The 144,179-nt window shown below is 46.2% G+C and overlaps 2 protein-coding genes and 1 long non-coding RNA gene across 3 annotated transcripts in view; 2 read left to right on the top strand and 1 right to left on the bottom strand.

The window, feature by feature from the left end:
• Positions 1-9,304, top strand: part of MARK1 (microtubule affinity regulating kinase 1) — a 192,986-nt gene extending 183,682 nt beyond the window's left edge. Inside the window, exon 18 of the mRNA XM_083175129.1 lies at positions 2,393-9,304. Within this exon, the coding sequence (XP_083031255.1) occupies positions 2,393-2,747 (355 nt within the window). The 3' untranslated portion in view covers positions 2,748-9,304. The remainder of the gene's footprint in view (positions 1-2,392) is intronic.
• Positions 9,305-29,365: 20,061 nt separating this feature from the next.
• On the top strand, positions 29,366-99,004 carry C3H1orf115 (chromosome 3 C1orf115 homolog). The gene is made up of 2 exons (XM_083175128.1): positions 29,366-30,074; positions 96,219-99,004. The coding sequence occupies exons 1-2, from the start codon at positions 29,829-29,831 to the stop codon at positions 96,339-96,341; spliced, it is 369 nt and encodes a 122-aa protein (XP_083031254.1). The 5' UTR covers positions 29,366-29,828; the 3' UTR covers positions 96,342-99,004.
• LOC146063113 (uncharacterized) lies at positions 38,441-45,270 on the bottom strand. Its single transcript, XR_014471547.1, has 2 exons — positions 44,793-45,270; positions 38,441-41,107 (listed from the first exon to the last, which is right to left on the bottom strand). It is a non-coding gene; the product is annotated as an uncharacterized LOC146063113 (long non-coding RNA).
• Positions 99,005-144,179: the final 45,175 nt, after the last annotated feature.

Raw genomic sequence — 144,179 nt, 5'->3', positions numbered from 1 at the left:
GTGCAGAGCATTGCGCTGTTGGGCAGGGAGGAAGGTGTGCAGAGCATTGCGCTGTTGGGCAGGGAGGAAGGTATTAGGTGGCTATTGGATGGGCAGTGGCAAATGCAGGATGGGATATATATATATCAAACACATGCACTGTGCCCCAATACACACTGTGACCTTATACACACACACACTGTATACACACATTATGCCCCCACATACACACACACACACACTGTGCCCCAATACACACACACACACACACTATGATCCAATACACACACACACACTGTAACCCTATATACACACACACACTATGATCCAATACACACACACACACACACACATTGCCCCAATACACACACACACACACACTTTGATCCAATACACACAGTTCATAAGCTGGACTCCCCCTCAGCGTCGGTCAGTAGACGGCCTGGCACCTTCCCACCGCTGCTCTGCCTTTGACTCCTCTTCCTCCTGCTGCTGAATAACCCATAACCCTGGAGTCTAAACTCCCCTGCGGCTGCTGTCCGGTGGCAGAGCAGGTCCTGTCCTTGGCTACGGCGGCAGCGGGTCTTGTCCTCTGCTCCAGGCAGACACCACACCAGAGGGATCTGTCCAATCTCCGCCTCTGGTAAGAGCGAGTGGCCAGGGAGCTGTCACAGTGCACCGGGACCATGGGTGCGACCCCCCTCCCTGCAGACCTCCTGCCGACATTCAGCGGCTGCTGCTTCTATGTGCCCGCAGCTGATCATTGCCTGTTGTTCCCCTTCAGCGCTGAGGAGCCGCTGGGCACATGAAAGCTGCAGCGACTGAACGTTGGCTGCACAATCAAAAAAATAACTTGGCCTGTCAGGGGGTTTCTGGGCAACCAGAACCCCCCCCCCCCCACACACACACACACACACACACACACGTACACGTGCTCCACTGATGGGGATTGCACGATTGCTGTTGGCTGCAGAATACACAGATCCTATAATCCGTTCCAGTGTATTATATTAGTTTGATTAAAAATGCAAATTCCTCGTTATGGAGAATAATTCTGCTGCATATACACAGTAGGTTCTCCAGGGGTCAATGGTCACTTACTGCCCTGAACCTCTGTCTAAGGCAGGGGTGTCCAAACTTTTTGTGACGAGGGCCAGATTTGGTGAAGTGAAAATGTGGGGGGCCGACCATTCAGCCTGACATTCTTAAAATCATTAATCACATCAGAATGGTCCCCCACTCTGCTCCCATTCACTGTATGTCCCCCAGCCTGCCCCATTCACTTTATGTCCCCCAGCCTGCCCCTCCTTCACTGTATGTCCCCCATTCACTGTACGTTCCCCACTCTGCACCCATTCACTCTGTCCCACAGCCTGCCCCCCTTCTCTTAATGTCCATCAGTGCCTCCATTCATTGTATGTCCCCAAGCCTGACCCTCCTTCACTGTATGGCTCCCATTCACTGTAGAACCGCCATTCACTATGTACCCCACTCTGCCCCCATTTACTGTATGTCCCCCAGCCTGCCCCTCCTTCACTGTATGTCCCCCATTCACTGTACGTTCCCCACTCTGCACCCATTCACTCTATCCCATAGCCTGCCCCCCTTCTCTTAATGTCCATCAGTGCCTCCATTCACTGTATGACCCCCATTCACTATGTACCCCACTCTACCTCCATTCACTGTATATCCCCAAGCCTGCCCCTGCTCCCCCTTCTCTGAATGGCCATCACTGCCTCCATTCACTCTGTCCCCCACTCTGCCCCCATTCACTGTATGTCCCCCACTCTGCCCCCTCCCTTCTCTGTATGTTTCCCAGCCCCTTGTGTGAGTCAGAGGAAGGAGAGGCAAAGCAGGCACTGCAAGGACAGGAGATGCTTGGGCTCCCGCTGCTGCCCTCCTCCACTCTGCATGTTACAGGTACAAGCTTCCCCCGTGCTGCACCCCCTCCCCAAACACTGCTGTCACTGTGATTGTGGAGTAGGGTGATATACGATTGCAGCAGCAGGGGTAGGGTGCCAAACACATCTGACTGTGGCGGCCGGCACCTCCTCACTGCAGCAGACAGCAAGGTAAAGGCGCGCTCGCCAGGGCCCCACCTTTAGTGTCCTGTGCTGTGCTTCCCACATCTGGTGCTCTGCCTGCTTCCAGCTGGAGGCTGCGGCCCACTTGAAATGACAGCACTGGCCGCATCTGGCCCCCGGGCCTGACTTTGGGCATGCCTGGTCTAAGGAAACTGCATTCTCCTGAATATTGCTTCAAACAAGAGCTGCTCCCCCTACTGGCTGTACATGAAAGAATCACATTTCAAAAAGCAGAGCGTCAAAACTTGTTTTAATGCAAAGTAATGAATCAATGCAACTTATTGAAGATTCTTTATACAGGGAGTAATGGTTCTTTTCTCTTTTCTCAGGAGCACATCTGGGGAACCAAAAGAGAGGGAAAGAGAAGACACAAAAGATTCAAAGCCCCGTTCACTTCGCTTTACGTGGAGCATGAAGACCACTAGCTCTATGGACCCCAACGACATGATGAAGGAGATCCGTAAAGTCCTGGACACCAATAACTGCGATTATGAGCAGAAAGAGAGGTTCCTGCTCTTCTGCGTACACGGGGACGCTCGGCAAGACAGTCTTGTACAGTGGGAAATGGAAGTGTGCAAACTTCCTCGTCTGTCCCTTAATGGGGTACGCTTCAAGAGAATATCTGGGACCTCCATCGCCTTCAAAAACATTGCGTCCAAGATTGCGAATGAACTCAAACTGTGAACACAACAATGCGGAGAATGTTTAACATGGCATCCAGTGTCTGAATGTACTGCTCGAGCCCTGCTGCCAGGATGCAGAAATGGGCATTATTCCCCTTGGCACGCACGTTGTAATGCCCTCCCTACATAACCATTGTACCGTGGCTTGTACAGAGAATCCTTCTCAGTCTATGTGGATAGAATTGTACAATAGAGAAGCAGATCTTGTATAGCTGAGTGTAGGTTACTGTACAGAGGTTTATGTTCAGTGTTTTCTGCAATTTGTCCTCACGGCTTCATTTCTTCTGCAGAACACATCAAACCCTGTAGATGCGGATTATTAATCATGGATCCCTGGCTGCACCAGTGACGTTTCTATTGGCAACGCAGACTGTGCAATATAGAGCAGAAGGGCAGTAGTTGACACCCCAGTTATCCCCTTTGGTCTTGCAGTTTTAGTTATTCCGGACAACGGTTAGGGCGAGACCGTTTTGAAATGTAAAAAATAAAATAATATAAGTATCTTTAATTCACAGAACATGAATATCATTGGTGGCAGCTGGGCCTTGGCACTGTGAGTTGTGCCCAGGATTGGTGATAGTGCCGCTGTGGTTCTGTTTTTCTTATGGCAACTTCACATACTGTACATGAGCTGGTCTTTGGGATATTGCAGTTAGTATGGTGGGGCTTCCCATAGACCTGCTCAGGGAATGTAGCCCACCCTAATAGGCGGATATGTTTCTGGATAATTCCTGCTCCTTCCCCCCCAGTGATGGAGATTAGCAATGTGGGAGTAATGCAGTAGCTGCGTCACCTCTATTCCCCCAATATTTACTAACCAGCTAGCACAATGGGGAGGGCAGGACGGAGCCAAACACTTATGTATGGGCCCGTTGCCCTTACCGGAATGCAGACACCGCTTACCGTTTGTAGTGGTGATGTACGAGCAGGAGAATATATGAATCACTGCTGCGGGTGTAGTTAGTTCATGTGCCTGTAAGATCATGTTGGACTTGAGCCTCGTGTTATAGATCAGACTCACCAAAGCCGATCACCCGCCTCCCTGGCAATTCTGGGTCAGGTTACTCATTGATTACAGGGTACAGTAAAAAGGTCCCTAATTTTTCAGGTTGGTGTTTCCTAAGCACCAACCTACATGTTACAGGGTGTGTTCGGCCTCAGAGACAGAGTAATCCGGGTTTATTGTATGAGCCAGCCCTTATGTACAGTATTGTGAAGATTGGTTGCCGCTACTGTATGTCGGGGATCTGGAGCCCAATACCTTTATTGTTGGCTTTCGGTGGCCACCATTCACCATGCATGAAAGGCTTCCAAGTCCTGGCCCAGACACACAAGAGGCAGGAATGGTGGTGTTTCCCATAGCAACCTGTCAGATTCGGTTACCCTCCTAGTATAGTTTACAAAAGGAAAGTTCTTACAGATTAAAGTGTCATGTTCTGAGTAGTGGGGCTCATGTAGAAGTTGACGCACATGAGCTCTGAAAGACAGACGCACACGCATACATAGCGTTAGACGCATCATAAACAGTAACATGTATACTGACACCCAGCGTTATAGTGTAGGGTAGGAATTATTAGTGAGAGGCTACTGCGACATTCAGGAGACTCACAGGGGAAACGCAGCGAGAGAGAGAGTGGATATAAATGATCATATATCACATATAATAATACATTCATCACATGGATACAATCATGTCCGGAACATTAGCAGCTCTAATATCATGTCTGATCCCAATTGTCCTCACATACCGTATATACTGGAGTATAAGCCTATATTTCAGAACAGTTATTATGCTGACAAAGCCCCCCTCGGCTTATACTCGAGTGAGGGTCCCACTTGACTCAATGAGTTTTCCCAGTTTTTTGTTGTAAAATTAGGTGGCTCGGCTTATATTCGGGTCGACTTATACTCAAGTATATACGGTATATGATTATCAAGAAGACACTAAAATGTAATAATTACAGGTTGAAATTTGATGGATGTCTTTCTTCACCTGGCATTTCATCAGCACATTGGGAATCACAGCACATTACATTAGACCATTTGGCATCACAGCACATTACATCAGCACATTGGTCATTACATCATACTCTGCATCACAGCACATTACATCAGCACATTGGGCATTACAGTATACTTGGCATCACAGCATATTTCATCAGCACATTGGGCATCACAGCACATTACATTAGACCATTTGGCATCACAGCGCATGACATCAGCACATTGGGCATTACATCATACTCTGCATCACAGCACATTACATCAGCACATTGGGCATTACAGTATACTTGGCATCACAGCACATTTCATCAGCACATTGGGCATCACAGCACATTTCATCAGCACATTTGGCATCACAGCGCATTACATCATCACATTGGGTATCACAGCACATTTCATCAGCACATTTGGCATCACCGCACATTACATCAGCACATTGGGTATCACAGCACATTACATCATACTCGGCATCACAGCGCATTACATCAGCACATTGGGCATTACAGTATACTTGGCATCACAGCACATTACTACAGCGCATTACATCAGCACATTGGGCATCACAGCGCATTACATCAGCACATTACATCAGCACATTTGGCATCACAGCACATTACATCAGCACATTGGGTATCACAGCACATTACATCATACTCGGCGTCACAGCGCATTACATCAGCACATTGGGCATTACAGTATACTTGGCATCACAGCACATTACTACAGCGCATTACATCAGCACATTGGGCATCACAGCGCATTACATCAGCACATTGGGCATCACAGCGTATTACATCAGCACATTGGGCATCACAGCGCATTACATCAGCACATTACATCAGCACATTGGGCATCACAGCGCATTACATCATCACATTGGGTATCACAGCACATTTCATCAGCACATTTGGCATCACAGCGCATTACATCAGCACATTACATCAGCACATTGGGCATCACAGCACATTACATCAGCACATTGGGCATCACAGCACATTACATCAGCACATTGGGCATCACAGCGCATTACATCAGCACATTGGGCATCACAGCACATTACATCAGCACATTTGTCATCACAGCACATTACCTCAGCACATTGGGTATCACAGCACATTACATCATACTCGGCGTCACAGCGCATTACATCAGCACATTGGGCATTACAGTATACTTGGCATCACAGCGCATTACATCAGCACATTGGGCATCACAGCACATTACATCAGTACATTGGGCATCACAGCACGTTATATCAGGACATTGTGCTATTCTTCACAGCAGACATTTGGGGCTGCGTAGAGATGGTTGTCTTCATGGCCGAGGGGTAAATATCTTGCTTCAGTGTCTTGTATACGAGGTTATATATATAAATATATATATGATTTGAATCCATTAAGGGCCATTTAGGAATAGTCATGCCTGTTAATTAAAATATTTTATCCATGTGATATCTTTTACAAATGATTGATTACATTTTATATATGAAAAGACAATTTAATCGTATATGATCATTTGTATCCATTCTCTCAGCGCTGCATGCACCTCAGCTGGAAGAGGGGAGGAATTAGTCCTGGCCCCTCCCCCTAATCCCATCATGTCACACCTAGGGGGCAGGTTGATCATTGTCCGGGCGGAGGTAACAGCGAGTATACTGTAGCACTAATGGCAGAATGCTCAGTGAGGGCGACACTGTGGACTCTGATCCCGGGATAAGAATGTCTCTGTGATCTCCAACCAATTTCTTCACCAGATAGAAGAATGATAATATAATCTCTGAACCATCATATGTACATAGCATAACAAATGACATCACGGTGCGTCTGCCGTGACCAGCATCGCGTCTACCATGCAAGAAAACGTGGTAATGTGTTTATTTTCTGGCTAATTTATTTTCTGGAGACCATTATACATATTTTATTAGCTAATTGTAAGCTATTGTGTTGAATATGATTTTGATTCATTTGTGGGTTCAGAGATTCTGATTCTTATACCAGGATCCGCGGTCATTAGTATTATACCCGCTATCTGCAATGTCTGTGCTGGGTGCGCGTTAGGCTGGTGCCTCACATTGGGATGTAGCAGAACCAGATCCCGTGTGTCCGGCCAGTGCCACAGTGATTAAGGGGGTGGTTCTGATTTCATCTCACGGGGGAGCCATGTTTATGTGCAGACGCTTGGTGCGAGCGAGCACGGCAAACCTAGCAGTGCGGGCAGCGGGGGTGCGCTCACAGCGAGGGGTCGTGCCCATGGGAATGCCAAGCATTTCATGAGCGTTCCCATGAAACACTGGGCATCCCCATAAAAACCGCTGGGTGTTCCCATGCGTGCGGGGATATTCAACGTGCGAGGGTGAGCGGCAGCTAGTGCGGGTGGCGAGCGGCGTTTAATCCACACGCAAAGCTGCGAAATTTACAGCTTTGCGTGTGGACCAGAATAATGTCCCTAGGCTTTGCGGCACAGTGTTCTAGATGTCATCGTGCTGACCCGCAGCATTCCTCCGGTGGGGGTATAGTATTTGCGAATGGATTTCCCATCCTGGTAAATGTGTGGCCCAAGCCTTAGCCAATGTGTACCCAGCACAATATCAGGAGTGACGCGACCCGGCAAGCAGGGGCCATGGTGCATTCGGGGCCAGGCTCCAGCTAGTGATATCCTGTCCTCCTGCGTGTACCAACAATGGAGAACATTGCCAATAACCTGCAGCAGTACGCGCAGAATAGACAATGTCATTATCTTTCATATTGCGTAAAGCATTGTCTTGTGTGTACGACGCTTAGCGTGAGATGTACTAAGCCATGAAATGTGACAGGTAGGAGCTGATTGGCTGGTGGTTCCTTTAGTCCCTAGATTTCAGTGCTGGGGTGACCAGAGAGATGTCCCCTTGTTAGAACGTGACTGCGCCATGATGAGCTTGGCAGGAGGCTGTGTCAGGTTGTCCAGCATCACTTGTTAGATTCGTGCAGTCTCTCCAGGCCTCTTGTACAGAGGAAGTTTGGGGCGCCACTAAAATGGTTTCCACTGAGGTTTCCAGGCTAATCTCTGCATATTAATGATTATTTGGATGCCCCACTTTATAGGAAGTAGTGGATAACACAGGGACGTCTAATATCAGTGCACTCATTGACATATAAGGTAGCACCCCAAGAGCTTACAGTCTATACAGATCACAGTTGTAGGTAAGTCATGTGCAGGTGAATAAATCCGAGTAAATCCATTTCTTTTGAGCTAAGCAATTATCCCCCTTAGGCGGATGTCTGCCATGTGCAGACATTGGAGGCAGACATGTTGTGAAATCTAGGCTGCATGTATGTAACCCACAAAATGGCCTCTTCCACTTATATTGAGCAATATGTACACATGGCCTATTGGGTGTAGGTGGGAACAGATGTGTAAGACTGTTCTAGAGGACTTTATAGTACAGGTGATATTCACCCTGTTATGGCGCCTTCTGGGGTATTCTGTAAGTGATTAACATGGTGACCCTCCAGATTTCTGCTGCCTACAGACCTGCGGTTATAGCAGCTACGTCTGCCGGTGGTAATGCCGTTTTTGGGGTTTGTTTCATATTTAGCGCTTTAAATAAACCTCTTTTTATCCAATGTGTAGTTTATGAATAAATTATAGTATTTAACGTTTGTCTTAACAGAAGCCATTTTATTGGCTGAACCAATGGTGAACTAATAAGTTCATTATCAATCGCATGAGACACAAAGGTAACACAAGGGACCACTGAAGGCGTGCTGAGCTTCAGACACAATCTGTATATCTGCCATTTACAAAGGGATCGTGTGGTCACAGCTGTAGTCCCTCAGCATTCAGTGGCAGGCAAAGGGTTAATTTATTACCTCTAGGCAGGGCCTAGGAAATTCCCAAATCAATGAGCTGATAGATTCCTTCAGTCGGTCATACCTGGTCATAGAATATTGTGCTGATCACTGCATTAGTAACTTACCCCCCACCTGCATATTTATTCCCACGCCTCATGCTTGTAATGTGCTGCTTTATAAGAAAGGCTATTACCTGGAATATAAATATATATAAATATATACACTAATTTTATTTTTACTTTTTTTTTTTTTTGACTTTTAAAAAAACAAACAAAAAAAAAAACACTAGTGCTGGTACATTTTACTACATGTGATTTTGTACTGAACTGACCTGTTAGAGGTTGATTGTGCAATGTTATTTAATGTTGTATTGATTGTAACAAATGTTTTGGGCCAGGCCCCATCAGCACACACCCCCGGAGAACGCTCGCTCAGAAAGCTGTTGAATTATATTTTATTTTAGATATTTTTTGTTATAACACAACAGAAGCTGTGAGCAAAATTCTTGTGTTTTTTTTTCTTGTTTTTTTTTTTGTTTTTTTAGGTGTTAGTTGCCATTAATTTCGGCAATGGCTTCCTGATGGACACAAGTACTGTACTGTGTGATGTAGCTCTATTTTATTTTGTAATGTTTCCAACTAAAATTAACTTGTATTGTTGCCTTAGACTCTAAAAAAGAAAAAAAAGAAAGAATTTAAAAGAAAAAATAAATCCAGTTCTGGCACTTTTCTCTCGTGACATTAATGCAAGAAACCCCCATCCTGGTGCACTCTATTAAAGAAAGAAACTCTACTTGATATGTTCTCGTAATACGTGTGATGTCATTTCCTGTTCTTGGATGAAAGTTTGGAAGGAGAAAGAGTTGATTATTGCTATAGAGATCACTTATTACTATGTATAAAACATTTACTGTGGTATCATTGGGAACCTCATGTGTTAATGCATTACCCAGTTATTCCTAGGACGAAGAGAAAAGGGCTGTTTGGTGGGGAACGCACTAATAATCAAAGATACTAAAATATAACTTTTATTAGTTTTATCATTAATATTCCCAGTATTTACTATGTGGGAATCAGTTACAGTGAAAAATAGAGGTAAAAACACAAACATACAAACATATACACTTAGTGTGCTCGAAAGAAAAGAAATTTGTGTGTTAAAATTACACGAAAATCCAGCTGAAAAAATGCTTGTTAGATTATGGCCAGTGATGCTATGATCTGGTGAGACAATCCCCTCATAAATAAGATATGTATCTATAATAGATTATCGAATTATCTCTTCGTCCTAGAATTATTGTACACTTGACTGTGAGGAACAGCACCCCCACCATCGATCCATGTAAATTGGGGTTTCCTAAACTATTGAACAAAACATTACGTGTGCAGATATGCAACAGTGCCCCTAGCGGAGCAAAGCGGTATTACCCAAATATTGTCATTCGTTAAGGAATATGAAGGTCTATTTACTAAGCCTTGGACACAGATAAATACCAGCCTATTGGCACTTAGATGCCATATTACAGGCATGTTGAAAAATGACCATTAAGAGCTGGTTGGTTGCTACTTTTTCTTCTACGGCAGACGTCAGGGGCCACAGGGATAACAGTGAGTGGGTCACAAACCAATTCCAGCACCAGAAAGGTTAAACTTCTGGCTGCTCACAGTCAGCCCCGGCTCCTCCCCTCTACCCCGACTCCTAGGCCAGGCTCCTCCCCTTCTCTACCCCGCCTCCTAGGCTAGCTACTCCGTTTTAGTTGTGCTGGCAGGAGCAAACACGCACTATGGAGAGGGGCTGCCTTACTTTTCATTTTTAAACTTTATTTTTTTTCTGATTTTTACACTGACTTGGTGTCAGTGACAGGGCAGCAGCGCTGGGGGTCTGTCAGACCCCTGCGCTGCTGCCCCATCACCCGCACGCCACCCAAGTTGGCTGACCACAGATGGAGGTGTATCCGGCTGGCCCCGGGCACTGGGAGAACGCAGATGCGACCGGGCACCAGGACACCATGGAAGCAGGTAACGAGCTCCCATAAACGAATGGCGGCTGAACAGCCCAGTGAGGGGGATTGCCGGACTGCACTAGTAGGGTAGACAGGTCCGCCTTCTGTCCTGCCCGACCATATGGGACATTTTGAGTGTGGGCAGCGGCGCTGCATGAGTCATATCCCGGGCGGTCATTTGCTAGGGGGAGGAAGGATCTTCTCCCACAGCCCGTCCACCAGAGACAGGAGCTAGGATATACCCATGTGAGTTTCCTGCCATGGTCTTCCTGCCTGCCTGCTGCACGTGCAAGAGGGACACAGAGAGCTCTCTGCCATTCCAGGGTTCCATCTCTTCACTACCGGGCCATTTGGGCAATTCCCCCCAGTAGCTCTCTTTCAAGGATAACAGGTTACAGTAATTTATGCTCCTGCCAGCCATAGTGCTTTGCGGAACCCAGTGCCAGGTTTTTATTTGCATTGTATGCTTTTGTATGTGTGCAGTGTCTCTCCTACTGTTTCAACACTATCACTGCCTGCCTGTATATTGTGCTAATTGTTACAGCTAGCTGCCTCAATGTACAATGTTCGAGGACAGTGGTCATGACACATGGGCGTATATTGGTGTCCTGCACATGTTGCAAGGCTGACATCCCCCAGCTTGTGGAGGGGTTATGCCGACAATTTTTTAAGGTGCATACGAGGCCCCCTATGGCCCAGCTTACCCAGGTGATGTTGCAGTTGATAGACAAGCTCTCATCTACACCGCCCCTGCAGCTGTGACCATCAGCTTATCAGGCGTGTGTCCCCCGCCCCCCCCCAAGAAGAGCCTGCCGGGGTGCGTGCATTGGCAGTCTCGGTTCAGGGCATCCAAACCTCTTTATAGTGTAAAGGCCGTAAGGCCTGGGTCAGGGGGGCACCCCTCCATCTGGACACTGATACAGATGACACTGATGAGGAGGAGGGACAACTGGTTGATGTCAGGAATGATGACTATGCTGACAATGATGAAGCCCCAAAGGGCGACACGGCAGCACGCAACGATGTGAGGGCACTTGTAACGGCTGTCAGAGACTTCTTAAATTTACCTCTGAACCCCCTCAGTCCTCGGGCCCATACTCCAAGCATCCCAAACGGACTGACGGTTTTCCCTAACTCTACTGACCTGGAGGATGTCCTCAGTGAGTCCTGAAAATTACCAAACAGCCTCCCTTAAGGATCCCGCTGACCGAAAGTTGGAGAACTTTCTTAAGCTCATCTTGACTACCTCCAGGTCGGTGGTGGGGCCATCTGCATGGGGGGCTTAGGCCATGGTGGAATGGACTTCCGCCCTCGCCAATATCATTGCAGAGGGAGGTAGCGCAGATGACAGGTTGCCTATTATTGACACCATGCATCAAGCTGCACTCTATTTGGGGGAGGCTGCATTTGATGCAGCTACCCTTAACTCCCGAGCATCTGTCTCGGCTGTGGCGGCACAGCGCTCCTTGTGGCTAAGCTTTTGGAAAACGGATTCAGTTTCCAAGCAAACACTTGAGGCTCTCCCCTTTACGCGTTCCCTCTTGTTTGGATCGGAATTAGATAAAATCATTCCAAGGCAGTTTTTCTGCCAGCCACTCCTACTCCACATCTCCGGCCTGCGGAGTCCTTTTGTTTTCCGGGCAGGGTTTGGGCCATTCGTTCACAAGAGCTCAGCTCCAGCCTGTAAAGCCCTCTAAAGTCAAGGGAAAATGTCCCTGGGCCACCAGATGCCCTGACTCCAAACCCATGGATAAGCCCGAGGCATGACTGGGCAGCACTCCACCTGGGGGATCCCAGGGTGGGGGGGTCGCCTGCTACGGTTTTCAGGCGTTTGGCTTGAATCCACAACAGACTTATGGGTTCGGGATGTGGTCTCACAAGGGTACTCCATAACCTTTCGCCATCGTCCACCAAGCTTGTTCTTTTCCACAAGTTCTCCCAGGGACTTGAAAAAGCGCAGAGCTCTGGAGCAAGCCATCCGGAAGCTACTGCTGGCAGGGGTCATAGCTCCCATTCCGGTGTCTCTGCCTTTTCTTGGTTCGGAAGCCCAGTGGGTCTTTCCGTCCCATTCTAAATCTAAAGCGGCTCAACAAATTTGGGTTAGGGTTCAAAAGTTCAGGATGGAAACCTTGCGGTCCTTTGTTCTGGCATTACAACCGGGGGACTACATGGCATCCTTAGACCAGGATGCATATCTGCATAACCCCTTCAAACAGTAACGCCTGTGGTTTCTGCGGTTTGCACTGCAGGACCGTCATTTCCAGTTTCAGGCTCTGCCTTTTCGTGGCACCCAGGGTGTTTATGAAGGTCATGGCGATAATGGGCAGTATACTTCGCAACCAGAGTATCCGGATTCTTCAGTATCAGGATGACCTATTGATCCTGGCACAGTCGCCCAAGGTTCTCCAGGCACACTTGGCCAAGGTGGTGGAGGTCCTGGAATGCCACGGCTGGGTTATCAATTGGCCCAAGTCTTCCATACTTCCCACCCACTCCATGGTTCATCTGGGGGCCCTGTTGGACACAGTCCAACAGTGGATCTACTTGCCAGAGGTAAGCCGCAGGGCTCTGCAGTCCCGTGTTCGGCATCTCCTCTCCCTCAGGTCTGTCTCAATTCATGCCTGCATGAGGGTCCTAGGCTCCATGGTGTCGGATTTCGACGACATGGCGGATTATGCGCAGTTCCACTCTCGCCCCTTACAATGGGAAATCCTCAAGAAATGGTCGGGTTCGTACTCCAATCGACGATAACACCAGATTGTCTTGTCACTGGCAGTATGGATCTCCCTGTCCTGGTGGCTTCTAGATCAGAACCTCATGGAGGGGAGGCCGTTTTGGATCCAAAGGTGGACTCTCCTCACCACAGATGCCAGTCTCCGTGGTTGGGGAGTGGTTACATGTCAGAAATCCTTTCAGGGGCTGTGGACTTCACAGGATTCCCTGCCATACATCAATGTCGTCGAAACTGAGGGCAGTCTTGCTGGCTCTTTGCCAGGTGGAGCTTTGGCTTCGGGGTTGCCCAGTGCAGGTCCAGTGGGGCAATGCGACGACATGGCTTATATCAACCAGCAGGGTGGCACTGAGCCGTATGCCCATGGCAGAGACCTCCTGCATCTTCCAATGGGTGGAAGGCAAGATCCCCGCCTTGTCAGTAATCTTTATTTCGGGGGTCCTCAATTGGGAAGCAGACATTCTGAGCCGCCAGACTCTGGAGGCCGACAAATGGACCCTCCATCAGGAGGTGTTCCAGATGTTGATTTTATAGCTTCACGCCACAATCACCTGGTCACCCTGTACAAGTCCAGGTCTCTACACCCAGGAGCTTGCATGGTAGATGCTCTGTCGGTCCTGTGGTCGTTCGCTCTCATGTATGCCTTTCCCCCCTTCTCGGTCCTCCTCAGAGTACTTTTCAAGTTGAAGGCGGAGGGGGGCACGTTGATCCTGGTGGCCCCACATTGGCCCAGGAGGATCTGGTTCTTGGATCTGCAGGCCATGTTAGTGGCCCCGCCGATCCGTCTGCCTCTGTGGCCAGACCTGCTCACACAAGGTCCATGCCTCCATCTTAAGCTGCAAAGGCTGTCTTTGATGGGGTTGCTGTTGAGACCTCCTTCTTAAGAGCCAAGGGCTTTAATTCAAGGGTCATTTCAGCTATTCTCAGGGCTCATAGGCCTTCTTCGGCTGGTGCTTATCGCATCTGGCGGGCTCACTTTTTCTGGTGATTCTATCCTGCAGAAGGGTTTGGAGGCTGGCCTCCGACTGTCTGCCTTGAAGGTGCAAGTCTCGGCCTTATCTACTCTCTTCCGCAGGTGGTTGCAGGATATCCACACTTTCTTGCAGGGGGTCTTGCGCATCTAACCTCTGTTTGTTCCACTGGTTGCTCTGTGGGATCTATATCAGGTTCTCAAGGCCCTTCAGGGTCCCCCTTTTGAACCCTTGCGGTCGGTGGATCTTTGCGGGCTTACATGGAAAATGGTTTTTCTGTTGGCCATTGCTTCGGCCAGGAGGGTGTCTGATTTGTCGACTGTATCCTTTTAGTCTCCTCTCCTGGTTTATCCTGATAGGGCGGTTCTTTGAACCGTTCCTTCACACCTCCCCAAGGTGGTGTCCAAGTTTCATGTGAATCAGGAGATAGTGGTCTCGGCCTTTCATAGGCCGGATGCCTCTCCTGAGCAGCATTCCCTGGATGTGGTCCGTGCTTTGCGCATCTATGTGCGTCGCACTAAAACCCTTAGGAAGTCTGATTCTCTTTGTTCTCTATGAACTTTAAAAGAGAGGTTGGCCTGCTACCACGCAGACTATTGCCCGCTGGCTGAGGTCTGTCATCTAGCAGGCTTACTTGGGCGCCTCCCTCCCGGTTCCAGTGGGGGTCCGGGCTCATTCCACGAGGTCTGTGGGTGCGTCTTGGGCTGTTAGGGGCAGTGTAACAGCAGAGCAACTTTGCAAGTCGGCGACTTGGTTGTCCACTAATACTTTCTTACGCTTCTATGCGTTCGTCACTTTTGCCTCACAGGACTTAGCATTTGGCCAGAGTGTACTGGCTGCGGCACAGGCATGTCCCCACCCTTAGGTAGCTGCTATAGGACTTCCCACTGTTATCCCTGTGGCCCCTGACGTCTGCCGCAGAAGAAAATGAGATTTGTGTCTTACCTGTTAAATCTCTTTCTTTGAAGATGTCAGGGGCCACAGGGATCTTTCCTTGCTGTGCCAGCTTCATTTGTATTGAAGTTCAGAGTTCTTCTGTCGAGGGTAATTATACATGTTACAGTTAAGGTTTCTCTGCTGAGGAACTATACACACACACACACACACACACACACACACACATTTGTTGGATGTGTTACTGTATGGGTTTCTCTTCCTTATATCTTGTCACCTGCCTGGCTTGGGAAAAACTGAGTAGCTAGCCTAGGAGACTGGGTAGATGAGTGGAGGAGCCGGGGCTGTCTGTGAGCAGCCAAAAGTTTAACCTTTCTGTTGCTGAAATTGGTTTGTGACCCACTCTCTACCCACTGTGGCCTTCAAGGCAATCAGGGGCCACAATCTACCCCTGTGACCCCTGATGTCCGTGAAGAAAGATAGAGGGTATTTTCTAGCCCTAGGGCAAAAAAAGAACTGGCGCCTGAATGGGGTGTTGAGTCAAGCAGCTCCCACTAGGGGGTGTCTAGTCCCCAAAATAGTACAAAAAAGAAAAGGAATGGCGGAGCACTCAATATGGATCAATTAAGTATTACAATAATTGATGATATTTATACTTTTTCACAATGTTAAAATAGTATTTTTCTAGCAGCAAGTGTATTCAACAATAAAAAATAAAATTATTAATATACATAATATACATTGCTATAAAGGACAGGAGAGGTTGTATATTTATTGGGATTTGTAGGTTCTCTGCTGTGGATCTGCACTGGATAGTGTATCACTAAAGGGAGTCCATATTCCTTGCAGGATTAGTGGTAACGCCGGACGGTTTTTGCAGTCCTCGATCACAGAAGCACCCTCACAATAGTGCGATTGTGCAGGTGGTGGTGTCCCAATGTGCGATTGTGCAGGTGGTGGTGTCCCAATGTGCGATTGTGCAGGTGGTGGTGTCCCAATGTGCGATTGTGCAGGTGGTGGTGTCCCAATGTGCGATTGTGCAGGTGGTGGTGTCCCAATGTGCGATTGTAAAATCAGTTTCTCCAAACCAGTTACCAGGAACCAGGGAAATTGCTGGGTCTTGAATCTCTAAAAAGCCTCAAACCAAGTCCAATCATTTCAGAAAGAACAGGTGCCAGATAGCAACTTTATAACGCAAGCCACCATTCCTATTCTGTCCTCGAAGAAAGAGATAAATCTCATTATCTCTGGGTCCGATCCAGACCTGTACAAAGGGCTGGCAATTATCGGAAGACAGCACATGCATGCGCAAGCACTTTGTGTGACCATAGCCAGAGATGGCTCAGTGAAAGGTGCACAGCGTGTGTTGGCGGCACCCTGACGGTTTTTTGGGCGTGCCATAGAAAAACTAAGGCAGCATCCAACTGTTGGGAGGGACGCTGATGTCAGCAGTGCCACTGATCTCCCTAGGTAATGGCCGCACCACGCGGTCACTGCACATGGGGGGAGGTTGGGGTGTAAATCCATACGATGGATTCTCCCTGTTCACACGGCTGCGATGCCATTCACAGCCTGCAAAGAGTAGCAGCCCAGAGATCAGTATGAATCGGGCCCTCAGTCCAAGGCTTAACCTGTTCTGTTAGGCTCCACCCAACTACTGTAATAAAACCTGGTGACACCTGGACGGTTTCAGCAATGCAATCTCCAGTCAGTTCTGCCACACATAGGAGAGGACAATTACTAGGGGTGGTTGCATGGACTGGTTGGCCACATCACCTACCAGGACTGCATATGCCAAGAGTGGAAATCTTCCTGACACATTAACAAACCGATCTGATCATTTTCCGAATGGATTTCGCCGGGTAAGGGAGGGAGGGGGGTGCTGCCGGGTCCCGATGGGACCCGCTGTCTCTCACCGCAAAGGACAGCTCTTAATGCAAGAGCTGTCCTTTGCCATAATTATCGCATACGTTAGAGCATATACGATAATTATGTAGGCGATGTGCGGCGGTAAGGGGGCACAGAATTTTTTTTATAAGACGCCACAAGTGTTTCGCAGCGCCGTACAAAGGAACAGTACAGGGCGACAAAGCTTGGCATAACATTGAATAAATAACAAAAAGGAGAAACGACAGTCGTCAGCCGACCGTAGAGGGCGGGAGGATGTATGAATCAAGATGAGGTTAGAGATATATGGTGCAATGGAATTAGAGATGGCCCTGTATGTGAGTGTGAGGTGTTTGAAGAGGATTCTGTAGGGGAATGGGAGCCAGTGCAGATTTTGTTGAAGGGGAGTGGCAGAATTAGAGCAGCGGGAGAGGAAGATAAGCCTGGCTGCAGCATTGAGGACAGATTGGAGAGGAGCCAGTTGGGATCGAGCGAGGCCGGTGAGGAGGACATTGCAGTAGTGGAGCCGTGAGATGACCAATGAGTGGATGATCAGCTTAGTTGCACTCTGTGAGAGAAAGGGCCTGATGCGAGCAATGTTGCGTAACTGGAACCGGCAAGAATGGGCCAGGGCTTGGATGTGGGGTGCAAAGGAGAGGGAGGAGTCAAGAGTGACACATAGGCAGCGGAGTTGGGGAACGGGGGAGATGATGGTGTTGTTAACAGTGATAGAGATATTAGTAGGGGGCATAGCTCTGGGTGGGGGAAAGATAATAAGTTCGTTTTTGTCCATATTCAGCTTCAGAAATCACTCAGACATCCAGGAGGAGACGGCAGAGAGGCCGTTGGAAACCTGAGAGAAAACAGTGGGGGACAGATCAGGAGAGGAGAGGTAGATTTGGGTGTCATCAGCATAGAGGTGATATTGGAAGCCAAAGGAGTTAATGAGTGCTCCCCATAAGATGGTTTCTTTCAATTAAAAATGTTTTAATATAAACAAAGTTCTTATTACCAGGTAGCCGTGATAGTCCCAAATGTGGGAGGATGTTTCCACAAGTTTTTTTAGAAGAATAGGATGTTCGGTAAATCTGGGGGTTTTAGATGAAAAGCAGCTGTCAAACAGGTCCTCTGTATATATTGATGCTGGAATAGGACCATATGAGAAATGGCTTGTCTCCTATGGTTCCATTCCAGCATTAACCCCTTCCCGACAATTGACGTACATTTACGTCATGGTCGGGAAGTACTTCCCGACACATGGCGTAAATGTACGTCATGGCATTTAACTGTCACCGCGTCTATAGACGCGGTGACAGTTTCAACATGTCTGCTGTCCCTGACAGCAGACATGTCCGTGCATGCCCAGGGGGGGCTGCGATGCCGCCCCCCCGTCGGCGATCGCTGTGATTGGCTGTTCAGTGTGAACAGCCAATTACAGCGTTTTCTGTGTCACCGGCGAATAACGTTCGCCGGTGACACGCGATCGGAGGTGATTGGTGCTGTAAAGTACAGCACCAATCACCGCGGGGTGTAAGGGTGACACTGGTGTCACCCCACCTCACCCCGCCCGCCCCCAAAGGCCGTGATTGGTCCGTCGGACCGACGGACCAATCACAGCCATGGAGGGGGGTTTAAACTAACGGTGACTGCACTGCAGACGCCATTCCGGTCTGGAATTGCGTGCAGTGCGGTCACCGTGCCAATCTGCCGCGATATACTGACCAGAACCTTGCAAAATACTTACCTGATCCTTGCAAATATCTTGGCTGCTTCATCTGTGCTTGTAGTGTGCTGGATGCTTCCTGGATCCTGTTACTTGTGACTTCCTGTGAACTTGTGCTGCTGCAGTGTAATAGCGTTAGTTAGATAGAGAGAGATAGAGAGAGATAGTGCTGTATTTTGTGCTGCTGCAGTGTGATATAGTTATAGAGAGAGAGATAGAGATAGAGAGAGATAGAGAGAGATAGAGAGAGAGAGATAGAGAGGCCTAGTGACAGAGAGTGCTATATTTTGTGCTGCTGCAGTGTGATAGTTATATATAGAGAGATAGAGATAGAGATAGTGACAGATTGTGCTATATATTTTTTATATAACTGACTGCTGCCCCCCCTTTTGTGCTGATCAGTATAAATTAACTGATCAGCAACTTTTTGGGGGCGCAGGGTATTTTTTATATATATATACCTGTCACTGCTGCTGCTGCAGTGTCATAGAGTGTTAGATAGTGAGAGATAGAGAGAGATAGCGACAGAGAGTGATAGCGAGTGCTAAATTTTGTGTCTGCTGCCCCCGCCTTTTGTGCTGATCACTATATCTGAGGTGATCAGCAACATTTTAGGGGTGCAGAGGTTTTTTTTTTTTTTATATATATACCTGCCAGTTGCACTGTCAGTTGCACCTGCTGCCCCTCACTGGTAATCAGTGTCGCATCACTGATCACCTTTTTTTTTTTTGTGTGTGCTGTGGGGTCTTTTTTTAATTTTTTTTTTTACACACACTGTGATTTTGTGGGTGTCCTGTGGCCGCTGTGCGCGGATCAGTGACGTACATCACTGATCATCTTTTTCGGCACAGGGTTGATCTATTTTTTTTTTTTTTTGATCAAATTCCTGTTGCCTTTCAGCGCTGTTCAGTGACGGACGTTACTGACCACATCTGTGCTCAATTTTTGGCGCAGGACCTTTTTTTTTTTTTTTTTAACCCCTTCAATTTTTTTTTTTTTTTAACCCCTCCATTTTTTTTTTTTGTATAAAGTATTTTTTTTTTTTCTGCACACTACATACACACTACACACTACATACCCCCCGGGTTGAAATAAAGTTTGTACCCCCCCCTACACTATACACGTGTTGAAACATTTCACTACCAGTAACACAAAAATAAAAATGGCATCCCAAATGTCATCCCAAATGTCATCCCAGTCATCCAGAAGAATGTATTCAGCGGAGGAGGCATATGCCCTGCTTGCTTCTGACTCTGACACAGCCAGTGATGCAAGCGGGGAATTTGAAGGATTCGCCTTAAGCTCCTCTTCCTCCTCTGGTGATGAGGGACCCCCTCAAAGACGCCCCCGTAGAGCAGCTGAGACCCCCCCCCCCCCCCCAATAATTGATCTCGTATGGACCCCACCACCAGACAATTTTGAGCCCCAGGTTCCTGAGTTTTTGGCCATGCCAGGAATCCAATTTGATTCCACAGGTCTCAGAGAAATTGACTTTTTCAAATTATTTTTCTCTGATGATTTTATAAATTTAATGGTGGACCAAACTAATTTATATGCCCAGCAGTTTATTGCTCAAAACCCCACGTCATCATTTGCTAGGTGGACCCCTGTAGATGCAGTAGAGATGATGACGTTTTGGGGTCTGGTGTTTCATATGGGCATAGTAAAAAAGCCAGAAATTAGGCAATATTGGAGTACAGATGTTCTGTACAGCACCCCATTTTACCGTATGGCCATGCCCCGGGCTCGATTTGAGACGATCCTTAAATTTTTGCATTACAACGATAATGCACAGTGCCCACCCAGAGATGATCCCACCTTTGACCGGCTATTCAAAGTCAGGCCGGTCATTGATCATTTCAGTGCCAAATTTGAAGACATGTACATCCCAGATAAATTCATTTGCATAGACGAGTCCCTTATACATTTTAAAGGAAGGGTTAAATTCTGCCAGTACCTTCCCAGTAAGAGGGAAAGGTATGGCATAAAAATGTATAAGCTGTGTGAAAGCACCTCAGGGTACACCCACAGGTTTAGGGTATATGAAGGGAAGGACTCAAGAATTGAACCGCCAGAATACCCCCCCTCCCTCGTAGGTGTTAGTGGAAAAATTGTCTGGGATTTAGTGCACCCCTTCCTGGATAAAGGTTATCACCTCTATGTGGATAACTTTTACACCAGCATCCCCCTGTTTAAGGCCCTTGGTTCAAGAGGTACAGCAGCTTGCGGTACTGTGCGCAAGAACCAAAGAGGCCTCCCAAAAACGCACATTGCCCAAGTAATGAGAAGGGGTGAAAGCAGGGGAATATGCACCGAAAATATGTTGTTGGTCAAATATAAGGACAAGAGGGATGTCCTTATACTGACAACAATTCACGGAGACAGTACCACCTCCGTCCCTGTACGAGGTACCAGTACCCACACCTCAAAACCTAATTGTATCCTGGATTACAATAGGTACATGGGCGGAGTGGATCTTTCAGATCAGGTACTGAAGCCGTACAGTGCCCTGTGGAAAACAAAAATCTGGTACAAGAAGCTGGCCGTGTATATCATCCAGATGGCACTGTATAACGCTTACGTGCTATTCCGTTCTACCGGCCAGAGGGGGACATTTATGCACTTTCAAGAGGAAGTCATAAAGGGCCTAATATTTGGGAACCAGCAGGCAGAGGGCCCCAGTACTTCTAGTACTGGCCCCCGTATTGTACCAGGGCAGCATTTTCCTGATGAAATCCCCTCCACTGGAAAAAAGGGCAGGACACAAAAAAGGTGCAAAGTTTGCTATAAAAAGGGAATAAGAAAGCAAACTATTTTCCAGTGTGACACTTGCCCCGACAAACCCGGCCTATGTATAAAGGAGTGTTTTAAAATATAACACACATCTATGGATTATTAGGTTCATAATTTCACCGTGCTTCGGGGGTCTTGCTAATGCCACATAGCACCCACCATTCATTCCACCAGAATCTGAGCCGCAAAATCCAAAAATCACTCCTTCCCTTCTGAGTCCTGCCATGCACCCAACTGGTATTTTTTGGTCACATGTGAGGCATTGCCGTACTCGGGAGAAATTGGGGCACAGATTTTGGGGTGCTTTTTCTCCTTCATACCTTCTGAAAATGAAAAATTTTGAGCCAGAACTGCATTTTTGTGTAAAAAAATGTAATTTTTCATTTTCACTGCCCACTTGTATCAAAATTGGTGAAACCCCTGGGGGTTTGAAATGTACACTATACCCCTAGATGAATTCCCTGAGGGGTGTAGTTTGCAAAATGGGGTCACTAGTGGGGGGGTTCCACTGTATTGGTGCTTTGGGGGTCTTGCTAATGCGACATAGCACCCACCATCATTCCCCCAGAATTTGTGCTGCAAAATCCAAATATCACTCCTTCCCTTCTGAGTCCTGCCACTTTTTGGTCACACATGAGGCATTGCCGTACTCTGGAGAAATTGGGGCACAGATTTTGGGGTGCTTTTTCTCCTTCATACCTTCTGAAAATGAAAAATTTTGAGCCAGAACTGCATTTTTGTGTAAAAAAATGTAATTTTTCATTTTCACTGCCCACTTGTATCAAAATTGGTGAAACCCCTGGGGGTTTGAAATGTACACTATACCCCTAGATGAATTCCCTGAGGGGTGTAGTTTGCAAAATGGGGTCACTTGTGGGGGGGTTCCACTGTATTGGTGCTTTGGGGGTCTTGCTAATGCGACATAGCACCCACCATCATTCCACCAGAATTTGTGCTGCAAAATCCAAATATCACTCCTTCCCTTCTGAGTCCTGCCACTTTTTGGTCACACATGAGGCATTGCCGTACTCGGGAGAAATTGGGGCACAGATTTTGGGGTGCTTTTTCTCCTTCATACCTTCTGAAAATGAAAAATTTTGAGCCAGAACTGCATTTTTGTGTAAAAAAATGTAATTTTTCATTTTCACTGCCCACTTGTATCAAAATTGGTGAAACCCCTGGGGGTTTGAAATGTACACTATACCCCTAGATGAATTCCCTGAGGGGTGTACTTTGCAAAATGGGGTGACTTGTGGGGGGGTTCCACTGTATTGGTGCAACATAGCACCCACCATTCATTCCACCAAAATCTGTGCTGCAAAATCCAAAAATCACTCCTTCCCTTCTGAGTCCTGCCATGAACCCAACTGGTATTTTTTGGTCACATGTGAGGCATTGCCGTACTCGGGAGAAATTGGGGCACAGATTTTGGGGTGCTTTTTCTCCTTCATACCTTCTGAAAATGAAAAATTTTGAGCCAGAACTGCATTTTTGTGTAAAAAAATGTAATTTTTTATTTTCACTGCCCACTTGTATCAAAATTGGTGAAACCCCTGGGGGTTTGAAATGTACACTATACCCCTAGATGAATTCCCTGAGGGGTGTAGTTTGCAAAATGGGGTCACTTGTGGGGGGGTTCCACTGTATTGGTGCTTGGGGGGTCTTGCTAATGCGACATAGCACCCACCAAAATTCCACCAGAATCTGAGCTGCAAAATCCAAAAATCACTCCTTCCCTTCTGAGTCCTGCCATGCACCCAACTGGTATTTTTTGGTCACATGTGAGGCATTGCCGTACTCGGGAGAAATTGGGGCACATATTTTGGGGTGCTTTTTCTCCTTCATACCTTCTGAAAATGAAAAATTTTGAGCCAGAACTGCATTTTTGTGTAAAAAATGTAATTTTTCATTTTCACTGCCCACTTGTATCAAAATTGGTGAAACCCCTGGGGGTTTGAAATGTACACTATACCCCTAGATGAATTCCCTGAGGGGTGTAGTTTGCAAAATGGGGTCACTTGTGGGGGGGTTCCACTGTATTGGTGCTTGGGGGGTCTTGCTAATGCGACATAGCACCCACCAAAATTCCACCAGAATCTGAGCTGCAAAATCCAAAAATCACTCCTTCCCTTCTGAGTCCTGCCATGCACCCAACTGGTATTTTTTGGTCACATGTGAGGCATTGCCGTACTCGGGAGAAATTGGGGCACAGATTTTGGGGTGCTTTTTCTCCTTCATACCTTCTGAAAATGAAAAATTTTGAGCCAGAACTGCATTTTTGTGTAAAAAAATGTAATTTTTCATTTTCACTGCCCACTTGTATCAAAATTGGTGAAACCCCTGGGGGTTTGAAATGTACACTATACCCCTAGATGAATTCCCTGAGGGGTGTACTTTGCAAAATGGGGTGACTTGTGGGGGGGTTCCACTGTATTGGTGCAACATAGCACCCACCATTCATTCCACCAAAATCTGTGCTGCAAAATCCAAAAATCACTCCTTCCCTTCTGAGTCCTGCCATGCACCCAACTGGTATTTTTTGGTCACATGTGAGGCATTGCCGTACTCGGGAGAAATTGGGGCACAGATTTTGGGGTGCTTTTTCTCCTTCATACCTTTTGAAAATGAAAAATTTTGAGCCAGAACTGCATTTTTGTGTAAAAAAATGTAATTTTTCATTTTCACTGCCCACTTGTATCAAAATTGGTGAAACCCCTGGGGGTTTGAAATGTACACTATACCCCTAGATGAATTCCCTGAGGGGTGTAGTTTGCAAAATGGGGTCACTTGTGGGGGGGTTCCACTGTATTGGTGCTTGGGGGGTCTTGCTAATGCGACATAGCACCCACCAAAATTCCACCAGAATCTGAGCTGCAAAATCCAAAAATCACTCCTTCCCTTCTGAGTCCTGCCATGCACCCAACTGGTATTTTTTGGTCACATGTGAGGCATTGCCGTACTCGGGAGAAATTGGGGCACAGATTTTGGGGTGCTTTTTCTCCTTCATACCTTCTGAAAATGAAAAATTTTGAGCCAGAACTGCATTTTTGTGTAAACAAATGTAATTTTTCATTTTCACTGCCCATTTGTATCAAAATTGGTGAAACCCCTGGGGGTTTGAAATGTACACTATACCCCTAGATGAATTCCCTGAGGGGTGTACTTTGCAAAATGGGGTGACTTGTGGGGGGGTTCCACTGTATTGGTGCAACATAGCACCCACCATTCATTCCACCAAAATCTGTGCTGCAAAATCCAAAAATCACTCCTTCCCTTCTGAGTCCTGCCATGCACCCAACTGGTATTTTTTGGTCACATGTGAGGCATTGCCGTACTCGGGAGAAATTGGGGCACAGATTTTGGGGTGTTTTTTCTCCTTCATACCTTCTGAAAATGAAAAATTTTGAGCCAGAACTGCATTTTTGTGTAAAAAAATGTAATTTTTCATTTTCACTGCCCACTTGTATCAAAATTGGTGAAACCCCTGGGGGTTTGAAATGTACACTATACCCCTAGATGAATTCCCTGAGGGGTGTAGTTTGCAAAATGGGGTCACTTGTGGGGGGGTTCCACTGTATTGGTGCTTGGGGGGTCTTGCTAATGCGACATAGCACCCACCAAAATTCCACCAGAATCTGAGCTGCAAAATCCAAAAATCACTCCTTCCCTTCTGAGTCCTGCCATGCACCCAAATGGTATTTTTTGGTCACATGTGAGGCATTGCCGTACTCGGGAGAAATTGGGGCACAGATTTTGGGGTGCTTTTTCTCCTTCATACCTTCTGAAAATGAAAAATTTTGAGCCAGAACTGCATTTTTGTGTAAAAAATGTAATTTTTCATTTTCACTGCCCACTTGTATCAAAATTGGTGAAACCCCTGGGGGTTTGAAATGTACACTATACCCCTAGATGAATTCCCTGAGGGGTGTAGTTTGCAAAATGGGGTCACTTGTGGGGGGGGGTTCCTAACTTTTAGCATCTTATGGTGCCTAGAAACCTACATGGTGCCTAAAAAATAATCTCATAAAAAGGAGGCTCCAAAATCAAGTAGGTGCTCCTTCTATTATGAAGCCTGTGGTTTGGTCAACGTGCACACTAGGGCCACATATAGGATATTTATGAAAACAAAAGAATTGGGGGAATCAATTTTTAGTCACATTTCTCTAGTAAAATGTACTGTGTTCCTTAGAAAAATGTATTAAAATTGCAAATCTGCAAAAAAAATGAAATTTTTAAATTTCACCTACACTTTGTTTTAATTCCTGTGAAACACCTAAAGGGTTAACAAACTTCCAAAATGCTGTTTTGAATACTGTGAGGGGTGCAGTTTTTGAAATGGTATCATTTATGGGGGTGTCTCACATACAAGTCCCTCAAAGTCACATCAGAACTGAACTGGTCCCTAAAAAAATCAGTGTTTGAAATTTTCTTGAAAATTTGAGAATTTGCTATTCATATTGTAAGCCTCCTAGTGTCCAAAAAAATTAAAAGGAAGTTGAAATAATGATGGAAACATAAAGTAGACATATGGTCTATGTTAGTTATTAACTATTTTGAGTGGTATGATTATTTGTCTCACAAGCAGAAAATTTAACATTTTGCAAATTGCTAAATTTTCCATTTTTTCACGACATTTTGGTATTTTTCACAAAAAAACACAGACTGTATCGACCCAAATTTACCACTAATTTGAAGTACAATGTGTCACGAAAAAACAATCTCAAAATCACTGGGATAAGTAAAAGCAAAAAAAAGTTATCCCCACTTAAGTGAGACATGTCAGATTTGAAAAAAAGGGCTCTGTCAGGAACGCAAAAACTGGCTCTGTCAGGAAGGGGTTAATATAAACAGAGGACCTGTTTGACAGCAGTTTTTCATCTAAAACCTGGTAATTACAATTTTGCTGTCTTTTAAAATTGGAGATGTCCACTTTAGTATAATCTGTGTGTCCTTGATATAGGAGTATACCTGATGTCTAGATAACTTTTATATTAAAACATTTTTAATTGAAAGAAACTGTCTTATATATTTTAATTCAATTACAGCCCGCATTGGTTCACTATTGCTATTTTTTTCTGTATTAATGGGCCTTATTTTGGTTCATTCTTTCTGACAAAATCCTTCTTAGATGGACAAAACCATGTGCACTGCAGGGGGGGCAGATGTAACATGTGCAGAGATAATTAGATTTGGGTGAGTCATTTTGTTTCTGTGCAGGGAAAATACTGACTGCTTTATTTTTACACTGCAATATAGATCTCACTTTGAAGTAAAACCCCACCCAAATCTAATTCTCTCTGCACATGTTACATCTGCCCCACCTGCAGTGCACATGGTTTTGCCCATCTAAGAAGGATTTTGTCAGAAAGAATGAACCAAAATAAGGCCCAATGTGAGGACTGACAAACCTCAAACCAGCTGCAGTTAGCAGCACACCTTACTACCTACTTGAGCCTCAGTTACACACTATGCCAGGCTGAGCCCCCATTACACACGCCATGCAGAGTGTCAGTTACACATTACACCAGTCAGAGCCTCCTTATACATATTATGCCAGGCCATGCCCCCTTACACATATCACACCATGGAGATCCCTCATTACACATTATGCCAGACAGAGCCCCCTTATAAATGTTAGCCTATATATACACATTACACAAAGGAGAGAACACATTACACATTACGCCAGTCAGAGCCCCCATTACACATTGTGCCCAGCAGAGCCCCCATTATTCAATGCACCAGGCAGAGTCCCCAATACACAATATTCCAGGTAGAGAGTGAGGGGGTGAGGAGGAAGCATGTACTACCTGGCTCCAGGGCCGGCACTACCACTAGGCAGCTTTAGGCAGCTGCCTAAGGCGCAGGCCACTGAAGGGTGCCTGTTTTCAGCCCAACATTTAAATTAATTCTATTTCTTTGTGGCAGAAGGTCTCTTGAGCCGCCGTTACTTTCCCCTAGCATTGTTTTCCTTTTAAATAAAACATTGAAGTGGTTTCCAGGAGTGGGAAAAACGCCAGCACACACCCGTCCCTCACCAGCGATAGCGCTGCCCGTGCTATGGAGCCGCCAGCAGTAGCAACATCAGTGAGCAGCGCTTCCCCGCCATCAGTGGAGCAGGTGCTGGAGCAGGTGAGCAGCTGGTCACTTGCACCCCCACAGAACCCCCCCACCCCCATGGAGCAGGCGAGCGGCGCCCGCATCCAAACCCCCCTATCCCTCCAAGAGCTGCAGAGGACTCTGATAAGGGTGGACACTTGTTTTTCTACTATCTGAAATTCACCAGTAACTAAGAAGTATTTTTTGATTCATACGGGAAGTGCCAGGAAGTTAGTGTTACCACCTCATCCCTTTAATTCCGGACACATATTAATTACACAGGTTCTGTGGCAGTTTGAAACCAGGTGAAATAGAGTTCTAGTGTGGCAGTTTAAAACCAGGTGAAATGGAATATTGAAGTCAGCCAGCCACAGAACCTGTGTAATTAATAAGTGTCCGGAATTAAAGGGATGAGGTGGTAACACTAACTTGCTGGCACTTCCCGTATGAATCAAAAAATACTTCTTAGTTACTGGTGAATTTCAGATAGTAGAAAAACAAGCCTCTGCTGCATGTGCCTAATGAGAAATTCACCACTGCGGTACAAAGAAGCATCTGCAATGTACACTGGTGCATCAGAATCCAATAGATACATGATCATATCCAGTGGCGTAACTATTAAATCGGTGTCCCCATGCCCCCCCCCCCCCCCCCCCCCCTCTGTCCCTGTCCCCCCCATGCGGCCGTTACCTCCGAGTCCTGCCACCGGCGCTCCTGTCTGCGAGGGTCCCGGCTCTCTCGGCTACTGCTGCTATTGAGAAGTGACACTCGGAAAATGGCTGCCCCCATACAGCAGACCGTTTTTAAGGTTGCTAGAGGAGGTTGCTGTATGGGGGCAGCCATTTTCCGAGTGTCACTTCTCTTAAGCAGCAGTAGCCGGAGCTCTGGTGCTGTCTGTCTGTGTCTCTGGCAGTGCCGAATTTCCCATTAGGCACGTGCCTAGGGGCGGCACATGTTTGGGGGCGGCACTCGGATGCCTGTGATAGTACTGTCAGTCTGAAATGTACCAGTAACTGCAAAATATCCACTGTACTGTACCATATTCCATCTTGAATAGAGTGTAAATGAATAGGACATGTAGTTACTGCATGTCTGATATTAAATTGGCAATCATTAAATGAGGGCTTATAACTAATCAATAAAAATAATACAATTGGGCAGGGGGGGTGGCCATTAATGTGCCTACGGGCGCACTCACCCCTAAATTCGCCCCTGGTCTCTGGTGTTGTGATTTTAACTGGAGGGGCTGCAATCCTGCAACCCTATAGCAGGAGCCGCCACTGCAAGTAGGATAGAGAAAAAGCACCCTCCTCAAAGAGCGCCCCAGGCCCCAGCAAAAAAGAGAGCGCTTTTCCTCTATCCTACTACCACAAGTTTGTCTGGCACCAGCCTCATTATAACACTTTTATTGGGATATTTTGATAATCAGAATTGTGTACACATGAAGAATCCGCGGTTTTGGCGCAAACAATAATTTCGTAAGGAGGGGATATCCTGGAAAAGGTAAAGAAAATAAACCATGTCTAACAGAACAATGAGCTGGAGACCCCCCTCTGTGAGCTCCCCACCCAACCAGTCTGGAAGTGGAATCAGCCCAGTCACTGGAGAATAACAGGAGGAAATGCTGGAAGCTGCGCTTTTGTAGAGTGGCCACTAGAGGGCGCAGGTGAGAGTGGACAACATTCCGCTGCACTCTGCCCCGCAGTCACTGAGTAGCAAAGTCCGTGCACTTGTTTATGTCACATTTACCTGCACGACCCACGCAGGACAGGGGCAGAGAGACACACCGGACCCACGCAGGACAGGGGCAGAGAGACAGCCGAGCCACGCAGGACAGGGGCAGAGAGACCCCCGACCCACGCAGGACAGGGGCAGAGAGACCCCCGACCACGCAGGACAGGGCAGAGAGACCCCCGACCCACGCAGGACAGGGGCAGAGAGACCCCCGACCCACCAGTGCGGGCAGAGAGACCCCGACCCACGCAGGACAGGGCAGAGAGACCCCCGACCCACGCAGGACAGGGGCAGAGAGACCCACCCGACCCACCAGTGCGGGGGGAGAGCGGTACCTACCTGGCCTGCATTGGGGGCAGCTGGTCTGTGGGAGAGCGGTACCTACCTGGCCTGCATCGGTCGCAGGCAGCGAGCATGGGGCACAAGAGAAGCCGGGGCAGGAAGAAGTACAGCCAGCTGCAGCCCGACACGGAGCAGGAAGGGGGGACAGGGACCGTGGGCAGCAGCCAGCCGGAGCCCCACAGCTCGGCATCGGCAGGTAAGAAGAAGAGGAGCCGGAAGAAGGTGCACCTGTCCCCGCTGCCAGCCCGGTATGACCCCCTGGAAGAGGCGGAGGACAAGAAGTACAAGAGGAAGCAGAAAGCGAAGAAATACGCCAAGGTGAGACCCTCCTAGTAACAGGGAATCCTGGTACTTGTAGTACCACATGGATTATTCGCTAAATCTCAGCTAATCTTTGTTTAATATATTGATATGTGAAGGTTCAAATCCAACCGTCCGATGTAACCGAGAGACCCTAGGTCAGTGGTTCCCAACCCCGGTCCCCAAGTACCCCAACAGTGCATGTTTTCCAGGTCACCCGGCAGGTGCACTCATTACTCAGGCACGTTGGAAAAGATCACAGGTGGAGCTAATTATCTCACCTGTGATTCTGTGTGGAGACCTGCAAAACGTGCACTGTTGGGGTACGTGAGGACCGGGGTTGGGAACCACTGCCCTAGGGTGATAAACCATATTGTGCTGTAATCTGTAGGAATCTGCATTGAAACTTGAGCTCCATACACACTAAACAACCCACAGGTTCAGCTCATTAACAATGTCTTGGTAATAATATTGGCCAGATGCCTTTTCTGAGTGATATCTTTACATATCCTGTAGTGTGTGTCTAAAGGTGCCCATACACTAGTAAGATTCATCTTCTTCAGATCTGGCTGGTTGGAACAAAAACATGGTAATGGATGAGTGACCGTTTGGCAGTTTTCCAGCATTTCCAAGCAAATGGTCAACTGTCATTTGCTCTCATCCATAACCATGTTTTTGTTCCAACCAGCCAGCTCTGAAGATAAATCTGCGCGTGTATGGCCACCTTAAGTGGGGGTGCGGCATCTAGATATAGGGACCCCCAATACACAGAAGCCGTTGTCACGGCTTGGAGGCTTATTCATACATTTCCACATACAGACGAAATGTAAAGGTGACCCCGACCACACTGAGTGGGTCTGGGTACAGGTGCGCCTCGCTGGAGCTGTGTTTCCCTAGCTGCTGCTCTGTGACAGGATAGTTAGTCCTGTACTGGGTGAACAAGAAAAAAGATGGAGGGTGTTGAGCAGCGCTGGGTGGAAAAAATATATAGTAAAAAGGTCCTGTAAATTAAGGCGAAGTAAAAAATGAGGGATTGGTTGATCTATTACAAAAGGATTTATTTATCTAAAAAATGCATGTAGCCAAAATACAATTATATTATTCTAAAAAACGGTATGTAAAAATTCATATCTCACCAGACCAAACTGGGGGGTATATATGTCCCGGAGAGTCCTATATAGGGCTGGGATGTTAAATCGTCCTGTGTGGAACTGAAATGATGGACCCAATTGGGGCAGTAGGGAGGGAGGACCAGATGTATGGATGAGGAGCGGCTCAAGCTGACACGAATTGCCGACTCCCTCCGCTAGATGTACTGAAGCGGGATGTGGCCCTCGACCTCTACCTTACTGCAGGAATTTGTAATCCAAGTCGAGCCGATTAAAAGGAGATGTGCCGGACTGTGATCTGTAGATGGCCCGGAGGGACCCACGGGTCCTGATGGAACTTGGTTTGTGTCCCTGATGTGGCAGATGGTGGGGAGGACTTGATGGTGTTGGTCAGGAGCGGCCCAAGGTGGCACAAATAACCGACTCCCTCCGCTGGATGTGATAAAGCGGGATGCAGTCCTCGACCTCAACCTTGCTGCTGAGACTTGGTAGTCCAATTGGACAAAGGGTGGTAAGTGAGTGCACAGATCAGCACTTCCGGGTTCTTTGAGAATAACCAGTTTGGAATTCTGGATAGAGATGAAAAACCTGAGTCCTGACCGGTTTCGCTGCTCCAGGCAGCTTTGTCAGAGGGAGACATGGTCGTGTCTGCAATCCGTGTCAGCTTGAGCCGCTCCTTATCCATACATCTGGTCCTCCCTCCCTACTGCCCCTACTGCCCCAATTTTTACATACCGTTTTTTAGAATAATATAATTGTATTTTGGCTACATGCATTTTTTAGATAAATAAATCCTTTTGTAATAGATCAACCAATCCCTCATTTTTTACTTCGCCTTAATTTACAGGACCTTTTTACTATATATTTTTTCCACCCAGCGCTGCTCAACACCCTCCATCTTTTTTCTTGTTCACATACAGACGAAGCCTCTGTCATCCTTGGCCGGCGCCCGCCAGAACGTCCCCTCTGGTGAGCACCGGCGGACAGAGACTCCATTGAACTGGGACGCGCGTCCCAGTCTCTCGGCGGCTGGGCAGCAGCACTCTGCCCGCCTCCGCTTCAGGGAGACGGGCAGGGTTAGAGGGTGGTCGGGGCAGCGAGGGGGACCGTTGGCGGGGAGCTCCGTTGCCATGACCCCTGGCGGGAGCTGGCGGCTGGTGATAGTTTTGCCAGCCCCTGCCTGAATGAGACCGGCTACATCTGTATCTCCTAACACGACCCTCTCCAGAAGGGATACAATGCTCTGTTTCTGGACTTACCTCTTAGTGTATGATTGCCGTCGCCTGTTTTAAACAGGTTAATTGATAAGAAAGGTGTCACCACAGGTGCTGGCAATCATACATACAGGGCAGTATTCAATGTCAAAATTCGGCATGTGCAGCGAATTCGGTTTAGTCCTGTTCCGGAGGGCTGGAGCCTTCGCTGCCAGCCCTCACTGTCACATTATTCAATGCCGCAGGGAGCCGGGGGACGGCGGCAGGCAGGGAGATGGAAGTCTCCCTGCCTGCCCCAGGGGGGGGGGGGGGGGGGGTGGACTCCCCGGGACCCAGGCAGCACAAGCTGCCCCGGGGAGAGCTAGCAGGGGACCGGGTAGGAGCCGCTAGCACTGCTCCCGATCTTGCATATGTAATGATCGGGAGCAGTCAATATATAGGAATATGTAACGAGCAGCTCCCGGACCCCCTGCTGGCTGTTATGTGTAAAAAAAATAATAATAATAATTATATACCGGTGTGTGTGTGTGTGTGTGTGTGTGTGTGTGTGTGTGTGTGTATATATATATATATATATATAATATATATATATATATATATATATATATATATATATATATATATATATATAATGCTTGCAGAGAGAAACGCACACCACTCCTTAGATTATCGAGTGCCAGGTCAAAAAACAATAATATAGTCATATATCAAGGCACCCAGCAGAGTATCAATGATAGGACCGAAAAAAAAAGATCACAGGTTTATTTCATATGAAGCATGGGTAAAAGGCCATGTTACCTCTTCCACGGGCAGCACGCATACAGGCAGACTTTCAAATAGGCATAAATACCAAAAAATGCAGCTTGAAGTGACCGTGGGACTGATTCACCCTGACGGGCCGTTTCGGCGTGTGAACGCCTTTCTGCACCCTTTGAGAAAGGCGTTCACACGCCGAAACGGCCCGTCAGGGTGAATCAGTCCCACGGTCACTTCAAGCTGCATTTTTTGGTATTTATGCCTATTTGAAAGTCTGCCTGTATGCGTGCTGCCCGTGGAAGAGGTAACATGGCCTTTTACCCATGCTTCATATGAAATAAACCTGTGATCTTTTTTCATTCAATTGAGGTGCCGGTCCTATCATTGATACTCTGCTGGGTGCCTTGATATATGACTATATATATATATATATATATATATATATATAGTTGAATAGCCGGCACTCCTCTGCTTACAATGTGTGATGAGCGCCCGGTGCCTTCCCAAGCTCTAGCCCGGCAGGGTTGGCAAATATAAACTGGAAGACTGGCGGCACTCAGATGACTTGAAATAATAGGAGACCACACTGGTTCAAGATCTTTCGAGATTTAATCTCGTCATCCTGATATCACTTAGAAAGCAATTCGCCATCTGCTCATTGAATACACTCACGGAGAATTACATTGAAAATCCACAGCGAATTGCGGAGACTATCAGACGGCGAATTGTCCGTCATTCACTGTTCGCAGACGACGAAAATAGAACAAATTCGCTGTGAAACATGGCAAATTGGCCTCATTGAATACTGCCCTAAGAGGGAAGTCCAGGAATAGAGTATTCTGTCCCTCCTGGAATGGGTCATGTTGGGAGGTGTGCAAATATATGTAAGCAAAATCTCTATTCTATTTGGTTACTGATCCCATTCAGTGTGTTGGGGGAAACAGTGCGTTTTTCTTCTACTCAGTATTTCCCATACCTGTCATGTACCTGAGTAAGGGTGTGGTACGGGACTCCAACAGTCATTATCCCGACTGGCCGGAGTCAGACAGCATGGCGAGCGCCAAAAAGCCCCTTGCGGGCTCGTCACGCTGCGAGCCACCTATTTTATTCTCCCTCTATGGGGGTCGTGGACCCCCACGAGGGAAAATAGCGGGTGGCCGTCGGGCACCCGGCTGTCGGTGTGTTGACAGTCGGGATCCCGACTGTCGGAAACCCGTCCGGCACCCCCTGAGTAATATCACCAAACTATGTGGCAGCGGGAGACATGGACGTGTCTGTATGTATGTGGCAGCGGGAGACAAGGACGTGTCTGTATGTGGCAGCGGGAGACAAGGACATGTCTGTATGTGGCAGCGGGAGACATGGTCGTGTCTGTATGTGGCAGCGGGAGACATGGACGTGTCTGTATGTGGCAGCGGAAGACATGGACGTGTCTGTATGTGGCAGCGGGAGACAAGGACGTGTCTGTATGTGGCAGCGGGAGACATGGTCGTGTCTGTATGTGGCAGCGGGAGACAAGGACGTGTCTGTATGTGGCAGCGGGAGACATGGATTTGTCTGTATGTGGCAGCGGGAGACATGGACGTGTCTGTATGTGGCAGCGGGAGACATGGTCGTGTCTGTATGTGGCAGCGGGAGACATGGTCGTGTCTGTATGTGGCAGCGGGAGACATGGACGTGTCTGTATGTGGCAGCGGGAGACAAGGACGTGTCTGTATGTGGCAGCGGGAGACATGGTCGTGTCTGTATGTGGCAGCGGGAGACAAGGACGTGTCTGTATGTGGCAGCAGGAGACATGGATTTGTCTGTATGTGGCAGCGGGAGACATGGATGTGTCTGTATGTATGTGGCAGCGGGAGACAAGGACGTGTGTGTATTGTGGCAGCGGGAGACATGGTCGTGTCTGTATGTGGCAGCGGGAGACAAGGACGTGTCTGTATGTGGCAGCGGGAGACATGGTCGTGTCTGTATGTGGCAGCGGGAGACAAGGACGTGTCTGTATGTGGCAGCGGGAGACAAGGACATGTCTGTATGTGGCAGCGGGAGACATGGTCGTGTCTGTATGTGGCAGCGGGAGACATGGACGTGTTTGTATGTGGCAGCGGGAGACATGGACGTGTCTGTATGTGGCAGCGGGAGACAAGGACGTGTCTGTATGTGGCAGCGGGAGACATGGTCGTGTCTGTATGTGGCAGTGGGAGACAAGGACGTGTCTGTATGTGGCAGCGGGAGACATGGTCGTGTCTGTATGTGGCAGCGGGAGACATGGTCGTGTCTGTATGTGGCAGCGGGAGACATGGTCGTGTCTGTATGTGGCAGCGGGAGACATGGTCGTGTCTGTATGTGGCAGCGGGAGACATGGTCGTGTCTGTATGTGGCAGCGGGAGACATGGTCGTGTCTGTATGTGGCAGCGGGAGACATGGTCGTGTCTGTATGTGGCAGCGGGAGACAAGGACGTGTCTGTATGTGGCAGCGGGAGACATGGATTTGTCTGTATGTGGCAGCGGGAGACATGGACGTGTCTGTATGTGGCAGCGGGAGACATGGTCGTGTCTGTATGTGGCAACGGGAGACATGGTCGTGTCTGTATGTGGCAGCGGGAGACAAGGACGTGTCTGTATGTGGCAGCGGGAGACATGGATTTGTCTGTATGTGGCAGCGGGAGACGTGGACGTGTCTGTATGTGGCAGCGGGAGACATGGACGTGTCTGTATGTGGCAGCGGGAGACATGGACGTGTCTGTATGTGGCAGCGGGAGACATGGACGTGTCTGTATGTGGCAGCGGGAGACATGGTCGTGTCTGTATGTGGCAGCGGGAGACATGGTCGTGTCTGTATGTGGCAGCGGGAGACATGGACGTGTCTGTATGTGGCAGCGGGAGACATGGACGTGTCTGTATGTGGCAGCGGGAGACATGGTCGTGTCTGTATGTGGCAGCGGGAGACATGGATTTGTCTGTATGTAGCAGCGGGAGACATGGACGTGTCTGTATGTGGCAGCGGGAGACATGGTCGTGTCTGTATGTGGCAGCGGGAGACATGGACGTGTCTGTATGTGGCAGCGGGAGACATGGACGTGTCTGTATGTGGCAGCGGGAGACATGGTCGTGTCTGTATGTGGCAGCGGGAGACATGGTCGTGTCTGTATGTGGCAGCGGGAGACATGGTCGTGTCTGTATGTGGCAGCGGGAGACATGGACGTGTCTGTATGTGGCAGCGGGAGACATGGACGTGTCTGTATGTGGCAGCGGGAGACATGGTCGTGTCTGTATGTGGCAGCGGGAGACATGGTCGTGTCTGTATGTGTTTTTATTTGAGTAAATCAAGTCAGGGCTTGACAAATTTCTTAAACATCTGGCAGCCAGGATAAAAGTGTAGGAGCCAGACAATATAAAGATAGTGTGTGCCGAAGGCCTATTACACATGTACACACACCCATTACATATTATACTACACGCCATAATGCCCATTACACATTATGCCACACACCGTAATAGCTATTACATATTGGGGGTTATTCTGGTTGAGTCCACCAAACCCCGGCCGGCGAATGAACGCCTCCCCCCCCCCCCCCGCCTCCCCCTCGAAGTGCGGGTTTAACTGCTCAGGCTACGAATGGATGTTATGCATAAATCTCCATTCGTATGCCTTGGGTAACCGCCCACATCTTTCGATGGTCGGCGGCCATCGAAAGATGTGGTGCGTGCACGCATATAAAAGTGACTTTTAAGTCACTTACATATGTGTGCACGCTGGCATGGATATGGGCGGGCAGCTGACATCCGGAGATGTCAGCTGCCCGCCCCCGCACATGCGTCACCGCTTTATTACCATGAGAATGCCCATGGAACGCTGGGCATTCCCATATGGTAATGGTGCAGCTCGGCAACCCCGCCCTTCTCTGCCCCCCCCCCGCACGGCATAATGGGTGCACCCGAGGAACCGAAAGTTTGCCATGGGTGCACGCACTCTACATCTGCACATGCTCAGACGCGCAAAATCGGTCCTACAAGCGAATGCACGGAGGACCAAACAAATGTGAAGAACCCCTTTTCTCTTTCAATGGTCCTGGTGACACAGCTCAACACTGGGATGTAGGAGGGTCCGAAGGAGCCAGGCACCTATCCTAAAGCTTTTAGAGGGTAGGCTCCTCCCCTACTGCATCCTGGACTCTTCAGTTCGTGTTAGGTGCCCACTGGAGTGGGTGCTATTCTAAAGAGCTGCAGGAGCAGCTGAAGAATTAGAGTAGTTAGGGGATTTTTATTATTTTATTAATTATACTCTAGCTAGGTAGGCACAGTGTGAGGATTCTCATAGTGAATCCTCACACTGCTAGCGCAGCAGGAGCTGGCAGAAGCGCGTCCTGTCAGCTCACTGTGCACAAGGGAGACTCTGTCTGGCCTCCCTGTGCAGCGCTTACAGCTTCTTTTTTAGAAGCTGCCTGGGCTCCGGAGTGTCCAGAAACCGGCTTCACGTTTAGGTGAGGATCATGGGGGACAGGCGCTCCGTGATGGCGGCGGCCATTTTATGCGGAGCTTACACGCTGAGCTCCTATATGAGAGGACAGCAGCGTTGTTACAGGCATGTTCCAAGTGGTCCCCAGTCGAGGGGGAGATACTGGAACTAGGAAATCCTACCTAGGGAGCGGCTGACTGGAGGTGGTTGGCGCCAAAAGTCACGGACCCCGCAGCAGCAGGGACTTTGGTCTCTTCCCTCACTCTGTGTTTGGCGCCTTTCAGAACGCTTGCAGCGGAGCTGAGCTGGCTTACAGATCCTAGCAGAGTGTTTGGATTTCCTGGGCATCGTTTCCCCGCATCTGAAACCAACAGACAGCTAAGTGACTGAGTGCATTAAACCTGTATAATCGCTGGTACATTGTATGCACTGTATATATATATATATATATATATATATATATATATATATATATATATATATATATATATATATATATATATATATATATATATATATATATATATATATATATATATACAAACACAGGGGGCCCAGCACTCACTACAACAAACTAACTCACCTTAACATTCAAATAATCAATAAATAATGGGGTTTTAGTTCATGAATTGATCAATGCATTTAAGCTTGCAGCCCATCGCCAAGGGACCCTGTTAGGAGTGGTTACTTTAACCTACCTCCTGAGGTGGACTCTAACCTACCTCTGGATAGGGAGTTGGACTTTAACCAATCTTCCTTTATCCCTTCTTCCTCAATTTGGTGGCCCCCCTTAGAGCTCCGTGAGTGTTAACCCTGTATATGCTGATCAGAAAAGAAGACCATCATGTATGCAAGGTACAACACTGATTTATTGTTTACACATACAGCATATTTATACAGTATAGCATGCATGGGCTCGACAAGAGATGATTGGATGATACAGGGGTGTAGCAGGGAGGAGTTCCAGTTACTGTCTAGGGGATATATGTTATTATTATACAAGGACATGGGAGAACAGACAGTTTTTGTAGAAAACATGTGAAATACATCTTACAGGAAATAACCTTGAGCAACGCAGCCTTGAGCAGCAGCAGACTGTCACAAAGCAGAATAGAAACTTGTAATTTTCCACTCACTATAAGGCATTTGAGACAAGATGGAGAACAGCATACAAAATGGTGCATAAATCCTTTCAATCCCCTCTTAGAATCATAATTTATTTAAATTATTTGATTCTCACGTGTGCTTTTCCTTTTAATACGCTGTTCCCTCACATATGTAGCATAGTCATCGGGTGTAGGGGTTTCAGAGGAAAGATCAATATACATAATAGCTACAGGTGTTGTGGTACCTAGATATTTGGAAACTATTCTCCTGCCTAGTGGAAAAATACAGTAAGCAACGATTATGATGAACAGAAGTACAGTAAGTGTAATGATACCTAGTTGAGTTAAGGCATGTTTCCAGTTGCTCATCCAGCCGAACCAAGCAGCCCAGGGGTCAGTGACACCTGAGTTTTCCTTGAGCTCTCGGGATAAGTCTTCTAATTTTTTAATGGCTAGTGTGACTTTGCCATTGGGACCTGTATTGTCAGGAATGAAGGTGCAACATCCTGCAACTGTGTTTATGTATACACATGTACCACCTTTCTCGGCCAAGATCATATCCAGGGCCATGCGATTCTGGAATGTCATCTGTGATGTGGCCTCCAGTTGTTCTGCAATACCTTTCAAGGCATCCTTTGTATCATTAACAAATCTCTGTTGATTATAATACATATAGTTTATCCATGCAACATTCTTATTGATTGTAACCTGGGGCAGCAGAGATTCAAAGCCAGCAGCTACTTCATCTCGGGCCTTGAACTCGTCTGGGACACCCCGGGGTACACCAATAGTATCAATGTATACGTGTGGGTCAAAGCTTTCCAGTGGGGTACTTCTCTTTTGTCTAGGGTGTGGGTCAGGTAGGGGTGAAGGTGTTTCAATGGCTGTTGGCAAAATATGGATAGGCATAATGATTTTTGAGAGAGCACATTCGCCTCTCCATACACTGTCAAGCTTTGCTCTAATTTTCATGTCCCCACAAATGAAATAAATGTCACCAAGGGATTTCTTCATGATGGGTAAGGTTACATACCTGCGGATGGCACAGTAACCATCCGGGAATGTTTTCAGATCTACCCCCTTAGTGACATTAGAACAGTAACAAGTATAGTTGCCTGGATATATGGTGATTGTGTTACCTGGATTGGTGTTTTTTCCTAAGATGGGGTAGTTCTTCTTCCATAACTCACATTCATTATCTTTAGTTTTATTGCCAGTGTATAAGGTAAAAAAACATTCATCCTCTGATTCTGGTATGTTAAGGGGGACGGTACCAAGGTGGGGTCTGGACTTAGCACATACATAACAGTCAGTTCGGTTAGTCTGTCGTGCATTGTATTTCATCCATTCTAACCAAAAATTCACATCAGCTAAACCTGTCTCTATGGACATGGTGTCCTCATATGTGGGATTACTGATAGCAACCATATCTTTAAAGGTACTTATGTGTGGTTTGAATGGGGATAATGGCTGGGGCCTGGCGGGGGATGGTGGCTTACGGAGGGAAAGGTATTCCTGATTGTTAAACATATCTTTGAGATAGAATTGTTGTCTATCACTGGCATATCCACCTCCCCACCATACCCCTAGAACATACATTCCAGCATCACTGGGGCTGGGATTTTCAATATTTATAGTGCAATAATAGTCATATCTACCGTCATCCTTAGTGATAGTCATCCTAGAAAGTAATGGCTTACCATACTTGTCCTTTCGATCAATAGCCAAGGTGGGTTTGTATGCCCAGTCGATACCTGAATTCCACCCCACTGCTCCCCAATAATTGCAGTTATTTCCCCAATAATAATCATCTGTGACACAAATATATACATTTTTAGTCTGGCTGAGAGCTGATTTGGATGGCATGGACCACATGTTACTAGGTATGACCGTATCATAGTTTATTCGGTAAGTGGCCACGCGAGTGGTAGATGAATTGTACCAAAGGGTAAGCACATCATCCTGACTGGTAATATCCACTTCTGCGGTACAGAAATTATAAAGAACAAGAGCGAGTAAAGTCAGCAGAGCTAAGATAGGGGGAATCATTTCCTTCAAGGGTCCTCTCGGCCTCAGTAGGAATTCCGTTTTCCTCGATGTCTGGATCCCCTACCGGCAATTCTTCTCCTCGTAGGAGGTCAGAGTTATTAACTCCCGTTAGTACCTCACTGGTCCGGTCTGTGTCAATCTCAGGATCGGTGTCGACCTCTGTGTCGAAAGTAGTTGGAGTAGGGATTTTCTTCACTCTGGATGCGTGGATCCACGTTGGGTTGTCATCGGTGAGCACAGCAGTTCTTGTCACAGCGACCACCTCTGTCTCAGGACCGTAGGAGAAATCACCTGGATTCTTGTTGCGTGGAAGGACTTTAACCACAACTTTGTCTCCGACTTGGAATGGATGTGTAGGTTTCTGTGGATGACAAGGATTTTTAAGTACAACTTCATGTTCAATTTCGTCTAGTCTGTGTATTAAAGTCCTTACATATTCTTCTCTGATTACTTCTAAATCTCCTGCTTGTGTGACTAGTGGTTTCCTTGCCCAGGGGGTGGGGAAGGGGCGTATATGGTATATGGGTAAAATCAATGTGCAGGTGAGTAAACGGAGTGGTGGGGTATTCAAGATGTTGGTGTTTTGCTTTATTGGGATTGTTAGGGTTGTTTCTAAGACACACAATACATCTACTAACATATTGGGTGACAAGTTCTTTTGCATTTGTGATGTAAAAATCATTGGTGAGGAGCAGTGTTGTCGTGACTTTGCTGTGGTGACCTACTCCGTGATAGTGTGCTATGAACAGTGAGGCACTTGTTTGGGGGATACAGGGTTTCCCCTCTTTGCAGATTAATCCAGTCCGTGGATTCTTCTGCAGAATTGGGTATGTCCAATCTGATAAATCAGAGTTAGAGGCAGTTGCCTGTAATTCTGTAAGTAAGTATGTGTCTTCTAGTGACGGTGGTGACATTATGGTAAGTGTGAGGTTGTATGTGGATGTGGCAGCAGCTTGTTTTGCAGCAGTGTCAGCGAGGGCATTGCCCCGTGAGATATCATCTTTTCCACCAGTATGTGCTTTGCAATGGAGAATGGCAATGTGTGAGGGCAATGTGATTGCGTGCAATAAGTCAGCAATAAGTTGGGCATGTGAGATGCCTTTTCCATCAGCGCCTGTGAAACCTCGGCGCTGCCAAATCATGCCGTGGTCGTGAACAACGCCATAAGCAAATTTGGAGTCTGTGTAAATGTTGACAGGTTTTCCTGTGTACAAGTGACAAGCTCTGGTGAGAGCGATTAGCTCAGCAGCCTGTGCTGATTGCAGAGGAACTGCTTTTGCTTCAAGGACAGTTTGAGGAAGTTTTTAACTACTGCGTAGCCTGTCTGGTATGTTTTGTCATTTGGTCGACTGCAGGAGCCGTCGACAAAAATTATGTCGGCGTCGGGTATGGGTACAGCCGACATGTCACTTCTGGGTGAAGTTTCTGAGTCGATTGTCAGAGAACAGTCATGTGGGGGAGGTGCTTTGTCATCAGGTCCTTTTAAGCCTAAAAGGGCATTAAGTATGGGCGCGGGGCCTGAGGATGCGTTTGCATACTTAATGGTGAGTGAGGGGCTTCCTAGCAACAGGTCCTCATCTCCACTAAGACGCTGGGCTGACATGTTGTGTGTGTAGCCCTTTAAGTAATGCTACAACATTATGTGTGGTATGGAGAACAGTGGGTGAGCCTAGGGTGAGTGTGGTTGCCATCTCAGCTATCATTGCACAGGCCGCCAGTGCCTGAAGACAGGCAGGCATACCTTGGACCGACACCGGCATCACTTTGGAAAAGAATGCCACTGGGCGCAGCTTACCTCCATGTTCTTGTGTCAGCACACCCGCCATGGTTTTACATTTTGTCCCTTGCATATAAATGAAATGGTTGTACATAGTTTCGGAGGGTCAATGCCGGACTTTTCATTAACATACATTTTTAAGGCTTTCATATGCATTTAACATTTCTTGTGACCATTGTATCTGTTTAGGTTTGTCATTGAGTGTGGCTTGTCTCAAAATGTTATCATAGTAGGAACAGTCAGGAATCCACTGTCTGCAATAATAGTGTTTGGGCGGACCAGACCCAGTACAGACTGTATGCGTTGTGGGCTGACTTTCCTCTCTCCCTTTTTCAAGACAAAACCTAAATAATCAACATTCTTTTTGCACCATTGCATTTTTGCTTTTTGACACTTTGTGCCCACATTCACAGAGCCAGTTTAACAGTGATATACCATCCTCTCGGCATGCCTCCTTTGTTGAACTACAGATAAGCAGATCATCTGCATACTGTAGCAGGACTGAACCATAGGGGGGGTTGTGGCTTGGAGCACGATGCTGTACACAACAGGGGAGTCAATATACTCCTGTGGCAGTCTGCATCATGTTAAATGCTGGCCTCAAAAGAACAGTTGTGTCTGGGTGTCCACAGATATGCTAAAAAATAAATTTTTTCAAATCGGTTACTGAGAAGTAGGCGGCATCTACAGGGATGGCTGAGATGAGTGAGTTTATATCAGGTACAGTGGGTGCAATGGGAACAATTAATTGGTTTATTGCTCTGAGGTCCTGTTGACCATGTCTGAGGATTTACAGTGTCTAATTCTGTGTTTGGGTCAGAACTGTCAGTCATGAGCAAGTGGGGTGATGAAACATCGATTTCCTTTCCTATGTCATGGCCCTTTAAGGTCTGTCCCTGCCAGTCAATCTGAAATCTGGGGTTGTCTCTAGGTCTGGGTTGGCTGGGCTGCATATTCCTTACAAGTTTCATTGGGTAAGGGTGGTGGATAGGAAATTATTTTATTTTTACTAATTTTTGAACCCATGTTTAGTTTATGTCCTTTTATGTTTGTGTGAGAACTTTCTCCACCTTTTAATTTGTTCCTGATGTTCAGGGTTTTGACTAAAGTCAAGGAAATAGAGTAGTTGACTACCTTCAGGTAACTTGTGGATCTGGTCTAAAGTTTCAGGACAGATAATAGGATATGTGAAAAGGTTAATTGGTATATCTGTTAAGAAAAATGGGTATGTCTGATCAATGTATTTTTCAATAAGTCCTGTATCCAAATGACAACCCAATATAATAACGGATTCTAAAACGGTGCCATTAGATGATGTCTTTGTTGTGAGTTTAAATCTTGTGGGTTCTCTAATGACAGATGTCAATTTGGGCCAATAATCGTCTCTGTCGGGGTTATGGTACCAGAGGACGATACTACATTTACAATTTAAACAAGTACCTATGTATGGATGTCTGGGGTGTGACATAGACGTAGATGAAGTATGAGAATGGATGAAATATGAGAGCGTGAAAAATTCTTAGTATCCAGACCAGGGGCGCCGTTTCAGTAAGGCAGGAGTGTACCTACAGCAGCAGACTGAAAGGGTTGGTCTTTATCTGAATACTGTGTGAATTATGTATTCACTTTATACATCTCATAAAAATTAATGTTTATGATTGGTTAGTTATAACCACAGACTGTCTACGTGACAGTGGATAGAGTCAAGTGGTTTTATCCTGAAAACTGCATATGAAGCCTCACGTTGCGTTACCCCAAAGAGAGGGGAGCATATAGTCCGCAAGTCTATTGGCATACAGTAATCAATGAGACAAGAGAGAGAAAGAGTTAGTGTGCGTCAACTTACCAACCGCACAAGATGTACAAGTTAAATACATATATCGCATGTGTGTTCACTTACCAACCACACAAGGATATTACACGTAATACAACTTATACTGTAAAAAAGGGATAGTAAGAAATGGCCATATAGAAAAAAGGGCGATCAAATTGAGGTGACTAATGAGCGGACCCCTTAGGTCACTCTTTATATATTACCAGATCACTGATCTGCGTGTGCACACTATAACAACCAGCTGAAACTTTACTACTTTTGAAGTAAAGGTCTATACGGATTCAGGATTCGATATGTCCGTGATCCGAGAACAGGCAACAGACCACGTATGGGTGTCAACAGTTCAACGGGAACGAAGATCGAAATCCCGGGCCGGGCCCCCAGCTGTTAGGAGTGGTTACTTTAACCTACCTCCTGAGGTGGACTCTAACCTACCTCTGGATAGGGAGTTGGACTTTAACCAATCTTCCTTTATCCCTTCTTCCTCAATTTGGTGGCCCCCCTTAGAGCTCCGTGAGTGTTAACCCTGTATATGCTGATCAGAAAAGAAGACCATCATGTATGCAAGGTACAACACTGATTTATTGTTTACACATACAGCATATTTATACAGTATAGCATGCATGGGCTCGACAAGAGATGATTGGATGATACAGGGGTGTAGCAGGGAGGAGTTCCAGTTACTGTCTAGGGGATATATGTTATTATTATACAAGGACATGGGAGAACAGACAGTTTTTGTAGAAAACATGTGAAATACATCTTACAGGAAATAACCTTGAGCAACGCAGCCTTGAGCAGCAGCAGACTGTCACAAAGCAGAATAGAAACTTGTAATTTTCCACTCACTATAAGGCATTTGAGACAAGATGGAGAACAGCATACAAAATGGTGCATAAATCCTTTCAGACCCCATTTCACTGCAAGTCCTACACTAACTGGTTTTCTTGGGAACCTGGCACCTGCTTACACATCATAGCTAAAATGAACATGTGTTTTTTCTCTGGGTTAATGCTCAACTGCCAAGTAACATGGCTTTTATAAGGTGAGACAATCCCAAACACAACACCTGAATTAGTATTAAAGGGGCAGCTGTCACAGGTTTCAGGTAAATGAGCTTATCAAGGGTGCATGAGAAAGCTATGATCACAGTAACAGAGGTTAATTAAAAATCAACCCAAATATATAGATACAGAAGTACCAACACACTCGCCATTCCTAGGAATGGGGTGCAAACAGGGTTCCTAGGAATGGCGAGTGTGTTGGTACTTCTGTATCTATATATATATATATATATATATATATATATATATATATATATATATATATATATATATATATATATATATATATATATATATATATATATATATATATATATATATCACTTTTCATCATGTCTGAGCAACATGCTGTGGTTTTGGGGGAGGGAGCCCTTATTGCACTGAGCGCGTGTAATGTATGCACACAGAAATTTGTCCCTGAGCAGATGGCCAAGGGGGGCTTATGTAACACTTGCGCTGCTGTGAGACCCATGGGGAGTGAACCTCAGAGGGCAGAGCAGATTGAACCCACGTGGGCCATTGCCCTAGGCAGGTCAGTGAACGCTTTGGTGCAGCTACTGGACAGACAGAGTGATGGCTTGGTAGAATCCCAGAGACCTATGCCATCATCTCAGCAGTCCTCTGGCTCCTTGCCTCTTACCCAGGCAGACCCTGCCTTTATTCAGGTGATGCAGGATACTGCTAGGGGGATCAACAGGTTTAGTGAGATACTAGACAAGATTGATGTTGATGTTGCAGGGACACCTAAAAGGTCTTATGCTATGCCTATATTGGTAGATGAGGAGGAGGGAGCGTATACTGACATCCCCTGGGATCAGGGTGATGATTTTGAAGAGACCTCTTCTGCAGGAGTAGAGGATCTTATTGTAGCTGTGAAACAGGCTTTGAAACTGTCAGTGGAGGATAAGACTCCTGCTAAAGGTGTGTTTAAGCGACAGCGTAAGGAGGCTGTTACCTTTCCTTCGGATGAAGGTTTACAGGAATTGTTGAAAGGGGCTTGGAAAACCCCTGATAAGAGACTGCAAATGCCTAAGAGATTCCTTAGTCTGTACCCCATGCCGGAGTCTCATGCGGAGCTCTGGGAAAAGGTGCCAGTTGTGGATGCTTCAGTGGCACGTTTGTCCAAGGCTACTGTTTTACCAGTACAGGGCGGTGCAGCTTTTAAAGATCCTGTGGATAAAAAGCTGGAGGGTAACCTCAAGGCTATATTTGAAGGGGTGGGATTCACCCTATGTCCTCTTATTGCTTCAGCCTGGGTCTCTAAGGCCATGATTGAGTGGGCTGGTGAATTATGCACCATGCTGCAGGCTGACTCTGGTGTATTGCTGCTGGCGGAGAAGCTTAAGGCAGCTGCAGAGTATGTGGTAGAAGCAGAGGAGGAAGCACTTAAAATGGCAACCAGAGTGTCCACAGTGTCGATTAATGCCAGGAGAGTGCTCTGGCTTAAGGCCTGGGAAGCGGACAATGAGTCCAAAAAGGCCCTAGAAACCTTAGCTTTCAAAGGAAAGTTGTTATTTGGGTCAGAATTAGAGGAAATAATTAAGCAGGCCACGGGCGGCAAAAGTACATTTCTGCCGGCTCCCACGGCTAAGCAGGCATCCAGATTTTCTGCCTTTAGGCCGTCCTTTCGGCCCTCCCCTAGAGGTGGTGCGTCCTTTCGAGGACAGTCATTCAGGGGAAAGTTTCAGTCCTCTAGGGGCAAGACCCCGAAGTCCAAGTTTGGCTCCTTTCACAAGAAGCCTGCCACCAAAGGAGAGGACAAACCCTCCGCATGACTGTCAGGGGATTTGCCCGACAGTGATAAAGGTGGGGGGGCATCTCTCACACTTCAGGGACGCATGGGCTTCTCTAGACCAGGATGCCTGGGTGTTAGACATTATAGCCCAGGGCTACAAAATTCCTTTCAGAGGTCTGCCTCCGAAAAGGTTTATCCCCACATCCTTGCCAAAGGAAGCGCGGCTGCGTACAGCTCTTGTGAGAGCAGCTCACTCCCTATTAGAGAAAGGGGTGGTTACTCCGGTTCCCAGGGCAGAGTGGAAGAAAGGCTTTTACTCCACTCTGTTTCTGGTGCCCAAACCAGACGGGTCTTTCAGACCAATACTAAATTTGAAGTCTCTAAATGTCCATTTATGGGTAGACCATTTCAAAATGGAGTCTCTACGGTCAGTGCTCCTGAGCCTAGACCAGGGAGAATTTTTGGCGCCCATGGATGTCCAGGACGCATATCTGCATGTTCCTATACACCCAGAGCATCAGGCCTTGTTGAGGTTTGCAATAGGAGACCTGCATTTACAGTTCAAGGCGTTGCCCTTTGGTCTGGCCACCGCGCCAAGGGTATTCACAAAGATAATGGCAGTGATGGCGGCTGTGCTGAGGCTCAGGGGAATCACAGTGATACCTTATTTGGACGACCTGCTGTTCAAAGCAGAGTCAGCAGCCATGCTTCAGAATCATTTGGCAGAAGCCATCAGTTTTTTGCAGGCTCACGGCTGGATTTTAAACTTGCAAAAATCTCAGTTGGTACCATCACAGAGGCTCCAATTCTTGGGAGTTATTCTGGATACCCATCTTCATCGGGTATTTCTCCCGGAGGTAAAGGCCAGGGATCTGGTCGCCTTAGTCCAGGAGATTCTCAGCGCTCGGAGCATTTCTGTATGGAGGTGCCTCAAGCTGCTGGGGAAAATGGTGGCGTCATTCGAGACACTGCAATTTGCCAGGTTCCACTCTCGGGTGTTCCAATGGAACATTTTGACGGCTTGGTCAGGAAACACACAGACCATGAAGTCGGAGCTGATAGTGCTGTCTTCGGACACTCGAGACTCCTTGAAATGGTGGACAGAAGTGGACTCCCTTCAATGGGGTCGGTCATTGCAGGCCTGGAACTGGCTAGTGGTTACTACCGACGCCAGCCTCAGGGGCTGGGGGGCAGTAGTCTTGGACCTCAGGCTGCAGGGCTTGTGGACTGCAGAGGAGTCAGCTCTACCGATCAACATCTTGGAGCTGAGAGCTGTCTGGAAAGTGATTTTCTTGGCGGGAGACAGGTTACTGAACCTCCCTTTAAGGATTCAGACCGACAATGCCACAGCTGTGGCGTATCTGAATCACCAGGGAGGTACACGCAGCAAATTGGCCATGTGGGAGGTGTCCAGAATCTTCCTATGGGCGGAACAGAATGTTCCAGCTGTATCAGCTACATTCATACCAGGAGTGGAGAATATAGAAGCCGATTTCCTGAGCAGGGAGGAGCTCAAGGAAGGGGAATGGAGCTTACACCCGCAGGTGTTTCAGCAGATCACCTTGAAGTGGGGAACTCCGGATGTGGACCTGATGGCATCCAGGTTCAACCATCAAGTACCCAGGTTCTATGCCAGAACGAGGGATCCACTAGCGGAGGCAGTGGATGCCATGACTATCCCCTGGGAGGGGAATCTTCTTTATGCCTTTCCACCAGTACCAATGCTGGCGAGACTTTTAAAGAAAATACAAGGGCAGAAGGTTCCGGTGATCTTAGTGGCCCCAGATTGGCCAAGGAGGTCCTGGTATTCGAGGCTTCAGAGGTTGTCTGTGGACTCATGGCGTCTACCTCTGAGGCCAGACCTTCTAAGACAAGGTCCATTCAATCACCTGGATTCAGCTCGATTAATTTTGACGGCCTGGCTATTGAAACCGCCATTTTGAAAAGAAAAGGTTTTTCTGATGCAGTGGTGCATACTATGATTAAAGCCAGGAAATCTGTGTCCTCGGCAAATTATTACAGAGTATGGAAAACTTACATTAGATGGTGTGAGAGACGGAAGTCACACACATCTCATTTTAAATTATCAAAGATGATGGAATTTTTACAAGATGGTTTCTCATCGGGCCTAAGCCTTCAGTCATTGAAGGTGCAGATCTCGGCCTTGTCCATCTATTTCCAGAAGAGGATAGCCATTTTACCGGAAATCCAGACATTTTTACAGGGGGTATCTAGGTTGAAACCTCCATACAAGCAACCAGTAGCGCCTTGGGACTTGTCACTGGTTTTGGAATGCCTTCATAAGGCACCCTTTGAACCTTTGAGGTCGGCGGACCTTAAGTTTCTCACATGGAAACTGGTGTTCTTGTTGGCAGTGGCATCAGCTAAAAGGGTGTCAGAGTTAGGAGCTTTGTCATGCAGATCTCCTTTCTTAATTTTTCATGACGATAGGGCGGTCCTGAGGACAGTGCCTCAGTTTTTACCGAAGGTAGTCTCTGCCTTCCATTTAAATCAGGAGATAATTCTACCTGTGTTTCAATCCCCAGAGGGTTCTAAGAAAAGGGACAAGTTGAAGAGTTTGGATGTTGTGCGTGCTTTACGCATTTATGTGGACAGAGTAAAGAGTGTCAGAAAGACAGACACATTGTTGGTATTGTATGACATACAAAAAATTGGTTGGCCTGCATCTAAGCAGACTATTGCTAGGTGGTTGCGATCTGTGATAGCTTTTGCATACACCAAAGTGGGAAGGCCTGTACCGGCCAGAATAAATGCGCATACCACCAGGTCGGTTGCCACCTCTTGGGCGGTTCGACATGGGGCAACAGCTGAGCAGGTTTGCAGGGCTGCCACTTGGTCATCTGTTCATACATTTGCCAAATTCTATAGGTTCCATGAGTTCGCGTCGGAGGACGCATCATTCGGGTGTGCAGTGATGAGAGCTGCAGACCTGAGCGTACCCACCCAAAGGACCGGCTCTGGAATGTCCCAGTGTTGAGCTGTGTCACCAGGACCATTGAAAGAGAAAAAGGGATTTTTGTAAGAACTTACCGTTCGAATCCCTTTCTCTGATATGGTCCTGGTGACACAGCGATCCCTCCCTTACGCTCAGTAAGTATGCCAGAAGTTTCATGATGATTCATGTTAAAATGGTTAAAAGTTAACAGTTATTGTTATAAAATGTGCATATAATATGTGCAGGCGTTTGTACTGAGTTAATGTATTCCAGTGGCTTTGAAAGATTGAACTGAAGGGTCCAGGATGCAGTAGGGGAGGAGCCTACCCTCTAAAAGCTTTAGGATAGGTGCCTGGCTCCTTCGGACCCTCCTACATCCCAGTGTTGAGCTGTGTCACCAGGACCATATCAGAGAAAGGGATTCGAACGGTAAGTTCTTACAAAAATCCCTTTTTATACCACACGCTGTAATGCCCATTACACATTATGCCACACACTGTAATACCCATTACATATACCACACACCATTATGCCTATTACATATTATGCCACATAAGTTACGCTTACCTACATGCTCGTTGCTATGGGTTTCATGCTTGCTGCCAGGGGTTTCATGCTCTTTGCCAGGCGGTTAACATGGTCATTGCCAGGGCTAATGCTCATTGTCATGGGGTTAATCTGGTCTGCCAGGGGTTAATGCAAGGTTGCCTACCTGACCTTCTCCTTCAGGGAGAAAATTCTCTGTTCCTGGACTTCCCTGGAAATGTATGATTGCCAGCACCTGTGGGGAGATGGGTAACTGATAAGAAACGTGTCACCACAGGTGCTGGCAATCATACATTACCAGGGAAGCCCAGGAGCAGAGCATTGTGTCCTCCTGGAGAGAGGCATGCTGGGAGGTATGGATAATGTATGATTGCCAGCACCTGTGGGGAGATGGGTAACTGATAAGAAACGTGTCACCACAGGTGCTGGCAATCATACATTACCAGGGAAGCCCAGGAGCAGAGCATTGTGTCCTCCTGGAGAGGGGCATGCTGGGTGGTATGGATAATGTATGATTGCCAGCACCTGTGAGGAGCTAGGTAACTGATAATAAAGGTGTCACCACAGGTGCTGGTAATCCTACATTACCAGATAAGCCCAGGAACAGAGCATTGTGTCCTCCTGGAGAGGGGCATGCTGGGTGGTATGGATAATGTAGGATTGCCAGCACCTGTGAGGAGCTAGGTAACTGATAAGAACGGTGTCACCACAGGTGCTGGCAATCCTACATTACCAGGGAAGTCCAGTAACAGAGCATTGTGTCCTCCTGGAGAGGGGCATGCTGGGAGGTATGGATAATGTATGATTGCCAGCACCTGTGAGGAGCTAGGTAACTGATAAGAAAGGTGTCACCACAGGTGCTGGCAATCATACATTACCAGGGAAGCCCAGGAACAGAGCATTGTGTCCTCCTGGAGAGGGGTATGCTGGGAGGTATGGATAATGTAGGATTACCAGCACCTGTGGGGAGCTACAGTAGGTAACTGATAAGAAAGTTGTCACCACAGGTGCTGGCAATCCTACATTACCAGGGAAGCCCAGGAGCAGAGCATTGTGTCCTCCTGGAGAGGGGCATGCCGGGAGGTATGGATAATGTAGGATTGCCAGCACCTGTGGGGAGCTAGGTAACTGATAAGAAAGGTGTCACCACAGGTGCTGGTAATCATACATTACCAGGGAAGCCCAGGAGCAGAGCATTGTGTCCTCCTGGAGAGGGGCATGCCAGGAGGTATGGATAATGTAGGATTGCCAGCACCTGTGGGGAGCTAGGTAACTGATAAGAAAGGTGTCACCACAGGTGCTGGCAATCATACATTACCAGGGAAGCCCAGGAGCAGAGCATTGTGTCCTCCTGGAGAGGGGCATGCTGGGAGGTATGGATAATGTAGGATTGCCAGCACCTGTGAGGAGCTAGGTAACTGATAATAAAGGTGTCACCACAGGTGCTGGTAATCCTACATTACCAGATAAGCCCAGGAACAGAGCATTGTGTCCTCCTGGAGAGGGGCATGCTGGGTGGTATGGATAATGTAGGATTGCCAGCACCTGTGAGGAGCTAGGTAACTGATAAGAACGGTGTCACCACAGGTGCTGGCAATCCTACATTACCAGGGAAGTCCAGTAACAGAGCATTGTGTCCTCCTGGAGAGGGGCATGCTGGGAGGTATGGATAATGTATGATTGCCAGCACCTGTGAGGAGCTAGGTAACTGATAAGAAAGGTGTCACCACAGGTGCTGGCAATCATACATTACCAGGGAAGCCCAGGAACAGAGCATTGTGTCCTCCTGGAGAGGGGTATGCTGGGAGGTATGGATAATGTAGGATTACCAGCACCTGTGGGGAGCTACAGTAGGTAACTGATAAGAAAGTTGTCACCACAGGTGCTGGCAATCCTACATTACCAGGGAAGCCCAGGAGCAGAGCATTGTGTCCTCCTGGAGAGGGGCATGCCGGGAGGTATGGATAATGTAGGATTGCCAGCACCTGTGGGGAGCTAGGTAACTGATAAGAAAGGTGTCACCACAGGTGCTGGCAATCATACATTACCAGGGAAGCCCAGGAGCAGAGCATTGTGTCCTCCTGGAGAGGGGCATGCCAGGAGGTATGGATAATGTAGGATTGCCAGCACCTGTGGGGAGCTAGGTAACTGATAAGAAAGGTGTCACCACAGGTGCTGGCAATCATACATTACCAGGGAAGCCCAGGAGCAGAGCATTGTGTCCTCCTGGAGAGGGGCATGCTGGGAGGTATGGATAATGTAGGATTGCCAGCACCTGTGGGGAGCTAGGTAACTGATAAGAAAGGTGTCACCACAGGTGCTGGCAATCATACATCACCAGGGAAGCCCAGGAACAGAGCATTGTGTCCTCCTGGAGAGGGGCATGCTGGGAGGTATGGATAATGTAGGATTACCATCACCTGTGGGGAGCTAGGTAACTGATAAGAAAGGTGTCACCACAGGTGCTGGCAATCATACATTACCAGGGAAGCCCAGGAACAGAGCATTGTGTCTTCCTGGAGAGGGGCATGCTGGGAGGTATGGATAATGTAGGATTGCCAGCACCTGTGGGGAGCTAGGTAACTGATAAGAAAGGTGTCACCACAGGTGCTGGCAATCATACATTACCAGGGAAGCCCAGGAACAGAGCATTGTGTCCTCCTGGAGAGGGGCATGCTGGGAGGTATGGATAATGTATTAATGCCAGCACCTGTGGGGAGCTAGGTAACTGATAAGAAAGGTGTCACCACAGGTGCTGGCAATCCTACATTACCAGGGAAGCCCAGGAACAGAGCATTGTGTCCTCCTGGAGAGGGGCATGCTGGGAGGTATGGATAATGTATGATTGCCAGCACCTGTGGGGAGCTAGGTAACTGATAAGAAAGGTGTCACCACAGGTGCTGGCAATCATACATTACCAGGGAAGCCCAGGAACAGAGCATTGTGTCTTCCTGGAGAGGGGCATGCTGGGAGGTATGGATAATGTAGGATTGCCAGCACCTGTGGGGAGCTAGGTAACTGATAAGAAAGGTGTCACCACAGGTGCTGGCAATCATACATTACCAGGGAAGCCCAGGAACAGAGCATTGTGTCCTCCTGGAGAGGGGCATGCTGGGAGGTATGGATAATGTATTAATGCCAGCACCTGTGGGGAGCTAGGTAACTGATAAGAAAGGTGTCACCACAGGTGCTGGCAATCCTACATTACCAGGGAAGCCCAGGAACAGAGCATTGTGTCCTCCTGGAGAGGGGCATGCCGGGAGGTATGGATAATGTAGGATTGCCAGCACCTGTGGGGAGCTAGGTAACTGATAAGAAAGGTGTCACCACAGGTGCTGGCAATCATACATTACCAGGGAAGCCCAGGAACAGAGCATTGTGTCCTCCTGGAGAGGGGCATGCCGGGAGGTATGGATAATGTAGGATTGCCAGCACCTGTGGGGAGCTAGGTAACTGATAAGAAAGGTGTCACCACAGGTGCTGGCAATCATACATTACCAGGGAAGCCCAGGAGCAGAGCATTGTGTCCTCCTGGAGAGGGGCATGCTGGGAGGTATGGATAATGTAGGATTGCCAGCACCTGTGGGGAGCTAGGTAACTGATAAGAAAGGTGTCACCACAGGTGCTGGCAATCATACATCACCAGGGAAGCCCAGGAACAGAGCATTGTGTCCTCCTGGAGAGGGGCATGCTGGGAGGTATGGATAATGTAGGATTACCATCACCTGTGGGGAGCTAGGTAACTGATAAGAAAGGTGTCACCACAGGTGCTGGCAATCATACATTACCAGGGAAGCCCAGGAACAGAGCATTGTGTCTTCCTGGAGAGGGGCATGCTGGGAGGTATGGATAATGTAGGATTGCCAGCACCTGTGGGGAGCTAGGTAACTGATAAGAAAGGTGTCACCACAGGTGCTGGCAATCATACATTACCAGGGAAGCCCAGGAACAGAGCATTGTGTCCTCCTGGAGAGGGGCATGCTGGGAGGTATGGATAATGTATTAATGCCAGCACCTGTGGGGAGCTAGGTAACTGATAAGAAAGGTGTCACCACAGGTGCTGGCAATCCTACATTACCAGGGAAGCCCAGGAACAGAGCATTGTGTCCTCCTGGAGAGGGGCATGCTGGGAGGTATGGATAATGTATGATTGCCAGCACCTGTGGGGAGCTAGGTAACTGATAAGAAAGGTGTCACCACAGGTGCTGGCAATCATACATTACCAGGGAAGCCCAGGAACAGAGCATTGTGTCTTCCTGGAGAGGGGCATGCTGGGAGGTATGGATAATGTAGGATTGCCAGCACCTGTGGGGAGCTAGGTAACTGATAAGAAAGGTGTCACCACAGGTGCTGGCAATCATACATTACCAGGGAAGCCCAGGAACAGAGCATTGTGTCCTCCTGGAGAGGGGCATGCTGGGAGGTATGGATAATGTATTAATGCCAGCACCTGTGGGGAGCTAGGTAACTGATAAGAAAGGTGTCACCACAGGTGCTGGCAATCCTACATTACCAGGGAAGCCCAGGAACAGAGCATTGTGTCCTCCTGGAGAGGGGCATGCTGGGAGGTATGGATAATGTATGATTGCCAGCACCTGTGGGGAGCTAGGTAACTGATAAGAAAGGTGTCACCACAGGTGCTGGCAATCATACATTACCAGGGAAGCCCAGGAACAGAGCATTGTGTCCTCCTGGAGAGGGGCATGCTGGGAGGTATGGATAATGTATGATTGCCAGCACCTGTGGGGAGCTAGGTAACTGATAAGAAAGGTGTCACCACAGGTGCTGGCAATCATACATTACCAGGGAAGCCCAGGAACAGAGCATTGTGTCCTCCTGGAGAGGGTCAGGTAAGCAACCCTGATTTATTGCATGTTGCCATGGGGTTAAACTGGTTGGCCAGGGGTTAATGCACATTGCCACAGGGTTATCCTGATCTGCCAGGGGTAAATGCTCGTTGTCATGGGGTTAACGTGCTCTGACAGCTAAATCGCAGCCCCCCCTCCATTCTGCTATTACCATTTGCGGTAACAGTAGCAGCTGGGCAGACAGGGTGTCCACTACCCCCCAAGCCCCCGCCCCCCTGCACAAGAGCAACTCTGCTGGGATACGGTCATTAGGTCTACAACAACTAGGTCGACACAAGCATTAGGTCGACAGTCAAAAGGTCGACATGGGATTTTTCACTGTTTTTTGAGCTGACATGTGCCGACAGGTGGTATTTCATGCGCTACCATCCTCTAGGGCAGGAGTGGCCAACCGGTCAGAGGTAAAGAGCCGAAAAATTTCGGTAGTCAAGCTAAAGAGCCGACATCATGCGCGTGCCGAAGGTGCATGTGCCAAAAAAGGGGCGTAGTCTATTTTGACCCCTTGGGTGGGTTTGATACAAATATGCCTCCAATAGTGCAGTGCCATATATACATATGCCCCCCACACGGTGCCAGGTATGCCCCTACGGTGCCAGAAAGCTGGTATGCCCCCACAGTGCCAAAAAGCTGGTATGCCCCCACAGTGCCACAAACTGCTATGCCCCCACAGTGCCACAAACTGCTATGCCCCCACAGTGCAAATTTCCCAGCAGCAGCACTCACCGACAGTCTGGCGTCTCCCTGCAGTCCTGTGATGTCACCGAGGGGAGGAGAGCACAGCACACCGTGCGTCTCCTTCCCCCTCACTTCCCTGTGACTGGGCCATCCACCAATCAAAGCTCGCTGGCCGGCTCCTGATTGGCTGCTGGCCCGCAAGCTCTAATTGGCAGACGGCCCAGTAACAAGGATGCACAGTAAGGGGTAGGAGAGATGCACGATGCGCACTCTCCTCCCCTCAGAAGGAGAAGGGATTCAGGGAACCGGCAACAGGGGGGACTGGGACGGACAGTGGGCAGCGGGCAGCAGTGGGAGCAGGAGCCACACTTTACAAGGGGGAGAGCCGCATGAGGCTCAAGAGCCACGGGTTGGCCACCACTGCTCTAGGGCGTGGTGAGAGAATAAAATAGTGTGCCCGGAGCATAGTGAGCGAAACGAGAGGATGCGGTGCACTTCAAACTGTGTCCATGGCGACTGTGTCGACATTCTGGTATAAAAATAGTAAACAACCCCATGTTGACCTTTTGACTGTTGACCTAGCCCATGTCGACCTAATGCTTGTGTCGACCTTGACCCATGTTGACCTTGACCCGTGTCGACCCAATGCTTGTCGACCTTGTTGTAGTAGACCAAACGATTCACACATAAAGATAAAAAATACATAAATATCAATCATAAATAGCTCAATGCTGATACCCTATAGGTTAATAGTACCGGTTATTACAGGGTTATTGGCTCTTTGTACATATAGTTAGATCCGGATAGTCCGTACAATCACCAGTGGTGATGTTTTTAGATGTAAATAATAGATAGCACTGTTCCGATTTGGCATATTGGCTATTGGCGGCAAGCCATCAGGTTTGTTGCAGTGGTTGTCTGGCCAGACATAAAAAATAGGAAAAAATATATATGTACCTTGGAGACTTGTAGCCAATTACAGTCCCTAGTGCCTCCCAGTTGCTGGAACTGAATTTCCTTGATGAGTTTTACCACCAGTTGCTTGGAAGATGAAGGGCAGGTCTCCTCAGGAAGATGAAGGGCAGGTCTCCTCAGGAAGATGAAGGGCAGGTCTCCTCAGGAAGATGAAGGGCAGGTCTCCTCAGGAAGATGAAGGACAGGTCTCCTCAGGAAGATGAAGGGCAGGTCTCCTCAGGAAGATGAAGGGCAGGTCTCCTCAGGAAGATGAAGGGCAGGTCTCCTCAGGAAGATGAAGGGCAGGTCTCCTCAGGAAGATGAAGGACAGGTCTCCACAGGTGCAGAAGTCAGGATCTCAGTGCACCGTATGAGAATGGAAGGTTTTTAGTGAAGCCGAACGCGTTTCTCCACCTACTGTGAGCATCGGCGGCTTCCTCAGAGATAGAATATAAATTGTGCAACAAATAAATAAAACCAGTGAACAACCCCATGTCGACCTTTTGACTGTTGACCTTGCCCATGTTGACCTAATGCTTGTGTCGACCTTGACCCATGTCGACCTTTACCCATGTCGACCCAATGCTTGTCGACCTAGTTATAGTAGACCAAACGATCCACACCCGCTCCGCCGCAGCTCGGCTATTTCAAATCTCGCGCCAGATGACGAGCCCAGTCCGACAGCCAATCAGGGGTTGAGCTACCACTGCCACTCCTAAACAGCAAACTCTGTTGGCTCGCGATGCCGGCTTGAGTAGTTTTGAAATAGCCACGCTGCAGCGGACCTGCTCTAGTACTGCTGGGGGGGGGGGGGGAGCGTGTAGGGGGGTGGTGAACGCTCTTCCTGGCTCTCCCTACCAGCACACCTGGCCACGACCAGATTCTGCTTCTTCCCAAAAAATATCTGGTCGCCAGGAGGCAGAATCTGGTCGCCGTGGTGACCTGGCTCCCAGGGTGTATCGAGCCCTGTATTAAGTAATTACTGGAATTAGGGTAATGTGTGGCCTATTAGTGTATCAGGTGCCTCTCGCTGTCCAGGTAATCCTGAGAGAACACTCACTGAGTACCTGGGGTGAAATGTAATAGGATGAGAGATTCAGAAAGTGAGAGGGCTATTTCACACACTCGGCGAAACCCCGGCACACAGCAGTTTACAAAGGTAGGGATGGCTACAGCCTTCCAGTGGTGGGACCCGGCTGCAATCGGGTGGCCGGGCCGTGGCCGTCCCGGGTGAATGGACACAGTAGTGTCCATTAACAACTACTGTTTGCGGCACGGCTTTTGGCCGTGCTGGGTTTAGCCGTTCAGCAGGAGCCGGACGTGTGAAATAGCCCAGCGATTTGGTAAGAAATCCCCAGTTTTTTTAAAGCTGCAATCTTTTACACTGCCAAACCAGTGTGATTTTGCAGTGTAAATGATTGCCGCTTTAAACAGAACTGGAGATTTCTTACCAAATCTCTCACTTTCTGAATCTCTCATCCTGTTACATTTCCCCCTTGTGTCTATAACTCCCTGGAGGCACTAACCCTATGACTAGATGTGACTGAGCTCAGCTGACCCAGTTACAGTAATGTACTAAGACTATTTACTACTAATACAACACTGAAATGTGTCAGCTAGGAATTTTGTGAGGAAAGGGGGGGACTCAAAAGTCTTAATTATATATAGATGCGCAATTTTTGCCAGACAATAAGCTTTTTGCCATATGTTTTGCAGACTGTTGCAGGCTTTAGTATACGGATGATGGTGTCTATGTCTAAGTATTGGTTGTGACACATTTTGTTGAATCAGTGTTAGACTGGTTAGTCAGATGTTACAATGGTACTGAAATAATATTAGAGCATCTCAAGTGTCAGAGGCTTAACATTAAGTTTACGCACAGAGTTAATATTTGCAGTGCTGACCCTTAACAACCTACAATTCATCCTGGCAACTTCTGGGCCACCTACTGACTGGTGGCTGCCCATTCTAGTCTAGTCCATGCTTGGAGCTTGTCAGAATTTATGGGTTGTTCTCTTCAGGATTGACCAAAAGTTCTCAATGGTATTCGGGTCAGGGGAGTTTCCAGGCCCAAAATGACGATGTTTTGTTCCATGGCATGGCAGGCTCCCGGACCACTTGGGGGATTCCCAGATGGGTGGAAGGCTGTTAGCCTTTTAAGAGGTATGGAAAAAGGTTGGTACTTGTGTATTTTGGCGGCGCCCCTGATCTCCATCGCGCAATGTTTAAGTCGCATCGCATGCCATGCAACGCGATTTTTGCCCCCTATGCGACGAAAGATTGTATAAGCACCCTAAAGGGTGCTTTTAAGCACCCTAATGGGTGCTTACAATGTTAAATGCACCCCCACGCCACCCAGCCCACTATAAACGTGAACCCGAAGCGTGGCGAGCGCAGCGAGCCCACGAGGGGCGGCGGTACGCGTTCTCCGACCTTTTCATACCCCCACTATCCACGTTGGCGTGGAGTTGAGAAGCGTGGCGAGCGCAGCGGATACCTTTACAGGTATCGGAGTCCCCTCGCGGGCTTCACAGGTATCCGCGTCCCCTCGCTGCGCTCGCCACGCTTCGGGCTCGGTGGCTCGCTGCGCTCGTCACTGACACTATTTGCTAGGCCCGAGTCTAGGTTTGGTCGGGCAGTATTACAGGATGCTCAGCGCTCTCCCACCCATGAGGGGTAGCTTTGGAACATCCCCATGGTAAAAGGCAGTGTCCCATGCTGGATGTGGGAGAAAGAAGGAATTTGGTACTCACTGATAATTCAATTTCTCCTAATCCGCAGGGGACACTGCGTGCCCTCCCAGCACTTGTTTTTTTAGTTATAAAATTGTATGCAATGTGCATGAAGTGTGAGGGTGTGTTTTCTTTGGTGATCGGTATTACGGTTTACCTCTTCTGGTTCTTCCTCCTCCTCAGTACCTGGGTCACCTTTCCTCACGGACACAGTTTTTTCTTAAAGACTGGGGTCTGCATGGGGATGGGAGGGGAAATTATAATAATTTATTGAAAACCCACAGGTATTGTAAATTACATGCAATTCAAGTAAGGCACAGCATTTAAACAGTCACAGATATGGAAAGAGTACAATGTTGCAAAGACAGCAATTAACGAGGTGACGTTCATTGACACGAAATTTATGTACATATGGTGCACCTCATAATTTAACATCGACTAAAATGAGAAGAGCGGATCGCACACTATGGTTCTAAAGAATAAAACCCACATATACATCTAATCATAATAACAGTATGTAAAAAAGCAAAGGGAAGAAACCGGTGTTATGTCACTGTTCAATACGAACTCAAAAAGGAGGGCAATTTTTAGAAAGTATTTCTAAGTTATACCAAGAAGTAAGCCTTATCGCTTTGCGGAGAGTATCTTTCTGATGAAGGCAGGGTTTGTATATGTGGCAACCATATGTTAAAAAAAAATCAGCTTTTGCTTCTTTATTTATGGACATCTCTAACCAGTCCATGTTAAATAAATAAATGCTACAGGGCATCAGCAAAGCAATAGTAAGAGCATCAGTAGAAATCCATTGGGACAGTAGAGTCTTCCTTCCTGCTGCTGCTGTTTATGCTATCAGGCAGCGGTGTCCCCTGGGGGAGGCCTGTGACAAGAAGGTAGATAAATGTCCCAAAGTGCCCATTCAGGCGTAAGAGTAATGGATATGCTGAGGGTGGATTGAATGTAATTTTGTACCAATGACTGTGGAGTTGTCCAGTGCTGTCCATACAGTGGTAGAGACCCGCTTCGGGTGCATGTGTAGGGGGTAAAAAAGTTGAGGGAATGCAATCATTTTTATCAAATGACATCTGCCTATATATGAAAGTGGTAGTTGGCGCCATGATTGAACATCAGTAATGATCCGGGAAATCGGCAGCCTAGAGATCAGTTGGATATACAGGTATATTAAGGCCTTAATACTTCAGGGAAGAAGAGGCCCAATACTTTCCCCAGCCCTCTGCCGCCTCCGCGTGCAACGCCAGAGCTTCTATTTTGGATCCATTAATCATAGATCCTGAAATGGCTTCAAAGTAGCAGAAGGGAAAGCAACATGAGGATGGGCAAAATACAACAAGAGATCATCAGCCAACATGAGATCCTATAGTGATACCTTGCCAATCAGGAGCCGTATGAAAACATCTAATAAGGGGATCTATGGCAAAGAGAAAGGGAACACCCCTGACGAGTGCCTCTTTGTAATGTCAACTTTTTAGTGTTCAAACCATTCACTTATTAAACAAGGATGTGTCGGGGAGCTTCACCATATATTAGGAAATCATTTTTACATTAATATATTGGGGGACATAACTGATTATAATTATTAGATAATTCTGCATTGCACATCACCTAACAACTTGGCCCCTATGTGATGCTCAGTGGTGCACCCCTGAGTTATGACATGTCATATTTGGAAGGAGAGAGAAAAAGAAACTCGGTGGGGCGAACTCTAGTCCCCCAACTGAAGCTATTCTGTTAAATTATATTTATTTTTAATATCTTTAACATTTTTATGATTTTATCTGCTGTGCCCAAATTGATTCTAATTTGTGAGGTGTATATATATATATATATATATATATATATATATATATATATATATATATATATATATATATATGTATATATGTATATATATATATATATATTTAGAAAAAAATAATTAAAGAAATTCTTTATATAATTTCTGAGTGAGATTTTTAAAAGACCTATAAAATATATGGCTGTGTGAAAATAATTTTATAGTTAATTATACAGATACTGGTATATCCGGTTGTTGCAACTTTGTTCAATGCTTATCGATATTATATCGATAGATGAAAAATTATTAAAGAAATGTTGACCCTCATATAACCCTATCAACAATGATAGATGATGTGGGTGTTTCACGCAATTAGATAGTGATAAGGGTCTAATCATTGGTCAAAAGAAAAATTCATAATATAACAAAGTATATACACCAATTCTATATACATATATACAAATGCACAGATATCATCCACATTTCTTCTAGTTACTGTAATCAGCAGTGCCCTGCCATTATTATATGCTATACAATGTGAGAAAGAGTAGCATGCACAGATCATATGGAACATATAGAACAGTATTGCCATTCAAATCATCATCATCCCTACTCATGCTGCAGCATTATGTCATTAAACACCAATTTTCTGACACCAATTCAGCGTGATATTTATCAAGCGCTGTTTAAGTGTTCAATGATGAAAACCATACAACATTCACAATCTCCCATAGATCTATAGGTTTAAATATGGCTATACTGTTCAGCATTAACTTCATAGCGCTAGATCAATGATAGGGAACAACTATCAAATATAACACTGTTACCACTTTTCACGGACTTTTCACGGACTTCATGCTGCGCATATCTGCAAACCATCACAGGGTAAGCGATCAGTGAGCGGAACACCGCTCACCACCTGACTAAAACCCACAGACATATACGCAGAGCCACTGTATGAGACCTAAACCAAGGAGGTTTATGTTAAAAAGGGTTCCACTGACACCCTCATCCCCGCCAGGGCTCATAACAGTACACCCTTGAACTTTTTCACCTCGCAGTGCTATCACCCTTACACAAGTAACCAAATTAGAATCAATTTGTGCACAGCAGATAAAATCATAAAAAAGTTAAAGATATTAAAAATAAATATAATTTAACAGAATAGCTTCAGTTGGGGGACCTAGAGTGCACCCCACCGAGTTTATTTTTCTCTCTCCTTCCAAATATTCAAACCATTCACTGTAATAGCCCATACACACTGGGCGACTTTGAGCTGAAAGTCGCTCAAAACTCCCAGTTTAAGCGTCTTTCAGCTCAAAACCGCCCATTGTGTATGCCCCGGCTATGAGTGGTGAGCGCTGCTGCGCGCTCCCGCATCATCGCTGGGAAAGCCGCTCATCTGCTGGTTATACCAGCAGATGAGCGGCTTTCAGGACGGCGTTGCATAGCTCTGCGCTATGCAACGCCTTCCTCTCCCCTCCGTCGGCGGTGTGTATGTACTGAGTGGCTTTCCCCGCAGTGATGATTGGCATCATCGCTGTCCATACACGCTGGGCATAGTCACCCAGTGTGTATGGACCTTAAGACACGCTGAAGGGTTAGCATATAATATGCAAAAGAACTGGACAAAGGAAGGGCCGAAATTTGGAAATGAAACACCCTAAGGAGGTGAGACCAGGATATGTGGTCAAATGATTGCTTTGTCAGCATCACAGCTGACCGGCATTGAATTACCCCTCGGAGTCCTAGCAGATTGGGTCAAAGCTGCTATCGCCTGACGTATATTACGTACACAAATCCTACCCTTTATGAAACCTGTTTTGGAGGGATGTAGTAGTTTCGGGAGCAATAGGTGTAGAGCTTAAGATCCTGATTCAACAGCGAGATTGGACGATAAGACTGCCCTAAAGAAGGGTCTTTGCCTGTCTTGGGAGGCAAAATAATCCTAGCCTGTATAAAAGCGTGAGAGGGAGCATGTCCAGATAAAATGGTGTCAAATAAAGCTACCAAATGTGGGGTAAGATGTAGGCATAGTAATTTGTAATACTCTGCGGCTAGTCCATCAGGGCCAGGAGTTTTACCATTAGGTAAACTCTTCCTGTTCAGTAACAGGCGCTGTTAGTGATTCACTCTCATCAGCAGTGAGGATAGGTAAACTTGTTTAGTAGTAACATAAGTCTGGCGTATATCAGGAGTGTCCAATCGTAACATGTCAGCATATGCAGCAGATAGTGCCTGGCTATGTTCTTGATACCTCTGGTTGAGACCTTTATGTTTGCCCGCAACATAGGCTATAATATGTCCCGCTACAACAGGCTTGGAAGCTGGCCAAACCAGAATCATATCCTCCAGATGCTGCAGATTATCATCTACATAATTCAAAAGTGTCTATTTATATATAATTTACAGTCAGGGGAGTCAATGAGGTAGGAAGGGAATCGGCAGTTGTAGGGTGCAAAGAGAAAGGGTACACCAAGTGGGGGCATGGTCTGATATACCTATATTTCCTATTCCAGAGTCCGAGACTCTATGGAGTAAAGTTGTGAATGGCAGCCCGCCAAAAATCAACCATAGTGGAGGAATGATGGGGATGCTAATAAAAGGTATAGTCCTGTGCAACAGGGTGTCAAAAGCCCATTATCCCTGACCTGTCCAGCTGGGGACTAAGGGCCTTTTTCTGGATCACTCTCATAGGCAAATTCCTTCTCAAATGGACAGATCAAGCTGGATGAGGATAGAGAAGAGGCCTTTGGATTTAGCCGATAGTAGATCGTTAGTGACTTTAGTCAGGGCAGTTTCAGTGGAATGTAAAGGGCGGAACCCGGATTGGAGGGGGTCTAGAATGGAGTTAGCAGTAAGGTGGCTTAGGAGACGATTATAGGTCAGATGTTCTAGGACAGTGGTAGCCAACCCTAGCCCTCGAGAGCTACCAACAGTTCACATTTTCCAGACAACCTAGCTGCTGCACAGCTGCACTCATTAATCACTGACACATTTTAAAAGATCCACAGATGGAGCTAATTAGCTCACTTGTGATTCTGTGAGGAGACCTGCAAAACATGCACTGTTGGTAGCTCTCGAGGACTAGGGTTGGCTACCCTAGATCTAGGAGCTTGGAGGCAAAAGGGAGGAGGGAGATGGGCCTGTAGTTGGATACAGAGTTGGGGTCCTGATTTTTTTTTTTTGAGAATTGGGGAGACAAGAGCGTGTTTGAAGGAGGAAGGGAAGATCCCAGAGGATAGGGAGTACAGGACGGTGCCCCTGAGTCAGTGTCTCCTCCTACTGGGTGGGAGTTAGGGGGCATGAGAGCAAGAGGCTGGGCTATGAGGCGTGATAGGGGTATGTGGGCAACACAGCGTCAGCGACTCCCCAGTCATGGAAGTTACGGTTCAGGAGAGCAGGAAGCTGGGTAGTGATAGGGTTGTGTGGCATACGGGGGACTAAAGAGGAGGGTGGGGGGACACTGTGCAGCTTCTGCCAGTGGGTGAGGGTCCAGCGTGGCAGCACAGGAGTACAGGACGGTGCCCCTGAGTCAGTGTCTCCTCCTACTGGGTGGGAGTTAGGGTGCATGAGAGCAGGAGGCTGGGTGGTAAAGCATGAAAGGGGAATATGGGCAACACAGGGTGAGCGGGTCCCCACTGGCGGAAGTGGTCAAAAGATATATAACAATTTGTGTCACAATTGATAACATTTCTGATGGGTATTAATTTATCATCCAGGGTTCTGTTATTGGTGTGATGACACAATGTGAATACCGGCGAGGTGCAGCGAATCCTGTTTAGGATTCGCTGCACATTCGCCACGTTCCGGAGCCTCGCCGGCTCCGGTATTCAACGAGTCAGGGGCTCGCTGCTCCTGACCGGCGAATATGAGCTCCTGCGGCGAATGCCGCAGGGAGCCTGAGGACGGTGGCAGGCAGGGAGATGGAAGTCTCTCTGCCTGCCCCAGAGCGTATGTGGGGGGGAGGTGGGCTCCCCGGGTGCCAGGCAGCACAGGCTGCCCCCCGGGGGTGCCAGCAGGGGACCGGGTATATTCACTACACCCGATCGTGCATATGTAACGATCGGGTGCAGTGAATATATGAATATCTAATGAGCGGCTCGGCTCCGGCGCCCCCTGCTGCTATATATATATATATATATATATATATATATATATATATATATATATATATATATATATATATATATATATATATATATATATATATACAGTCGGGCAAAAAAGTATTTAGTCAGCCACCAATTGTGCAAGTTCTCCCACTTAAAAAGATGAGAGAGGCCTGTAATTTTCATCATAGGTATACCTCAACTATGAGAGACAAAATGAGGAAAAAAAATCCAGAAAATGACATTGTCTGATTTTTAAAGAATTTATTTGCAAATTATGGTGGAAAATAAGTATTTGGTCAAAAACAAACAAGCAAGATTTCTTGCTCTCACAGACCTGTAACTTCTTCTGTAAGAGGCTCCTCTGTCCTCCACTCGTTACCTGTATTAATGACACCTGTTTGAACTCTTTATCTATATAAAAGACACCTGTCCAACACTTCAAACAGTCACACTCCAAACTCCACTATGGCCAAGAGCAAAGAGCTGTCAAAGGACACCAGAAACAAAATTGTAGACCTGCACCAGGCTGGGAAGACTGAATCTGCAATAGGTAAGCAGCTTGGTGTGAAGAAATCAACTGTGGGAGCAATTATTAGGAAATGGAAGGCATACAAGACCACTGATAGTCTCCCTCGATCTGGGGCTCCCCGCAAGATCTCACCCCGTGGGGTCAAAATGATCACAAGAACGGTGATCAAAAATCCCAGAACCACACGGGGGGACCTAGTGAATGACCTGCTGAGAGCTGGGACCAAAGTAACAAAGGCTACCATCAGTAACACACTACGCCGCCAGGGACTCAAATCCTGCAGTGCCAGACGTGTCCCCCTGCTAAAGGCAGTACATGTGCAGGCCCGTCTGAAGTTTGCTAGAGAGCATTTGGATGATCCAGAAGAGGATTGGGAGAATGTCATATGGTCAGATGAAACCAAAATAGAACTTTTTGGTAACAACTCTACTCGTCGTGTTTGGAGGAGAAAGAATGCTGAGTTGCATCCAAAGAACACCATACCTACTGTAAAGCATGGGGGTGGAAACATCATGCTTTGGGGCTGTTTTTCTGCAAAGGGAACAGGACGACTGCTCCGTGTAAAGGAAAGAATGAATGGGGCCATGTATCGTCAGATTTTGAGTGAAAACCTCCTTCCATCAGCAAGGGCATTGAAGATGAAACGTGGCTGGGTCTTTCAGCATGACAACGATCCCAAACACACTGCCCGGGTAACAAAGGAGTGGCTTCGTAAGAAGCATTTCAAGGTCCTGGAGTGGCCGAGCCAGTCTCCAGATCTCAACCCCATAGAAAATCTTTGGAGGGAGTTGAAAGTCCGTGTTGCCCAGCGACAGCCCCAAAACATCACTGCTCTAGAGGAGATCTGCATGGAGGAATGGGCCAAAATACCAGCAACAGTTTGTGAAAACCTTGTGAAGACTTACAGAAAACGTTTGACCTCTGTCATTGCCAACAAAGGGTATATAACAAAGTACTGAGATGAACTTTTGTTATTGACCAAATACTTATTTTCCACCATAATTTGCAAATAAATTCTTTAAAAATCAGACAATGTCATTTTCTGGATTTTTTTTCCTCATTTTGTCTCTCATAGTTGAGGTATACCTATGATGAAAATTACAGGCCTCTCTCATCTTTTTAAGTGGGAGAACTTGCACAATTGGTGGCTGACTAAATACTTTTTTGCCCGACTGTATATATATATATATTTTTTTTTTTTTATTTTTTTTTTTATATTAAATATAGCATGCCCCTCCTCAGAATAAAATTCCTGATTTTTTGACACCAAATGTAAAAAACAAAACACTTTATTTTAAAAGTTCACATTCCACTTCACCATAAAAAGATAGCGATTGCTACTCGGAGAATCATGGCGAAAAAAACCTTCAAATGTATTCGCCATCTGGTCATTCAATAGGGTGATTCACCGTTTTAGTCAAAAATTCGCCAAACAGCACAAATTCGCCATAAAAACATGGCGAATCAGGCTCATTGAATACCGCCCATTGTGTATCGATTTTTTTTTTCCACAATTATAAAAATAGGATCATATATTACAACAAATTATTTCTACATTTATTTATATTAGTTTTTTAATATTTGTATTGTTTACTATATTTTGATATTAGATCATATAGGAATTAATTTGCATACCAGTAAACCTGCATATTTCCACCAACTGAGTGACCTTGGATCCATATACTGGGCAATCACTGGGGCTATCTTTTGCCATCTGTCACCAGTGAAGAGAACTCAAACCTCTGCTAAATATATACTTGTAGTTGCTGGACCTTTAACTCACCATTTATCATTCCCTCCGTGAAATCTACATGCTAGCTGGAACATTTGGGCCCAATTTTTTAACTTATTTTTTGTTGCCAATTTGTCATCAAGAGAATTCTCACTATACTTTTAAATATTATTGTATATTGTGTGTGTTTTTTATTTATGCATGTATATTAAAATTATATTTACAAAGGTAATTGTAAATTTCTTTCCGTAAAACCCTAGCGCTGTATCATTTATTGCACTTGTTTCCATAACCCTTTGGGAGCCTTACACCCTCCCGATACAGCAGCTGTAGCAACACCGGTGGTTCTCCCTTTTTTAACTTTACATCCTCTCTCACTGTATCCTGAAAACTTCAGTGTCGTTTTAGGTGCCCACCAGAGTGGGTGCTTATACTGTGGGGCTGTTTTCAGCAGCTGTTTTAGAGAGAGTTAGTTTTTATTTTATAAATTTCACTTTAGCTAGGGCAGGTTCAGTGTATGGTTTCCTCAGGAAACCTTTATACACTGTTTGCAGCGCTGCAGGAGCTGACAGAGATGCTAGCCTGTCAGCTCCCTGTGAGCTCTGCGTGCTGACCCCTCTTATTGGAGGGGTCTCCTGGGCCCTGGGGGACCTGAAACTGTCTCTCAGCTAGTGAGGAGTCTTGGGTGGCGGAACCCCGTTATGGTGCCGCCATTTGCAAAGGACCTGCCAGCACACACCATATTACAAATGGAGGACACACTGGCTACAGGAGCCCTGCTTAGCAGGGCACTCCCATGTGATCACCAGTGGAGGGGGAGACACCGGGAGACAGAGTACTCTTCTATGGGAGCTGCTGCAGGGGGAGGGCTCCAAATTGCGCTGCCTCCCTACTGAAGCAGGGACATTGGTCTCTTCCTGATGTAGGATTTGGCGCTGTTTCTCTTCCACTGCGGAGCTGAACGGAGTGCTGTACTTCTGTGAAAGAAACCTGCAGAATTCTCCCTGTGATCGCTGGGTTATTTCCAACAGCATCTAACAGATAAGTCACTTGGATACTTTATTCTGTATAAGCGCCTGACATTTTGCACTGTGCACTGTACAATAATGACAGAAAAGTGTAATATTGCTGTTGTGAAAGGGGGGTACTCTGCCATATTAATAGACTGCAGATTTTGCGGGGTCAAATTGACAAATGAACTGTTGGATCAGGGGGATTTGTGCCCTGATTGTGAGGCTGTTCCCAGTGGAGCTCAGGTTCAGAGGGTAGAGCAATCAGAGCCTGCATGGGCAGCTGCCCTGAGCAGGTCTATGGCTGAATTGGTAAAGGCATTAAACAGGCAAAAGGAGGATTTATTTGGATCTCCTAGAATGTTTTCCCAATCTCAACCCTCTCCTCCACCATCTCAGGGTGATCCTGCCTTGTGGCAGGTTATGCAACACACAGCTCAGGGTGTGCATAAAATGTCTAAGAAACTGTTCCATATAATCAAAGTGCCTGCAGCTGTTTCTTAGACACCCTTTATCGGAGACCCCTCTCCTTAACATTGATACAGATGAAGAAGAGGGTGAATTTGTTACAGATACTGTTTGGGGACAGCAGGAGGTTGGGGATACAGCGGTCCCAGGTGTGGAGGATTTGATTTTGGCAGTGCGCCAAGCTTTAAATATGGCTGAGGTTGACACGGTTCAGCGGGAAGGCGTGTTTAAGAGGCCACGTAAGTCTGTGATTACCTTTCCTACAGACTCCAGCATGTCTGACCTTTTGGGTGAGGCATGGAAGACACCAGACAAAAAGGTGGTTATGCCAAAGAGGTTTGAGGCTTTATATCCTATGCCGGAGGAGCATATAAAGTTATGGGAGAGTTCCCTTGGTGGATGCACCGGTGGCCCGCCTGTCTAAAACAACAGCACTTCCAATACAAGGGGGTGTGGCCTTTAAGGACCCTGTAGACAAAAAATTGGAAGGGTGTATTAAGGCCATTTTTGAAGGGGTAGGTTTTTTTCTATGTCCGCTTATAGCTGCGGCATGGGTATCTAAGGCCATGATTGTGTGGGCGGACATGTTGTGTGCTCAGTTAAGGGATGATGCAGATCCTGAACGGATTTCTTCGGGGTGGAGCGTCTGGCAGGGTCGAGACAAGTAAAGGAAAGTTCCCTGCTGGTAGGGGAAAGGCTTCCAAGTCCCGTTTTGGTGCCATCTCCAAGAAGCAATCCTCTCAGCCTGAGGACAAATCCTCAGCATGACTTGGTGTGGACATTCTGGGAGCAACGTGGGGGGACGTCTCCTACTTTTTCAGGATGTCTGGCTCGGTTCCACCCAGGATCAGTATGTAAGGATGGTAGTTTTCCGGTGGTACAAAATCAACCTAAGAGGGGATCCTCCAAGGCATTTTGTACTTACCCCTTTACTAAGTGAGGTGGGGAAAAGAGCAGCTCTGTTGGGGGCGGTGTCTTCGCTGACTCAAAACGGAGTGATTATTCCAGTACCTACACAGGAATAAAGAATGGAATTTTATTCCACTCTGTTCCTGGTTCCCAAACCAGACGGGTCATTCTGACCCATCTTGAACCTACTGTAAAGTCACTAAACAAACATCTTTGGGTGATCCCTTCAAGATTAGATTAGATACGTCTTTATTGTCATCACCCCAATTAGGGTGACAAAATTCAGTTTAGCATCCATCCAAATACATACATATAATAAAATACAAAATGATCCACAGGTAATTTACCATAAAACTTAAATCCCAATTACCCTCCCCCCTGACCCAAACTAGCATTTAATTCTAAAATGGCCCTGGGAAAAAAACTATTCTTCATCCTACTGGTCCTACTCCTTAGGCAGCTAAACCGTCTACCCGAAGGCAGTAATACAAACAACCCATTAGCCGGGTGGGTACCATCTTTTAAAATATTATGCGCCCTACGCAGACACCGCTTCTGCTGAATGTCATCAGCAGAGGGGAGAGTAGTTCCCATTATCCGTTGGGCCAGTTTAATTACCCTCTGGATTGACTTCCGTTCTGCAACAGTACAATTCCCATACCAGACGGAGATACAACTGGTCAGAATGCTCTCCACTGCACAACGATAGAAAGTAACCAAAATTCGCAGTGACAATTGCTGTTTTTTTAGCATTCTGAGGAAAAAAAGGTGTTGATGGGCCTTTTTTACCAAGCATTTTATGTTAGTTGACCATGTTAAATCCTCAGAAATATAAGTGCCTAAGAATTTAAAATTAGAGACTTGGTCAACATTTGTCCCATTAATCTGTACCGGCATAACTGGGGAAGGTTTTTTCTACGGAAATCTACCACTATCTCTTTTGTTTTACTTGCGTAATAAAGAGATTATTGGCACTACACCACTCAGCCAAATGCTGAATCTCCTCTCTATATGCCGTTTCATCGTTGTCATTAATGAGGCCAATTAATGTTGTATCATCGGCAAATTTAATAATGATATTGGAATTGTAAACTGGTTTGCAGATGGAGTCTCTCCGATCAGTGCTGTTAAGATATTCAGGATGCATATCTACACATACCGATACATAAGGAACATCAATCTCTGCTAAGTTTCTTTGTGGGCTCACAGCATTGGCAGTTCTAGGCTCTCCCATTTGGGCTGGCAACAGCGCCTAGAGTATTTACCAAGGTGATGGCTGTCATGGCAGCGTCACTCAGATTAAAAGGAATTTTAATGAATCCATATCTGGATGATCTCCTATTCAAGGCAGAGTCAGAAGAATTGTTGCAAGAACACATCAGTGTAGCACTGAAATTTTTTCAGGATCACGGGTGGATCATAAATTTCAGGAAGTCTCATCTGGTGCCATCCCAGAGACGTCAGTTTCTATGGGTGGTGCTGGACACTCATTTACATTGGGTGTTTTTGCCAGAGGACAAAGTATAGGTGGTGCAGACCTTAATCTGGCAGATTCTCAGGGATCCTCATCCATCTATCTGGATATGCCTGAGACTGTTGGGCAAGATGGTAGCCACGTTCGAGACACTGCAGTATGCAAGATTCCAATCAAGGGTGTTCCAGTGGAGCATTCTGACTTCTTTGTCTGGGAATACCGACACCATAAAGATGGAAAGGATTTCTCTGACTTAAGAGTTGAGAGAGTCCTTACTGTGGTGGACAGATGTAGACACTCTGCAGATGGGCAGATCTCTGTTAGCCTGGGACTGGTTCGTAGTCACGACAGATGCGAGTCTCAGGGGTTGGGGAGCTGTAGCTCTCCATCTCAGACTTCGGGGTCTGTGGTCAAGATTGGAAGCTATGCTGCCTATAAATATCTTGGAGCTCAGAGCGGTTCTGAGGGCGCTTCAGCAGGCGGAGTCTGTTGTACGAGGTTCTCCGGTGTGAATTCAGTCGGACAAGTCACGACTGTGGCATACTTGAACCACCATGTGAGAAACTTCACGGATATTCCGATATTCAGGTGCTGTTGCCTGAGGTTCAGTGTTTTCTTCAGGGTGTGGTGCGTATCAGCCAGTAGACCTCCCTTTGAACTTTTGCATGGCATGAAGTTCTCGTCATGGAAATTGTTTTTTCTTCTGGCTATTGTGTCTGCAAGGAGAGTATCTGAGTTGGGAGCATTGTCATGTAAGCTTCCTTTCTTAATTTTCCATGAAGATAGGGCTATTGTGCGGACGATTCCAAAATTTTTACCGAAGGTGGTCTCTGATTACCATTTAAACCAGGAGATTGTGCTTCCAGTGTTTTGCCCTCGTGAGGGGACCAGACACAGGGACAAGCTGTTGCTTTTGGATGTGGTTCGCACGTTGCTCATGTATTTGGACAGTGTGAAGTCTTTTCTGAAGACTGATACCTTGCTGGTGCTATATGAAGGGCATAAGAGAGGGTGGCCGGCTTCTAAGCAGACTATCACTAGGGGGTTGATGTCGGTCATTGCCTATGCCCACACCAAGGTTGGTCATCCAGTTCCGGCCAGGGTGAATGCAGATACCACAAAGTCTGTTGCCTCCTCTTGGGCTGTGCGTCACGGGGCTTCAGCAGAGAAATTGTGCAAGGCTGCCACCTGGTCCTCTGTTTACACATTGACTAAGTTTTAAAGGTTCCATGAGTTCGCATCAGAGGACGCTTCATTTGGGCGAGCAGTTCTACATGCTGCGGACCAGAGCATACCCTCCTAAATGACCGGCTCTTGAACGTCCCATGGTTAAGCTGTGTCACGCTAATGGACAATAGATTTTTGTAAGAACTTACTGTTTGAATCCCTTTCTTGGAGTCCATCCTGGTGACCCAGCGATCCCTCCCTTTAAGCTCAGTAAGTGTTATAGCGTTTCATGTTACATTTCATGATTATACAGTTTGTTTTTTGATTGTGCATATTAATATGTTCAGGCGTTGTACTGAGTAATGTATCTTAGTGGGCTTTTAAAGTATGAACTGAAGTTTCCAGGATGCAGTGAGGGAGGAGCCTGCCTATCAAAGACCATAGCATAGGTGCCTGGCTCCTACGGACCCTCCTACATCCCATGGTTGAGCTGTGTCACCAGGATGGACTCAGAGAAAGGGATTCGAACGGTAAGTTCTTACAAATATCCCCTTATGGTCATTCGACAACATGTTATACATTATATAATGTACCAACTGGATTTCCAAATTGTCAATGTAACGCATTGTTTGTTCTGTTATTTATGTTTATATATATTTTTGAAAATACAAATAGGGGGATATTTAAATCCTGGCCCCTATTTCTGCCGGCGAAAATAGCGGCCATCCCCTAGTCAATGCTGCTGTTACCGATAGCATTGAAGGCAGTTTCTGACCAAACAAATCAGACTTTTAAACAAGTAGGATCTGTTTTGTCAGAAACAGCCGTGGATTGTCGAATTCACGGCTGTTTTTTGGCAATCCGATTTGCGGACTTTCCGTCACATGGCAGTTGGTACATCGAATACCAACTGTTGAATTCCTGTCAGAAGGTACGAAAAACGGGGCGGATTCCGAATGTAGGAATGTCCCAACAATCAGAATTCGGGACTGAAAACCCCCCAAAATACTTTTGAAGAAAAAAAATGGAAAAAAAAGTATTTGTTTCTTTTTATAGAAATTACATTTAAATTTGTAATATTCCAGGAATTTAGGGTTGCATTTATAACTTGGTTGCATTGGTATACTTTTACATTAAGACACTTCTGTCGGCTCTGCTATTTATTTTAAAAAATGTTATGAAGATGAATAAAAAAAAGTTATGTGCTAGACCAAACCGTCAAAAAACTTAAATGACAGGGATTTGAGGTGGTGGTTAACCAGCTATTGTAGGCGTGCCCGAGCATTTTCAGGGAGGGCGTGTGATGGGTATGGATCATTTGGTATACAAGCATTAGGTCGACATGACTAAAGATCGACATGGGTTTGGTCGACAGGGTCATTAGGTCGACATGGGTAAGGTCTACATTAGGTTGTTATGGTCGACAGTGAAAAAGCCGACCTGGTTTTTTTTTTACCAGAATGTTGGCACAGTCAACATAAACAGTCAACCGTGCCACCGTGTCCCCTGGCATGGCTTGCTGCGCTCAAAATGCTTTGGGCAGGGTGCCTCGCTAGGCTCGGCACACTTTTTTTTATTCTCCCAACACGCCCTAGAGGATGGTAGGGCATGAAACACCACCTGTCATCACATATCATGTCGACATGAACACCGACACGTACCTCTGCATCCCCTTGCATGGCTTGTTGCGCTCGCCATGCTTCAGGCACGGTGCCTTGCTACGCTCTGCACACTATTTTTTATTCTCCCACCACACCCTAGAGGATGGTAGGGCATGAAACACCACCTGTCATCACATATCATGTCGACATGGACACCGACACGTACCCCTGCATCCCCTTGCATGGCTTGTTGCGCTCGCCATGCTTCAGGCACGGTGCCTTGCTATGCCCTAGTGGATGGGAGGGCATGGTGGGAGGGCATGGTAGGGCATGAAACACCACCTGTTGGCTCCAAAAAACTGTGAAAAAAAACATGTCGACCTAATGACCTTGCCGATCTTACTGCATGTCAACCTACTTGCATGTTGACCTAGTGGTGTCGACTTGCTTGTCAACCTACTTGGTGGTGACCCAATGACAGTATCCCCGTGTGATGTTGGCTCCGGTCCTGATCAGCCTGTTTCTATCACACACACTACAAATTCGATGGTGAGAGAGTTGCGAATGGATTTGCCGCTGATTGTTTTCGCAAGCCGTTTGCAGAATTACACAGGGCTGATTTTCACTATGGCGGGGTGATGGCGGCTATCTGACTGCAGGGCTCTGCAATTTCGCAGAGCATCGATTAGGTCTGAATAACCCCCATAGTTCCTAGCCTTAACTCAACTACTGATGGGATTCTGAATGCTGGGCGTTAACATGTCCTGCCGCAGCCACCGTAACTGCTTGTAGTAGAGAACCGTGTCCTGCCGCAGCCACCGTAACTGCTTGTAGTAGAGAACCGTGTCCTGCCGCAGCCACCGTAACTGCTTGCAGTAGAGAACCGTGTCCTGCCGCAGCCACCGTAACTGCTTGCAGTAGAGAACCGTGTCCTGCCGCAGCCACCGTAACTGCTTGCAGTAGAGAACCGTGTCCTGCCGCAGCCACCGTAACTGCTTGCAGTAGAGAACAGTGTCCTGCCGCAGCCACCGTAACTGCTTGTAGTAGAAAACCGTTTTCTGCCGCAGCCACCGTAACTGCTTGTGGTAGAGAACCGTGCCCTGCCGCAGCCACCGTAACTGCTTGTGGTAGAGAACCGTGCCCTGCCGCAGCCACCGTAACTGCTTGTGGTAGAGAACCGTGTCCTGCCGCAGCCACCGTAACTGCTTGTGGTAGAGAACCGTGTCCTGCCGCAGCCACCGTAACTGCTTGTGGTAGAAAACCGTGTCCTGCCGCAGCCACCGTAACTGCTTGTAGTAGAGAACCGTGTCCTGCCGCAGCCACCGTAACTGCTTGTAGTAGAGAACCGTGTCCTGCCGCAGCCACCGTAACTGCTTGTAGTAGAGAACTGTAAAAAACTATATTGGGTATTATTGTGATATTAGGCATAATCAATTAATATAGAATCCGAATGACCACAGCTGCAATTAAATTAGGCTGCTGCCAAAAAGAATATCTGGAACTCTTGGTAAAAAAAAGGATCCAATTATGAGATAGCACTGCACAAATAGAGGTTTTAATGAAAATCAATGAAGCTTTCATTAAACAATCAACATACAATTAACAATTAAAATCAATTAGACAAACATTGTGATTTGACCGTATATTAGTATGACTCCCTGAACTTCCAATAAACATGGTCCATGGTTGAACTAGAAAATCAGGGTGATAATTGATTTGTGGAAATAACAATCCTTAGTGCTCTGACCCACTTGGCTGGTAGATGATAAGTCCAGTAAACTTGCGGGGAGCTTCTGATTAAACAAATGTAGGTATTGTGAACTGATGAAATTAATGATATTGGTGAGTATTGAATTGCGGACGTGAGAAATTGTATCTGTATTATGAAAATCCTTGCCACGTGAAAATCGCTTCCTCCGTATGATGGTAAACTGAGAAGCTGACAGGCAACTTCAGCGGGATGAAGTAGAGGAGGCAATGCGGCCAGAGGTGTCACTGCAACCAGCGTAGCGCTGTGAGATAAGCGCCAACATCGGGAATGAACTGTGTTTAGCCGCAATACGGAGAGAGGGGGCGGTGTGGCCAAGGTGGTTGTGTCAGTCTCTTCAACCAGCGTAGCGCTGTGAGATAAGCGCCAACATAGGGAATGAACTCTGATTAGCCGCAATAAGGAGAGAGGGGGTGGTGTGGCCAAGGTGGTTGTGTCAGTCTCTGCAACCAGCGTAGCGCTGTGAGATAAGCGCCAACATCGGGAATGAACTCTGATTAGCCGCAATAAGGAGAGAGGGGGTGGTGTGGCCAAGGTGGTTGTGTCAGTCTCTTCAACCATCGTAGTGCTGTGAGATAAGCGCCAACATCGGGAATGAACTCTGTTTATCCGCAATACGGAGAGAGGGGGTGGTGTGGCCAAGGTGGTTGTGTCAGTCTCTGCAACCAGCGTAGCGCTGTGAGATAAGCGCCAACATCGGGAATGAACTCTGTTTATCCGCAATAAGGAGAGAGGGGGTGGTGTGGCCAAGGTGGTTGTGTCAGTCTCTGCAACCAGCGTAGCGCTGTGAGATAAGCGCCAACATCGGGAATGAACTCTGATTAGCCGCAATAAGGAGAGAGGGGGTGGTGTGGCCAAGGTGGTTGTGTCAGTCTCTTCAACCAGCGTAGCGCTGTGAGATAAGCGCCAACATCGGGAATGAACTCTGATTAGCCGCAATACGGAGAGAGGGGGTGGTGTGGCCAAGGTGGTTGTGTCAGTCTCTTCAACCAGCGTAGCGCTGTGAGATAAGCGCCAACATCGGGAATGAACTCTGATTAGCCGCAATAAGGAGAGAGGGGGTGGTGTGGCCAAGGTGGTTGTGTCAGTCTCTGCAACCAGCGAAGCGCTGTGAGATAAGCGCCAACATCGGGAATGAACTCTGATTAGCCGCAATAAGGAGAGAGGGGGTGGTGTGGCCAAGGTGGTTGTGTCAGTCTCTTCAACCAGCGTAGCGCTGTGAGATAAGCGCCAACATCGGGAATGAACTCTGTTTATCCGCAATACGGAGAGAGGGGGTGGTGTGGCCAAGGTGGTTGTGTCAGTCTCTGCAACCAGCGTAGCGCTGTGAGATAAGCGCCAACATCGGGAATGAACTCTGATTAGCCGCAATAAGGAGAGAGGGGGTGGTGAGGCCAAGGTGGTTGTGTCAGTCTCTGCAACCAGCGTAGCGCTGTGAGATAAGCGCCAACATCGGGAATGAACTCTGTTTATCCGCAATACGGAGAGAGGGGGTGGTGTGGCCAAGGTGGTTGTGTCAGTCTCTGCAACCAGCGTAGCGCTGTGAGATAAGCGCCAACATCGGGAATGAACTCTGATTAGCCGCAATAAGGAGAGAGGGGGTGGTGTCGCCAAGGTGGTTGTGTCAGTCTCTGCAACCAGCGTAGCGCTGTGAGATAATCGCCAACATCGCGAATGAACTCTGTTTATCCGCAATACGGAGAGAGGGGGTGGTGTCAGTCTCTGCAACCAGCGTAGCGCTGTGAGATAAGCGCCAACATCGGGAATGAACTCTGATTAGCTGCAATAAGGAGAGAGGGGGTGGTGTGGCCAAGGTGGTTGTGTCAGTCTCTTCAACCAGCGTAGCGCTGTGAGATAAGCGCCAACATCGGGAATGAACTCTGTTTATCCGCAATACGGAGAGAGGGGGTGGTGTGGCCAAGGTGGTTGTGTCAGTCTCTGCAACCAGCGTAGCGCTGTGAGATAAGCGCCAACATCGGGAATGAACTCTGTTTATCCGCAATACGGAGAGAGGGGGTGGTGTGGCCAAGGTGGTTGTGTCAGTCTCTTCAACCAGCGTAGCGCTGTGAGAAAAGCGCCAACATCGGGAATGAACTCTGTTTATCCGCAATACGGAGAGAGGGGGTGGTGTGGCCAAGGTGGTTGTGTCAGCCTCTGCAACCAGCGTAGCGCTGTGAGATAAGCGCCAACATCGGGAATGAACTCTGTTTATCCGCAATACGGAGAGAGGGGGTGGTGTGGCCAAGATGGTTGTGTCAGTCTCTGCAACCAGCGTAGCGCTGTGAGATAAGCGCCAACATCGGGAATGAACTCTGTTTATCCGCAATACGGAGAGAGGGGGTGGTGTGGCCAAGGTGGTTGTGTCAGTCTCTTCAACCAGCGTAGCGCTGTGAGATAAGCGCCAACATCGGGAATGAACTCTGATTAGCCGCAATAAGGAGAGAGGGGGTGGTGTCGCCAAGGTGGTTGTGTCAGTCTCTGCAACCAGCGTAGCGCTGTGAGATAATCGCCAACATCGGGAATGAACTCTGTTTATCCGCAATACGGAGAGAGGGGGTGGTGTGGCCAAGGTGGTTGTGTCAGTCTCTGCAACCAGCGTAGCGCTGTGAGATAAGCGCCAACATCGGGAATGAACTCTGATTAGCCGCAATACGGAGAGAGGGGGTGGTGTGGCCAAGGTGGTTGTGTCAGTCTCTTCAACCATCGTAGTGCTGTGAGATAAGCGCCAACATCGGGAATGAACTCTGTTTATCCGCAATACGGAGAGAGGGGGTGGTGTGGCCAAGGTGGTTGTGTCAGTCTCTGCAACCAGCGTAGCGCTGTGAGATAAGCGCCAACATCGGGAATGAACTCTGTTTATCCGCAATACGGAGAGAGGGGGTGGTGTGGCCAAGGTGGTTGTGTCAGTCTCTGCAACCAGCGTAGCGCTGTGAGATAAGCGCCAACATCGGGAATGAACTCTGTTTATCCGCAATACGGAGAGAGGGGGTGGTGTGGCCAAGGTGGTTGTGTCAGTCTCTTCAACCAGCGTAGCGCTGTGAGATAAGCGCCAACATCGGGAATGAACTCTGTTTAGCCGCAATACGGAGAGAGGGGGCGGTGTGGCCAAGGTGGTTGTGTCAGTCTCTTCAACCAGCGTAGCGCTGTTGTAGTGAGCGCCAACGCCGGGAGTGACCTGATTCACGCCACGGTCTCTCACTTTTGCAAAGAGGGATCTCCACAGGTCTCCCTGTTGCAGGCAGGTGATGGAACAGGTCCGGGGTGGCAAAGGATTTAAGAGTCCAAATTGGAAATTCAGGGGGATAGTAATCACGGGCAAAAGGCAGGCATAAGATTGCCAGACTTTACGGGTTTCGCCGTCCTGGAATCTGACGGTTTCCTCGGAAGATGTTTATTGGAAGTTCAGGGAGTCCTACTAATATACGGTCAAATCGCAGTGTTTGTCTAATTGATTTTAATTGTATGTCACGGGCCGCAATCGGCCCTCGGGCCTGACTTTTGACAGGCCTGCCCTAAGACATAGACACACATCAATAGATTAATGTCTTTAACTGGGTGGTGCAATGCAGTATATTAATAATACGTTTCTTACATAGCACATCCAATTACTATTAAACCTCATCACAAAGATTTCTGGAAAACTTTTTTGCATGTTGCTAGATAGGTTTCCAGAGAATTGAATAAGCCTCTTATGGTTCCAGCTGTGTCACGGGTTGTTAGAAGGAATGCGACACGAGGAATGCAGCAGGACTCCCTGTTACCCCGCTGGGGTTCTCATTAAAGCTTTGTAATGGGTAGTTGAATAAAAGTGTTGTTTTTGGAAGCATTGTAAATCTTATTGTCCCTTGTAATCCTAAAGCATTATATTACTTAGTATGAGAGCTTGTTTTTAGCTATTATGTGCCTGGAAATGAACCTTCGGTTATGTGTGCTCAGGGGCATTGCCTAAGGATTTGTCTCTACAATCAGCTGCAAAGTACAGCTTCTTGCATTCACTAATCAGTGCAGCTGTCCCTGGATGACTCCATTCATATGTGGATAAATCAATGGAGCCAGATGGGATACTTCCAAGGATACTGAAAGAGATGAAAGATGTGCTGGTAGCATCATATAACCAGGCACTAGTTACCGGTGTCATTCCTGAGGACTACAAAGGAGTAAACGTGGATGCAAGGAATAGACCAGCTGCGCTCGGCACACTATTATAATCTAACTCCACACCCTAGTGGATGGTAGGGCATGAAATACCGCCTGTCGGCACATGTCGGCTCAAAAAAACAGTGAAAAAAACCATGTTGACCTTTTGACTGTCGACCTAATGGTATGTCGACCTAAAAGCATGTCGACCTATTGAGTTGTCGAACTAATGGTGTCGACCTAATGGCTGTCTGTCTTCTTGTTGTAGACAAGTAGTCCGGATACCGCCTGTCTAGACTTTAGGAAGGCATTTGACACTGTCCCACATCAGACTGCTAAATAAACTCGAAAGCCTTGGATTGAATTATAAAACAGTGTAATGAATAAGAACCTGATTGCAGGATAACAAACACAGTTGTAGTAAATGGAGTGTATTATACAGTATGGGGGGAAATGTTACCAGTAGGGCACCCCAGGGATCTGTACTTGCATTAGTGCTCTATTATATTTATTGGTGACATTGCAAATGGTATTGAATGAAGACGAAGTACGCCTTTATACAGATGACACAAAGGTTTGCAACAGGACACATGACAGAGGGGAGGGGGGGGGGGGGTGTTAACACAAATGGGTGATCTAGGTGGAATAGAGGAATGGTCAAAACTTGGGAGAAGAATGATCAGCAAGAAGAAGTAATAATACCACTGTATACAGTAAGTCACTGGTGCGGCCTCATCTAGAATACTGTGCCCAGTCCTGTATAGATCACTGGTGTGTCCTCATCTAGAGCAGTGGTTCTCAAACTCGGTCCTTAAGTACCCCCCGACAGTTCATGGTCTCCACGCAGAATCACAAATTAAATAATTTGCATTACCTGTGGATCTTTTAAAATGTGTCAGTGAATAATGAGTGCACTTGCCAGGTGACCTGATAAACATTGGGGGTACTTGAGGACCAAGGTTGAAAACCACTGATATAGAGCACTGTGCCCAGTTCTGTATAGGTCACTGGTGCGGCCTCCTCTAGAGCACTGTGCCCAGTTCTGTATAGGTCACTGGTGCGGCCCCATCTAGATACTTTGCCCAGTTCTGTATAGGTCACTGGTGCGGCCTCCTCTAGATACTGTGTCCAGTTCTGTATAGGTCACTGGTGCGGCCTCATCTAGATACTGTGCCCAGTTCTGTATAGGTCACTGGTGCGGCCCCATCTAGATACTTTGCCCAGTTCTGTATAGGTCACTGGTGCGGCCTCCTCTAGAGCACTGTGCCCAGTTCTGTATAGGTCACTGGTGCGGCCTCATCTAGGATACTGTGCCCAGTTCTGTATAGGTCACTGGTGCGGCCTCATCTAGATACTGTGGCCAGTTCTGTATAGGTCACTGGTGCGGCCTCATCTAGATACTGTGCCCAGTTCTGTATAGGTCACTGGTGCCGCCTCATCTAGATACTGTGCCCAGTTCTGTATAGGTCACTGGTGCGGCCTCATCTACAGATGGAGCAGGGCTTATTATTGCTGGCGGAGCGCCAGGACCGTGTCCCTGGCGATCCGCCAGCAATCTGGCGCTCTGGCTGAATGAGACGCTCGTGCGTCTCCCACGCACGAGCGTCTCAATAGCCGGGCGGCGAGGCGGCGCGGCGGGTGCAGTCCTGCCCGTCTCCAGCTTCAGGGAGACGGGCAGGGCTGCGGGGGGCTGCGGGGGGGCGGTGTGGACCGGCGGGGACCCGGGGAAGCCGGCGGGGACCCGGGCAAAAGCTCCGTCGGAACGGGACGCGCGTGCACCTCGTGCACGCGCGTCCCCTTCCGACATACAGATGGCGCGGGGCGGGGGATGGCGGGTGGCGAGTCCTCCGCCATCCCCAGCAAAGACAAGCCCTGCGCTATCTGTAGATACTGTGCCCAGTTCTGTATAGGTCACTGGTGCGGCCCCATCTAGATACTTTGCCCAGTTCTGTATAGGTCACTGGTGCGGCCTCCTCTAGAGCACTGTGCCCAGTTCTGTATAGGTCACTGGTGCGGCCTCATCTAGGATACTGTGCCCAGTTCTGTATAGGTCACTGGTGCGGCCTCATCTAGATACTGTGGCCAGTTCTGTATAGGTCACTGGTGCGGCCTCATCTAGATACTGTGCCCAGTTCTGTATAGGTCACTGGTGCGGCCTCATCTATATACTGTGCCCGGTTCTGTATAGGTCACTGGTGCGGCCTCATCTAGATACTGTGCCCAGTTCTGTATAGGTCACTAGTGCGGCCTCATCTAGATACTATGCCCGGTTCTGTATAGGTCACTGGTGCGGCCTCATCTAGATTCTGTGCCCAGTTCTGTATCGGTCACTGGTGCGGCCTCATCTAGATACTGTGCACAGTTCTGTATAGGTCACTGGTGCCGCCTCATCTAGATACTGTGCCCAGTTCTGTATTGGTCACTGGTGCGGCCTCCTCTAGAGCACTGTGCCCAGTTCTGTATAGGTCACTGGTGCGGCCCCATCTAGATACTTTGCCCAGTTCTGTATAGGTCACTGGTGCGGCCTCATCTAGCATACTGTGCCCAGTTCTGTATAGGTCACTGGTGCGGCCTCATCTAGATACTGTGGCCAGTTCTGTATAGGTCACTGGTGCGGCCTCATCTAGATACTGTGCCCAGTTCTGTATAGGTCACTGGTGCGGCCTCATCTAGATACTATGCCCAGTTCTGTATAGGTCACTGGTACGGCCTTATCTATATACTGTGCCCAGTTCTGTATAGGTCACTGGTGCGGCCTCATCTAGATACTGTGCCCGGTTCTGTATAGGTCACTGGTGCGGCCTCATCTAGATACTGGGCCCGGTTCTGTATAGGTCACTGGTGCGGCCTCATCTAGATACTGTGCCCGGTTCTGTATAGGTCACTGGTGCGGCCTCATCTAGATACTGTGCCCGGTTCTGTATCGGTCACTGGTGCGGCCTCATCTAGATACTGTGCCCGGTTCTGTATCGGTCACTGGTGCGGCCTCATCTAGATACTGTGCACGGTTCTGTATAGGTCACTGGTGCCGCCTCATCTAGATACTGTGCCCAGTTCTGTATAGGTCACTGGTGCGGCCTCATCTATATACTGTGACCGGTTCTGTATAGTCACTGGTGCGGCCTCATCTAGATACTGTGCCCGGTTCTGTATAGTCACTGGTGCGGCCTCATCTAGATACTGTACCCGGTTCTGTGTAGGTCACTGGTGCGGCCTCATCTAGATACTGTGTCCAGTTCTGTATAGGTCACTGGTGCGGCCTCATCTAGATACTGTACCCGGTTCTGTATAGGTCACTGGTGCGGCCTCATCTAGATACTGTACCCGGTTCTGTATAGGTCACTGGTGCGGCCTCATCTACCCTGTTTACCCGATAATAAGACCTACCCCGAAAATAAGCCCTACCCTTGATTTTGGACACTGGTCCTAAATAAGCCCTACCCCGAAAATAAGCCCTAGTAAAATTTCATTATCTGGCGTTCAGACAATAGATTCTACACCTGCTAAACCTCCCTGATCCCCCACTCACCACCCCTAACCCCCCTCACCTCCGTTGTGTAGGTAAAAGCACAGGCTTCTTCTGAAGCCGCTTCTATTCTCATGGATACATTGCGGTGCGGTACGTCACCGCGCACATAACGCGGCTGCAGAACGGAGCTGTGTCACAGCAAAGAAGAGCTCGACATTATTGAGACTTAAAGGAGTACTGGGGTATGTTTACCTTTATCACGGAGGACTGGGGACATGTTTATTACTGTAAGGAGGACTGGGGGCATGTTTACCGGTATAATGGAGGACTGGGGGCATGTTTGCCGATATAATGGAGGACTGGGGGCATGTTTATTAAGGAGTACTGGGGTATGTTTACCTGTATCAAGAAGGACTGGGGGCATGTTTCTTGACATTTGCTGTCAATGTTCATTAAAATAAGCCCTACCCCTAAAATAAGCCCTATGGTGTTTTTTGTTCAAGAAAAAAAAATAAGACAGTGTCTTATTATCGGGGAAACACGGTAGATACTGTGCCCAGTTCTGTATAGGTCACTGGTGCGGCCTCATCTAGATACTGTGCCCAGTTCTGTATAGGTCACTGGTGCGGCCTCATCTAGATACTGTGCCCGGTTCTGTATAGGTCACTGGTGCGGCCTCATCTAGATACTGTGCCCAGTTCTGTATAGGTCACTGGTGCGGCCTCATCTAGATACTGTGCCCAGTTCTGTATAGGTCACTGGTACATCCTCATCTAGATACTGTGCCCTGTTCTGTATAGGTCACTGGTGCGGCCTCATCTAGATACTGTGCCCAGTTCTGTATAGGTCACTGGTGCGGCCTCATCTATATACTGTGCCCAGTTCTGTATAGATCACTGGTACGGCCTCATCTAGATACTGTGCCCAGTTCTGTATAGGTCACTGGTACATCCTCATCTAGATACTGTGCCCTGTTCTGTATAGGTCACTGGTGCAGCCTCATCTAGATACTGTGCCCAGTTCTGTATAGGTCACTGGTGCGGCCTCATCTAGATACTGTGCCCAGTTCTGTATAGGTCACTGGTGCGGCCTCATCTAGATACTGTGCCCAGTTCTGTATAGGTCACTGGTACATCCTCATCTAGATACTGTGCCCTGTTCTGTATAGGTCACTGGTGCGGCCTCATCTAGATACTGTGCCCAGTTCTGTATTGGTCACTGGTGCGGCCTCCTCTAGAGCACTGTGCCCAGTTCTGTATAGGTCACTGGTGCGGCCTCATCTAGATACTGTGCCCAGTTCTGTATAGGTCACTGGTACATCCTCATCTAGATACTGTGCCCAGTTCTGTATAGGTCACTGGTGCCGCCTCATCTAGATACTGTGCCCAGTTCTGTATTGGTCACTGGTGCGGCCTCCTCTAGAGCACTGTGCCCAGTTCTGTATAGGTCACTGGTGCGGCCCCATCTAGATACTTTGCCCAGTTCTGTATAGGTCACTGGTGCGGCCTCATCTAGCATACTGTGCCCAGTTCTGTATAGGTCACTGGTGCGGCCTCATCTAGATACTGTGGCCAGTTCTGTACAGGTCACTGGTGCGGCCTCATCTAGATACTGTGCCCAGTTCTGTATAGGTCACTGGTGCGGCCTCATCTAGATACTGTGCCCAGTTCTGTATAGGTCACTGGTACATCCTCATCTAGATACTGTGCCCTGTTCTGTATAGGTCACTGGTGCGGCCTCATCTAGATACTGTGCCCAGTTCTGTATAGGTCACTGGTGCCGCCTCATCTAGATACTGTGCCCAGTTCTGTATTGGTCACTGGTGCGGCCTCCTCTAGAGCACTGTGCCCAGTTCTGTATAGGTCACTGGTGCGGCCCCATCTAGATACTTTGCCCAGTTCTGTATAGGTCACTGGTGCGGCCTCATCTAGCATACTGTGCCCAGTTCTGTATAGGTCACTGGTGCGGCCTCATCTAGATACTGTGGCCAGTTCTGTACAGGTCACTGGTGCGGCCTCATCTAGATACTGTGCCCAGTTCTGTATAGGTCACTGGTGCGGCCTCATCTAGATACTATGCCCGGTTCTGTATAGGTCACTGGTGCGGCCTCATCTATATACTGTGCCCGGTTCTGTATCGGTCACTGGTGCGGCCTCATCTAGATACTGTGCCCGGTTCTGTATCGGTCACTGGTGCGGCCTCATCTAGATACTGTGCACGGTTCTGTATAGGTCACTGGTGCCGCCTCATCTAGATACTGTGCCCAGTTCTGTATAGGTCACTGGTGCGGCCTCATCTATATACTGTGCCCGGTTCTGTATAGTCACTGGTGCGGCCTCATCTAGATACTGTGCCCGGTTCTGTATAGTCACTGGTGCGGCCTCATCTAGATACTGTGCCCAGTTCTGTGTAGGTCACTGGTGCGGCCTCATCTAGATACTGTGTCCAGTTCTGTATAGGTCACTGGTGCGGCCTCATCTAGATACTGTACCCGGTTCTGTATAGGTCACTGGTGCGGCCTCATCTAGATACTGTACCCGGTTCTGTATAGGTCACTGGTGCGGCCTCATCTACCCTGTTTACCCGATAATAAGACCTACCCCGAAAATAAGCCCTACCCTTGATTTTGGACACTGGTCCTAAATAAGCCCTACCCCGAAAATAAGCCCTAGTAAAATTTCATTATCTGGCGTTCAGACAATAGATTCTACACCTGCTAAACCCCCCTGATCCCCCACTCACCACCCCTAACCCCCCTCACCTCCGTTGTGTAGGTAAAAGCACAGGCTTCTTCTGAAGCCGCTTCTATTCTCATGGATGCATTGCGGTGCGGTACGTCACCGCGCACATAACGCGGCTGCAGAACGGAGCTGTGTCACAGCAAAGAAGAGCTCGACATTATTGAGACTTAAAGGAGTACTGGGGTATGTTTACCTTTATCACGGAGGACTGGGGACATGTTTATTACTGTAAGGAGGACTGGGGGCATGTTTACCGGTATAATGGAGGACTGGGGGCATGTTTGCCGATATAATGGAGGACTGGGGGCATGTTTATTAAGGAGTACTGGGGTATGTTTACCTGTATCAAGAAGGACTGGGGGCATGTTTCTTGACATTTGCTGTCAATGTTCATTAAAATAAGCCCTACCCCTAAAATAAGCCCTATGGTGTTTTTTGTTCAAGAAAAAAAAATAAGACAGTGTCTTATTATCGGGGAAACACGGTAGATACTGTGCCCAGTTCTGTATAGGTCACTGGTGCGGCCTCATCTAGATACTGTGCCCAGTTCTGTATAGGTCACTGGTGCGGCCTCATCTAGATACTGTGCCCGGTTCTGTATAGGTCACTGGTGCGGCCTCATCTAGATACTGTGCCCAGTTCTGTATAGGTCACTGGTGCGGCCTCATCTAGATACTGTGCCCAGTTCTGTATAGGTCACTGGTACATCCTCATCTAGATACTGTGCCCTGTTCTGTATAGGTCACTGGTGCAGCCTCATCTAGATACTGTGCCCAGTTCTGTATAGGTCACTGGTGCGGCCTCATCTATATACTGTGCCCAGTTCTGTATAGGTCACTGGTGCGGCCTCATCTAGATACTGTGCCCAGTTCTGTATAGGTCACTGGTACATCCTCATCTAGATACTGTGCCCTGTTCTGTATAGGTCACTGGTGCGGCCTCATCTAGATACTGTGCCCAGTTCTGTATAGGTCACTGGTGCGGCCTCATCTAGATACTGTGCCCGGTTCTGTATAGGTCACTGGTACGGCCTCATCTAGATACTGTGCCCAGTTCTTTATAGGTCACTGGTGCGGCCTCATCTAGATACTGAGCCCAGTTCTGTATAGGTCACTGGTGCGGCCTCATCTAGATACTGTGCCCACTTCTGTATAGGTCACTGGTGCGGCCTCATCTAGATACTGTGCCCAGTTCTGTATCGGTCACTGGTGCGGCCTCATCTAGATACTGTGCCCAGTTCTGTATCGGTCACTGGTGCGGCCTCATCTAGATACTGTGCCCAGTTCTGTATAGGTCACTGGTGCGGCCTCATCTAGATACTGTGCCCAGTTCTGTATAGGTCACTGGTGCGGCCTCATCTAGATACTGTGCCCGGTTCTGTATAGGTCACTGGTGCGGCCTCATCTAGATACTGTGCCCGGTTCTGTATAGGTCACTGGTGCGGCCTCATCTAGATACTGTGCCCAGTTCTGTATAGGTCACTGGTGCGGCCTCATCTAGATACTGTGCCCAGTTCTGTATCGGTCACTGGTGCGGCCTCATCTAGATACTGTACCCGGTTCTGTATAGGTCACTGGTGCGGCCTCATCTAGATACTGTGCCCGGTTCTGTATAGGTCATTGGTGCCGCCTCATCTAGATACTGGGCCCGGTTCTGTATAGGTCACTGGTGCAGCCTCATCTAGATACTGTGCCCGGTTCTGTATAGGTCACTGGTACGGCCTCATCTATATACTGTGCCCGGTTCTGTACAGGTCACTGGTGCGGCCTCATCTAGATACTGTGCCCGGTTCTGTATAGGTCACTGGTGCGGCCTCATCTAGATACTGTGGCTAGTTTTGTATAGGTCACTGGTACGGCCTCATCTTGATACTGTGCCCAGTTCTGTATAGGTCACTGGCGCCGCCTCATCTAGATACTGTGCCCGGTTCTGTATAGGTCACTGGTGCGGCCTCATCTAGATACTGTGCCCAGTTCTGTACAGGTCACTGGTGCGGCCTCATCTAGATACTGTGCCCGGTTCTGTATAGGTCACTGGTACGGCCTCATCTATATACTGTGCCCGGTTCTGTATAGGTCACTGGTGCGGCCTCATCTAGATACTATGCCCGGTTCTGTATAGGTCACTGGTGCGGTCTCATCTAGATACTGTGCCCGGCTCTGTATAGGTCACTGGTGCGGCCTCATCTAGATACTGTGCCCAGTTCTGTATAGGTCACTGGTGCGGCCTCATCTATATACTGTGCTCAGTTCTGTATAGGTCACTGGTGCGGCCTCATCTAGATACTGTGCCCGGTTCTGTATAGGTCACTGGTGCGGCCTCATCTATATACTGTGCTCAGTTCTGTATAGGTCACCGGTGCGGCCTCATCTAGATACTGTGCCCGGTTCTGTATAGGTCACCGGTGCGGCCTCATCTATATACTTTGCCCAGTTCTGTATAGGTCACTGGTGCGGCCTCATCTAGATACTGTGCCCGGTTCTGTATAGGTCACTGGTGCGGCCTCATCTAGAGGGAATGGGATCATTTGGTCGACAGTCATTAGGTCGACAGAGGTCTAGGTCGACATGGGTCTAGGTCAACACAAGCATTAGGTTAACATGGGTTAGGTCGACATGGGTTTTTTTTACTCTTTTTTTTGACCCGAATGTCGACAGACACAATTTTTTTTTTAAAATAAATATATATATATATATAATTCAGTAATTTTTATTGACCCTGCAGACATCGGAGGAGGAGGCATTGGTTTTTTTACAACAAAAGCATTTGCTGCCTGTTACACAGACTTGCGTTAACGGGCATCCGATGAGGCTCTCGGTGAAGGAAAGTATGTAGCGCTGCCACATCAAGTCCTGTCATAAAATGTCACTGTTCGAGCCCACCTTTGGTACCTTGGATGCCGGCTGCCGTTCCTGACCCTGGCCTGGTTTCTGTACTTTTTTGAAATACAGGCTAATCCCTGTTACCATCTGGTATGTTGATTAAACCCTATTCCACCATGTTTATGGTCCTAGTACTGAATCCCCATATACTGATGGTGTGATTCACCATTTTTAGGCATTAAGGAATCATATATCTATCTTCTGGATACAAGTGTGGACTCATAATCCAGCTAAAATTCACCTTCAGCTAAAATTCACCTTCATGTGAGGGTTGTGATACCATACCACAATAAAGGTATGTAATATTAGAGATCCAGAATCTCCTCACCATTCCTCCTTACACCGTTTTTCCTTTCCTCCTCCATTTCCACATTTTGAGTGCTCACTCTCCATACAAACCACTGGACACATATTCGTTCCTAATTATAACCTGTTTTAGATTACAACACCTCGGAAATACCATCCGTTTTAGAGACATATGTTTCAGCACTTTTGTTGATTTCCAACTTCTGGTATGTACCAGGATGAGAATGTACATCCTAATTTTGTTTGTAAATGGTCAAATTTAAATTCTGTACTATTTACTTTGGTTTCTACCACCTACAGTGCATTAAAAACCCCTGATGAAGTCTTTTTTAAGACGAAACGCGTTGGGTTATTGAAACTACATCCTAAAGATGAAATCCTGATGTGAACTATGGAATTTTAATAAAAGTTTTTTAACTGTATTTTGTCATTTCTATTGCACCATAAGTCATAGTGGTGATTATATATTTTCAGGTGGTTGAGAACCTCTAGCTCTCTCTCTCTCTCTCTCTCTCTCTCTCTCTCTCTCTCTCTCTCTCTCTCTCTCTCTCTCTCTCTCTCTCTCTCTCTCTCTAGATATATAGATATATATATATAATTTCAGTAATTTTTATTGACCCTGCCAACATCGGAGGAGGAGGCATTGCTTTTTTTTACAACAAAAGCATTTGCTGCCTGTTACACAGACTTGCGTTAACGGGCATCCGATGAGGCTCTCGGTGAAGTAAAGTATGTAGCGCTGCCACATCAAGTCCTGTCATAAAAGGTCACTGTTCGAGCCCACCTTTGGTACCCTGGATGCCGGCTGCCGTTCCTGACCCTGGCCTGGTTTCTGTACTCCTGGGCGCAGGAACTTACAAGTGTGGTGTACTGCCAGAGGGAGTTGAATATGTCAATTAAGACGACGGTGCAGTACAACGCCCTCATGAGGGAGGCCTGCACCGTGCAGCTTCTCTCACAGCCGCAGACCCAAATTGGAGGCCGTGGATTGGTGGTGGAGGTTGATGAGACCCTGTTTTCAAAAAGAAAGTATAACGTCGGGAGGATGCTACCCCAGCAATGGGTATTTGGTGGCATATGCAGGGAGACAGGGGCCTGCTTTCTCACAGCCGTAGAAAGGAGAGACGCCCCAACCCTTATTTATTTATTTACAGTGTCTTATATAGTGCAGCAGATTCCGTTACAGCGTCTTATATAGCGCAGCAGATTCCGTTACAGCGTCTTATATAGCGCAGCAGATTCCGTTACAGCGTCTTATATAGCGCAGCAGATTCCGTTACAGTGTCTTATATAGTGCAGCAGATTCCGTTCGTGTCTTTTATAGCGCAACAGATTCCGTTACAGTGCCTTATATAGCGCAGCAGATTCCGTTAGTGTCTTATATAGCGCAGCAGATTCCGTTACAGTGTATTATATAGCACAGCAGATTCTGTTAGTGTCTTATATAGCGCAGCAGATTCCGTTATAGTGTCTTATATAGCGCAGCAGATTCCGTTACAGTGTCTTATATAGCGCAGCAGATTCCATTACAGTGTCTTATATAGCGCAGCAGATTCCGTTACAGTGTCTTATATAATGCAGCAGATTCCGTTACAGTGTCTTATATAGCGCAGCAGATTCCGTTACAGTGTCTTATATAGCGCAGCAGATTCCGTTACAGTGTCTTATATAGCGCAGCAGATTCCATTACAGTGTCTTATATAGCGCAGCAGATTCCGTTACAGTGTCTTATATAATGCAGCAGATTCCGTTACAGTGTCTTATATAGCGCAGCAGATTCCGTTACAGTGTCTTATATAGCGCAGCAGATTCCGTTACAGTGTCTTATATAGCGCAGCAGATTCCGTTACAGTGCCTTATATAGCGCAGCAGATTCCGTTACAGTGTCTTATATAGCGCAGCAGATTCCGTTACAGTGTATTATATAGCACAGCAGATTCTGTTAGTGTCTTATATAGCGCAGCAGATTCCGTTACAGCAATGGTGTCAAACTCAAATTCATTGGGGGCCGCATCAGCAGTTTGGTCACCCTCAAAGGGCCGGTTGTATCTGTAGGTCCCCCTGTATAATATAAAATGAATGCCATGACACCACAGGCTGCTCCCTCTGTATAATAATAGTGCCATGACACCACAGACTGCTCCCCCTGTATAATATAATAAAAGTAATGCCATGACACATAAATGATTATACAGGAGGAACAGCCTGTGGTGTCATGGCATTATTATTATTATACACGGGGACACCTCAGGAAACCGCAGATATATATATTTTTTTTATTGCGAGTGGGATCCTCATCCTCACTTACTGTTTCTCCGTCTGTCCTGCAGCTATTGCGGCTTCCAGCTTTTCTTCACTGCTTGCTGCGGCCACACTGTCCCCGACTCCCGGTCCAGCTTCCCTGCCTGCTCCTACTTCTCTACAGACGCATGGGCGGGCGGCGTCATCGTCATGACGTCCGTCCCCACCCAGTGTTTGTCACTGCCGAGCATCAGAGGGAACAGGCGGCTGGGCCCTCCTCCACGTAGCCATAAAGGCCGGCGGCCATGTTTCTGTAGCTGCATACATATGTGCCTACAGGAACATGGCCGCCGACAGTGGAGGAACAGGTAAGGCGGCCGCGGACGCGGCCCGTAGCACTCCTGTTTTAGACACACTGCCCCTGCGTGCTATCTCCTCGCGCAGGCCACATGACGACCTCTGGCGGGCCGGATTTGGCCCGCGGGCCTTGTGTTTGACACCCGTGCGTTACAGTATCTTATATAGCGCAGCAGATTCCGTTACAGTGTCTTATATAGCGCAGCAGATTCCGTTACAGTGTCTTATATAGCCCAGCTGATTCCATTACAGTGCCTTATATAGCGCAGCAGATTCCGTTACAGTGTCTTATATAGCGCAGCAGATTCCGTTAGTGTCTTATATAGCGCAGCACATTCCGTTACAGCGTCTTATATAGTGCAGCAGATTCCGTTACAGTGTCTTATATAATGCAGCAGATTCCGTTACAGTGTCTTATATAGCGCAGCAGATTCCGTTACAGTGTCTTATATAGCGCAGCAGATTCTGTTACAGCGTCTTATATAGCGCAGCAGATTCCGTTACAGCGTCTTATATAGCGCAGCAGATTCCGTTACAGTGACTTATTTAGCGCAGCAGATTCCGTTACAGCGTCTTATATAGCGCAGCAGATTCCGTTAGTGTCTTATATAGCGCAGCAGATTCCGTTACAGCGTCTTATATAGCGCAGCAGATTCCGTTACAGTGTCTTATATAATGCAGCAGATTCCGTTACAGTGTCTTATATAGCGCAGCAGATTCCGTTACAGCGTCTTATATAGTGCAGCAGATTCCGTTACAGTGTCTTATATAGCGCAGCAGATTCCGTTACAGTGTCTTATATAGCGCAGCAGATTCCGTTAGTGTCTTATATAGCGCAGCAGATTCCGTTACAGCGTCTTATATAGCGCAGCAGATTCCGTTACAGTGTCTTATATAGCGCAGCAGATTCCGTTAGTGTCTTATATAGCGCAGCAGATTCCGTTACAGTGTCTTTTATAGCGCAGCAGATTTTATTACAGTGTCTTATATAGCGCAGCAGATTCCGTTACAGTGTCTTATATAGCGCAGCAGATTCCGTTACAGTGTCTTATATAGCGCAGCAGATTCCGTTAGTGTCTTATATAGCACAGCAGATTCCGTTACAGCGTCTTATATAGCGCAGCAGATTCCGTTACAGTGTCTTATATAGCGCAGCAGATTCTGTTACAGCGTCTTATATAGCGCAGCAGGTTCCGTTACCGCGTCTTATATAGCTCAGCAGATTCCGTTACAGCGTCTTATATAGTGCAGCAGATTCCTTTACAGTGTCTTATATAGCCCAGCAGATTCCGTTGCGTGTTACAATAGTAGACAGTGATAAAACAACTGGGTAACAACAGACAGACTTGGAGGTAGGAGGGCCCTGCTGCAAGCTTACAATCTATAGTGAGAATGTGGCCCCCGGGTCCATTATATACACCAATTGCTGGAGGGCGTATAATATGTAGGAACTACAGCAGGCCAGCTACAAGCACTGCAGGGTCAATCACACATATAATTCCGTGGACCATGAATCTGGGGTACACACCCAGAATACTGAGTGGATGTGGGGGGCCGTAAAATGGCGCAATAAGAGACATAGAGGCACTGCAATACAGCACTGAAATTCCTATCTGCAGGAGTTTATGTGGAGGAGAAGTGTGGGTGCAGACAAGCCATTTCATAGGATTTTGCATGCACTAAATCTCCTGCCGAAGGGTACTGAAGTGCCCTCTCAGTAACTGAATTTTTTGTCATCCATTATTCTTCTTCTTCATAATATTGTATTTATTCTTCTGATCATTATTGTTCTTAATGTTTTCATGATTCTTCTTATATTCAATGATTATCTTGGTTATTGTTAATATGTAATGACTACTAATTATCTTAATAATTATTCACTAAATTCACAGTTTGACGTTAACATGTGTCCACATTACTGTCTCAGATGTGTTGTATAGCTGCTGTATGGCTATCTAATGTGGTGTGCTCCAACGGACATGAGACCAGCTGATGCCGATATAGAAGCTATATTTACCATGCTGGGTACAATTCCCTGCAATATGTGATAAAGTGCAATAATTTGAAGTAAGCTATGACCTAAGACCTTACACCTGTGTTAGAGGGTACCATGTTATACATTATCTTGCTAAGCAAATATATCTCTATGAGGCCCTATCGCTGTTTACTGGAGTATTCGTTACTAAGTTTAACACTAAGAGTCACGATATTAGAGGGATCCTTACCCAAACATTGCCCGTCATTCCAGTTTCCGACTACAACATTGCACATCTCTATCCTCAGAGCAATTATTGGTTTGCAAATTTAACAAAGTACCGTTTTTAAGTCACCCAAAGGGTATTCTAAGTAACTATCATTGGTGTTTTTTTGCCAATATATTCGGAATTACCCATATTGGATCACACTTTCAAAACTCTTAAAGGAGATCTACACCTTTGACAGACTTGTATAAACCGCTTGATTGACATGCTGTCTTTACTGCCTCTGATGAAGTCATTGAGATGGCGAAATGCGTTGGAAATGTACACTCATCCGATGATTGGAAACATTGAATGTCTGAAACATTATCCAATACTGTATTGAGTTTATTATACAATATTTTATTCTGTGTGTTATGCCCGTCGGGCAACTTCTTATTAAGTATTGTATTATATATTTGTGTGCTTACTCTTAGCGCCCTCTGAACCCTTCTTTTATCTATCGATATAAATTTTATATATGTCTCGAGTCCCATTATTTCTTTGATTTTTTGCATGAATTATTTTTGGGGCATCTGGCTAGCTGTTGTGGATGTCAAGTGAGTGCCGGCTGATTTGGACTATTATTTGTATATGTGTGTGTATGTGTCTAGTGTCTGTATCACCGAAAACACTGGCATCTGTTGACAGCAAGTTATACTACATATTTCCCTCTCTCCTTACTAGCTCTTGCAGCATTTGCTTCGAGCAGGCTTACTAGTGAAATATATATATATATATATATATATATATATATATATATAATGCAATTGTGGTGTGGCGCCTAGAATTAATATATAAAGTCCATATAAATGGTGATCCCAATGTACAGTGAGGCAGACCAGAGGATTTCGTCCAATTTCTTGTTTCTTTATTTTCATTCAAATTTGTCACCAGCAAAACCGTGAGAAATGTCCCGACGCATTTCGTCTAAAGCGACTTAATCAGGGGTAACATCACAAATTCTTCTTAGAAGAAAATTACTTCTCCAATAGGTATCGGGAAGAACAGTTCTTAAATATCGGCAAACCCCTTTTTGCTTTATCTCTGTAGAGTGGAATAAGGGCCTATAATACGCTAAATAGTATACAAGTGTGTGAACACCAATAAAATTCTAGGAAAAGGTTTTCCTTCCCTGTATAGTGCACCTCTCTATATGAGTTCTATCTCCAACATATATATATGTTTGTGTGTATATAGGTAGATGCCCTAGGAGAGAACCCCGCATATGGATTTACCTGTTCATGGTATTGCTGCCATTTGACTGTTTAATATAATATATGTATGTGTGTGTGGGTGTGTGAATGGCACATGTCTTCATTGCTGCTCTTGGTCTCAAATATTCTTTCTTTGCTACTGGACTAACTGATGCTTTTTTCCTTTTTTTCCCCTTCAGAATGTCGGTAAAGCGGTCAGAACTGGCTGTCGCTTCCTGCTGATTGGACTTCAAGGGCTGGCCAATGCTTACACTGCTCCATTTGGGGTCTCCTCAGTGGTTCTATCATCAATGTCACGTTAATACAACATAAGAGAACATGTCCCACCATTTCAAACACAGCAGTATTTAAAAAAGTAGAATGGAGTCATCTCGTTTCAGCACTGGACAGTACCAACTGGTGGTTTGCAATGGAGGAACGCTATTGACTAGAAATTTTTCTGCTGATTTTTTGCTTAGTAAATGCACCGTTGCTTCATCAACCTACCTTCAAACAAGCCTGGAGCTCCGAGGCTGTGGTTGGGGCCCCAAGTTTCCCAACATCGCTTTACTCTTTATCTGACCATGCAGCTGAAGGGGCGCATTCTTTTTTTTAAACGGTTTTACAAAAGATGCATTATAGCTGTTTTTACTTAGATTTGTTCTTTAATACTCAGGGTTTTTCATTAACAGTATTTACCAAAGATGCAATGCTGGCTGGAAAGGATTGTATGAAGTTTGCTGGCTGAGATACAAATTCTGCTGTTAGCTAGATGTGTGAGAATCTGATATATGCAGAAAGTATGGTTTAGCAGAGCAACCATCCATCCTCTTGCACTACATGTTCTGCAGGCAACCCGAACTATTCTCTGGGGACGAGGTCCTTGAATTAATAGATTTTTTTCCGGGCAAAATCTAGACATTGTAATGAAATTATAGGACCCAAAAGTAAGCATCACACTTGGTAAAAGGATTGTGTTGGGTCCTGACAAATGGTAGTATTTTATTACAGAAGTGCTACACTCCTACTACCCCTAATCTGCCTCTCCCCATAGTCCAAACCCTTCATCCCAATGTCAGTACTCTCCTTCAAGATCCGTCAGGATTTATGACCATCGGCATCCTGCATGCCAATTTTTCAACCACGTTCACTAGGATTTAATGTAGTTTATTCTAGGAGATGCCAGTAAAAAATGCCTAACTGAAACCGTATTTGATCAGCAAAGTCTTTTAAGTCACTCAGTATACAGTAGGCAGCAACTCCATTCCAGGGGGCACAGGCACTGATCAAAGGGGGTGCCACAAGTTCAGGGCCATATAGTATTCGTCCATCTTTCTACTGAACATCCATGTCGGACACACACAAATAGAGGGCCAGAAGCTGCACTGCACATGGCCATCACACCTCTCTGGCCAGTCCAGCCCTGACCATTTGTATCTAATGTAATTGTCACATGTGAATGCAATATGATAGATGGGTGTGGTAGATGCTACTCGGTCCTCTCTGTAGACTATTCCCCTACATGCCGTGTTCCTGGCCAATCTTTAGCAGTGTTTATTGGCAATGGAGAATTCTTTCTTCTGCCTTATATGTTCCCCAACTAGGTAATATACAATAGCAGCACCCCATCGCTGTGTTTTGGTGGTTAAGTGAAGACAGCCATTATGAAATTAGGAAATTACTAACACCACTGAGGTATATTTGCCTCATGCCTCAGCAGTGTTACCTATTTCATGTGAACTGATAGGCAGAATACTTTTTGAGTCAACAAAATGTTTTTAGGTGGTGTCCTTTATAGGGAAGATTCAGAAGGAACCTGTATGTAGAGGAAGGATAGTGGTCATGAGTATAATATGAGATAACGGCTTGTGTTGGTTGTTAAATAAGAAGGAAACAGGAAGTCTGGTATGTACGAAGAAATGTAAATGTAATATTATTTTTGTTTGTAATCAGAATGTGACATGAACAGAAGTATAATTGTCTATAGGAGGAACTCTATTTACGGAAAAAACACACACAAAAACATTTTCACCAGCAAAAATTAGCGCTTCAAAAGCTTTGTTATTGCCCACTCTTAGTCAATAAGTATGTAATAGCATTGGCCAGAACAGGTCAGCGATGGGCAGGATTTAGGGATCCAAGCTAAAAGCATTGCTATGTGCTGGCCTTCCTATCTACTACAGGTGGTTAGAATAATTGCGAGTGGAACCATTATGTGAATGAGGGCAGTTGAATCCACAAGGCTTACCCACATCGTTGGCAAAATAGAAGGTATCCCTGGTCTCACCTGCTGCATCTGGTGGGGGAAATGCCCAGCTATGCCCTCTCTGCTGCCTACCTGCTTTATGCTCATTATTATATAGGTTTTGTATTCATTTGTAATTAACAGCTGGTCCGGTGTCTGGGAATATGCGCAGGCTGCGCAGTTGGACGTGAGCTCTGACGGCTTTTAGCGATTCCAGTTTTATTTTTTACATTTTAAAATTTACTGTTTTTAATTTTTTTTATTTTATTTCAAACAATAATCTGAGATGCTGCATTAGAAGTGAGATGTGTGATCCTTACAATGTACAGTATATAGATAAACCTGGTCAATCTCTTCTTTGATAGGTTGCGCTTCCCCCTGCTAGCATTTATATTAATGAATCAAAAAAATAATAGTTTTATATATACAGAAAAATATCCTATAAATAAATGAATGTATTCTGGAAATGCAGAGTATGGGATTCTCATTGAATTACTGTATATGTTTTTGTAGCTGGATTATTTTACATGCACAGTAATTTAGAAATGTATAATGCTAAATATGTGGCAGAAATAAATCCAGTTCCAAGAATCTTTTTGTTTTCAATAATAATGTTAAATGTCCACATGTGAGGAAATGAGGGGATCCTATTACTGAGGCAGAACTTTTAATATATTTAAACATACTGTAAATACAATTTATATTATGATTTTTGTAAGTAATAAAAAATACATTGAGTTATTTACGTTTGTTATCAAACTTTATCGCTCTGAGGTACATTGGTCACCGACATAAAACTGAATATATTGGGGTTGAACCAGAACTCCTGGAAATGAGACCTACAGGTATGAATACATTTGGGACTTGTGACACACAAAATGGCTGCTTATGCTTCAAGGAGCAAACGGGTTATACACCGCCGCCGTTTCTGGTCCTCCAACAGTGCAAAGTACAAGCATCATTACATCAGGGACCAATCTTATTATATATACATTTATGCATTTCTAAATAACCTATTTGCACAGAGGATTTACTTTAAAGAGTTCAATTTAATGTAATTGTAGTGCAATTTATTTAAATGTATAAAAACTTTTCATACATAAATTGAGACATAGGCTATTAGATAAAATGGTGCTTCAGGCATTACATATGCTATAACCCATAGCAACATATCAAAATCTAACTCTAACTGTCATTTTGTTTTACAGTTTTCAAAACCTGACTGGTGTTTTGTTTATAAGAAGTCCTATGGTCACTTTAGAATGTGGTCATTGGCACATCTAATAATGGGTGATATTCTTGTTATCGCTTTTCCCAATTGTTCTGGGTACACCCAATATTGCTAACTATATCGGTGGTTCCATGGGAAAATGATATAGTGTATGAACACTGACCGTTATTGGTCAGTGAAGTCCTTGGGATCCCGGCATTGTACATGCAGTCGCTGATTATATTGTCAGATTGAGCTGCATGCCGGGCCAGATTAAGCCCTCGGGGGGCCCCTGAACTTACAACAGGGGTTCTCTTCCTATCTTGTAAGCCTACCCTCTGTATCTGCAGCATCATTAGTCCTCCCTTTACCCTCCTGTGCCTCTGCAGTGTACTCTCCATCTCCCCCCAATATCACTTTTTCCTCATCCTCCCCCATAGTCCTCTGCTGTATCACTCCTTTCTCATCCTCCCCCCTAGTCCTCTGCTGCAGCACTCCATCCTACCCAGGGATTTGCCAGGCATTGGGTCCCAGCCATATAACACATCAAATGGGTGCATTCGTACCCATTTAAACTTGGTAAATCTCCCCCATGGGGTGATGAGGCTGTGTGAGATGGGGAGTACAGAACCATGAGGCCACACTCTTCTGAGAGACCACACCCCTACCAGAAGGCTATGTCGCTTCTTCATTTATGCATACTCCCACATACAGTAGGTGAGAGATGGGAATATGGATGCAGAGAGCAGAGACAAATGCTATTTTGTGAGACTACAGCGTTTTCTGAGGTTATGGATCAGAGAAAACATAGAATTTGACGGCAGATAAGAACCACTTGGCCCATCTAGTCTGCCCCTTTTTTAAACATGTTACCTCAAACCATATTTGATCATTATTTCTTTGTAAGGATATCAATATGCCTATCCCAAGCATGTTTACATTGTACTACTGTATTTGTGTCTACCACCTCCTGATGGGAGGCTATTCCACTTATCTACTACTCTTTCTGTGAAGTAATTCTTCCTCACATTTCCCCTGAATCTTCCTCCCTCTAGTGTCAGTGCATGTCCTCTTGTTCTGCTGCTCCTCTTCCTGTGACTGTCTCCCACCTGTACCTTCCTCCCTCTAGTGTCAGTGCATGTCCTCGTGTTCTGCTGCTCCTCTTCCTGTGACTAATGTCTCCCACCTGTACCTTCCTCCCTCTAGTGTCAGTGCATGTCCTCGTGTTCTGCTGCTCCTCTTCCTGTGAAGAATGTCTCCCACCTGTACCTTCCTTCCTCTAGTGTCAGTGCATGTCCTCGTGTTCTGCTGCTCCTCTTCCTGTGACTAATGTCTCCCACCTGTACCTTCCTCCCTCTAGTGTCAGTGCATGTCCTCGTGTTCTGCTGCTCCTCTTCCTGTGAAGAATGTCTCCCACCTGTACCTTCCTTCCTCTAGTGTCAGTGCATGTCCTCGTGTTCTGCTGCTCCTCTTCCTGTGACTAATGTCTCCCACCTGTACCTTCCTCCCTCTAGTGTCAGTGCATGTCCTCGTGTTCTGCTGCTCCTCTTCCTGTGACTAATGTCTCCCACCTGTACCTTCCTCCCTCTAGTGTCAGTGCATGTCCTCGTGTTCTGCTGCTCCTCTTCCTGTGAAGAATGTCTCCCACCTGTACCTTCCTCCCTCTAGTGTCAGTGCGTGTCCTCGTGTTCTGCTGCTCCTCTTCCTGTGACTAATGTCTCCCACCTGTACCTTCCTCCCTCTAGTGTCAGTGCATGTCCTCGTGTTCTGTTGCTCCTCTTCCTGTGACTAATGTCTCCCACCTGTACCTTTCTCCCCCTAGTGACAGTGCATGTCCTCGTGTTCTGTTGCTCCTCTTCCTGTGACTAATGTCTCCCACCTGTACCTTCCTCCCCCTAGTGTCAGTGCATGTCCTCGTGTTCTGCTGCTCCTTTTCCTGTGACTGTCACCCACCTGTACCTTCCTCCCCCCAGTGTCAGTGCATGTCCTCGTGTTCTGTTGCTCCTCTTCCTGTGACTAATGTCTCCCACCTGTACCTTCCTCCCCCTAGTGTCAGTGCATGTCCTCGTGTTCTGCTGCTCCTCTTCCTGTGACTGTCTCCCACCTGTACCTTCCTCCCTCTAGTGTCAGTGCATGTCCTCGTGTTCTGCTGCTCCTCTTCCTGTGACTAATGTCTCCCACCAGTACCTTCCTCCCCCTAGTGTCAGTGCATGTCCTCGTGTTCTGCTGCTCCTCTTCCTGTGACTAATGTCTCCCACCTGCACCTTCCTCCCTCTAGTGTCAGTGCATGTCCCTGTGTTCTGTTGCTCCTCTTCCTGTGAAGAATGTCTCCCATCTGTACCTTGTTATAACCCTTGATATATTTGAAAGTTTCTATCATGTCCCCCCTTTCCCTTCTCTGCTCTAAAGTATACATATTAAGATATTTTAGTCTTTCCTGGTACGTTTTGTGATGTAGGCCATGCACCATTTTAGTTGCTCTTCTTTGTACAGTCTCTAATGTATTTATATCCTTCTGGAGATATGGCCTCCAGAACTGAACACAATACTCTAGATGAGGTCGTACCAATGACCTATACAGTGGCATTATTACTTCTATCTACTACTGATTCCTAGAGATGAGCGTGTCTGTATTCAGGGAATCCGGACACCCCCGAACACTCCCCTATCCGAATACGTTCACAAGCCTGTTTGGGGTTTCCCGCCCAGACTCAGAGTGTGCCTTTCTGGCTCTCGCGAGATCCCGATGTTGGATCCATGTTCACTCCAGTCTAGGAGATTGAACAGTGTGCATGTGTCTGGCAGTCTTCACGGGCACCCGCCCGCGTTCTCACTCTCCCGCCCCGCTGTGCAACCTGCGTGGTGTAGCAGTTTTTTTTTTCCATCAATAGATTTTTATTGGTACAGAAAATGTTATGGGGTACAAAAAAGAAGAGGGGGGAGCAATCAAAAAGGGGGAGGGGACATGGATAGCAAACGGGAGCAAGTGGGGTACAGATTGGTAAATAACACATAACATGTCACTGCGCAGAGTGACCAAGTAAAGCAACATAAGCATAGACAATGCAGAACTTGATAGAGTATAATATTTCAACCAACAATAGTTATCTAACAGACAGTTTTGTCTAACGCTTCGGTTCAGTAGCCCTCGCATCACACGGGGTGGGAGGAGCTGGGCTGTGGTATTGGGCTCGAGGGGGGGAGGCGTCTGGAGACTCAACTAGACTGAACTGTGGTAAACTTTGGGTGGTCCCGGAGGGGAGAAGTTTGGCACCTTCCCCGTCTGTGATGTACTTGAACAAGGAGACCAGCGGGGGTGAGGGGGGGAAGGGCTGGGTGAGATAGGCAGTGTGTTGGTTTCCATATGGAAATGGTGGTTGATTTTCAGGCTAACCTTGAGAAGGGACGGGGGGAGGGTTGCTTCCATTGCTGAGCCAGGTTAGCGTGTGCAGCAATGAGAATGTGCCCAAGGACATATGTTTTCTGGGTTGGGACATCTTGGGGATATACTGTATGTGGAGCAAGGTGATGCTCGGGGAGGGGGTGATATCAATCTGGAGCACTGTGGAAACCAAATGGAAGACTCCCTTCCAGTACTCCTGGAGTTTTGGGCAAGACCAGAAGATGTGGTATATAGTGCCCACAGAGCCGCACTGTCTCCAGCACTGGTTGGAGCAGGAAGGCCAGAAGGTGTGGAGACGGTCGGGGGTTAAGTAGAGTCTGTTGATAAGTTTAATGTGCATCTCAGTGTGGTTCAGGCATTGGGACATCGTGTAGGCGGATAAAAATATCTTTTGCCACTGGGCAGGGGACAGAGGGCCGCCTAAGTCTGCCTCCCATTTTCTATGGGCCGAGGTCTTGGTAAAGACAGAGGGGGTCACCAAGGTCCTAAACCAGAATGAGATGTCCCCTTTGGAATGCACCATGTTAGGCCTAGAGAGGGCTGTCTGAGGGAGGGCATTTGGGGAGGAGTAGTTATGGAAATGAGTTCTCCACCAATGTGCAAGTTGCATATAGTGGTAGAATTCTGATTTGGGGAGTGAGTATTGATGTTGGAGGGAGGAGAAAGGGGCCAAGGAGTGAGCATCCAGGACATCACCAAAGGAGGCGATCCCGCATGTCCTCCAAGTTGACAAATGAAGGTTGGGAATTAATTTTGCTACTGTAGTGATAGGCAGGGTGGCGATAAGGGAGTTCGGAGGAGGGAGCTTAGCAATAAGTTGGTCCCACACGTGGAGGGAAGCTTTAGTGGATGGGAGTAGGTTTGGAAGGGAGGGTCTAACGTGTTCCGGCATCTTGAGGAGGTCTGAAAGCGGTATCTGGGGGGAGTAGGTCTGTTCGATGGTCACCCATGCTCTGGGGGCGCTAAAATCATTGTAGTGCTTAATTGGGGCCAGAAGACATGCAGAGCAGTATTGAAATAAGTCAGGGAGGTCTAGTCCCCCGAAAGCCTTGGGGATCGACATCTTCGAGCGGGCCATCGCAGGGGGTTTCTCCGCCCAGACATACTTTGACAGAATAGTGGTGGCTAGTTGTAAGGACTTTTTAGGGAAAACATAGGGGATGGTGCGGAACAGGTACATTAGTTTAGGGAGTAACGACTTCTTGAAGGCCGCCATACGTCCCAACCAGGAGATTTCGAACGACGGCCAGGATTTGGAGAGGGCAGCAAGAGAGGCTAGGAGGGGGGATAGGTTGGTGTCGAAAACATTTGCCATGAGAGGTGTAATATGGATGCCTAGGTATTTTATCGAATGGGTTTGCCAGTTGTATTTGTATGTATCTTTCAGCAAGGGCAGCAAGTTAGTGAGATTTATCGGGAGGGCGTATGTTTTGGTGGTGTTGAGCTTATAGTATGAGGCAGCACTGAAGGAAGACAGTGTTGAATGAAGAAAAGGGAGGGTAGTAACAGGATTAGTCATGAAAAGGAGTACATCATCCGCAAACAAACTAAGTTTGTGGTTAATAGGGCCCGTGCGCAAGCCAGGAATGTTTGGGTCATGTCGAATGGAGATAGCTAGGGGTTCTATGGAAAGAACAAAGATTAGTGGGGATAGGGGGCAGCCCTGTTTGGTGCCGTTAGACATTTTAAACAGATCGGATACAAAGCCGTTGGTGAACACCCGGGCCGACGGGGAGCTATACAGCGATAGGATCGAGGTGAGAATCCGACCACTAAAGCCAAAGCGCGACAACACCTCCTCCATGTACTTCCAATTCAATCTATCAAATGCTTTTTCAGCATCTAAGGATAAAAAGAGGAGGTCCTGTCCCACCGAGAGAGAGTCGACCAGGCCAAACACTCGTCTGGTGTTGTCCGAGGCCTGTCGTCCAGGGACAAACCCCGTTTGGTCCGGGTGCACCAACTGGGGTAGGAATTGGTTGATACGAAGCGCCATCAGTTTGGCGAATAGCTTGATATCGGTGTTTAATAGTGCAATGGGTCTATAGTTCTGGCAGGAGGTCAGGCTTTTACCTGGCTTTGGAATAGTGACTATATGGGCTTCCAGGAGTTCTAGGGCAGCTTGACCCGTGGAGGACAGGTCGTTAAACAGGTTTGTTAGGTACGGGGATAAAAGATCTCTAAATGTGATATAGAACTCAGCGATAAACCCATCGGGTCCTGGTGCTTTGTTGCGGGGTAGGGATTTGATGGCCGCCTGGACCTCTAAATCTGTCCATGGGGCATTCAGGGAGTCCAGCTGTGTCGGGGTAAGAGAGGGGAACTGCAAGCCATGGAGGGAGTCAGAGATAGTGTCGCTACAGGGTTGTGGCGTGGAGGGATCTGAGGACAGGTTATAAAGTTTGGAGTAATACTCTGCGAATTGATTAGCTATATCTTTGGGGTTACTGAACTTCACTTTGTTAGGAGAGATGATGTATTTTATCCTATTCCTGGCTTGTTGGGCACGTAATTTACAGGCGAGCATTCTACCTGATCTGTTGCTAGAAAGATAGAATTTAGGGCGGCCTGGGTACGTGCCAAGAGAAGTTTTTGCAGTTGGCTACGCACCTCAGCCAACTCCTTTTTCAAGAGGCCGGACGGGCTGTTTTGTTTTGGGATTCCAGAGCGGACAGCTTGGATTCTAGGGATTTCTGGGTTGCAATGGCTCTCCGTTTGAGAGTAGCACTCGCCTGTATGGCCGCCCCCCTGGTGACCGCTTTAAAGGCACACCAGTGAGTGACCACCGAGGTGTCTTGTGGTGTGTTATTGGACATGTAAGATTGGATTGAGTTTAGGATGGTGTCTTTAGCGGAGGGGTCTGTTAGTAGATGTGGAAAGAGTCGCCAAGGTCTAGGGGGGATTTTGGACGGTTGGAAATCCCACTGCCACACCACGGGGGCATGGTCAGACCAGGTGATTGGGAGGACGTCGACGCTCATAGTGTGCTGAAGGGCCCATTTGTCACAAAGGATGAAGTCTATCCTGAAGTATGTATTATGTACGGGGGAATAAAACGTGTATTCACGTCCCGAGGGGTAGGTGGTCCTCCAGGTGTCATATAGATCGAATTCTAGCAGGAGGTTGCGAAATGCAAGAGACGCATTGGTAGAGGAGGATTGGTGGCCAGGGGGGCATCGGGACTTATCTAGCAGGGGTCTAGGGTCAGATTAAAATCGCCCAATAGGATCAGGGAGCCCTTAGCTGAGTTCCTAACCCGGGAAAGTAGCTTACGCAGGAAGGGGATCTGGTTGGAGTTGGGAGCGTAAATACAAACGATTGTGGTCAGCCTGTCTTCGAGGAGGCCTGTTAGTAGCAGGTATCTACCATTCTTGTCTGACATTTGGGATTGTAGGACAAAGAAGGTGTTTTTGCTAAACAGGACCGCCACTCCATTTCTCTTAGCCGGGCCATTAGCATAGAAGGCAATAGGGTAATAGGAGTCTCTAAAAGTAGGGGGGTTGGAAGCGGCAAAGTGTGTTTCCTGGAGCGCGACCACTTCTGCTCTTTGTTTGCGGAAGTATGAAAGAGCCAATCTACGCTTGTTGGGGGAGTTCAGTCCTTTAACATTTAGTGTTAAAAATGTAGGCATTTATAGGGTTTAAGGGGGGCGGTAGGAAGCCAGCCTGTGACTGTGTGAGGGGCACTCGGTTCTGGGGGTGCAATGGTGACAGTTTCTGCCATCCAGGTTGAGGGGGGGGAGGGGGGTGGGGGGAGGTTGGGAACAGAGAGGAAGGAAAAGGGTAGGAGAAAGGGACAGAAAAAACAAAAGGGTCCAGTATATTGGACCCGCATGACTACTGCAGGGGAGAGGAACAAGGGGGAACTCATGCAGTAGTTTGTAGAGGTGAGGGGGGTGGCCAGGCTCTTGACAGGGGGGAGAGAGCAGGGCCGCCACATACGTATGCACAGCTGGGAAGGGAGGCATAGTGGGGAGGAATCTAGCATGCTATAAAATTGCTAAACAAGAGGAGAAATAATGCAAACATACCATATGTGAGGGTACGAGTTCCTCAATCACTCAGACACCGAGCAGATGAAACCAGAAGAATGGTTTATTTTCCACAGCACGCACAAATAGACAATAAACAGTGGCAAAGGTAAATTGCAGAGTAGAAAGATATTCAGGTAGCAGGCCCAAACAGACAGTCCTTGTATAGTCACAGTCCCAGATCAGTTTCACAGGGCAAACTATCACTTAATCCCCACAGCAGTGATAGCATATAAGTCCACACGATACCTTGTGTAAATCCACACAACACAGACGCTCCACACCAGAGCTTGGTAGGATGCCCCCTTCCCGGGCAAACGATGTGTTCCACAAGATCCAGTGAAGGGTAGGACCCCTGAGACCGGATTGCGACTAACAAACTGAGCTGGCAGGTGTACAAGTCATTTTAAAAACTTCCAATTTCCCACGCTTCTCCATACCATCAGTGGGCTTGCACTCAATCCCTATTGGTGGATTCAAGTCAGGTTTATCCCCCCTCCCAGGTACTGCTGCTGCCCATCTGCTTCTGCCCCCTGCTGGGGTCGGTTCCAGAAAGTCTGGAAGTAGCCAAGATATGCATAGCAGAGTCAACACAAGATATAAAACACAGTCTGATTACATTATGTGGTGGTCACCCCCTGTGGACAACCCTCCTGTTGATAGTAGGGGAATTTGATCACCCCCTGTGGTGATTGTCCTTCAGCTATCCCCCTCATGTAAACAGCAGGAACAATAATCGGCTGATTACATTATGGGCTGATCACCCCCTGTGGTGGCCGGTTCCACAAAGTCTGCTAGAGCCCAGAGGTTTGCAAAGAATTGTAAACCCCCCTGTGGAGATTGCCCCTCAGCTTCCACCCTCCTGTGATAGCAGGAACAAAAGTATGGTAATGGGACATAACCTTTTGGTGACTTATTTCCTGGGTATTTCCTGGCAGACCATATTAGGGCGAGAGCGATCTGATCTGGAACTACACACACATATAGGGAGTATATAGACATATATGGAGAACAAGAGGGTACCGACGGACTAAAATAGTACATTAATTACTACACCTAATAAAATATAGTAATTACAGATTTACAGTGAGTATGATAACCTCACACCATATATCAAGTCTAAATGAACTTGGGGAGACTAACGGCATACTATATGAAAACAACCTGTCCTAAAGGCTACAAAACAAACAATTAGATTAGTAACACATAATTAACCGGTGGTAGCGACACTACAGCTACTGGACCGAGCGTCCAGGTTCCTGCTTTGTTAAGTAAACAATGGGAAAGATACTTATCACTAACACCTCATCCCATCGGAGAGGGGAGCAGGAGGGATAGCTGTGTCGACCACGAAACTTCAAGTATAAACAGGTTCAACGAGTAGTTGATGTTCAGGTGTCGGTCCAATCCTGGCACTGGGACTGCGGGCGTCTCGGTTCTTGGGGGTCTTTGACCGATATGTCCCACTCGAGTAGGATTTTGACCCCTGCATCCAGGGAGGATACGTTGTAGGTGGCGTCGTCATGGTATATTATTAATTTGACTGGAAACCCCCAGCGGTACCGGATATCGTGAGAACGTAGGGCCGAAGTGATGGGGGCAAATGCTTTCCTGTTGGCCAAGGTCGCAGGGGAGAAGTCTTGAAATAATTGGAGGCCACCCAGGATATCCGTGTTTTTTCGCTCACGGGCCGCTCTCAGCAACTGCTCCTTCACCGTAAAAAAGTGAACTCTAAGGAGGGTATCTCTGGGTAGGTCGGCAGAGACCGTCTTTGGTCTGGGGAGGCGGTGGATGCGGTCGATCAGCAGCTCTTTGGGATCAATGGCGGGGAGGAGTTTACGGAACAGGGAGACGGCATATCCTTCGAGCTCAGGGTTAGCTACGGAGTCAGGGATGCCTCTAATTTTTACATTATTACGTCTGGACCTGTCCTCTAAATCTGCCAGCTTGGACTTAAACTGGGTGATCTCCTGTTGCTGCTGGTCGTAGGAGGATATAAGATCATTGTGGGACACCACTAGTTCCTCCATTTTCCGCTCAAGGTGGTCTGTTCTGTCGCCTAACGCCACCAGCTCAGTTTTGACCTCCCATATGGGCAGCTTAAGGTCCTTGGCTATCTCTGCCTGGAACGCGGAGAAAACCTGGCATAGGGACTTCACCGTTACCGGTTCATTCGAGTTAGCATCAATACCCGCCACTGCCGATGTGGGAGCCGGCTCTTCAATTACTCTCAGAGGAGAGGGCATCTGCTTCGGGGGGCTTGAGTGGGGTACCGGGATCTGGGAGGACCTCCTGGAGGACATGGAGATCCTCACCGGCCCAACGTCCTTGGCTCTCTTGGAGGGCATATTAGCTGCACAGGTGCGGTGGCACGGAGGAGAAATAGGGTGTGGTACCGAGGGGGTCACAGCTCCGGGTTACAATAGCATGGTGGTAGCTAGAATCTGGTCGTTAGAGAGTGGCGGCCATGCCTGCAGGGCGCTCACATTTAAGCAGGTAAAGGAGGTATAGAAGGAGCTTCTGAGGTACTCCCGCACTTACTGGGGGTGTTAATACCAGTACAAGCGTATGACCAGGTGGTCAGAGGGTCCGCTGTGCAGCCAGAGTCAGGGTGGGCCCCTGGGGGTAGTTCCGAATTCGGAGGGCTGGTGTGGGGGGAGTGCGGGTCCACACTGCCAGGCCGACTGAGCAGAGCAGGGGGATATCGGTGTGGGCCCCTGGGTTCAGGCCTGGGGGTTCAGCGGGAGTGCCTGAGGGAGAAGCTGGTGGGGGAAGAGGCTTTATGCCAGAGGTTATGGCAGCTGTGGGGATGCAGGCTGAGGTGGGGGCACCGTGTTAGGGGGTAAGATAGCGGCCACAGGGGGATTGAGAGCTCCTATCAGGCCCCAACTCGCCCTGGTGGCTGTGTGGTCAAATCTCTCCCAGGGGGGTACTCACAGATCGTTTGGGAGGGTCCCCAGGGTCCCGGCCGATGATAGGGCAAAGCACTGCAGGCAGACACGGTCCGTGTCCAATGGGCGCAGTGTCAGTGCTGCCGGCGTCTGTCCCCCTACTTGTGGGCTGCGCGCGGCCGTCCGACCAGGCCCAAGTGAGTCCGGGGTCCGGGGAGTGTGTGGGGGAGCTGTCTTGGAGGGGGTTCCCCGTCTCCTCCCACGCTACAGAGATCTCGGGGACCGCGCGTCTGCCGCGGCTCCAAAATTGAGGCCCCGGCTCCGGCCGCCGGACCAGGCCGCAACCCGCGAAAGCGTTTAGAAACGCTTTCCAGCTCCGCTGCGAGGACCGGCGTGACCGGAGGTAATGGGGCTGCTGGCGGTGTGGGTTGGAGGGGGGTGGGTACCCCGGAATGCTGCCTTTGGGGTGCTTATAGTGCTGGGCTGCGGGAGCACCTGCAAAGCACGTCTGGTCCGTTGCGTGCCTGGCCACGCCCCCGTGGTGTAGCAGTTTTAACTACTACACTGCTGATAGTGACAACCTGCTGAGTCTGACTGTGTTAGTGTAGTGTAGTGTGGTGGTACACTGACAGAGTCTGTGCTGTATATTATATATTTATCCCTGTAGTCTGTGCCTCCATATAGATTGATTTACCTGTCCTCCAGTCCCAACCACCAACTAGGTTACACATACACAGTCACTCAGTATACTGTACTGTACACTTCTTCTGTAGTCCAGTCCTGTGACACTACTAGTACTAATATAACAGAGTCGGTGCCTGTGATATTTTGTAGTATATCTAACATGTAATCTGTGTCTGTGCCTCATAAATTAATATTTAATAATCCCTTTAAATTCATTTTTTTTGTGTCTGCTGCTCTGCTGCTGTGTGACTGTAAGCTGGTACAGGGTACTACAAGTCTCACCTCATCTGTGTGCACACCGGTGCTGTAAAATAATCAATCACATTTTTTTGGACAATAAGGGTTACTGACTTAAATTCCTTAATCCTTTAAAATGTTTCTGAGTCTGTTGCTGTGTGTGTGTTAACCGGGACAGGGTACTACAAGTCTCACCTCACCTGTGCAGGCCGCACATCGGTACAAATTGCAAAATATAATTTTTATTTTACAATAACGGTGTTGCTGATTTATTAATAATCTTTTGAAATGGGCCGGCACTGAGAGCGGGTGCTGGGAATGAGAGCTCCGTAGATATCCTGTTCATCTACCCCGGGCCCTGCGGATGATTTATATATACACCAGCTGTATTCAGAATTGCTCCTGTGTCTCCTGGGCTGCTCGAGGACATCCTGGTTCGCTTGGGAGTGCTGGTTGACTGGCCTGTTGAGCCTCGTGCATCCTTTCCGGCTGCGGGCGCCATTTTGGATCCCCCAGCTGTTGTGACTTGCAGTCTCCACTGTCCGGCTGTGTTCTTTGCCTCTGGCCGGGTGGCGTGGTGGGAGGGGGTGTCCGGAGGCACTCCGGGGATGTAGCGGAGTGAATGTAATTGTCTTCACTAAGACAAGCCGCTCAGCCGCACGGAGAGACCGGCGCTGCCTTCACTGCTTGTCTCCTGTACTGTGGCGATTATATAGATTTGATCCTGCGCTGGGCTCAGCTGACATTTCTGGCGTATGATATCTGGAATCTGCGGGGTCAGTATAACATCTATTACACACCATCTGGCTGCGCCTGGGTGAGACTACAGCCAGCTGTCCCACTGCTGCTAACCTCCTCTAAATGTTAGGTGGTGTGCTAGCCACTGCCATACTCAACCCTATCAAGTTTCCTCTAAGGCAGCCTGTCTACTATTTGTCAACTTGAGAAACTGGCTGTGAACGCTGAGGGCGTAAGCATGGAAGCATATCTTCAACAAATTCTTCAGGCTGTATCTGCCTCGGCTGACCGACTTGCTGACAGGATTGGTGTTGTCCAGGAGATGATCCTTTCCATCTCTCATGTCCCAGACAAACATCCTCGCGTAACTGAGGAAAACATGCATCAGTGCCCTGAGTATGGAACCCCTATGACTCCTATATCTGCTTGCACGCTGGAGGTATTTTTGGGGATGGATCCTGTTAGTTCTGAAGGCACTTGGTGCCCTGTGTACTTCGACATTGCCCTGGACATGTATCACCTAAAGTTCCCTGCTTCTCGTCCATTGACAACTTTACGATCCTTTACTTTACTATTCAACTACCCTGGATGTACTCCTGTGTGTTCCCAAGAAAGTGGATGTGGGTCCTCTCCTATACCGCGGCCCATTCATGGCACCGAAAACTGGGCAGACTAGATTCTGAACTATAGTGCTCTGGGATGCACACCTTATCTCTTGTCCTATTTTATTATTCCTTTATTATTCTATTGTGTTATATATATCCTGTTTTTGCATGACTTTTGATATAGGTTTTATATCACTGCTATGCCTTTGAATACTTTATGTAAAATGTATAAATCTCTTGTGGGAGAGCTGGCTGTCATATATCCTAGCTTAAGGTCCTTCAAATATTGATTGCCCTGTCAATTCATCCGATAATTATCCTGTTAACAAGGGGGGGGGGGGTGTATGACATCCTGACATTTGGGGGGAGGGGGGATGGGATTAGATAGTAGTATAGTTAGCATAGTAGTAGGGGGGGTACTGTTAAGGGATCCAGGTACACCCCAGTTGGGGGTGGGTAGTACAGGGTGGGGGGTTATAGGGGTGGGTTGCTTTGGTCATTTGAGGGGGGGGGTTGTTTTGGTTTTTTTTGGTGGTATTGTTAATCTTAATCTTTTCATATTTCCTTGGGACCAGACAATCGATTGTGGTATGTTAAATCTTTATTTTTTAGTAAGTGCAGTGATCACTTATTTTCTTTTATTGGGCAATACACTGTCAAATTAGAACACCCTGTTCGCAATGGGGTTATTGGTTGTATACCAGTCTGGTAACCTATTTTGAATGCACAAGCATCGATGTTCCTGGGGTCCAGATGGCGCCTTTGGGCACTAGGAATGTTTACACCCTGTATTGTATTAATCCTGTCTGATATCTCCACACGGATTCAGTATTGAATCCCGGCGGTCGGGATCGCGGCGTTCAGAATCCCGACGCCGGAATCCCGACAGCTGAAATGCCGACAAGGGGGGGACGTGGATCGCCCCCCCCTTGCGGGCTCGCTGCGCTCGCCACACTAATTTATTCTCCCTCCAGGGGTGTCGTGGACACCCACGGAGGGAGAACATGTGGGCATTTCGGTGGTCGGGATTCCGGCGTCGGGATTCTGAACGCCGGGATCCCGACCGCCGGGATTGTAACTGCATCCCCTGTACACGTATACCCTTTGCTCTGTTGATACTGTCGAGCACCACTCTTTTATTAATGACATCCTACACATCCCCTATTGCATAATTGCCCTGTGGCTTTATTTTCATACGTGTGCACTACGTTGTCTGGTCTCCTATGTCTATTCAGGGAATTTTGTATGCTTGAATATTCAAAATCATAATAAAAATTATTGAATAAAAAAAACAAAACCTTTAAAAATGTTTCTGTGTCTGCTGCTGTGTGTAAGCTGGGACAGGGTACTACAAGTCTCACCTGTGCTGCAAAATAATAGGTCATTCCCTTTTTTACAATAAGGGTTACTGACGTAAATAATTATCCTTTTACATTTTTCTGTGTCTGCTGCTGTGCGGCTGTACTACAGAGAGATAATGGAGAACCAAAATATGGAGGCTCCAGTAGTACAAGAACCACTTCCTCCAAGTGCTGAAGCTGCTGCCACTAGTCAAGACATAGAACATGATGATGAAATGCCATCACCGTCTTCTGCCAATGCCGATGCCCAATGTCATCGTTGATGGCTTGTGAAATCCAAAAAGGCAAAGTTGAGTACGTTTAAGAATTTTTTTTTTTAATTGTTGAGTTTTAGGAATCCTATATCTCTCTTATCCCAGTAATAATTATTGAGAGTGAAATATTATCTAAATATATTTATTATAATAACATATATATTTGACATCTGCAATTATATTCTAATAGACTTTACAATACAATATGCAGAGTACTAATCATAACCTGATTCCCAAAATATAAGAGTTCAAGACTTGTAATTTTCGCTCAGAAAGTCTGATATTTATTTACAGGCAAAACAAACCATTACAGAATACACTGCTCAAAAAAAGAAACACTTAACCAACTCCAAATCAATCACACTTCTGTGGAATCAAACTGTCCACTTAAGGTGCGTACACAAAGGGGTGATTATTGCAAATATCGCTGGCAATATGGTTGCTGAGCGACCATATTGCCAGCGATGGGAGTGTGCACCGGCGAGTGTGCACACTCCCGTTTTCAGCCCCTAATGGTTGCTGGTCGGAGGAGCTTGCTCCTCCGACCAGCGACTTCCACTGCCTCTTCTCCCGGCAGTGTGACATTTTCATCTGTGACATCTCTGGTCGCAGATGAAAATGGGACACTGAGCAATATATTGCCAGCGATTATATTTCCCCGTGTACGCACCTTAAGGAAGCAACACTGATTGACAATCAATTTCACATGCTTTTGTGCAGGATTCGGTATGAAATCCCGACGGTCAAAATCCCGAATGGGTCATAATACCGAGAAGGACAAAATACCGACATTTAAAATACCGACAAGGACAAAATACTGACATTTAAAATCCCGACATGGTCAAAATACCGACATATAGAATGTGCAGGTGAAACTTTAGGTCGACAGGTCGCGAGGTTGACATGATTTTTTTCACTGTTTTTTGACCCGAATGTCGACACAGTTGGAGGTGAACCGCAGTCCCTCGCATCGCTCGCTTCGCTCGCAATGCATCGGCACGGTGCCTCGCTGCGCTCGGCACACTATTTTTTCTCCCACCACGCCCTAGTGGATGGTAGGGCATGATATACCGCCTGTCGGGTCAAAAAACAGTGAAAAAAACCATGTCGACTTCGCGACCTGTCGACCCAAAGTCATGTTGACAGTTTCACCTGTACATTCTATATATCGGTATTTTGACCTTGTAGGGAGTTTAAATGTCGGCATTTTGTCCTTCTCGGTATTTTAAATGTTGGGATTTTGTCCTTCTCTGTATTATGACCCATTTGGGATTTTGACCCTGTCGGGATTTTGACCGTTGGGATTTTGACTGCATTCTGTTGTGCAAATTGAATAGACAACAGATGGAAATTATAGGCAATTAGCAAGACACCGCCAATAAAGGAGATGTTCTGCAGGTGGTGACCAAAGACCACTTCTCAGCTCCTATGCTTTCTGGCTGATGTTTTGGTCAATTTTGAAAGCTGGCGGTGCTGTCACTCTAGTGGTAGCATGAGACGGAGTCTACAACCCACACAAGTGGCTCAGGTAGTGCAGCTCATCCAGGATGGCACATCAATGCAAGCTGTGGCAGGAATGTCTGTCAGCGTAGTGTCCAGAGCATGGAGGCACTACCAGGAGACAGGCCAGTACATCAGGAGATGTGGAGGAGGCCGAAGGAGGGCAACAACCCAGCAGCAGGACCGCTACCTCCGCCTTTGTGCAAGGAGGAACAGGAGGAGCACTGACAGAGCCCTGCAAAATGACCTTCAGCAGGCCACAAATGTGCATGTGTCTACTCAAACGGTCAAAAACAGACTCCATGAGGGTGGTATGATGGCCCAACGTCCACATATGGGGGTTGTGCTTACAGCCCAACACTGTGCAGGATGTTTGGCATTTGACAGAGAATACCAAGATTGGCAAATTTGCCACTGGCGCCCTGTGCTCTTCACAGATGAAAGCAGGCTCGCTCATGTGACAGATGTGAAAGAGTCTAGAGACGCCAACGGAACGTTCTGCTGCCTGCAACATCCTCCAGCATGACCGGTTTGGTGGTTGGTCAGTAATGGTGTGGGGTGGCATTTCTTTGGGGGGCTGCACAGCCCTCCATGTGCTCGCCAGAGGTAGCCTGACTGCCATTAGGTACCAAGATGAGATCCTCAGACACCTTTTGAGACCATATGCTGGTGCGGTTGGCCCTGGGTTCTTCCTAATGCAAGACAATGTTAGACTATATGTGGCTGGAGTGTCAGCAGTTCCTGCAAGATAAAGGCATTGATGCCAAGGGCGTAACTACCATAGATGCAGGGGGTGCAGCTGCTATGGGGCCCAGAGCTGAGAGGGGCCCACTTTGCCTGTCAAAGTATCATGTGCTATATACACTTTTTCAGCATTAGGTGATGAATAGGGGCCCTTACAAACTTTTGCTATGGGGCCCACATGTATGTAGTTACGCCACTGATTGATGCTATGGACTAACCCACCTGTTTCCCAGACCTGAATCTAAAATAAGCACATCTGGGACATCATGTCTCGCTCCATCCACCAACGCCATGTTGCGCCACAGACTGTCTAGGAGTTGGCAGATGCTTTAGTCCAGGTCTGGGAGGAGATCCCTCAAGAGACCATCCGCCACCTCATCAGCAGCATGGCCGGGCATTGTAGGGAGGTCATATAGGCACATAGAGGCCACACACACTACTGCGCCTCAATTTAACTTGTTTTAAGGACATTTCATCAAAGTTGGATCAGCCTGTAGTGTGTTTTTCCACTTTAATTTTGATTGTGACTCCAATCCAGACCTCCATGGGTTAATACATTTGATTTCCATTGATAATTTGTGTGTGGTTTTGTTGTCAGCACATTCAGCTATGTAAAGAACAAAATATTTAATAAGAATATTTAATTCATTCAGGCCTAGGGTGTGTTATGTTAGTGTTCCTGTTTTTTGAGCAGTGTACACAGTAATTGATGTATATGCTATTATCATAGGCGTGCGCAGCCCATTTTCTTAGGGGGTGCACCATTGGAGGGGCGTGTCCATCACGCCTACTGGGCGTGTTCATCATTGCCTATTATTAAACATAATGCCACACACTGTAATGCCCATTAGACATAATGCCACACACAATAATGCCCATCACACATGCCCCCTATGCACACACAGGTATATACATACAGAGCCCCCACACACATAGTATACGGGATGCAGTTACCATCCCGGCGGTCGAGATCCCGGCTTTAAGAATCCCGACGCCGGAATCCCGACCGCCGAAATGCCGACACATTCTCCCTCCTGGGGTGTCCACGACACCCCTGGAGGGAGAATAAATTAGTGTGCCAAGCGTAGCGAGGCACCGGGCCCGCTGCGTGGCGAGCGCAGCGAGCCCGCAAGGGGGGGGGGGGGCGATCCACGTCCCCCCCTTGTCGGCATTTCGGCTGTCGGGATTCCGGCGTCGGGATTCTGAACGCCGGGATCCCGACCGCCGGGATTCAATACTGAATCCATAGTATACATATACACAGCCCCCTACAGTATGCTCACACATACACCCCCTCTATGCATGCACATGCACACACACACATTATACATACAGGCACAGCATGCACACACATACACAACACACAGATGTATTGTAGTATACACAGAGCCCCCTCTCACACACCCACATGCAGTATACATACAAAAAGCTGATACATACACACACACCTTTTAGACATAATAAAAAGCAGGCAGCTTAAAGACAAATATAAAAATAACTTTTTATACACCCCCCCCCCCCCCCCCCCCCCATAAAACAAAGCCATAGACTGCCCAGATAATATACAAATCCCCCTATTACAGCACCTCCCGAGTCCCGATAAGTTGAGCACACCTGCAGCAAATTTCAATCAGCAGGCAGGAAGTCCTCACTCCTCCGTCCCTCCTCACCCAGGCAGCGAAGCTGTGCACGTCAGCTCCCCCTAGAGGCAGCCAGGGGCATCACTAGATACAGATAGTACTGTAGTATCCTGCTGCAGCAGCCTCGGCCACGTCTGTCACACACTGCAGCCGGCCCGAGCTTGCTCCCCGATGTCGGCTCTGGCTGCAATTGTGAGGGGGGTGCCCATCATTAGGAGGTGCCTGTGCACCCCTGGCACCCCCTGTGCGCACGCCTATGGCTATAATATATATTTATTATCACCTCCTTGCTTATATTACATAAAATGACATTAAACAATTGACAGACCTAGACTGCTACAAACTAACATAAATTGTAGACTTAAGCATTCAATAACTATACCAATAAAAGAACATTCATAGCTAATATGTTTACTGTCAGCTTCTCACTCCAGCCCATTGCTTGTTAGTTCCGTTCTCTCTCCTACTCCGGTCTCACATCCCTCCTCCTGACTCATTGAATGGGCGTGTTACCTAGCTGATATATATTATTCCTAATTATTATTATATATAATATTCCTAATTGAGACTCCCTAATTCCCATGGAAACATTGATTTCCAGGGGTCAAGGTGTCACAAAATCTGGCCTTCCTTTGTCTGTTCCCTTTGAAGTACACCTCTTCTATATCAACATAAACAGTTGTATCCTGTCCTTCAATCATAGCTGGAAAATCGCTCGTTTGCATTTGCTAAACATATACTGTCTTTGGTAAACAGAATCTGTTTAAATACCCTGTGGCCTATTGTTCTATTATTTTGTATCCTGTGATGTAATGTACATTACATTGTTTATACTTGTCACCCACAGTCCAGCTCCTGATTTTGAAGTTGTCAATGTTGTACACCAGGAGGAGGAAATTGATGTAGCTGGCGCTGAGGAGGATGCTGCTGATGGTGATGTGGTTTTCTTACATGAGGCGCCGGGTAAGACAGTTGTTGTCTGTGGGATGCAAAAGGCCATCGCCATCCCTGAGCAGAAGACCAAAAAATCCACCTCTTTGGTCTGGAATTATTTTTATCCAGATCCGGACAATAACTGTCACGCCATATGTAGCTTATGTACAGCTGGAATAAGCAGGGGTAGGGATGTTTGTCACCTAGGGACATCCTTGCTTATGTGTCACCTGAAGTTAGTTCACAAGTCACTGTTTAGTTCAGAAACTGTGGCTAGGACCGTAAGCAGTCCAGGGGCACCTAAATCCCTTGATCCAGTTGTATCCAAGCAACTGAAAACCGCACCAGCAAGTCCCTCCTCGTCAATTCCCTCCTGCAGGCCATGTCATTACTGACTCCTCCGGAGGATCCTGCAGTGGTACCCCTTCTAATGCTGCCTTTCCTGCTGGGAGTTGGACATTGCCCCAGAGGGGAAGTCATAACACCGCTATGTCTTTCACTAAGCAATTGACCATCCAACAGTCATTTGCCATGAGGACGAAGTACGACAGCAGTCATCCGAAAACGGATAACTGTGGCCTTGACAGCTATGTAGGTGTTAGGTCGGTGTCCGCCATCAGTGGAGTGGGATTTAGACGGTTGATGGAGGTATTGTGTACCCGGTAGCAAATCCTGCCTAGATTCCACTTCACTAAGCAGGCGATACCGAGGATGTACAGAGACATCCGAAAAAATGTCCTCAGTGCCCTGAAAAATGCAGTTGTACTTAACTACGGACCTGTGGACAAGTGGTTCAGGGCAAACTAAGGACTATAGGACTGTGACAGCCCACTGGGTAGATGCATCACCTTCCACAGCAGCAGCATCTCCTGCACGCCAGCTCCTTCCAAGGCACACTACGCTGTGTATCACCGGTTTCAGTAAGAGGCACAGCGCCGACAGTCTGTGATGTGGGACAGTGTCAAAATTCTTACTAAAGTGTAGATAAGCTACACATACAGCCCCAAATTGATCTATTAGTTTAGTCACCCAGTCAAAAAAGTCAATAAGACTTGTTTGACATGATCTCCCCCCCCCCCCCCCAGTAAACACATGCTGTTTAGGATCCTGTAAGTTGCTGGCTTTAAGATACTCTACAACTCTTTGTTTTAAGAGTGTTCCATCGATTTCCCTACTACTGAGGGCTCACTGCTCGGTAGTTGCTTACTTGCTTCCACTTTTGTGCAGTTGGACTACATTTGCTATTTTCCAGTCCTCTGGAATTACTCCAGTAGCTAGTGGGTTTTCCCAGCTCCCCTTTAAGCTCTTTTCATATCCTTGGATGTGTTCTATCTGGCCCCATTGATTTATCCACTTTCAGTTTTGAGAGTCCTGTTAAGACCTTCTCCTCTGTAAATGTACTTGTCTCTCTCTCATTTGTGTGAATATATTTGCAACTGTGGCCCCTTCACCTCTCTTTCAGCAGTGAATACTGAGCAGAAAGAATTATTAATATGATCTGCTATTACAGATGGAGCACCTCTCATGCAGCTCCATGGGATGCAGTTTAAATCCCGGCGGTCGGGATCCTGGCGTTCGGAATCCCGAACGTCGAAATCCCGACACTTTCTCCCTCCGTGGGTGTCCACGACACCCCTGGACGGAGAATAAATTAGCGTGCCGAGCGTAGCGAGGCACCGGGCCCGCTGTGTGGGGAGCGCAGCGAGCCTGCAAGGGGGGGCGATCCACGTCCCCCCCTTGTCGGGATTTCGGTGTTCAGGATTCCGGCGTCGGGATTTTGAACGCCGGGATCCTGACCGCCTTCTTTTCATGCCGAATCCAGCTCCATGGCTCACAAGAATGCCCCTGCTGGCGAGTGCTGGCATATAGGCGCACCATCTTTCTGGAACGTGTGAGCGGCTCACATGCATGTGCATCCCAGTCACTTGGTGGTGGTGAGCAGAAACCCTGCCTGTCTTCACTTTAGGGAGATGGGCAGGGTTAGGGGGTTGGTGGGTGGAGACTGGCGATTGGCAATTCTATTGCCAGTTGCCGGCTGAATGAATGGCACTACATCTGTACATTGTCTCCCTCAAGAAGACTTCCACTCTCTGTCTATAGTCTTATTACTCCACTTTTTGTTTTTCTCCTTTCACTTACTGTATATACCTAAAAAAAAATCCTGTCCCCCCTTTACCCACTGACTGGACCATTTTCTCTACAGCCTGTGCTTTTGCACACCTAATTTACCTTCTTAGCCTTCTTCTATCTAACAAGGTACACCTCTTTGTGTTCATTGTTCTGCATCTGCTTATATTTCCTAAAGGCCAACTTTTTTGCTTTCACAGTGCTTGCTACTTCTTTTGCAAACCACAATGGCTTCCTTTTCCTGGTGTTTTTCTTAACTCTTTTGACACAAAGTTCTTTTGAGTAGGTCTATGTCTTTATTTTGAACCATACTGCTTGATGGTCACTGGATCCCTGGTTTTCACCCACATTTACGTCAGATATTCTGTCACTATTTGTAAGTATTAAGTCTAATATTGCGTCCTTACGAGTGGGCTCACTCACCAATTGCTGGAGGGATGCTCCTTGCAAGGAATTCAGAATGTTCCTACTTCTGGTGGAACTTGCAACAGGCAGCTCCAAGTTTACATCAGGTAGATTAAAGTCTTCCATGATTATTTCCTCTCCTTTTAATGCCATTTTATTGATGTCCTGCAAGAGGCTCTTGTCAAGTTCCTCTTTCTGGCCTGGTGGTCTGTTGATCACCCCTATACAAAGAATCACATTCTCCCCTGTTTCTATGGTCACCCAAAGGGCCTCAGTTTTTTCTTCAATACTTTGTACTAAGGTCGTTTTTATGCTTTTTTTCACATACATTGCTACCCCTCCTCCGATTCTTAACATTCTGTCCTTCCTAAATAAAGTATATCCTGGTATAGCTATGTCCCAGTCATGGTTCTCATTACACCATGACTCTGTAATAGCCACAATATCTAATTTTTTTCCGATAACTTTTTATTGAGTTTTCTATAAACATAATGAAAAGGTGTCAACAATTGCCTTACAATTTAAATAGCAGGTACAGCAGTTACTGCATATCAGTTAAGAATCTGACATGCATTTATGGCATCATTGACACACACATAGGGGGGGAGGGGGTTGGAGAGAATTAAATCTGTAAGTATTGTTGCGAAATTGTCTGGGAGCGACACATAGTCATAATAAAAGATAATAGCAACCAAATGCAAAACAAGCAGAATAAGGTGTTATAGTGAATATACAGATAGGGATAAGTGATTATATTTGACCTTTCAGTCCAAGCAATCCATCGGTTAAACAGCAAGATGTGAAATGAGTAAATATCGGCTTATCTTGAGCCATTCCTGGCTTCCAAAAAAGCCTTGGATAATTTGTCTAGATTTATTGTCTAGAGTGTAAATATATTTATCCCATTTATTGTAAAAGGATTTCGTAGAGGTGGAGTCATTTAATAGCAGTGATTTTAGGTCGAAATAGAGAAGTTGAAGAAGTTTCGTTTTCAGCTCTTGAATAGTAGGTGCTTATTGCTTTGTCCAATGGATCAATACTAATTTTTTTGCCAGAGTGAGCATTATGACCAGGAAATGGACAGGAAAGGAAGAGGGAGGGCCCAAATTCCAGTCTTTGAAATAAAGGAGTAGACAAGCTTCAGGAGTGGATATTGCAGAGATTCCAAGAATAGAGTATTTATGTAGCTTATAACGGTACTGGTGTAGTTTCACGGTGCCCGATATATCGGATGTGATATCGGCCAATATATCAGATGTGATATCGGCCGATATATCGATTTGATCCAAAGCGATTTTTGACCTGTTCATTTTGACTATCCACTACGCATGGAGTTGATTGTATATAGTGTGGCGAGTGCAGTAATCCGCGTCCCCTCGTGGGACTCACTAGGCTCGCCACGCTTCGGGCCCGATATATAAAATCAACTCCATGCGTAGTGGATAGTGGGGTTATGAACAGGTCAAAAATCGCTTTGGATCGCATCGATATATCGGCCGATATCGCATCCAATATATCAGCTGATATCGCATCAGATATATCTGGCGCAGTGAAACTACACAAATACCTTTATAACCTTTGCCCAAGACCTGCGGATTTTAAAACATTCCCAAAAACAATGAAAATAGCATTTATCCTATTACATTTAAGGCAGTTACCTGATTCTTATTCTGAAGGGTGCAAAAGAGTGGGTGATTGCGCTAGAACATATAATTGTAATGAAATAAATTTAAATAAAATAAATATAAAATGGTCAGGTGTGGATATATAATAGAAAATACATTTATTATACCATATTGCAAGAATGTAAAATTAGATAAAAAAATGGAATAAAAAATAGGGACAATGATACAATAGTCACCCAAATCCTTGGGGAGGTGTAGATAGGACTCTTTAGGGAATTATCCCATCAGGATGTGATTGTCCTAGATGAATATTTTTGTAATCCAAATTGGTGAAAACACTCGAGGACCGTTGCCGCTTATGCTCCACAGAATGGTTCCCGGGCTTCTTTTAGGAGGTGGCGTACCTCCACGATGTTGCTTTGCCTCGGATGGTGGTTGTGGGCTGGTCAGCTGGAATTTGTAAAACAAGTGTCCCAAATGAAGGATGTATTTGCTGGTTTTGTCCAACTCCAAGTGGTGTAAGAAGGGTGCTGGTGATCAGAGTCCCATTTAGGTTGCACCTACGCGTTTCGCTGTCATGGGGCAGCTTTTTCAAGGTGACTGGTTCATTCAGCTAGTGGGGTTTAAATACCCTCTAAAGCATCTAACATAACATACCTGACCAGGTGATTATTACTTAATAAACTCAGAAACTAAAACAACACATATAACGATATTATCTATACGTTGTGTGGAGACAGACCTACTTAATTTTTAACTTTTTGGAGAAGTGATGTAAAACATACCTGAAATAAAAGCCAGTGTTATTCTGCCGAAATACATCTCCGGTGGCGGAAGTGCACTTTTTGCGTCACTTCCGGCAAATGGAACGCACGCCAAGTAGCGTGTCGTTCCGTTTTCAGTGTACGGATGTAACTATATCCGGCGCATAGTGGCGCCGTGTATATGCGTATTGAGCTGAAATCTTAATGATCTTGTGAGTGGACGGAAGTCCCTGACGTAGTATTATTGCTTAAAGGGACCGCGATCATTATATCATAGGATATCCGGGTTGGTGGACCGCATATTGGGGATTTCCTGTTTAATGGAACGCAAATATAATCTATATTATCGGCAGCATAACATTAGCCCTCAAAAATATCTAAGAGATGATATACAAATAAATAAATACATACATACATACAGATGACTTTCAATTTTATATATATATATATATTGCTGCTGGAAATGAGACTGCATCTGCTTTGCAATTCAGTGCAACATATGCAGCAAGAATACTATTTGCAGATACAGAGGATCTGGCATTTAACAAAGATACCCCTGAAGAGCTATACAGTGATCTGCTGAAGCTGAGGAAGCGCGAGATTGAGCTGACCCTGCATGGTCAGACTCTATCACAATACTATAAAGAGTCACTTATCCCCCGAGGATTTAGACTGTACAACCAACCGACACTGGGACGACACAATAATGAGTTCTGCAGCAGATGGTGCAACATTCTCAACAAGTGTTCGCAAGACCTCATGCTGTTAGTGATTGAACAGACTGGCTCTGATCTGGAGACAATCAAAACGGAGATTTCTGAATTACAGAGTGCTACACCATACAAAGAACTGGAAACATCTGAATGCAACTTGCTGACCAAATTGGACAGAGAAATTGAAGCATTTAAGTCCGGTTTCCTAAAGTTTAAAAAACAGAAATATAAACAAGTGAAACAAGACTATAAAGAGAGTCGTGTTTATCCGTGGTTCTCCAGGATTGAGCCCAGGAAATTCCGACAACAGCAAAGGAGAGGAGGTGGGCGCAGACCCCCGGCCCAATACACCGATATTGAGACCCAATCACAGACTTCAGCAAGCGACTCTGAGAACGCAACATCTGACCATCAACCACCAAATTACCTTGCACGAGGAGAAAGGAACCGTCGTCCGCCAAAAAACCTTTACTACCCACCCGCCGGGGTGGGAGAAAGAGGAAGAAAAAATCCCCAGAAATAAAAAACGGAACGGTTGTATTTAACCTCTCCAACCACATACTTACAAGTGCAGAAGCATCTCTGCTCAATCGTGGACTCTCTTTTGTGCCGACCCTGACCCAGAACATATTTAATTGGCAAATCGATATGTTTCGTCTTGGCAGACAACTCCGCCTGCGGGACCACTTTATTAGACACCCCGTTGCCAAGGGCAATGACAACCTGGCAACACCATATAAGCCTATGTTAAGATGCAAAAGCACCTTTGATCCGCCTACTCTCAACCCTTCTATCAGCACCTTCAGCCGGGTCCTGAAGAGGGATACCAATTCTTTCATTGAGAAACAAAGAATATCTTTTCATAATATCTCCAAAGATGAGAAGCAAGCAATTGACACGCTCTCTAGCGATGTGGACTTAATTATCAGACCAGCGGACAAAGGGGGTGGCATCGTCCTGCTCAATAGGGCATACTACATAGCTGAAGCTATGGCACAACTATCTGATACAACGTGCTATGAGCAACTAGACATGGACCCCACTTGGAGATATAAACAGATGGTCGACAAAACCATCCAGCTGGGCCTGACCAACAACTACATCAGTGAAGAAACTGCTAAATTCCTCACACAAACTCACCCCAAAACACCGTGTTTATACACACTCCCGAAGGTACACAAGTCACTTGTGACCCCACCGGGAAGGCCGATTATCTCGGCGCGCGGCTCTCTCTGCCAACCACTGTCCCAATTAGTGGACTTTTACCTTCAACCAGTGGTGAAAAAAACCAAAAGTTTCATAGCGGACACCAGCGATTTCCTAAGGAAGATTCAAGCCCACCAACAGAGTTTGAGTGGAGCCATGCTTGTGACACTTGATGTCACAAGCCTCTACACTAATATCCCACACTCAGTAGGGCTAGCAGCATGCCGGGAAGCCTTACTCAGCAGTGATGTCTATGTGGGACCTCCTGTCGAGTTCGTGATGGCCCTGATGGAAATGATCCTCACAAAGAACTACTTCCTCTTCGAAGGCAGGTTCTTCTTACAACGCCAGGGGACCGCCATGGGTTCTAACATGGCACCGGCGTATGCCAACCTGACCATGGCAGCATATGAGGAGGCACACATTTGTGGCAATACCGAATACAGTGCTGACATCGCATTATACGTCCGCTATATTGACGACCTTTTCCTAATTTGGACAGGAGGTGAGGAGAGGTTATTGAAATTCTTCAATGAACTAAATTCCGTACCAGGAACCATCAGGTTCACCATTAACTTTAGTAAGAAGCTCATTAACTACCTCGACGTCACGGTGATGATAGAGAATGGGCAGCTCTCCACTAAGATTTACACCAAAGAGTCTGATAAAAACACCTTGCTTGCGGCTACCAGCTTCCATCCAGAGCCTCTAAAACATGGACTACCATACTCTCAATTACTAAGAGTAATCAGGATAACCTCAGACCCTGAGACAACCCAGACGGCTATAAATACAATGAAGGACAAATTCCTTGATAGAGGATATGACAAAAATGAAGTTGACAAGGCGATCCAGAGAGCGATGGCACTTAAAAGGGATGACCTCCTCCAACCTAAAGTAATCTCCAGTGATGAAAGCGACAATAGACTCAACTTTGTCAGTACTTACACCGTTGCGTCCAAGCACATTAGAAACAAGGTGAATGAGCACTGGCATCTGCTCACCAGTGACCCGGTGCTTTCCAAAGAGATTAAGGTACCTCCCAGATTCGCATACCGCAGGGGCCCCAACCTTAGGGACCTTCTGGTCAAAACCAGGCCTAACCCTTCAATTGGCTCAAGACAGACATGGCTTAAATGCAAAAAGGGCACATTCAAATGTGGAGGCTGTGTGAACTGCCAATACCTGTTAATTGGCCCAGTATTCAATAACCCGTTGAATGATGAGAAATTTAACATAAAATACCACCTCGACTGCAACAGCAGATTCATTATATACGCTTTACAATGTCCGTGCCGCAAGGTCTATGTTGGAAAGACAACTTGCACCTTCAAAGAAAGATTTAATCAGCATAGATCCTCGATCAAAAAAAGCATCAACCCCAGAACTACCCAAAGTGACCTCAAGAACTTGCCTGTCGCAAGACACTTCTTGGAACAGAAGCATAACATGATTGATTTAAAATGCACCATCTTGGACCATGTTCCACCTCTGAAATATGGGGGCGATAGGGAGAGACTCCTTCTACAGAGAGAACTCTCTTGGATCTTCAGGCTGAAGAGTCTGGCCCCACAGGGTCTTAATGAGGATTTTAAAATGGGTGTGTTCTTATGAAATACCAACTATGCCCTCTTTATGGGCCTTCAGACATATACCCCTGATACATTATTGTGTCCAGGGACCCTAATATGCATATATCCCTGACACCTCCGAGTGTCCAGGGACCTCAGTTTGCACTACACGCCGTTAAGGGTACCGTATGTTTCATGTATCTAATTTGCATATACCCCTGACACCTCCGTGTGTCTAGGGACCTAATATTGCACCATACGCCGCCGAGCGTACTGTATTGTTCATGTACCCACTCCTCTAACACCGCCGTGTGTATTTTAACTTGATGTCTGTATGACACCGACTTGTGGACCTATGTCATAGATAACCCCATACATAGAGTGGTCTCTAGTTTGTGTAGACACCTGCGAGTGTCGACTGATAGGCACTATAGAATCTGATTAATGTTCCCGTTTACATTAGTGATATGGCCATGTTGCCAGCTGCATCACCCATGTAATATAGCCAACATTGTCCTATATTTCCCGGGATCGACATGGCTCTATGTCGACCGGGTGGACTGGAGACTCACACAGATTTCTGATCAGTCGCTTGCATCCCTATATGGCACACTTTGTATTAACCTGCTCCTGCATCTTTTCAGTAGCAATAGTCGACAACACTAACTGTTGACACGCCCACTCTATATGCTATGATATTATATTATGCTGAGTACATATGGCGCTAGTCGACAGCGCACTAAGTTGACATGTTTCTATTATCTGGTGCATACTGAGTTGAATGCATTCCCCGTATATATTACTGTCCATGATTTCCCCGGCTTGTCTGCATATATCGTGCCCGTCCAACATTGCTGTTAGGTTACCAGGGCAACCAGACCTCCTTGTACACACACCCCCTCCTCACCCCTCCGTTCGTCCCAGCGGCTGACACTTCCAGCCAGCCGCTTGCGTCCTAGCAACTGACTCTCCTAGCCAGCCGCTCGCGCGCACCTTGTCACCCCTGCATACTCTTTCACTTAGTGTGCAAGTATGTAGCAGCCACGCTGCTGTACCCGGCAGTCTCCTGCATTGTAGTCTACAAGCATTACACAGGGAACTCCCTGGGCCAGCCTAGCGCTGACGCTCCGGGAGAACCCTGATGACTCACTAGCTTGCCACTCCCCCAGCTTCCAGCCCCGCTGTCATTCACTGTTAGTGACGCTACCTGACGTCACAGGAGGTCTGACTGGCCTCTATCTGGAGCAATTTGGGCGCAATTTTGTGCTATTTAAACAGCACACTGTAATGTGACTACACCTCTGATGAAAACCACTAGGAAGTGGTTGAAACGGCTGTTAGGTTACAGCTGACTGTCTGTGCATACCATGCCTGTACATTAAACGTTTTTTTTTTTCACTTCAACATCCGTGTGCCGGTTCAATCCTCACCTGCAAGGGAAGGGGGTAAGTGCTCTTTATATATATATATATATATATATATATATATATATATACATATAGTAGCACTTTACCAAAATTATTATTATTTTATAATGTCATATTTCATTTGCTATCAAACTCACATTGTACATAAAGAATCATATTGTGCACAGATATAACAGTATGGAATACAGGGAATAATTTTGGAAGAAATATGTATATATTAGGGAGGTATATGCATATTTTTATAATTTTATACAATAATTTTATACAAAATAAGCAGAAAGGAGAAACAGACGATTATTATGGAAAGACATAGCAATATCTCTCTATATTATCTACTAGGTGTTCATATTCATATTAATGTAGTTTGTTTGCAGATTATATAGTCCTATCAGACATATACCGAATATTAGACTAGAAATTAACAATCAACAAGAGTTGGCAAGGAAAGAAAAAAGAAAAAAAGGGGGGGGGGGGCAAAAAAAAAAAGGGGGGGGCAGGGGGCGGCAAGGGGGGGGGATATATATTTAATGGTTCAAATGATTGTATTCAGCTCCATGGCTTCATTTAAACCATCTGGATGGATTGATTGCATTCTAAACATCCAGTATGCTTCTTGTTTACATAATTTTTTATAACGATCCCCCCCTCTAATTGTTTTGGAAATATGTTCAATACCTATTACTGTTAGTCCCTTTGGATTACCTTGATGTTTTGCTGCAAAGTGTCGAGAGACACTATGTGATTCGGTTTGTTTTAAAATATTTCGTCTGTGTTCACAGAATCTCGTTTTTAGCTTTCTGGTTGTACGTCCAATGTACCCAAGGCCGCAAGGACATTTTAGCATGTATATGATGAAATCTGAATTGCAATTTATAAAATTATTGATGGAATATGAGGTTCCTTCATGGTCTTTTATTGATATATTCGATTTATTTGGAATATGTGTGCAGGTGATACAATTTGTTTTCCCACATTTGAAAAATCCTTTTGGGGAGGGGTTCAGCCACATTTTTGGGTTTTCTTCATTGTGTGATGTTGTACTTTCCTTATTAATGAAGCTTGGGGCTAGGGAGTTCTTTAGGGTTTTATCCGGTAGTAAGTCGGTTAGGTATGGATCCTGCCTTAGTATGTTGTAGTTTTTTCTGACAATTTTTTGTATTTGGGAGGAATGGTTATTGTAGGTAGATATAAATGCCATTTGGTATTGGTTATGGTGGTTGTCTTTTGAGAAGGGATTATGGATCTGATTTGAAGGTATGTCCTTTCTCTTTTTTTGTGAGAATTTCGCTTCTATCTAATTTTATAACCTCATTATATGCTCTATTAAGTAGAGCTTTAGGATAGCCTCTTAATTCAAAAGAGGACATCATCTCTACCGCTTGTTTCTCAAAAATGTTTTTGTCTGAGCAGTTCCTAAATAAACGGAGTAGTTGACCCTTAGGTATCCCTTTCTTCCAGGGGATGTGATGTGCACTATTATAGTGCAGATAAGATGCGGAGCCCACTTCTTTGATGAAGTTAGAGGTGACAATTTTATTGTCACAGATTTCAAGGGTCACATCCAGATAGGAAATGCGATTCCGGTGCAGGGTGTGGGTGAATTGTAAATTATATTGATTGTGATTAAGGTGACTAACAAAATCTAGTGCTAATTGGGGTTCCCCATCCCAAATTATAAATAGATCATCTATATAACGGCCATAGAGGACCAGGTTCGCTGCAAAATTGCTGTTCCAGATAAGTTCTTCTTCCACCTCTCCCATGTATAAATTTGCATAACTGGGTGCGAACCTGGTCCCCATGGCCGTTCCCATCACCTGTAAGAAGAATGTGTCCTGAAATAAAAAATAATTGTGCTGTAAAATGTAAAGAATTGAATCTGTGATAAATCTCTTGTGTCTATCCCCCAAGTCTCCATCTTTTATTAATCTTCTTGAAATTACCTGTGTTCCTAAATTGTGCGGAATATTTGAGTATAAACTTGCAATGTCAAGAGTCAAAAAGGAATATGACTCTTTCCACTGTATATTTTGTATTAACTGCAGGAAATGTGATGTATCCTTGATGTGAGACTTGAGGGTAGACACTCGAGGCTGAAGAAAAGAATCTACTTAAAATGAAAGGTTGGAGGAAAGTGAATTAATTCCAGATATAATGGGGCGTCCAGGGGGTGCAGTGAGGGATTTGTGAATTTTAGGGAGGTGATAATAAATGGGGACTAATAGGTGTTCACTGTATAGGAATCGTAGTTCCTCTCTGGATATGACCCCATCTTGTTCTGCTTCTTTGAGCAGGTTAAAAAGTTCTACTTTAAATTTAGTTGTAGGATTTTGTTCTAGTACCGTATAGAAAGTGGGGTCCTGCAATTGCCTGTTTGCTTCTAATAGGTAATCACTTCTATCTTGTATGATTATGCCCCCCCCCTTTGTCTGCTTCTCTCACGATAATGGAAGTATCTTTTACTAGTTTACGGAAAGCACGCAGTTTGTTCTTTGTGAGGTTTGATTTTTGATGGTTTTTCTGGGGTCCTATTGATTGGCACATATTTTTGAAGTCATCAAGAGTGACCTTATAAAAAGATTCAATATTAGTGCCCTTTGACTTCAGAGGATAAAATTCTGATCTTAAACAGAATTTGTCTCTTGATACATCAAACATTTTAATTTCTTTAGGTGACTCTGCTCCGATCTCTTCTAAAAGTTCCGTGAGAGCATCCAATGCTGGTGCATCACCCTGATCAAGGATAATTGCAGCTGCCTCGTCTTTATTTTTGTTCAGAACCTGTTTCGCAAAAAATCTCTTGCGGCACAGGCTTCTAATGAAGCGATTCAATTCGACAAAAAGTTCGAAAATGTTGGGCGATGCAGTGGGTGAAAATTTTAAACCCTTATTTAAGAGTGATAAATCAGCATTGGATAGCTCTTTTGAAGAAAGATTAAATATACTCTTTTTAGGGGATGCATAATCATTCTTATATTTCAACATTTTTAATTTTCTCAATTGTTTCTGTTGCTCCTTTTTGCCTCCTCTTCTTCCTCTGACTGAGGACTTCTGTTTCTTTTTGAGGTAGTCTGCTCTTTTTGTTTTGGGTAGTCCCCTTCTAGAGGATATCTCCTCTCTAAAAAAACTGTTTCATTAATTGTAGGTTGGGGATTTTTTTCCTTTGGGCGTGCTCCTAATGTTTTTGGTACATTTGTATTGAAAGTTTCTTTCGCATAGCTGTGTCTATGTTCATAGGACGGTCTGGGGGAGGTATGCCCGTATTGGTAACCGGGTGTGGGGGGACCAGAGTGGACCCTCTGTCTCCCTCCGGGATAGCCGGAATGTTCACGAGAACCCCCTCTCCCAGGTCGCCCAGGAACATATGACTTGCCTGTTGATTGTTTTCGATTTCTGTTAGGATATTCTCTGTCATTATTATCTTGTTTGGTGGGTTTGTTTTTGTAGGACCTCACTCTATTTAGACAGTAGTCATCTGAGTCTCGTTGGTATTTTCTACATTTTGTATCTATTACAGTTTGTTCAAATTTTGCTATTTTTACATTTAAAGTTTCATCGTTATCCTTAAATTCTTTGGTGTGTTTAAATGGTTCTAATTTTTGTTTCAAAATACTGATCTCTTTTTCAGTTTTTTCTGCTTGGGTCTGTCTATATTTGATAACTATTTTTATTAGCTCAATAGAACAGTTGTCTAAGGTCTGTTCCCATTCTTTCGTCAAAACTAGCGAAGCAGCTCATATTTAGCAGCCTAAAAAAGGACTATAGTGTACAAAAGGAAGGAGATATAGAAATCTATATCAATTGTTTAAGGCGCTTCAATATGAGTGTGCTTGGCTTGCAGCAGCAATCTAAAATTGGGGGAGTCACCTCCAATACAATAAACAAGAGAGCAAAAGAGTGGGTGATTGCGCTAGAACATATAATTGTAATGAAATAAATTTAAATAAAATAAATATAAAATGGTCAGGTGTGGATATATAATAGAAAATACATTCCACACCTGACCATTTTATATTTATTTTATTTAAATTTATTTCATTACAATTATATGTTCTAGCGCAATCACCCACTCTTTTGCTCTCTTGTTTATTGTATTGGAGGTGACTCCCCCAATTTTAGATTGCTGCTGCAAGCCAAGCGCACTCATATTGAAGCGCCTTAAACAATTGATATAGATTTCTATATCTCCTTCCTTTTGTACACTATAGTCCTTTTTTAGGCTGCTAAATATGAGCTGCTTCGCTAGTTTTGACGAAAGAATGTCTAGGAGACAGACCTACTTTTCCAGGTGGGAACAACCTGTTTTTCCCAAGGAGAATATTAACCCAACACTTAAAGAGGATTTCTTTCAATTAGAAAATCTTTTAAAAACTGAAATAAAACATTGGTTGGACAGCACCATTCTTCAGAGGTACATAAGGTACATAGATAAAAATATGATCCCAAGAGGGCTGAGACTTTTTAAACCCTCTATATTCCAGCCAGATAGTACGCCCCAAAAAGAATGGGAACAGACCTTAGACAACTGTTCTATTGAGCTAATAAAAATAGTTATCAAATATAGACAGACCCAAGCAGAAAAAACTGAAAAAGAGATCAGTATTTTGAAACAAAAATTAGAACCATTTAAACACACCAAAGAATTTAAGGATAACGATGAAACTTTAAATGTAAAAATAGCAAAATTTGAACAAACTGTAATAGATACAAAATGTAGAAAATACCAACGAGACTCAGATGACTACTGTCTAAATAGAGTGAGGTCCTACAAAAACAAACCCACCAAACAAGATAACAATGACAGAGAATATCCTAACAGAAATCGAAAACAATCAACAGGCAAGTCATATGTTCCTGGGCGACCTGGGAGAGGGGGTTCTCGTGGACGTTCCGGCTATCGTGGAGGGAGACAGAGGGTCCACTCTGGTCCCCCCACACCCGGTTACCAATACGGGCATACCTCCCCCAGACCGTCCTATGAACATAGACACAGCTATGCGAAAGAAACTTTCAATACAAATGTACCAAAAACATTAGGAGCACGCCCAAAGGAAAAAAATCCCCAACCTACAATTAATGAAACAGTTTTTTTAGAGAGGAGATATCCTCTAGAAGGGGACTACCCAAAACAAAAAGAGCAGACTACCTCAAAAAGAAACAGAAGTCCTCAGTCAGAGGAAGAAGAGGAGGCAAAAAGGAGCAACAGAAACAATTGAGAAAATTAAAAATGTTGAAATATAAGAATGATTATGCATCCCCTAAAAAGAGTATATTTAATCTTTCTTCAAAAGAGCTATCCAATGCTGATTTATCACTCTTAAATAAGGGTTTAAAATTTTCACCCACTGCATCGCCCAACATTTTCGAACTTTTTGTCGAATTGAATCGCTTCATTAGAAGCCTGTGCCGCAAGAGATTTTTTGCGAAACAGGTTCTGAACAAAAATAAAGACGAGGCAGCTGCAATTATCCTTGATCAGGGTGATGCACCAGCATTGGATGCTCTCACGGAACTTTTAGAAGAGATCGGAGCAGAGTCACCTAAAGAAATTAAAATGTTTGATGTATCAAGAGACAAATTCTGTTTAAGATCAGAATTTTATCCTCTGAAGTCAAAGGGCACTAATATTGAATCTTTTTATAAGGTCACTCTTGATGACTTCAAAAATATGTGCCAATCAATAGGACCCCAGAAAAACCATCAAAAATCAAACCTCACAAAGAACGAACTGCGTGCTTTCCGTAAACTAGTAAAAGATACCTCCATTATCGTGAGAGAAGCAGACAAAGGGGGGGGCATAATCATACAAGATAGAAGTGATTACCTATTAGAAGCAAACAGGCAATTACAGGACCCCACTTTCTATACGGTACTAGAACAAAATCCTACAACTAAATTTAAAATAGAACTTTTTAACCTGCTCAAAGAAGCAGAACAAGATGGGGTCATATCCAGAGAGGAACTGCGATTCCTATACAGTGAACACCCATTAGTCCCCATTTATTATCACCTCCCTAAAATTCATAAATCCCTCACTGCACCTCCTGGACGCCCCATTATATCTGGAATTAATTCACTTTCCTCCAACCTTTCATTTTACGTAGATTCTTTTCTTCAGCCTCGAGTGTCTACCCTTAAGTCTCACATCAAGGATACATCACATTTCCTGCAGTTAATACAAAATATACAGTGGAAAGAGTCATATTCCTTTTTGACTCTTGACATTGCAAGTTTATACTCAAATATTCCGCACAATTTAGGAACACAGGTAATTTCAAGAAGATTAATAAAAGATGGAGACTTGGGGGATAGACACAAGAGATTTATCACAGATTCAATTCTTTACATTTTACAGCACAATTATTTTTTATTTCAGGACACATTCTTCTTACAGGTGATGGGAACGGCCATGGGGACCAGGTTCGCACCCAGTTATGCAAATTTATACATGGGAGAGGTGGAAGAAGAACTTATCTGGAACAGCAATTTTGCAGCGAACCTGGTCCTCTATGGCCGTTATATAGATGATCTATTTATAATTTGGGATGGGGAACCCCAATTAGCACTAGATTTTGTTAGTCACCTTAATCACAATCAATATAATTTACAATTCACCCACACCCTGCACCGGAATCGCATTTCCTATCTGGATGTGACCCTTGAAATCTGTGACAATAAAATTGTCACCTCTAACTTCATCAAAGAAGTGGGCTCCGCATCTTATCTGCACTATAATAGTGCACATCACATCCCCTGGAAGAAAGGGATACCTAAGGGTCAACTACTCCGTTTATTTAGGAACTGCTCAGACAAAAACATTTTTGAGAAACAAGCGGTAGAGATGATGTCCTCTTTTGAATTAAGAGGCTATCCTAAAGCTCTACTTAATAGAGCATATAATGAGGTTATAAAATTAGATAGAAGCGAAATTCTCACAAAAAAGAGAAAGGACATACCTTCAAATCAGATCCATAATCCCTTCTCAAAAGACAACCACCATAACCAATACCAAATGGCATTTATATCTACCTACAATAACCATTCCTCCCAAATACAAAAAATTGTCAGAAAAAACTACAACATACTAAGGCAGGATCCATACCTAACCGACTTACTACCGGAAAAACCTGTTTTTGTTTTCGCAAAAATAAAACCCTAAAGAACTCCCTAGCCCCAAGCTTCATTAATAAGGAAAGTACAACATCACACAATGAAGAAAACCCAAAAATGTGGCTGAACCCCTCCCCAAAAGGATTTTTCAAATGTGGGAAAACAAATTGTATCACCTGCACACATATTCCAAATAAATCGAATATATCAATAAAAGACCATGAAGGAACCTCATATTCCATCAATAATTTTATAAATTGCAATTCAGATTTCATCATATACATGCTAAAATGTCCTTGCGGCCTTGGGTACATTGGACGTACAACCAGAAAGCTAAAAACGAGATTCTGTGAACACAGACGAAATATTTTAAAACAAACCGAATCACATAGTGTCTCTCGACACTTTGCAGCAAAACATCAAGGTAATCCAAAGGGACTAACAGTAATAGGTATTGAACATATTTCCAAATCAATTAGAGGGGGGGATCGTTATAAAAAATTATGTAAACAAGAAGCATACTGGATGTTTAGAATGCAATCAATCCATCCAGATGGTTTAAATGAAGCCATGGAGCTGAATACAATCATTTGAACCATTAAATATATATCCCCCCCCTTGCCGCCCCCCGCCCCCCCCCCCCTTTTTTTTTTTTGCCCCCCCCCCCCCTTTTTTTTCTTTTTTCTTTCCTTGCCAACTCTTGTTGATTGTTAATTTCTAGTCTAATATTCGGTATATGTCTGATAGGACTATATAATCTGCAAACAAACTACATTAATATGAATATGAACACCTAGTAGATAATATAGAGAGATATTGCTATGTCTTTCCATAATAATCGTCTGTTTCTCCTTTCTGCTTATTTTGTATAAAATTATTGTATAAAATTATAAAAATATGCATATACCTCCCTAATATATACATATTTCTTCCAAAATTATTCCCTGTATTCCATACTGTTATATCTGTGCACAATATGATTCTTTATGTACAATGTGAGTTTGATAGCAAATGAAATATGACATTATAAAATAATAATAATTTTGGTAAAGTGCTACTATATGTATATATATATATATATATATAAAAAATTGAAAGTCATCTGTATGTATGTATGTATTTATTTATTTGTATATCATCTCTTAGATATTTTTGAGGGCTAATGTTATGCTGCCGATAATATAGATTATATTTGCGTTCCATTAAACAGGAAATCCCCAATATGCGGTCCACCAACCCGGATATCCTATGATATAATGATCGCGGTCCCTTTAAGCAATAATACTACGTCAGGGACTTCCGTCCACTCACAAGATCATTAAGATTTCAGCTCAATACGCATATACACGGCGCCACTATGCGCCGGATATAGTTACATCCGTACACTGAAAACGGAACGACACGCTACTTGGCGTGCGTTCCATTTGCCGGAAGTGACGCAAAAAGTGCACTTCCGCCACCGGAGATGTATTTCGGCAGAATAACACTGGCTTTTATTTCAGGTATGTTTTACATCACTTCTCCAAAAAGTTAAAAATTAAGTAGGTCTGTCTCCACACAACGTATAGATAATATCGTTATATGTGTTGTTTTAGTTTCTGAGTTTATTAAGTAATAATCACCTGGTCAGGTGTGTTATGTTAGATGCTTTAGAGGGTATTTAAACCCCACTAGCTGAATGAACCAGTCACCTTGAAAAAGCTGCCCCATGACAGCGAAACGCGTAGGTGCAACCTAAATAGGACTCTGATCACCAGCACCCTTCTTACACCACTTGGAGTTGGACAAAACCAGCAAATACATCCTTCATTTGGGACACTTGTTTTACAAATTCCAGCTGACCAGCCCACAACCACCATCCGAGGCAAAGCAACATCGTGGAGGTACGCCACCTCCTAAAAGAAGCCCGGGAACCATTCTGTGGAGCATAAGCGGCAACGGTCCTCGAGTGTTTTCACCAATTTGGATTACAAAAATATTCATCTAGGACTATCACATCCTGATGGGATAATTCCCTAAAGAGTCCTATCTACACCTCTCCAAGGATTTGGGTGACTATTGTATCATTGTCCCTATTTTTTATTCCATTTTTTTATCTAATTTTACATTCTTGCAATATGGTATAATAAATGTATTTTCTATTATATATCCACACCTGACCATTTTATATTTATTTTATTTAAATTTATTTCATTACAATTATATGTTCTAGCGCAATCACCCACTCTTTTGCTCTCTTGTTTATTGTATTGGAGGTGACTCCCCCAATTTTTGATTGCTGCTGCAAGCCAAGCACACTCATATTGAAGCGCCTTAAACAATTGATATAGATTTCTATATCTCCTTCCTTTTATTCTGAAGGGTCTATCTTCCATTTTTCAATAAGCTCTTGTGAGTGGAGTAAGGAACAATTTTTTGCTTCTATCAGGAATGGGTAAAGGTATTTCAATGTATATTCCCTGGAGATCCTTGCCTGGAGTAATTGGGGGATGATATGTGTTTCCTTGCCCAGAAGGGAGTCGATTGTCAGGGTCTGAGTATAGTTTATTGGGAAGTGAGTATTTTTGCTGTAGTTCAGCAAAGGAGAGAATATGACCCCCTGGATCGAAGAGCTTGCTCGCCTTGTCAAGACCAGCTAGTCGCCAGATTTTGAAAGATGGGTTTGTTAGAGAAGGGCTAAAGTCTGGGTTTCCCCAGAGGTAGATAAGGAGATGAACTAAAATTGCATTTAAATGTTTTATTCAGGCTTACCCAGTTAACGTAGGTGTCCCTAAATAGTATATTTGAATATATCTCTTTCGGGATAGCTGAAGGTTTCATGCGGAGTAGGGCTGCAGGTGAAAATGGATCAAACATAGCTTGGTCCAATGCATTGTCAGTGTATGTAGATTTTTCCAGCAGCCAGTCACCTTCGTATCTGAAGAAAATAGTCTTGGAATAGAGGCTGAAATCTGGTATGCTAAGACTGCCTTGGATCTTGGGGAGCATTCATTTTGATAATGAGATCCTGGCTTGTTGTCCTTTCCATAGGAATTTGGAGATTGCTGAATTAATGTTTTTTAGGTCATTACTCTGAAGAGCTATGGGAAGCATTTGTAAAGTGGAAAAGAGTTTGGGAAAGATCACAGTTTTAACTGCCGCTGCTCTTCCCATTAGCGAAAATGGGAAGAGGGTTCCATGATGTCAGAAAGGTTATTCATTTGGTAATGGTGGAAGTAAAATTGGTTTTATATATGTGTTCAATTTTATTTGGTATAATTACCCCTAGATATTTAATTTGTGTTGCATTAGTTTTGAGTGTTGATAGGGTGGGGGAGGAAGAAAGGTCCATTGTATGATTTCCTAGTAGCATAATGTCAGACTTATCTAGATTTACTTTGTAGCCTTAATTCTTTGCCAAAGCTGTCTTTTATCGCGAGAATGGCCGGGATGGAGGTTAAGGGGTTGGTGACATAAAGCAGCATGTCATCTGCGAAAAGGGATACCTTTCAGTCATAATTAGCTATATGTATTCCTCGAAAATCTGGGGAGTGTCGTAGCAATATTGCTAGGGGTTCAATGGCTATAGGAAAGAGCAGAGGTGACAATGGGCACAACTCTGTGAAGAGTGAAATAGTCAGAAATCTGCCCTTTGCATTTTATTTGGGATATAGGTGTAGTATATAATATTTTAATGTATGAAATGAATTCAAGGGGTATACCAAATCTTCTCATCGTAGTGAAATGATGAGGCCAGAGGACAAGGTCAAAGGCCTTTTCTGCATCTAGGCACATAACTGCGCCTGGAGGGGAAAAGCCAGTTTGGAGGTGATGAACGGCTGCGAGAACTTTCCTGACATTAAGGACCGAATGCCGTCCGGCAATGAACCCGGTCTGGTCAGGGTGAATAATAATAGACACGACTTCTTTGAGTCTATTTGTCAGAATCTTCGTCAGGATCTTATAGTCTGAGTTTAATAGAGATCAGCCTATAAGACGCTGGCAATGCTAGATCTCTGCCTTGTTTGGGCAGAATTGTAATATAGGCCGCGTTGAAGTATAGGGGTGGTGAGTTGGATTGTAAGACAGTATTAAAAACTTTAGTTAGAGGATCTAGTATATGGGGTAACATATATTTATAGAAACTCCCTCCAAAACCATCAGGGCCAGGGGGCCTTTCCCTGTTTCAGAGATTTTATAGTTTTTGAGATCTCATCTGATGTTATTGATTGCTCAGCTGTTAGTGTAGGAAAGCTGAGGGTTGTCCAAGATGGAGTATTCGTTTGAGGGGGTGTATCATTTCCCAAGGGAGTTGGGTTTGGGAGGGAGTACTAGGATGAGTCAAAATCTTTCATGATGTGTGCAATTTGTTGGTTTGAGGAAGTGAAAGAGCGTCTGGGAGGTTATTTTTTTTCCAAAACAATTTTCTTTATTTTATAAATAAATAACATCCAGCATTTACAATACACTGTTGAACATTCATGTCTGGACTGAACATATGAGAACAAAGGAACATAAGACATTAGAAGAGAGAGTAAAATACAAACATTTCCTGTATATGTATCCATATGACCCCCCCCCCCCCCCCCCAATGTTTACAATCAGCTTGTCAGGTTGCATATAAAATGACCAATAAATGACATTCATGTTTAATCCTCTGTGTCGATCTTATTTCGTTGTGGCTGTCGTCCACCTGGAAAGATCATCACAATAACAGCTCAAATGTCATACACTAATTCTCTTCCATCCAATCAGACATTTCTATCTTTATTTAACTAACCTATCTCTAATTATCTATACCAACTCCCTCCCCCCTCCCCTCCTGCCCTCGGCTCAGCGTATTTCCTTACGTTGACAGTGACCTATGCAGAAACCATGTTGTACCTTCAAACACCTTATAGATATGGCTTCGTGTGTCAGAGTCCACATAATCCACATATACTGTACCCCCATTTCTTATAGAATGTTTCCACCCCTTTTTCAATATCAACCAGTGCTGCCTGGATCCATATATAGAAATTGTAACAATGTTGCCTTTAGAGCAGATAGAAACGGTGGCGTTGACGATGTCCAGCATCATAAGATGATTTTCTTTGCGACCGTGACCACAATGGTCAGGAAGGGGGTCAATACCGTCTTTCTGCCTTGTAAGTTCCAGTTAGAAAAGTTTGCTAATAACATTGCTAATGGATCTTTTTGCAACTGTAGGTGACACACTTCATTGATCAATATTGTTACCTTATCCCAAAATTTTCGAAGTCTCCCACAGTCCCACATATGGGCCCTTATTCTGGTTGGTGCGGATATGTCCGCGTGCGTTCGTTCCGCCGATGTTTTGTGTCTGCGCATGTGCGAAAGAGACATACGTCCAAATTCCGCATGAATTGTTTACACTACGAACAGGGGGAGGAGAGGGGCGTGAAGGGCTGTTTGGGCTCATTACCATATGTGTACACCCCACGTTTCATGGGCGTTCCCATGAAAACGCTGGGCGTACGTATGGTAATGCGGCCGTGACGCACGTGTAGGGGGCGGACATATGACATTGCCGGATGTCAGCTGCCCGCCTAGATCCCTGCTTTTGCACGGAGAAATGCCCGAGTGATCTGAGCTCGAGGGAGCTGCCTGACCGCTCGGTCCTGCATTCGATGGTATGCGACCATCGAATGATGGGGGAGGTTCCCAGAGATGGAGGAGGTGTATACATGAGAAATCCACTCGTGCTCCGTGCGGTCAGCGGCTTACCGCATTCGGACGGAGTGAGCGATCCGTACGGAAGGCGGGGTTTAGGACGCACGGTCCTGGCCGCATATTCGGCTCCGGCCGCATAGACCAGAATAAGGCCCATTGTGATAAAAGGAGGAAAACATGCTCTTACATTTTAAGCATAAGCCCCTGGAACAAAATATTTTCTCTGTGACTGGGATATGTAGGCCCTGTGGAGCATCTTTATGTGGACCTCCTGGAGCATCGCTGAGTGTAGCGTTTTGAGCATCCGCTCCAAATGTTTTGAGAGTACCTTGTGGGAGTCCACTTGTGGGATGTCATGGGCTGACTTGGCTACACTTGCCGTCCAGATGGTTTCATTTGGCACAAGCAGGAAATCTGGGTATAGGTATCTAAGGCGGTAGGGTCCTGTTCCACTAAGAACAAAGACTGAATGTAGTGGGTCTGGGACCGTAGATTGGGTCATAGGTGTGGGCATGGTCTGGGCATAATGTCTGGCCTGAAGATACATAAAGAACTCTCTATTTGGTAGAGAGAACTTCTCTGCTATATCTCTGAATGTGAGCAGGGATCCCCCTGGATCAAATATGTTTCTGATCGCTATAATCCCCTTTGTTTTCCACCTCAGGTACCCTGAGTTAGACAATCCTGGTTGAAACATGGGGTTTCCCCAGAAAGTTGCAAATTTCGTACTTTGGTGGTTTCTCCCCAGCTTCTTGTTAATTGTTAACGATGACTGATACGTGTCTGCAAACAGCAAATTTCCCTGTATCTCCCGAGGGAGTGTAGCCCTCCGAACATGCAGCAGGGCTGTGGGTGAATAAGGGGCAAAAACATCTACCTCCATCGCTTTATGTGTATAGAGCTCTGTCCCCTGGAACCAGTCTAGAATATAGCGCATAAATACAGATTGCGTGAATGTATGTACATTGGGGATCCCCAGGCTCCCCTCTGCCTTCCTAGCATATAACTTATGTCTGGCAATGCGTGGCTTCTTGCCTTGCCACAAAAATGTAAAAAAAACCTTAGTGACCTTGGCCATGTCAGTTCTGTTCATTCGTATGGGAAGCATTTGAATACAATAGGACACCTTCGGGAAAGCCACTGATTGCAAGACCGCTGCTCTCCCCAACAGTCATAAGGGGAGAGTTTTCCAGGCCTCAAGTTGAGTCAGCATTTTGCTTACTGATGGGACAAAGTTGACAGAGTACAATTTGGATAAACTGGAAGGGATGTTCACCCCCAGGTATTTAATGGATTGGGTTTGTATTCTGAATTGTGACAATAGAGGGCAGTCAGTGGCAGACAATCGTCCCCCCTCCACCTGGAGGATCTCTGATTTTTGTGTGTTAATTTTATAACCAGCAAATGAGCCAAAAAGCTGTAAGATGTTCATTATTGCTGGAAGGGAAGTCTGCATGTTTGACACAAAGAGCAACATGTCGTCAGCAAAGAGACAAAGCTTTAATGTTGTAGTCCCCATTGTAATGCCTGTAAATAAGTTACTTTTCCTTAAAACTATGGCTAAAGGCTCCAGGGCCAAGGCAAACAACAGGGGCGACAAAGGGCATCCCTGTCTCGTGCCCTTCTGTATCTCAAAAGGGGAAGATATATGGCCGTTACACGCCACCTGGGTTATTGGTTTGTTATATACATTTTTTAACAGGGCCACAAAGGGTTCAGGAAAGCCAAATCTCATTAAAGTTTCAAATAGGTGGTCCCAAGTGACCAGGTCAAACGCCTTCTCGGCGTCCATGGAAATGATGCCCTGGCCACCCGGGCAACCCCCCTTCTCGAGAAGCTGCACCGTTGCCAAGACTTCTTACGTTTATCACTGAATGACGGCCATGAATGAACCCCGTCTGGTCCGGATCTGCCAGTATTTTTGTTAGAATTTTATAGTCGACATTAAGAAGCGAGATGGGCCGATAGGATCCTGGGTCTTCTGGGTCACGACCTGGTTTAGGGAGAACCTTCACCACCACCGAGTTAAAGTGAGGGGGTATACCAGAGCCCGTCAACAGTTGGTTAAACACAGCTGCTAGTGGGTCACTCATTTTTTCGACTAATATCTTATAGAATTCCCCAGAGTAGCCATCCGGTCCCGGGGCTTTAAGAGGTTTATCTGCTCGGAATCTATAGGTGTCATAAGGTGTTCCGCAGTATTAGATGGCAATTGGGGCAAAGCCAGGTCCGACCAAAATTGGGTCTTGTTGTCCTTATCTATTTCACCCTGTGTGTATAGCGTTTTATAGTAATTCTGGAATACCTGAATAATATCCCTGCCCTTATGTTAGGCTCACTCAGAGTGGCAACAAATGCCGAGGGGCGGTTACCTCTGATTAAGTTTGATAACAGTCTGCCATTTTTATTACCATGGCGGTAAAATTGAAAATTTGCGTTATTAATATATTGAGTTGTTTGGTTCTCTAATAGCGAATCAAAGTGAGTTTTTGCCTGGTTATAATCTGATTTAGTGGTAAGGGATGGTAAGTTTTTAAATGTAGCATATGCTGCCATCAGTGCCGACTGTGCCAACAGAACAATGGCTGATCTGTCTTTTTTAAGTTTGCTGACATAGGACATAATTCCCCCCTTAGTACTGCTTTTGCTGTTTGCCATAGTAAGGCGGGGTTGTCTGTGTGATCTCGGTTGTCATAGGAAAACTCGACCCATCTCGCCTCCAGTGCCTGTCTAAATCTCTGTGAGTTGGCCAGAGATGCGGGGAATCGCCACTGTCTGTGTGTCATGTGCCTATGTCAATGTTCGTGGTCAGTGTGCACCAAATCAATGCATGGTCGGAGATACATATGGGCTCAATTTGAGCATCTATTAATTTAGGAAAAAGGGTCTCTGCTGGGAGCAGGTAGTCTATACGTGATAACGACCTGTGTGCAGCCGAGAGGCAAATATAATCCCTGTCAGTGGGATGGAGAACTCTCCAGCAATCTATCAAACCAAGTTGTGCTGTTATCTGGGGAATACCCAGGGCTGGCACCGAAGGGGGCCTTTTAGGAGTCGTGGATTTGTCC

This window comes from Crinia signifera, chromosome 3, assembly GCF_055691185.1.
Source record: "Crinia signifera chromosome 3, ASM5569118v1, whole genome shotgun sequence".
Classification (NCBI taxonomy): domain Eukaryota; kingdom Metazoa; phylum Chordata; class Amphibia; order Anura; family Myobatrachidae; genus Crinia; species Crinia signifera.
This window is presented reverse-complemented; position numbering and strand designations above follow the sequence as displayed.

What these genes read in the sequence shown, in the direction of transcription:
- C3H1orf115 (XM_083175128.1), top strand. Translation starts at nt 29,829, where the DNA reads ATGGGGCACAAGAGAAGCCGGGGCAGGAAGAAGTACAGCCAGCTGCAG. An exon ending in AAGCGAAGAAATACGCCAAG is followed by an intron (nt 30,075 to 96,218) that starts GTGAGACCCTCC and finishes TTTCCCCTTCAG; the next exon opens with AATGTCGGTAAAGCGGTCAG.